This window comes from Pinus tabuliformis, chromosome 4_1 (assembly GCF_031772625.1).
Source record: "Pinus tabuliformis cultivar Carrire ecotype Pingquan chromosome 4_1, CPIR1, whole genome shotgun sequence".
Taxonomy (NCBI): Eukaryota; Viridiplantae; Streptophyta; class Pinopsida; order Pinales; family Pinaceae; genus Pinus; species Pinus tabuliformis.
The window spans coordinates 945,136,670-945,280,848 of NC_142303.1; positions in this window are offsets into that span (position 1 = coordinate 945,136,670).

Here is a 144,179-nt window from a genome sequence, read left to right on the forward strand (position 1 = left end):
ATCCCAATAAGTTCCTAGAACCATATTGAAGATTATATGTTACCAGGCATCTCCGAGATACAACCTAGGAGAGTTTCCTGGAGCCCTAACATAATTGGCGCCACTGCTTGGGAGAGGAGATTGAAGCTCAGCTTCCCTGGGAGAATGACACAGATCTAGATTTGATGATAGACAAAGTCTGCACACATTTTTGGTTGTAATCATCTATCTGGTGACTCTACTAGAGGTCGAAATTCTTGGCGACTCCACATCACAGTTCTGGCTCAGTTTGTGAGGCACACTCGGAGAAATCCTCAGAAATCACCAGCTGAACTAGTACCTGACCCTGAGAAGATTATCAAGGAAAGAAAGACATCACAAAAAGGAGCATCAGGATCATGTAAACCTAAACAATCTTACGCATCTCTGCAAGAAATGCTAGTAACAGAGTACATACATGTTGGGAATATAGGCTCCAACACTAGCAGTGAAGAGAAATTTTTAGAGATTCATAAAGTTCCTTATTCTTTAGGTCCTCCTTTGGATTTTAGCCCAAAGGAAACCTCCCCTCCTGTCCATCATATTCCTTTAACACTGTCAGTAATTTCTCAACTCCCTACCTTTCAGACTGCTAGCACTCTTTCATCTACCCCAGTCATGGCTGGCCCACAAGCACCCACCAAAATGGAAAGAATCATAGCTACTAGGTATGGGCCCTTGGTATTTCCTACTCCTTTGAATTCCATGCTTATAGGAGAATATCAGAAATACATGCCTAAGTTCACTGGGACTGAAGGGGTTACAGCTGAAGAACATGTTGAGTCCTTTTATAACTATGCACATAATCTAGACATTAGTGAAGATGATGTGTGGATGAGAGTTTTTGTGCAAAGCCTAGATGGAGAGGCTAGAAAATGGTTCAAAGAATTAACCCCTAGGTCTATAACAGACATTGAGGCCTTAGACGATGTCTTCCTAAAGCATTGGGAGGATAAGAAAGATCTGCTCTATTATCATATTGAGTTTGGCAACCTAAAAAGGGGCAATGGGGATTCATTATCCAATTTCAATAAAAGGTTCAACCGCATGTACAGCTAGATACCAGCTGAAGTGAAACCTACTCCCACCTCTGCCAAGCTCACCAATGCCAATGCCTTTGATTCTGACTTCTACCTGCTATTGAGAGAAAGGAGATGTGCTTCTATGGCTGAAATGCAGGATGCAACCTTGGAGGTAGAATCTAATATTATGGTTGTAGAGAAACTCAAAGGACATGTTGATCGAAGGAGACAGAGGGGTGAATCTTCTTCATCTTCAGACCCCAAGATAGACAAAATGACCAAGATGATAGAGTCATTGGCCTCTGAAATCTCCAAGTTGAAGGTTGTGTAGCATTTAGGGAAAGGAAGGGGTCCTAATACATTTTCTCCTAGAAACCCAAATCCGTATAGGAGAGCAAATGAAAAATTGCAGATCATACAAAGGGGCAAAGAGGCCAGTGAAGAACAGAAGGTGAAGACTCCTTTCCAGAATGTAGTCATGGAAGAAGAGCAGTTTAAAGAAGATAATGAGATCCATTCCATGGAAGACAAAGGCGGTGCTTCCTTTTTTACATTAGCTGCCTATGAGGAGTCATTACTTAAGGACTAGCCCAACCAAGAGTGGGACAGAGAAGTTGTCATGCAAACTGAAGATCAACAGAGATATAACCTGAGGTCAAGGATGAGTAATGGCAAAGAAAGCCCTATCCAAAGAGCTGTTGTCCCCACAGAGCAGCAGATTAGCAAGTAGAAGTGACCAGCAGCTGATCCCAACATCCTCAAAGCACCATCTCAAGAGGTAAGAGGTTCTAACAAGTCCCCTTCCCCTTTCAGTTTTGAAATAGAAATCCAGAAGTTGAAAATATTTGTACCTCTAATAGAACTAGTAAAGAGCGAAGCCTGTAAGAGACCCATCCTTGAGGCCCTTGATCTTAAGGCCACACAAGCATCAAACGACTGTGTGAATTTACAAGATGACAAACATGTAGTTGTGCTTAGCCCAATGACTGAACCTTCTGATGACAATTCCCCATCATTCTATGTCTCCTTGACTATTCATGACAAAATCCTTCACAACTATCTGTTGGACACAGTTGCCAGCCATAATCTAATGCCAAAGGCTGTGATGGATGAGTTAGGCCTTGATATCACTAAACCTTATCATGACCTGTTCTCTTTCGATTCCAAAAAATTGAAATGTCTAGGGTTGATCAAAGACATGGCCATCACCTTATCTCAGCTGCCCATGAAGAGCATGATGATGGATATTGTAGTAGCAGATGTCCCCCCTAAGTTTGGCATGTTACTTTCCAGAGGATGGATTAAGAGGTTGGGTGGGACATTGCAAAATGACCTATCCTATCCCACTGTCCCGATTTTTGGGGGAGAAAGTAGAAGGTTATACAGGGAAGCCCAACTGGCCTATATCATCAGTGATGAAAAGAATCCCACTAATCATCCCATTTATGCTGTGGACACTGATTTTGGAGCATGTATTCTCCAAATTGAAGAATCCCAGTTGGCCTCAGTGCATCTCAAGAAACCAATATCCCAGGTCATGGAGAAGGAAGGGCCACAGATTTGGGATATGTTCTTTGATGGAGCTTTCTCTAGGGAAGCTGCAGGAGTAGGTGTAGTGATGGTATCCCCAACATAGGAATGCATACATCTGTCTTTCAAGCTGACTTTTCAGGTCACCAACAATATAGCAGAATATGAGGTTTTGATATTGAGCTTAAATGCTACTAAAGAAATGGGAATCAGAGACATAAAGGTGTTTGGAGATGCCGATCTCATCATTCAACAAGTGAATAAAACGTTCCAAGCAAGGCATCCAAGGCTAAAAGCATATAGAGATAAGGTATGGAGGCTCAAATATTCTTTTAGTAGCTTTTGTATCTTATATATTCCCAAAGTCAAAAATCAGCTTGCTAATTCCCTTGCTATGTCTACTAGCATGTTCATCCCTCCCATGCCCCCTAACTTGACTTATGAAGTTTAGGTAAAATATAGACCATCTCTACCTGATAATGTTAAATACTAGAAAGTTTTTGAGGATGATGATGAAGTCAATAGGTTTTTGCAAGTTATTGATGGATTCTCTGAAATGCAAATTGATCGAGAGAATGAAGCCATGGAGGACTATCACCAGTCTCAACTAAGAAACAAAATTGGCCAAGACAACATTGTACAATTTCCTAGTAACCATATACCTAAAGGTTGGTGCCTCTAGAGAAGCTATTTGACCATAATGATGTACCCTATAAGACTGCCCAAAAAGAAAATAAGTCTGCAGTCCATAGGCATAACATAGGGAGCCCAGATCATCCAAAGTATATAAATCTGTCCACCCACTTGTCTACTACCCAAAGTTCTGAATACTACACCCTAATGAAGCAATTTGCCAATGTCTTTGCCTGGGAATATAGTAACCTTAAGACTTATGACAAAAAAATCATTCAACATAAGATCCCATTGGAGAAAGACACCATCCATTTCAAATAGAAGCTGAGACCCATAAACCCTCTGCTACTACTTTTCATTGAAAAGGAACTTAAGAAATTGTTGGCTGCCAAGATCATAGTTCCCCTGAGGTATTCAAAGTGGGTAGCCAACCTGGTAGTTGTGAGGAAGAAAAGTGGGGAAATCAGGCTATGTGTTGACTTCAAAAACCTAAAAAAATTCTCTAAGAAAGACAAGTATTCCCTGCCCAAGATGGAACACTTGCTACAAAAATTTTGAGGGGCTAAAGTCATGTCTTTCTTAGACGGTTTCTCAGGTTACAATCAGGTTGTTGTACACCCAAAAGATCAAGAAAAGACTGCCTTCACCACTCGTTTGGGCACTCTTATGTACTCCAAGATGCCCTTTGGACTGATGAATGTTAGGGCCACCTTTCAGAGGGCCATGGATATAGATTTTGTGGGAGAGAAGGACAAGTATGTCCTAGTTTACCTGGATGATATAACAATTTACTCCAACAGTCATCAGAATCATTCGCAACATTTTAAGAAATTGTTTCTGAAGTGTAGAAGGCTTGGGATTTCAGTAAATCCTAAGAAGTCACAATTTTCTTTAGAAGAAGGCAAGATATTAGGACATGTTGTTTATGATGCAGGTGTCAGGATCAACCCAGAAATAGTTAAAGCAATACAGGCATTGTTTGTCCCAAGATCAAAAAAGGATATTCAATCCTTTTTGGGCAAGATCAACTTTGTGAGGAGGTTTATTCCCAATTTTACAGAACTAGTGAAACATATCACCTCCATGCTAAAAAAGGGATCAGAGATTAAATGGACCGATGCAGCAAGAAAGACTTTTGAAACCATCAAAAGAGTTATTATGGAAGCTCCCACTCTAATCAACCCGGACTATAACAAGGAGTTCCATATCTTCTCTTTTGCTTCCTATGACACCCTTGCAGCAGTCTTGTTGCAGAGAGATGATGAAGGTAGAGAGCATCCAGTGGCCTTCTTCAGCAAGACTTTAAGGGATGCTGAATTAAGTTATGACATTATTGAAAAATAGACTTATGCTCTCATTAAGTCTTTAAAGGCATCCTGAATCTACATTCTGCACTCCAAGGTGATTTCCTATGTACCTTCTACCTCAGTAAAGGATGTCCTAACACAACCAGATGTTGATGGAAGAAGAGCTAAATGGATTGCAAAGCTCATTGAGTTCAACATAGAATTGAAGCCCACCAAGCTTGTCAAAGGCCATGGCCTTGCTCAAGTGATGGCTAAAGAAAATTGCAGAATGCTGGACATAAATTGCATGGGTACAAATTCAGATGTTGGATAGACAGGGGAAGCAATAGTGGAACAAGGGCAGAACCAATCTTTGGCTGAAAATCTGGCTTCATGTGAATGGTATTCTAGAATAGCTCACTTCCTGTTGAAGCTAGAAGTTCCTCCAGGCCTTAGTTCAAGCCAAGCCAAGACCATTAAGCTCAGAGCAGCCAAGTTTTGTATTAATAAAAACTTGCTTTATTGGAGAGGCCCATCTGGAATCCTCTTAAGATTTCTAGACAAGGAGCAATCTGTGGAAGTCATGCACCAGTTCCATTCTAGCATCTCTGGAGGACATCATTACTAGAAAGCCACAGCCCACAAGATCCTGAGACCTGGGTATTATTGGCCCACTCTATTTTCTGACGTGTTTTCATTTGTGAAATCTTGTGACAAGTGCCAAAGGTTTACAGGAAGGCAACAACTCAAATCTTTGCCCCTGAAACCAATACATACCAATGACCCTTTTCAGCAATGGGGGTTTGGATTTCATAGGGGAGATTAATCCACATTCCAGTGGCCAGCACAGATGGATTTTAGTAGCCACTGATTATTTTACCAAATGGATCGAGGCCATCCCCACTAAGAAAGCTGATCACCAGGTTGTCATGAAATTCCTAACAGAAAACATTTTCACCAGGTTTCGCTGCCTAAACAAATTGGTTACGGACAATAAAGCAGCTTTTAGGGCAAAAGAATTGGTGGACATGTGTGACTCAATGGGCATTAAACTAGTGCATTCCACGTCATATTATCCTCAAGGTAATGGCCTAGCAGAATCATGCAATAAAAGCCTAGTAAGGATAATCAAAAAGCTGCTGGAAGACAACAAGCGGAGCTGGGATTCCAAACTAAAGTTTACATTATGGCCTGATAGGGTCACCACCAAGAAGTCCATAGGAAATTCTCCATTCAAGTTGGTATATGGCACTGAAGCTGTTTCTCAAATCCAATTGATCCTCCCTGTGGCCAAATTTTTGCAGGAAGAGCAGAACGAGGAAAATGATATGGCAAGGAGGATGAGTGACTTGGCTGAAGTTCATCAGATTAGAGATCAACTGATCGAGAGGTCTGAAATACATCGAAGGAAAATCAAGGAAGCTTTTGACAGGAAGGCAAAGATGGACAATTTTTAGGTTGGTGACTGGGTTCTCAAATGGGATGCATTGAAGGAAAAGAAAGGAAAACATGCTAAATTTGATGCCCTCTGGATGGGACCATTTGTCATCTCTCAAGTCCAGGGGAACAATACTTTCATGCTGCAAAGTATGGAGGGAGAAATTGTTTTTGATGGCCAAGTCAATGGGTGGTTTTTGAAAGTTCATTTTGTTTAAGGCTTTCAGGCCTCAATATTGTAAATATGTTACTTTTCAAAGTTTTAGTGTAGGGTTAGATAGACTCCATGCCCAATGGAATACCAGGTAATATTTCTTATCTTGTTTCTTATGTAAAAGGCAATGGTCTATGGTTCTTGAAACCTCACAGGGAGGATTTCATCCCCAGAAGGAGCCAGTGTTAGCCCTGAGGTGCAGTGCTGACTTTTTGAAGGTCAATAGGAAAATTCGGTTTGCTTTGCTATTCGTAAAAGGGGTCCCACACGTTCCATTTCCTACTCCTTACCTTAATCCACTCCCACTTTACCCTTTCTCTTTCCTAACTTAACCTTCGCGCCCCGAGAAATTCCTCTTTGGCCTTAGCCCCAAGCACAATAGCCAAAATCCCCATAAAAACTCACCCATATGCCTTACGCACCTATAGCACATTTCCCAAAGACATCTCGTACATCCCACCTCCCTCTACCGTTGATCTTTTCCCACCAATCCAATGGCCCATGTCCCATCCAATACACCAACTTGTCCAACATTCCTCCACCGTTAGATCACCCCCGCCATATCTAACAATCAGAGCCCATATCGTGCGGATAACAAGCGCGAAAAGTACATGCCCGATGAAGGCAGTTTTTCTTTTTCCTGCCGCTACGCGTCATACCATGAATGGCATCGGGCGAGTTTTGACACCTACCGCTTACCACCCGAAGACTGTGCGATAAAAACCATTACCACTCAAATCAAACCACCCCGAACGTTACCATCCGCGCATCTCCACCTCCTAATAACCATCTGATCCACCTGCCTGAAGATCCAACAACCAAGAGATATTCTGCTCACATTATGACCGGTAGCCTCCACAAATGGTCTCCACCGCACACCTCCCTTGATCCAACGACCACCATTCGTGATCACTCACCACCGTTCATCTACCCATGCACTCCATACCCACATCCTGTCTGCTACGCGAAGAAGATGGCCGACTCTGTCAGTTTGGCGACAGTATGACCATGAAACGAAATTAAAAGAAGAGCATGGCCAGGGAGAAAAGGACACAACACAGCTTAGCAACCGAATTAAACAGTCATGGAACTCCACTGCTAGGATCAATCTGACCGCCTGAAGGATAGCACGATTCCAGAACTGATCAGGTTCTCGTAGTGGAGAAAGAAACTACATTCAAGACGCTATTAGACAGTTAATGGTAGTTGGTGGTCAATTAAGACCCCTCCATCCCTAAATGGCTAAGGGCCATTGTAATGATAGATTATAAATAGCTAACATCAAGATGTAATTAGGGTTGGCAATTGTGTTTTGGTTCAACTTCTGGAGACTGTAGATATTCTGTAACTTGCAGTGTCTCATCTTCATTTTCAGCAATGCAAGCTTCTTTTGTTGTTAATTGCTCAATGCCCATTTCTCCTTTGTTCTAAGCTTGTGCCTGAAGTGTTGTATTCATGATTTCTTCTACATCTAATGCTAGATAACTGCCATCTTATCTCTGGATTAGACAATCGAATGTATGAGTGAGTAGGTCACTCAGGTTTCTTTTGTATCTAATGCAAGATAATTTTCATCTTATCTTTGCATTGATAGATTAGATTTGCAAGTTTATTTACTAGTTGTAGCTGGCCATCATACATTCTATATGCATCTGCTAGTGTGGTTAGTATTCTTCGTCTATTCACCTAATACCCAAATTGTTGAGCATTGGTGGTCTAAAGCCATATAGTCTGAGGGTGTTCATGCATGTCTGGAGTGAAAATAGAGTAGAAGTTGTTATATGGCTTGAACCAAACCATCACCCATCCCAGTAACTTCCTAGAAACAAATTGAAGATTATATGTTACCAGGCATCTCTGAGCTACAACCTAGGAGAGTTTCCTAGAGCCCTAACAAATCCAATGGTAGCAGAAGTTTTTGCTACCTCTCCCTAGTATGCAGACATTACTTATGTGCTACATAATTTACAAGCTCCTGGTTTAACTAAAACAAAGGCTAGATTTATCAACCTTAAAGTTGTTAGGTTATGTATTTTGAATGAAAATCTGTACTGGAAAGATGTTGGTCATGTTTTACTAAACTATTTATTGGGAAATGAAGCAGATAAAGTCATGCAAGATTTCATTGAAGGCAACTGCGGCGGACACCTGTATTGGAAAACTACTACAAATAAGATTCTAAGGGCAGGTTTTTACTGGCCCACCCTATTTTCTAATATCCAAAAGAAAGTTACTTCATGCTACAAATTTCAAATATTCGAAGGTAAGAATAAGTTGTTGCTTGTACCCTTGAGGCCTATATCTATTGAAACCCCTTTCCAACAATGGGGCCTTGACTTCATAGGAGAAATCCACCTTGCCTCATCTTCCCACCATATGTGGATTATGACAGCCACTGATTACTTTATAAAATGAATGGAAGCCATACCAAACAAACAAGCTTTTGATGTAGTCATCATCAAGTTCCTAGAAAACAATATCATTGCTAGATTGGGTTGTCCTAGGAGGATTATTATTCAAAATGCTACAACATTCAAATAAAAAAGGATGATAGTTTCTGCAACAAATATCAGATAAAATTGGGACATTCCACAACCAATTACCCTCAAGGAAATGGACTGACAGAATCCTCCAATAAAATATTGGTCAACATTATGAAAAAATTGTTACAGGTCAATAAGAAATCATGGGACATCAAGTTGGTTAATGCGTTATGGGCAGACATGCTTACTACCAAGAAGTCAATAGTCATGTATCCATGTCAGCGAGTTTATGGAATAGATGTTTTTTTTCCAACCTCCTTGGGAATTCCTGTTTTAAAAATGATGCAAGATTTGGAGGTGGAACCAAATGATTTACTGAGGAGAATAAACCAGACCATCCATTTGCATCATACCAGAGAAGCAATTCATAATAGAACTTAGTTGATCCAAGACAGCATCAAGAAAACATTTGACCGAAGGACAAAAGCTGATAAATTTCAGATTGATAATCTTGTTCTGAAATAGGATTCGAGAAGAAAAGAAAAGGGAAAGCATGGTAAGTTCGACAACTTGTGGATGGGACCTTACATTATTGATTCTTACCAGGGTAATAATTTCTTTTTTCTTAAGAACATAGATGGAACAGAAATACCTAGAGGACCTATCAATGGTAGGATGCTCAAACATTATGTTTTTTATGACTAACAAAATGTTTGATCACAATCATTGTTGATACCATTTACTTTTGTACTGTCATGAGAGGGTAGATTATATCTCAAAGTTGAATCTCGTGGAGAAGGCCCTGAGCTTTGAAAAAATTTGCCGCCATAACTACAAAAAACAGAAAAATTAGATGCAGTAAATACTGAAGATAAGGACTCAAGGGTACTCATCTACGGTGTTCTTGACACTTCACTAGGAAGTGTCATCCCCAGTTAGAGCCACTGTTAGGGTCCTATAATTTATAGGATCAATGATCATTGAGTATTTGCTTTTAGTATTTCAAATTGTAAAAAATATAGCTTTTTACAAATGATTTCCAAAAAAAGAGATAGAAAAATGAAAATAAAAAATGAAAAGAGGATATAAATACAAAAATAGAAGAAAAATAAAAGAAATGATAAATGAAGCCCACAAAAAAAGGAATAAACCTGAAAGTGATGCTAGCTTAAGTGCTGCTACTAGCCTTCTGGCTTTGTAAAAGAATAAATTTGTGAAATTGTGTGGAGCTTGTTTAAAATGCCACATCCCTTTCTGCTTGAGACATACAGTTTAATCATGCTCAAGTTGTTTTCAATTTATGTCAATCAGATTAGAGTGAATAACTTAACCAAACAGTTTATCTTGGTTAAGATAAGATAAGTAGAAATAGGTGAATAATGTTAGTCCAACTGTTTAATCTAGGTTAATTTAGCTTATTAGATTAGTCTAGTGTTTGAAATAAATAACCTTTATCTCTTAGAATAAAATTGAAGGGGTTTTCATACTTAAGTGCACCTACATTTGCTTTTAAATAGTATTAGAAAAGGAAAACGAAGATTTTATGGAATAAGGTTGAAGTATTTCCTTAGCCAAAGTTTCAGACTTTGGGTTATGTTTCATGTGCTCAAAAAGATATGTCAGGCCCTCTGATGTTATCTCTTCATGTCATAAATCCTTGATCATTCACTACATACATCCGACAACCCATAACAGAGTTTCGACCCCCCCCCCCCGAAGTGACAACCTTTAACGATGGGGGGCGACGAGGGGGTCTAAAACGTTATTTACTGCCCCCCCCCCCCCGACATGGCGCCATTGGGTGAGTTCGAACACCCCCTCCATAAACTGGATAGCACCACTCCCCCCTCCGAAAGTGGTATTACCTTCCTGCCTAACTCACCTTCCCACCAACAGTTGCTTCCACATCCCATCACAACTGCCACTCCCATTGCGCCACCTCACCCTACCTCCCATCACTCATGCCAACGGTCCCACTCCACTCATCCCCCAACTCCCAGCTGCCACGTCTAAAACCGTTCCAACCTCCATTAATCTTCTATCCATTTTCCCACGCCATTACAGGAGTTAATTCCCCAAACAGACCATTAATCCAACGGTTAATTCAAGTTCGCTGCAGATACATATGAAATTTACCACTCTGATTACACTTTCCTTTCATTGCTCATGCCCCTATTTTCTGTAATTTTGCTGCAACATTTTTATTTTCTTATCATTCCAAATTTACAGAGGTCTACCACTCTGAATTCGCACAATTTTTGGACGCACAGCAACTTCCTACTGTCACATTCTTCGATCTCTATCCTGCAAATCACCATGGCACCTAAACTACCCCTGTAATTAATCCAATGCTCAATCCCCCTATTGATCTAGACCATACCCCACTTGCAGATCGAGATTAAAAAATCACTGAAACACAGTGTGAATTCGACTTGTTCGAATTGCACTTGTTGGTTCCGAGATAATCTCCTTGGCCAATCTGAGTCTATGCTTTTGATATGATTATTAAGCTTAACTTATTACCACTTTATCCATGATATTATGTTAAACTTTATGTACCCTACATCACTTCGTTGCCAGCAGGCCTATTAAATACCCCAACATAGTTACCTTCGTATCATGCATGCATTTACCCACTTCCAACAAGCCTATTCAGTACTTGGTAGGTTGACATACAATTCCCATGACGTCGTATCATGATTTTAATAATTTCATTTTAATTATAATATTTGAGCTTGCATATTTTGCAACGGCATATAAGTAGTTGGGTGATAAGACAGTTATGGAAAAGCAATTCATATCAAGGCATTTAGTCAGTCATTCATCTAATAAGTTTCCATTCTTATTACTTTTTATGTGTATGAAGGCAATAATACTTATGGAAAGGATAAACTACAAAGTGCATTCCGAAGAACACTTTCTTATATGGAATGAATTAATCATAAAACTTACTCGTGATGATGGATAAAATATAAGTCTCAAACTATTATGAAAGATGTATAAATAGGATATAAAAAATGCACAATGCTACAAATTGTTATCAATAAATAAACAACAAGAAAACTAGATTTACAGATTATTATTTACGTAATTAAAGACTAAATTTCATGATTTTTTTATTTCAAAATATGTTCATTCATTGGAAGTTTTTCCTCAACCCCTTCAAGGATTTGTAAAACAAATGTGGATGGACCAATTTTCTTGGAAATTTGAAATGGGCCAAGCCAACATTTTTGGAATTTGGTATGCTTACCTTTATCCTCATGCACTTTATCCCATTCTAATACCAAGTCACCAACATTAAAGTTTTTTTCACCTACTAAAGTGTTGTCTAACCATTGTTTGATAGCTTTTTGATGGTTGTTATAGGTTTTTGTAGTATTTTCTCATGTTTCTTCTATCTTAAAAATCTGTGCTAAGCGTTGTTGTATGTTAGAGAACTATTGTTCTTGTATCGACTTAACTAACGCTAGTGAGAGTAAACCAATATTTGGGGGTAGGATGGCTTCCTTCCCGTATACTAAGAAGTAAGGATAAGTTCCTATTGATGCTTTGTATGTAATCATGTCATCCCACAGTGCACAGACAAGAGCTTTGTGCCAACTTTTCTATTTTTCATCTATGGTTCTCTTGATGATTTTTAAAAGTTTCTTATTACTCGATTCTGCCAAACTCTTACCCCGAGGATAATAATTAGATGGATATTTTAGCTTAAACCCCTTTTTTATAGTAAACTCAATAAGTGCATTGGAATAAAAACAACTGGCATATCAAAATCAATGTGCTTCAAAGACCAAACATAGTAATTATAAACTTTTCAATAAAATAAATTACTTGTTCAATGGTAACAATTTTGAGAGGTATGAACTCCACCCATTTTGTGAAATAATCAATGGTGTTGAGAACGAACTTATGTTGTTTAGAAGAATTAGGAATGATCCCACTGATAATGTTGAGGCTCCACTTCTTGAAAGGTTGTTTGATGATAACAGACGACAGAGGAAATGTTTCTTTGGTATCTCTTCCAGCATAAGTCTAGTAGATTTTTCATTTATGTACATATGCATGAGTATCCTTAAAAAGTGCAGGCTAGTTATATCCTGCATGGAGGATTTTATGAGTTGTTCTATCACCTCTGAAGTGGCCACCAACTATATCATCATCTAATTCCTACAAAACCTTGTCATCTTCAACTTTTTCAATGCACCTTAATAACATCACATGATATTTTTTCTAAAAAATACCCCATTGATAAATTTATATTGACTTTATTTAAGCCTCAAAGAACCCTTCTTCTTATTTTCCAAATGTAGGGGAGTTGTGCCATGAGTCAAAAAAATATATTAAATCAACATATTGTGAATTAGAAGAATCGGGAGTAACACATACCTAGCATAAGACTTCTAATTCATGATTTTCTAAACTATTTTCTCATTTAGCATCAATATTCTAGGTAGCCGACTAACAAAGTCCTTGACCTCGAACTATCTTAGCATGCTTGATTTCCAAATAATATTCTTGTAATGCAGCAAATCAATGTGCTTTCTTTTCACCAAGGTCCTTTTGAATTAATAAATTTTTGACAGTTGAATATGGCACAATTACTTTAGTGTGTGACTTAATAAAAAAGGGTAAAAAATGTTTAATTGATTTGAAAACAACATAGGTCTATTTTTCAACATCTATATGATTTATTTCAACTCCTTATAATCCTGAATTGAAGAATGTTATTGGTACCTATGCATCTTGATCATTCTTCCTTGTTAGAACAACTCCATAAGATTGATCATAAGAAAAATTATGTAAAATAAATGCTTTATCATAGCTTGGAGAGAACAAGGATAGAGCTTATCAAATGACTTTTTTTATAGAACCGAATGCTTTTTTTCTAATATCACATTCCATTTAAAAGTTGCATTCTTTTTAATCATATTTTTAGATGAAATACTATTTATGCAAAATCAAGAATGAAATGCCTAAAAAAATTGATTTGTCCTAAGAAAGACTGTGTGGAATTATTATTATGTGGAAGTGTAATTTCAGATATGGCCTTAACTCTATCTAGATCTATTATTATTCCAATTTTTTAAGACAATGAATCCTAAAAGTTTTCCTTCTGATAAACCAAAAAAAGACTTCTTAGGATTCAAAGAGATATCATATTTCCTACAATGTTCAAAAAAATGTTTCAAGTCATGTATATGATCTTTTGTTCATTTAGAAATTATAGAAATATCGTGAAGATAAAAAAACATCAATTTTATTAATCAATCCTCGGAAAGAAATATCCATCACTCTCTAAAATGTTTCCCTAGCATTGATGAGACCAAATGGCATCTTCTGGTAAGTGTATGTTCCCCATTTAGTCTTAAAAGTGGTTTTCATTATATCATTGGGGTGAATGAGTATTTGATTATATCCTAAAAATCCTTCAATAAAAGACATCAATTCAGATCTAGCCACAGATTGCAAGACCTGTTCCATGGGAGGTAACGAGAACTTATCCTTTTTAGAAGCTTTATTGAGGTTCCTGAAATCAATAAAAAATCTTATATCCCCAGTTTTATTCCTAACATGAACTAGGTTTGATACCCATTTGGAATGACTAATTGGAAATATAATCTTGGCCTTTAACAATTTGTTTAATTCAAATTTGATCTGAGGCTCAAGATTGAGGTGAATCTTCCTTAGTTCCCATTGAACACGCTTTTCATCGGGTAGAATTGGTATGGTGTGTTGAATGATCGAATTATCATAGGTCTTGAGATCAGTGTAGTTCTAGGAAAATGCATCTGTATGCCTTTAAACTAAATGAATAAAAACAAGTCTTTCATCTAGTCAAAGCCCGATAACTAGATTTACATTTTGGGTATTTTCTTCTAATCCAAGGTTGATGACTTCAAATATTAAAGATGAATTGGAATTTTTATAATTGGTAGGTCTCTTAAACTTACCCTTTAGTTCATAGAAGTCCTCTAATTTGACTACAAAGTTAGGGATTGAGTTTTCAAAATATTATGGGAGTCCTCATTAATCATTTGATCATCGTACGTGCCCTCAGAAGTGAGGAAAGTTATGATATCTTCGTCATTGTTAAATACTCTCCAATTAGGTATGCTATTATGTATGTATGGTCAAAATATTAAATCAATTCAAAAGAAATCAAGACTAAAGTCCTCAGGGGGTATTTTCCTAAAACAAATGTTTGCTAGAAGATCTACACTTGCATTTTGTAGGCTTGAAATGGCATTAATATTGATTGTATGGAAATGAGAAGTCAATTCTTAAACAAGTGATTGATAATGTTTCAAGTGACTAGAAACCTAGTGGATAGTGTTTCTTACCTATCTAATCACAATTTCTATGTCATCGAAGACTTTCAAGTATTTGGCATCTAATCTTATTTCTTTTCTTAGCCCCTCTACAACGACGTCATATTCTGCACAGTTATTTGTGCATTCAAATTCTAATATGTATCTGAGGATAGTCTTATCCTTGTTGGGGTTAATGAGGATGCACCCCGCACTTGCACTTCCATTGGAATTCGATCCATCAAAATAAAATGTCCAAAAAATATTATTTTCAAGCTTATTTACACAGGAATATACAATATTTATACAAGGGGATGTATTAGTCTGCGAAAGATTCACAATTTCTGAACAAATAGAAGCGAAAGGGGAGGGAGAAATTTGAGCAAGAAAATTTCCAAAAAATGATTCTGTAAAATAATTTCCCAGGATATTCTTAGTAAAGTTGGTGGGTTCATTTTCCTCTTCTAGATTGGTAATAGTATGTTTGATGTGCTTTTCCTAATCAACTTTGAGTTTATTAGGCTTACCATTATATGATAGCAAGAGATGTCACTAGTCAGTCACAAAATATCCTTTTAATTTTTTAGACCAGCCTCTACTTAAGATAAGACCATATGATTCATAATATAAATCATTATAATTTCAATGATTTGAAATACTTTAGGTTGAGAAGATAACCTAGTTAGGACTTCTTTCATTTCACCTAAAACATTCACTTTTGATTTATCAAGTTGTACAATTTGGGTGACAGATTCTTGGGGCCTGACATTTAATTTTAAAAATACAAAATATGGCATAATGTTGGAGGAGTCACCATAATCAACAAGATAATTATGCACATTTTTATTAAATATTTCAAAAGTTAGAAAACAAGGTGGATTGTGAGAATTTGACTTATCACCTATGAGAATAGCATTTGCTTGTTTCATTTTATTAAGAAGAAGAAGAAGCGGGATTTGAATTAGTTTTTCTCTTGGTAGTCTTCGTAGTTACAACAGTAGTTGGAAAATGGGGTTTAGAGGTAGCATTTAAAGCATTTAATAAAAAAATTGTTTCTATTTAAGTTTACTGACCTTATAAAGTGAAATATTAGCCTTTGTTTTCTTCATATCTTCTACGATATTATATTTTATGTTATCAAAAATTACAAGAGTATTCAAAGTAGACTTATCTGGAGTGGTACGTTTAGTGGCTAGAGGAGGAGAACTAGGAGTTAGCATAGGATTTTTCTTGTTTGGAGGGGACGAAGAACTTGCATGGGAACCCTTACTTGATGAAGGAGTAGTCACAAAAAAGCTTTGATTAGAAGTAGATGTTCCTGAAGAGCTTTTGCTTCTTGTAGTTACAGGTAGGTCTTCTTATTCACCTTTAGAAAGAGTACCAATGAATTCCCAAAGACCATTTGTGTCATATACTTCTTATTTTGTTTCTTCTTCTTCTATTTATTCAACTTCTTCCTCTTCTTCTTTAGCTACAAAAATCTAAGTTGCAGGGGGAGTTTGTTGTGTCCTTTTGAAAAATCTGAAAGGTCTTTTAAACGATGATTCTTATGAAACTTGTTTTTTTAGATATACTGATTCGTTTGACAAATTTTTGATCACCTTATGAATTCCTTCCATTTAAAAAGCATATTTGATGCTCTTTTTCTTCTTCTCATCATCCTTGACTGTGACCTTTTTAGAAGAGGCAGGTTTCATTAAAGAAATTTTGAGGTAAAAAATGGGCCTCAAAACGAAAGTGTACAAAAAAAAATCAACTTGAAAAGAACCAATAGGAATCAATATGATGATATCAAACATGGGGGATGATTCATCAGTTTTGGAATAAAAAGGTAAAAGGATAAAAAAAACAAAAAAAAAAAAAAACTACTTATTCAACTCATATTTTCAACTTATCTCCTTATGATTTTACTCAAATTTTGGGCGAGAGCGCTCGTTGGATGTGGAATTTAATTTTTCATCCAAGGAGTACCGATATTGCATACTTTCGATTGACCCTGCTACACGAAAAATGTGAAATACATGAAAAAATGTGATTGCAATTACACTTTTTTATGTATTTCACATTTTTCATGTAGTAGGGTCCCATGAAATGAGAATTAAAATATTTAACTATCTCATAAGGACCCATCTTAATATTAGATATTTCAATTATTAATGAGGTCAAAGTCTTATTATCACCAAATTTATTTAGAAACGTTTCTTCAAAAGTATCCCAATTGGAAATAGAATTATTAGTAAGAGACAAGTACCAAGATGCAACCTTACCCTCAAAATTATATGGGAATAATATACAAACAATATCCTCTTCAAAAACACCATCAGATTAATAACCAACATAAAGTTACGAATATGTTATTTAGGAGGAAGATCATTGTCAAGATTAAATTTAGATAATCATATTTTAGGATTCTTAAGAAGATTATGTAGTGGAGCTAGGAGATTAAGAACACCTATTTCTTCCCATGGTCTTTGTGCCATTCTTATAGAGGTAGAGTTTGTACTAGTCGTAGAAGCAGATGCAGTGGTAGTGGATGAGGAAGGAATTTTTATATTTGTTACAACTGGGAGGACTATAGGTTAAGTAAAAGAAGGAAATGTGGAATTAGTTGAGATAAGAATAGTCTGTGATGGTTGAGTATTGGTGGTAGGTGTAGGTGGAGGTGTGCTAGGAGTTACAGTTTCACTAGTTTGATTCCTAGCTTCTCACTCTGAGCTCTAGTCAGAATGTGATAACTCTTTGGTGTTAGGTCCCTATACTACTAGTGTAACCCCTTATTGTTATTAGTGCAACCCCCTTATTGTATTATTCTGCCCATATAGTCCCCATGTTGTTATTATTATGCCAGATAGAAGCCCACTATTGTTATTTTTGTGCCCCTACAATATTTTTGTTATGTAGGCTCTCATTGTATTGGGACCCCTTAGACTCCTATATATAGGAAGGAGGTCTTATCATTTGTATCATCCAAGAATTGTTCAATTGTGTAATGTAAAGGAGGTTTCCCCCTCGAAGAGGTTGATTTTGAAGTCATTTATCTATCTTTTCTATCTTTTTGGGAGCTGTTTTCATAACATTTGGTATTAGAGCTTTAGATTTTAGGGTTTTGCTACTCCAAACAAGTCATCGTAGCATTTTCGCTATAACTTTTTTGCTACGAAGTTTCAGAAGCTAAAAAAAAGATCATTTGAGTTGAAATCATTATAAACCTTGGGTTTGAATTTTGGATCTTGTCTCGTTATGTTTTCGGAGATATGATTTGAGGAAGCTAGGGTTTTTGCAAGCTCCAGAATTCCATCTCAAACAGTTCATCATAGAATTTAAGATATTTTTTTACTATATTTTAAGAGATATGGTCCAAGACATTTAGGTTTTTTGCAGGTTCCCAAATTACATCCCAAACAGATGACCTTGGGAAAATTGTCATAACTTTCTCTCTGAGCATCAAATTGAAATTTTGTAAGAAGTTACAGAAAGAGGATGGACTTTATGTTTCTTTGTATCGTTTTCAGTTCCAAAGGTCCAAACAATGACACATGGAACTTCATACAAATTCACTCTACTGAAAAAGTATATAATCAAGTCATCTTGGGAGACTAGGCATAACTCTTTCTTGGAGAATCCAATTTCGATAAGACTGGTGGCATTGAAAAGAGGATGTAGAGGGATACTACAGGTAGAAATTTCAAACCTTGTAGATCCGAAATTTTAGAGATACAACAGATTCAAGATTGAACTCCTAAAAGAAAGAAAAATAATGACTTGAATCAAGAAAATAGAAACACCTAGTAAGAAAATTGGAGGGATGATTTGAAGAATGTGATTGAAGATATGATCAATAAGATAAATGGTATAGAATAAAAATTGAATGGCAACATGGAAGATTTTAAGAAAGACATGGAAGCTTTGAATGAAGGTGGGACAAAGTCACTACAAGAAAGGCATCCTAATGTCGAAAAGGTAGTAGAGGAAACTCATAATGAGAACAAAAGAAATGTTAATCATGATTTCATAGACTCTAATGTTGGATTTAAGACCCACCATATTCCAAATATAGATATGAGGAAATTTAACGGAAAGGATCCGGTAACTTGGAAACTACAGATGGAGCGACATTTTGATCTACATGATGTGCAAGCAATGTAAACTTTGAAACGGGAACTATAAACTCAAAACGGGAACTCTGGCCAAAAAACCCAAAAAAAACATCAAAAACAGTGCTAAAAACGAAAAGTGTGTATACTGGAATGATGTTTTTTTTTTTTTAGGTGTCAATTTTGAACGTGTTTTAAAAATGGCAGTGACTACGAAATTTACTACGAAATTTTCGTGCAAAATATAGCTTCAAAACGAAAGTGATGATACTGGAATAATGATTTTTCTTTTTAGGGTCAATTTTCAAACTTTTTAAAAAATGCTAATAAAACCAATTTTTTATGTCTCAAACAAAGTTAATTTTAAAGGAAAAAACACATTAATGTTTCTGGTAGAATATCATTTTTCTTTCCTAAGTATAAATTTAACATGTTTTCAACCACAACATGCTAGATACAAAAGAAATTGAAATTTTTTCAACTATAAAATTAAAAAACCATGACATTATGAACAAGTTATATCACTGAATGAATTCAAAAGTCTTTATTTGTATACTGAATAAAACAGACATTATATCTCTAATTTGATATTGCATTGTAGATATTTAAACAATAAAATTTATCATGCTTAAGACATAATCCAACAACATAAAAATGCTTCATAACTTCTCATTTAACAACATATGGAAAACATTAATTTTATTTGAAGATACGATGCATACATCAGTTATATAAACTGTCTTATTAAACAATTATTCAAAATCACACATATTTTCTTGCACACCATCAGAATTCACATCTTCAAATGAGTGACTGGATGCTGACGAAGATGTTCCATATTCTTCTCTTTCATCAACTAGTGCCCCATCTGAGTCCACATGCATGCCCAACATTCCAGGTTTCAAAAGTCTTCTAGATCTACGACTGGTTTCAGCAGACTCCCATGTCAACACTGTTTCTTCTTGTAACAACCTTTTCAGAATCTATGTCGTCTTGAAGAGAAGAGTTCCTCTCTTTGTTAAATTGAAGTCATAAACAAGTATGTCAACATCCTCCAATTGTAATATGTCTGTGCGGCGGCGATTTATATTTGTACCCTTTCTTTTTCTTTTTCCGCCATTTTTTTGTCAACTACCATCTCTGGCTTATACACACCATTGAATGGGTGTGTATTTGTGGCATACCAATGTACTTCAACACCTGTAACATCCTCATTTTCTGTAAAGACCTTTATAACTTTAGCAACCCAAAATGGATAGCCATTGGGATCTCCATCTGCTAGCACTGCAATCATGCAACCCTCCTTAATATCATGTACTGAACCCCTATAAAGGTCTTCCATGGCTTCACGTTGTGCACAAGGTCTTCTGGAACCAGTATACATCTCTCTTTCCATTGCCTGTGAAGAATTAATAATACCTTGAGTTTGTTGCTGTTCAGCAATGTTTACTTCCTCTTGTTCATTCGACACATTTTGTGGCCAAATAAATGGATTTTTCAAAGGTATATCTTCAAAGTACTCATATGTATATCTAATACATTTTTTAATTTCTTCTAGGAAATCAGAATAATTTATATGTCTATTCTGTTTGCGTGCATTCTGAACTTCACCAACTGATTGTAATAACAATATTTTTGATGAAAATATTGGACGATCTAGAATGAACTTCAAAAATTGCAAACTTGATGACGGTGCCCATTTTGTAGTAGTTGAAAACTTCTTGCCCCATATTAGTGTTTTCCCATCAATTTTTTTTATACGAAATTGATGTTGGAAGCTAATATCATTAAGTTGTTCAATGCATTTCCCCTCACCATATGATCCTAGAATAAAACTTCGCATGTCAATAGTTTCTTCCAACACTTCAAAAGCAGGCTCTGGCATGTATGATTTCTTAATACATTCAATTAGTGATGGCAAGCTCCCAACTTCCTTCCTCCTCAATGTGACTGAAAAACGACTGAACATCTGATCAATATGGTCATGAGTGTGCCCAACAAGAAGGAAACCAACCTTTACCTTTTGAAAAATTCTCAATTCAACAAGCATGTTCAGATACCCAAAAACAACCTGATTTTTGTTTTCACAGCAAGTGTTGTCCAATTGTAGATACAAAACTTCAGGAAGATTACCAGACCAATGAGAAATCACATCATGAATTATGGTTATGGTCATATTTGCATCATTATGAATATTTGGAGCTATGAAGTACACCCTTGGCAACATTTTCCCATTGAAGACCATACAACCGACCAAGTGAAACTGAATAAAATTTTCCTCTTGTAAATTTTTGGGTGTGCGAACAAAATGTGGTAAAAGTGTTTTCTTCTGGTCCATACCATCAATTATCAAACCCAAATATTTTTTTGGAGTATAATAACACTTCTTTCGATGCTTGTACAACTTCTTCCTTTCATTTGTTTGTTGTTCGCGATGCTCCTGAAGTTCTTTGACAATTAAATCTACACAACATAAAAGAAATTCATTAAGAAATATGTTTTCATAGTTGATGACTATACAATTTTAAAAGTAAAAGTTATGAACGCTTACCTCTTTTTGAGCCTTCACATTTGTCCCTTTTTGATTTAAGAGAAGCACATGTACTGCAAATCCCCATCCTTGTCTTCTTAGGAATACGCACATTATTGAACTATTTCTTCCATATCTTCACAAAATATTGATATGTAATAAATTGGCCCTGTCCCTCAGCACTTTCTGCATATTCTTTGTATAAGTTGTAGATTTCTCGTCTTGAAAAGTTATCTGGAATATGTATTGTCTCTCTATTTGGCATACACTCTCCGTGCTTTGAAAAGAAATCTTTCATCCATGACATTGCAGTATTTGATAATGGCCCAAACTGTCTTTTATAACGTACTTCTGAATAAAATGTGGGATCCTTTTCCAAATTTTCTTGAATTCTCGAGAGACGAAAATTCCCAATTGAATGAAACATTTTGAAAGCTTTTCTACACAATAATAAATTCCTAATATGATAATCATAACCTGACAATGTAGATTGCATGCAGCCAACTAAATATGAGTTTTGCATGCTTTTATTCATTGACAAATATCTCTTCCTGCTTTCTAATGCAAATGTGAAATCCATATGTTTCAAGCAATTTTTTTGGCAACATTCACTTGAAATGAGAGCGCTAATAGAACTTCTTCTCGTCAGATATTCTGCTCTACCCCTTGTATAACTAGAATAGCATGCATTGATACGAAAAGGTCTGCTCCTACTCCTTGATACAATATTTCTTGGCAACATCTCCATCATTGGATCATCATTTTTATAAGGATTTTCATCATCATTAAGAGGAATGTTATCCACACTATGATCAGCTCTGATTTTCAAATTTTGACTGAGAGGATACCCTTCATCTTCCCCTTCTTCAGTGCTACTGTCATAGTCCTTAGAATTCAGACTAAATGGAAAATCTGACTCGATGTTTAATGGATATTCTTCCTCATGTACATTGTCAGTGCTACTCTCATAGTCCATAGAATTAGGACTACGTTGAAAATGGGGTTGTTTACTTATTGAAGATGCTACATCCTGTCCTTTGTCACTGCTACCTTTATACTGATTAGAATTAGGACTAATTGCATCATCCTGTTCTCCATCACTGCTGCTCTCATAGTCCTTAGAATCAGGACTAAGAGGACATTGTGATACTCCAATCTTTTGAAAATCATCATCCCGCGCTTCATCATTGCTGCTCTCATAGTCCTTAGAATCAGGACTAAGAGGACATTGTGATACTCCAATCTTTTGAAAATCATCATCCCGCGCTTCATCACCGCTGCTCTCATAGTCCTTAGAATTAGGACTAAGTGGACACTTTGACACTCCATTCTTTTGAAATTCATTATCACACTCATCATCACTGCTGCTTTCATAGTCCTTAGAATTAGGACTAAGTGGACACTTTGACACTCCATTCTTTTGAAATTCATTATCACACTCATCATCACTGCTGCTCTTATAGTCCTTAGAATTAGGACTAAGTGGACACTTTGACACTCCATTCTTTTGAAATTCATTATCACACTCTTCATCACTGTTGCTCTCATAGTCCTTAGAATTAGGACTAAGTGGACACTTTGACACTCCATTTTTTTGAAATTCATTATCACACTTTTCATCACTACTGCTCTCATAGTCCTTAGAATTAAGACTAAGTGGACACCGTGACATTCCATTATTTTGAAATTCGCCATCATGCACGTCAAAACTGCTGCTCTCATAGTCCTCAGAATTAGGACTAAGTGGACACCATGACACTCCATTCTTTTGAACTTCACCATCACACTCTTCAAAACTGCTACTCTCATTGTCCTCAGAATTAGGACTAAGTGGACATCGTGACACTCCATTCTTTTGAACTTCACCATCATGCTCTTCATCACCGCTGCTTTCATAGTCCTTAGAATTAGGTCTAAGTGGAATCTATGACTCTTTATAAATTTGAAATTCTCCATCCCCTCTTTCATCAGTGCTGCTCTCGTAGTCTTTAGAATCGGGACTAAGTGGAAGAATTGACTTTCTATTCATAGTGGAAGAATTCCCGCTATATTCATCAATATGAATAGAGTTGTTATGCGATGAAGATGTTGATGGTGTATAAATCGAAACCTCACCATCAGAACAATCCATCCATTTCAAATAGAAGATGTTGAATGATACAAATGGAGTCTCCTAAGAATATTATATAGCTTAAAGAATGAAATATTCCCTCCAAAATTATTCCCTCCAAAAATTTTCGCGAAAATATTTCCCTCCAAAAGTTTGTTAGATTTATTTACCTTTATTATTTTATTCTACAATTGATTGAAAAACATAAACTAATTTTTTTTATGAAATCAATCACTGAAATTCAAATTGTAAACTACAACTTGTATATTAATTATTCTAATAGTTAAAGTATATAATATTTACTAAACAACTAATTTTTTTTTTTAATTTTTATAATATATTCTAAAACAAATTAATCCCACATTCAATCCATTGTAAAATAACTCTACAATATTCGCTCTATAATAATTTAAAACAAATTATCCCACATTAATCGTACAGAAAAACATCTTCGTAATTTCACTTATATATTAAATTTCGTTATCACTATTACTCACCTCACATCCAGGTTTTCTGAAGTTCGTTGAAAGACTTGTGAATTTGTGGAGCAGCTATATTGCTATCAACAACATATTCAACGAAGAATTATTGCAATTGAAAGGTAAGTTCAATTTTTTTTCAAAATTTCCATATTAAATTAATTTAACGAAGAAGATTTTTTTTTTTTTAAATTAATAATTTTTCCAAGTCAAAATAACAATTATGTCAATCGTGAGCATGGTGGGCCCATGCGCCAGCCCTTGCCACCCCCAACTCACCCACCCATGCACCCCCTTCCCTGACTCTTCCTTCCCTACCCCACAACTCTCCTCCCCATAAGCCCACCCCCTAACTCCCATTCCCCTCCAATCTCAACTCCTCCCCCCCTTCCTTAACGCCGGCCCCATGGGCCCCACCCCCTAACTCCTTCCCCCTCTGTTTCCTTCCCCGTGCCCCCTCTCCCTCCACGCCCTTCCCTCGCCACCCGCACCCCCACACCCTAACTCCGACCCCCCCTGGCCGCCGCACCCCACGCTATCCCCCATCCCCCCCCCCTTTCCGGCTGCCCCCTATACCCCCCTCTCGCTCCCCGCACACCATCCCCCATACCCCTCTCCCACGGCCGCCCCCCCGACCCCACCCCCCCATCCCCCCCTACCTCGCCTCCCCACCCCCGCCCCCATCCCCCCACCTACTCCCCCCTACCCCCCCCTACCCCCCTACCCCATACCCCCACACCCCCCGCGCCCCATACCCCCTACCCCCCTACCCCCACACCCCCCTTACCCCTTGCGCCCCATTCCCCCTACACCCCCAACCCCCTCCCCGCGGCTGCCCCTCCCCACCCCGCACCCCCTCCGCCCACCCCACCCTTCCCCCGCCCCCTCCCCCGGCCCCCTCTGCCCACCCCTCCCCTCCCCCTTCCCCTCCCTCGGCCCCCTCCGCCCACCCCTCCCCTCCCCCGGCCCCTTCCGCCCACCCTCCCTTCCCCTGCCCCCTCCCCCGGCCCCCTCCGCCCACCCCTCCCTCCCCCGACCCCCTCCCCCTCCGCCCACCCCTCCCTTCCCCCGCCCCCTCCGCCCACCCCTCCCTCCCCCCGGCCTCGTCCGCCCGCACCAGGCCACCCCCGCGGCGCCCCGCCCCGCCTGACCGGCGGTGGGTCGATTTCGGGAATCGACCCGCCGCCGATCGGGCGGGGCGGGGCACCGCAGGGGTGGCTCTGCGCGTGGAATCGACCCGCCGCCAGTCGGGCGGGGCGAGGCACCACAGGGGTGGCCCGGTGCGAGCGGAGGAGGCCGGGGGAGGGAGGGGTGGGCGGAGGGGGCTGGGGGAGGGCGCGGGGGAAGGGAGGGGTGGGCGGAGGGGGAGGGGGCCGGCGGAGGGATGGGTGGGCGGAGGGGGTCGGGGGAGGGGGAGGGGGTGGGCAAGGTGTTGTGGGGGGTTAGGGGGGATGGGGCACGGGGGTGTGGGGGGACGGTAGGGGGTAGGATGAGGGAAGGGGAGGGGGGGCCATGGGGGGTGGGGAAGGGAGGGAAGTGGTGGGTGGTCGGGGCGGTGGTGGGGTAGGGGGAGGGACCGGAGGGGGGCGCTGCGGGGGGTGGGAAAGGGAGGGTGGGGGAGGGAAGGGGGGCAGCCGGGGAGGTGGGTAAGGGGGGTGAAAGGGCGCGGGCGGAGGCCGAGGTAGGGGGGGAGGAGGCCGGTAGAGGTGGGGGGAGAGGAGGGGAGGGGGAGGGGAAGCCGCGGGAGGGGTGGGGGCAGGGGAGGGAAGGGCGCGAGCAGTGGAGGCCGATGGAGGGGCGAGGGGAGGGAGAAGGGGTCAGGGCGACCGAGGGGGTGGAGGGGGAAGGGAGGAGGAGGCCAGCAAAGGGGGCAGGGGAGGAGGGGAGAGGGGCGGCCGGGGGGGGGGGAGGTATAGAGGGTGGGGTGAGTGGAGCGGCTGAGGGGGTGCGGGGAGTGTGGGCAGGGAAAAGGGAGGAGAGGGGGGCGAGTTGGATTGGAAGGCCGAGAGGTGAGGGGGTTGGGGGTGAGGGTGATGGTAGAGGTGTGGGCGTGGGTAGGGGGTTTTGGTGAGGTGGTGAGTTGGGGCACATGGGTAGGGGGTGCATGGGTAAGGGGGTTGAGGGGAGGGGGGATGTGTAAGGGGCTTGGGGGGTCAGTTGGGTAGAGGGGGGCATATGTATGGGAGTTATGGGGGGTAGAGGGGAGGGCATGGGTAGGGGATAGGTTGGTTGGGTAGGGGGTTGTGGGGGGCGCGTGGGTAGGGGCTCGCCTATACTTACCTAAATGTCCACTTAGCCTCATCATCCCTCACCTGACCTCCCGCTCGCCCATCGACCCGCCTGCCCGTTAGAGGTGGTTGGGTAATTCTGATTATACAAATAAAAAATTTATGGTATATTTTTGTTGTTAATTTAAGTTAATATGTTTTTTTATTTACTAATTTATGTGTTTTTATTTTTTAGGAATATGGCGTCAAGGAAAATTTATGTGAATCTTTCTGGACCAAAGACTCTTAAAGGTGCATCTTCAAAAAACATTGGTGAACAAACTCCACCTGAGCTCATGGCTACAAATATTTCAAGTGCCTTAAGTGATAAGAAGATAATCTCAGATTGGAAAAGTTCAAAAGAGGTGAAATTTCCATCAAGAGTCTGGTATGTGAAAGAAAGGGAGAGCACAAATGTGAATATATATCTATACATTGATATACCCCATAATAATGAAAATTTGGAGGTGATAGGAAGAGTCATAGATATGTGTTCGGTACCAAACACTGAAGTTGTTTACGTACTTACAAAAGCTCCCATGTCACATGAAAGGATTAAATACCGACTATCATATTCATTATATGACACGAGAGAGGTATCTACAAAGTTGTGTAAACAAATCGTAAATGAGATGACACAAAACATCGTAAGTATTGTTATTTGTATTTTTATTTTGCGTTTTGAAAGTGTCTCGCTATATTTTTTTAACTTTGTTTATATTAACATATGATATTTTGTTTGGCAGAATTTTGTTGAAAGTTGTTCAATTAGGTTGAGAGGCATTCATTTCATAGAGCATGATATCATGAAAGTTGTCAGGCATTTTTACTCAATGTTAGAAGAAGATATGGAAAACATGGAAAATGTAGTAATTGATGATGCTACAAAACTACATCCAAAGAATCAGAAAAAAAGGCCTCTGGTGGATAAATCTAGCAAGGGTAAACAAGTTACTTTTGAGGACGATGAAGTTGAAATTGACAATGAAGCATATGTTGCCATTACTGAAGATGACATTGGAACTGAGGAAGGTCGTAAAAGACCAAAAGTAACAATGCCCAAGAATAGATCTCTTGAGAATGTTATGACGAAGAAAAGTAGAGGTGAAGATCTTGAAGTAGTCATTACCAGCAGTCAAGAACCTAGTGAAACTTCAAAAGAAAGTAGAGAAATCATTACACCAGGAATTGATTTAGATGATGGCATTATCAAAACAAAACAAAATGCCATTTGACAGAATTTGACAAAGAGAAACTTAATTGATGGTGGTCGTACATTTCAGTTAAATGTCAGACAAACCTATAAGGCAAGTGAAGGACAATGCCAATATCAAGTCAGAAAGCCACATCATCTGCATGTTCACAACTTGAAGACATTGATGAGGTACAATCCATATGCTCATGTGGTTAGTTATGTGCTTCTTGTTGATCCACTTCAAGTTCCCAACAAAGAAGCATTTGATAAGTCAAAATGTTTTGAATACAATTATTATGTGCTTGGGGGGAACCATTTTGTTGAAGCTCAAAGACAATTGATGGAGGAATATCCTAATAACCCACGTTTTGAAACAATGAAATGTATCATTTATGTTGGTTTAAATGAAACAGAAGCAAAGTTAGTGGCATGGGATCATAATTCAGATAATGAATATAGGATGTCTATGACTTTCATCCAAAGGGTTAGATTTATTCATAGTGAATTCCTAGAAAAATGTGGTGGGGATAGGATAAATATTACTGCAGATTTCCGAAAGGAATGCTGTATGGAAATAGGCTATCAAATTGAAGAGAAAACCAATTCAAAAGGTGGAAAAGACAGCAGATATAGCAATTTATTCAGAGGTGTTGATAACGTTTTCCAATTGGCATTTAGAACTGGAGATATTTGGAAGTTGATTGATGACATTTTTAGCATGTGGGAAGACATTGGCATTAAAAACTAGAGGGTAAAAAAGTCTAAGCCATTGATATGTAGCAACAATAAATCAGCTCCTGAACTGAAGCAACTTCCAGACGATGTGACCATCACGCCTTGGAGGGCGATGCAAGGAGTGAAAGATGAAAAAATTGTCAAAACAATATTATCTCGTGTGAGGTAAGGGGAATTATCATTGGAAGAAATGTCTGAAGAATTTCAAAAGTAAGTTTGCTGAATTATTTTTACTTATTTCCAGGATTATAGTTATCTTTTAAATAAAACATGTTGTTATTGGTAGTATTTGTTATACATATCATTATATTAACTTTTCTTACTTTATCTATGCAGTCACAAAGTTTACATGAAAATTCAGGAACAAATGGTTAGATTGTTGAATGGAGATAGTTGGGATGATGTTGTACGCAACTATCCAGATTCAAGTTCTACATCAACATTAAAAGCTTTTTATCTTGCATTTAAAAAGGCAACTTGATTTATACATTCAGTTTTAATCATTTGTGTACTATTTTTAATTTAAAACTTACACATACATTTGTTTGTTTGGTAAAAGATGAGGAAAGAAGATAATGGAGCACCAGACAGTTTCAAGACTTTTATTGAAAAAATAAAGATTGAAAGACTGAGAAAGCAACGTATTAAGAATGTTGAACTTGATCCAACTCTTAATCATTTCATTTGGAATGGGCTAGACACTATTCAATATCAAGTAATACAAGGCGACTATGAAGACATTGCTAAACTTGTACCAAAAAGGGATTATGCCCTGGTTATTGTAGATATTCCCCATGGTTTCAATATTCCAAACATTTACTATGATAGTGACCCTTATACTTATCAAGCTTTTAATAAAGTGGTGGCGGGATTTATGGAAGTGACGTCATCACCATTATGGAGATTTGTGACATTTCATTCAGACACACAATTGGCAATGGTATTGTCAAGCTTCAAGGGGAAAACAAATTCAAGGATGCAGCTTACATGGTAAGATGTTTAAAGGTATATTTGATTAATGTTGAAAAATTCATTTATGTACAAGTTAATTGAACTTTTACTATTTTATGTTACAGACAAAAGTCAAATCTTCTTAACAATGAAGATCAACAATTTATAAATGACCGTGAGTTCATTCATATTGATAGTTGGGCAAAAGATGATAGCCATATGTCTATGATTTTTAATCGGGTGGACAGAAAGAGTCATAGCCAAATACTGACTTATGATGCTGTTGTGAGAAAACTAACATATGAAGACAAAGAAACAAAAGGAGAGATAGTTAACATTTATCAGAAACCACAATTATTGATTAACTATCTTATAGACATATGTTCAAATGAAGGAGATTGGGTTCTTGATTTATTTTCTGGCTCAGGTAGGTTTTGCCACATGGAATTGAATTTCAATATGTTCTTTTTTTTAATTAATATGTCATTGTACTAATTTACTTCATTATTTTTTTGTGCTTGATAATTAGGTACAACACTAGCATGTTGCCTTCAAAAAGGAAGAAATTGCATTGCAATTGAGAAAGATCCATTACAATGAAATTTCATTCAGCAAAGAATTAATGCTCTTCAATTTCTTCCAGATGTAATGCAAGAAATTGGGTTGAAGAAAGGGGACTTTAGTGAATCACGTGTGGCAAAAAAGGCAAAGGAACCCCAACCACCATTACATGGAATGTTTGGAAAGACATATATTGGGAGATTTGCAGACATCAAAGACCCATTAGAAGAGGAAATTGCGCAAAAGGAAGCAGAAAATATTGTGGAAGATGACAATGATGAAACTCTAGAGGACGAAGAGTTTGGATTACGTGACATTGTTGATTAAATTTAAGTTATACCTGGAAATCAAGCTTTGCAATGTTTTGACTCTGACATTTCATGAAAAGAATAATCAATGAATTAAAGTTGTTATGTGTTCAATATTTGTAATTTGTGATTTTCGCATTGATTTTTAAGTTAATTATTATTTTTTGAAAAAAACGTTGTTATTATTATTTTTTTGACATGAAATTCATAAAAAGAACTATTATTTGACCATTTTTAGTTAATATTTTTGTATAAAAATTGTGATTTTGACATGTTAATTCGAGCAAAAAATTATCAAAACGTTTAGTTTTTTTGTTATATTTATGTTAAAAATGGTTATTTTTATGTCCATTGTTAAAAAATGTTGTTTTTTATAAACAATTATTTCATGTGGATTGAAAATTTAATTAAGGATGTATAAATATGTAGATTATCTAAAATTCAAACTATCGGCTTTCTAATTTAAAAACGCAAAACAATAAAAACCCCACTAAAAAAAAAAAGAAAAATTAAGATAGAGAACAAGAAAATATGAATAAAATGACCACTTCAAAAACTATCAAATTTAGAAAATAATTATTTACATTTCATACACTAGAAAATTTAAAGTCAAAAAATAGGTCTTTTAAAAAAAGGGTGTGATGCAGAATACTCACTTTTTAAAATCAGCATGAAAATCACTACCATTCTAAAACTTAATGCACATGAAAAAAATTAAAGTTCCAAAAACTATATTCTAAAAAAAACATGTGTGTTCTGCATCACCATTTTTGAAAATCGGGTCATTTTTTTTCTATCTCTACGAAACGGGTAACAGTATCAGTTCCCCTTTCAAAGTTTACATTGTTTGCAACCGCCACAAAAGGTATGTATTGCATCTTTATATTTAGAACCGAATCAGTTTGTATGGTATAGATGGATTTGTTCTCGTAAATAACTTGTCACCTGGTCAATTTTCACGGAGGAAATGATAGCACATTATAAGGATACAAATAGCAACACCTTCTTTAGCCAATTGATAAATCTGAAACAAAAGGGTTCAATGGAAAAGCACATTGAGGACTTCCAAAAATTGAATATAAGGGTAAATGATATTCCAGAGAAGCATAGGATTGAAATATTCATAGGGAAATTAAATGATAACATCCAACATGAGTTTCGCCTTTGGGAACCTGATTCATTGGAGAAGGCATACAAGTTGGCAAGAAAATTGAAATAAAAATTATGGCAACAAGGAAGCCTACCACTCATAACTATAAAGATGTAAGTGTTGTTGCTCCTAGCTTTTCACCACCTACAAGGCTAACACCAAAACAATTGGAAGAAAAAAAAGCATAAGGGATTTTTTACAATTGTGATAAAAAATACACTAAAGGTCTTAAGTGTGCAGAGAAGAAATTAATTTACACATATGGGGGAGAGGAGCAATAAAAGGAACAAGAAATGTCAAAAGAAGAGGATATACACCAGGAACCAATCCCAAACAAAGAAGAAATGAATCTGACCATACATTATAATGCATTGACTGGAATTACCACTCCTCAAACTCTCAAGATCGAAGGGCATATCAAGAAGAAAAAGGTAATAGTGTTGATTGATTCGGGTAATACCCATAATTTTATTCATTGTAAGATAGCCAAGGAATTGAATTACTTCCTATATCCATCACCAGAGTGTCAAGTAATGGTTGCAAATGCAGGAACCTGTTGATGCCCCGAAATTCGTTGCAACAACATCGGGGAAACCACCCAGTCCGGAACTTAGTGCAGCTCCTTTTCCGTTTGGAATAGTGGCTCCGACTGGGGATAATGGGACCAGTTTCCCAAAGATTATAAGTAAACGGGATGGATGAATGATTTACGATGTAAGGTGATAATAAATAAATAACTAAACTACAAAAGAAATATAATAACTATAAGCTAATCCCGGGACTTATCGATTCATTTGAATACAGCATTTGATAATTTAGGCTTACTGGCAGGCATATAGATGACACTAACAATAAGCATAAATGTTTAAATCATTTAAGATTGCTCTGCATAAGTAGTTATGCAGAGCGATAATAGCGAATTACTGTACTCAGTCATTTATATCATTGTTACGCGCATGATTAAAAGAGATAACAAATCACAAAACATTCAATAGTGATATGAAATGCAGACTTGCTGTTATATTGCATACATGTAATCAACAATAGCAAAAGTAATAACACAACAATTCATATAATAGAAAAGAGAACAGATACAGATAATAGTACCATGCAAGCTGTTTGATCAATCCAATATATTAATCGCTATGTCGCGGTTCTTCCTTCAGACCAGAAAGCATTCCAAGCAAACGACAATAGTGCACAATTTACTTAAAACAACCTTCCAAGTAAAATTAAGAACCAGTGGTCAAGTTTCAAAAAGAATATAGACTGAAGCACAATAGTGCAAACTTCAGCCTTTAAGTCTTTTACAAAATTTTACGACCCTCTCCAAAACAATGAAAGGGTCTATAAATACTATGCTAATCTAAAATATCTAAATATCTAAAACTGAAAAACAACTAAATCGGCATTAACAAATATCATTTTGTATTTTGGTGATTCGGCAGTCGGCGGCGATGTTTCAGTCAGAGGTCTCTTTGCCTTTACTCCTTTGCTGACATATCGCCAGCATTGGCTCTACTTCTGGTGGAGTATTGAGGCGTGAAGTCAGCTGTGCATCATATGTGGCATCTCGAATATCGGCAATCAGGTATCGGAGAGCATCTGTTAGACAATTAAGAGCCGACCTTTGAGAATGTGGTTTAATCAGGAAAAGCCAGTATGCATCGGCGGTCAAGGTATTTACTCCAGTAATTAACCGCCCTTGTTTCTCCAGATCAGGGTAATTCCTCAGCTCCAGCATATTTGCCGTTGTTATGTTTCCAGGTGTGCATTGTGAAATCATGTTTGCCAGATACAATGTATCATTGACTAGATTGATCATGTTACTGGCAATCATTTTGCATCTGGAGGCTGCTCTTTCTGCTTTCATCATCTGTGTGTTCCATTCCATGAAGAGTATGTCCTTGTATGTTACACAGATTCGGGAGAAATTTGCGGCTTGCCCTTCTGGAGTGTCTTGCCATTCAATATACTCTGTTATATCGTCTTCAGCCTGATCCAACTTACTTCTGGCTTTCTCGATTTGTTCACACACTGCTGTAGATGTTTCACACAGTGATTCAGCTTCAGTAAGTTGTTGGCATAAGATCCTGATTTGAGATATCAGTGTGCTGTTTATTCGAGTTGCCTCTGCTCTGAAATCATTGATACTCTTGGCGCCCTTAATACCTTCAAGCTGAGCTGATAGCTGAATTATTTGCTCGTCTTTAGCTTGTATCATCAGCTCATTCGATGCCTTCAACTGGGATAATGCCTCTGACAATTCTTTTGCTTTCTGAATGTCACTTTGGTCTATCCTCAGTTGTTCAATTTGCTGGGTTAACAAATGATTCTCTTGTTGTTGGGCCAGCAATTGTTCCTCTGCCTGTGCTCCCTTATTCCTTGCCTCTATCACTTCTGCTTGTAATGCGTATATCTCATGCTCTTTAGTCTTCAAAAGAAGACTTACTTCGGATGCTTTGTCAATAGTTGCCGCTGAATAAGCTCCCGCAAATTGCGATAGCTTTGTCAGATCTTCAGAGGGATCCAATTCTCCCTTCCAGACCACATTGCCCGTGATTGTTTGCTCAGGCAAAATAGAAGGTTGATCAAGCCTTCGCCTTTTCCTCGAGCGCCTTACAACGGCTCTATGCTTTGGGCTGTAGAAAATGTCTAGAGGAGGAATTTCCTCCACCTGAAGATCAATTTGATCGGATGGGTCTTGAGTGATTACCTCTACATTCTGTACCATGGGTGAGCCGCTGGTTCCCTCTAGAACCGGAGAAGAAGTAATATTGGGAGTCTTAGAGACGTCTGAGTCTTTGGAGGCTTCCTTACCACTTATGATGGAATCGAATTGGTTCCATTCTTTAATTAATTCAGGATCAGTAGAGACTTGCTCACTTTGTTCTGTTTGAGCTTTACTTTGTTCTTTCTCCCGTTCAATCCTCTGCTGTTCCTCCAATGCCTTCCGCTGTTGCTCCTCCTATGCTCTTTGCTGCTGTTCCTCCAATTCCCTTTTCTGCCTATCTTCCAGTTCTTTCTTTGCTTTCTCTTCTTCTTCTCTTTTCCTCTGTTCTTCTAACTCCTTTTACTTTCTTTGCTCTTGTTCAATTTGTGCTTTTTGCTGCCTTTCCTCTTGTTGTCTATCATATTCTTTAGTTGTAACAGGAGATAGGTGTATTTGCTGCTGACCAGACTCGCTTGAGGAAGATGTTGGGGTTGTAGATAATAAATCTAGAGGCAAAGTTTGCAACCTTTGCTTTCTAAGTTTATTAAATTCAGTTAACTCTACATCTTCATATCTTAGTGAAGCGAGTTGTCTGACTTGGCTTATTGAATCGGCACTCATGAACAGGTCGTCAAACTGGTCTTCTTGATGAACAACCTTTGACAGCTTGGCCTGTTCCAAGGCAATGAAAGCAGTCTTTCTTAGATCATAAAGTCTGTTTGGAATAGAAGCCAGGGATATCAATTGGAGTTTTGCTGCTTCCTTTTCTGCATGTTTATAATTCAGCAGCGTATAAACTCCAATTCTTAAAGGAAAAGAGGGCCATCCTCTCTTCTTCTCCTCCTTGAGAGTTTGTGTGACACTCTCAGACATAATCTGGTAGGAGATTTCCCGGGCTAACAGTTTATCTGGGACGTACAGGGGGAGGACATGTGGCCTAGCCTTGCTTCCAAAAACTCTAATATAGGTAAAATTCTCTTCGCCGAACCAATGGGCTACAGCTGGGAGATCAAAAGAAGCTTCATAGGAAATTCTAGGGATAGGTCTGTCAAAAATAGAATAGTGAACGGGAACCATAAAACCATTGCAAATTTGATACAGATGGTCTTTGTGGGAGGGTTTCCACAATTTCCGATGGTACAAGTGAATGGGTGTTGGGTCATGGGTTGTCCATCTCCAACCAAGGACAGGAAACTCAGAATTATAACAAAGGGTATCCATAATGTAAGCAGAGTAATAGAAGGGTGGGATTTTTCTCTCAGTGACTCTGGTTTTGGCCCTAAACTCACGAATAGCTATGACCAATTTATCAGACAAAATAGTGGCCCAATCCATGATTATACTATTGACGGCCGCTTCCATTAAAGGAACCATATCAATATGAATATTTGCAGAGTCATGAAATCCCCACAATCTACACATCATAATCTCGGCGTAGCAATAAGGTGAAGCCAAAGAAGCATTGGAGTACTTACCCGACATATCATGCTTGTGTTTAGTTGGATTCTGCCTCCACTCTCGGAGAGGTTCGGATGGCGATTCATTCTCCTTCGCGAATTTCTCCAAAAAGGCTCTATTATAGACTAGCTCGGGTTGAGGCAAATGATACATCCGTCTCAAGTCATCAGGCTTGAAGGAACCGAAAATCCTTCCATCCTTAGTATGGAAGGTTCTATCAGTGAGAGTAATTTCTTCAATTGCCCAACGTACCACATCAGTATAAGGCAAGACTTGTTCTCTGGCTGCTATTCTGTGCAGAAAGGAGTCAGCCAAATCTTTAAGAGTTGCCTCAGACTTTCTTAGTTCATCCACACTAGCCTCTGTTACTGTCTTTTCTGGTTGTTCTGCTTCTAGCAAATTGTATGTACCTTGCCATGTAGTACCAGGAAGACCAGTGCATGTAGTATCTGAGATTAAGCCTTTCTTTGAAACCATAGCAGCTTGGCCTGAGACAGGTGTCGGAGTAGAACCTGCCACCTTTTTGAACTTCTTTCCCATCATATTCAGACTTCTCTCGGTTGAATTCTACACAAATGCAAGAGAAATCGTAACAAAGAAATAACAATGACGATCCATAACGGGATAGATATATAACTTGAAGCGTGGTGAGATTAATTCTAAAAGTGGCTACGGATCTAATGATTTGAGAGGGCACCGCAGATGCAATGATGGTGATTTTACGGCCTGCAGCTCCATAAATGACCATTACTTAAGTTATTAAACCGAATGACCCCTTAAAGCGTGCAATAAATTTCTTCAAAGGTCTAATCGTAATTGCTCGTTAATTCGAAGGGGCAAAGCTTTAAATACGCATGCATTACCTTATCCCTTTACTTAACGGCATTTTGAAATTTGTGCTTTTGTCAAATCGGATTTAAATATAACTTTAATGCTTTGTAATAATCACCCTTTTTTTAGGAGTTCTGGTCATCATTAAGCGTCATCGCATCACATCGGGAGTGCGAGTGACATTATCATTTGGGAGAGATCTTGGCGAATGCCGATTGCGACATTGTATCATATTAGCGCGCGGACATAATCCCTAAATGCATATCAATTGATTTACCGACTACCGATAGCGATATCACATCGCATCGGGAAAAAGATCTGAACGTCTTATGAAGATGTATGGGATTCTGCCGACTACCGATAGCGATATCGCATCGGGGAAAAGATGTGTGCCTTTTTCTGTGTGTGCATTGGCTATCGCCGATGGCCGATAGCGATATCGCATCGGAAAGAACCAAGGTAGCAAATGGTCTTGCGATTGCTTTTTCGGACTTAACCAAAAATTGCTTATTATTTGTTCAAAAAGGCTTTTGTTAACAAATTCATTTGATTATCATACCTTTTTCGAACAAATTCATTAATGCCAATTAAAATTTTTAAAAGGAACCCATTTCATATGTTAATTGTTTGTGATAAAAATGTTATGAAATGGGGGGTTGTTGTAGGGCACAACAATTGGCGATTCGCTGGTAGAACCAGTTATCTCTGGACTAATAAATATACTTACACCTTTTCAAATAGAATCTTTATAAAGAAAGGAAACTTCTAATATAACTAGATGTCTATTGATTCTGAATAAAACAGGTTTCTTCATTTGACTTCCTCTTTTTATAAACACACTTTGAGTTTTGAAACAAGTCCTTATTGGTTCATAAAAGTAAAATAGAAAACTTCTCCATATCAACTTTTTAAAATAAACTCCTCTGTCACAGGTAGAGCCTCTGCTGCCAGCAAACGTTCATAGTCTCGGCAGGGTTACCTTTTAACCATGTCATTGTCCATTGTTCCATTCACTTAAGAGTGTGACTAAACAGAATGAATTCAAAAGATATTTTTGTATTTTTTGAATTTCACTTTCTTCTTTGCTTAAGATAAAAGCCATTGTCCTGGTTTGGTGGCCAGATAACGACAATTCCATTCACGGGTAGTAATCAAACTGAACAAGCTGGCTCGTGATGAGACCCCTTGTCTTGAAATTTCAAGCCATTACCCTGTTTGGTATGCAGTTTTGGTAATGTCAGTTAAATTATTTTCCTATGAACATGGTAAGCAGGCTTGTAATAAGACCTCTTATCTTTGATCTTTTATATTTTAGAATTACACTCTGAGAAATCATAAACTTTTAGTGAATGGGATGAACAACTATCTTCTTAAGAGTAAACGGATGACAGGTTTAAGAGTTAAAGATGCTGAAGATGGATTAGCCCCTCTTTTAATATAGATAACCTTTGGAGACTTATTTTGAAAACTCAAGATGACTCATAGAACTTCGTTCAGAGTGAAGTTTACAAAAGTTAGACTGTGATGTTCAGAATAAAAAGATGTCTAATTTCCTAGAAATGATCTTCCTTGGTTTAAGACGCTATTATCTAAAAGTAAATATTAATAGTGTAGTGGCGAGACAACTTTTAATTACAGCGAAAGGTCAATGGAAGATGTCCCACGTCCTTATTTCTACAAATCCTACAAACTATATAAAAACTATCAAACTACATAGAGAAGGGGTTACCTCCTCAATTAAAGAATTTCTTCAAGATCAGACCATTGACAGGGAGAGAATCCCTCACCCCTGATAGATTTTGCAGTATAAAAGTGGAATGGCCTACTTTTTCACAGATCTGAAATGGTCCGAGCCACATTTTTTGAAATTTGGAATGTTTACCTTTGTCTTCATGGGCTTTGTCCCATTTCAGGACTAGATCTCCGACTTGGAATTGTTTAGGACTAGATGAGGCCAGATCAAAAGCTGCTTTAATGACTTGCTGATGTTTAGCGTGTGTAACCTTGGCTTTTTCCCTTTCTTCTTCAAGTTTAAGAATTTGATCATATCTAAACTGGATAGAGGAAGAAGGAGTTTCGTCAATAAATTGCACTAGGGCTAGAGATGGAAAAAGAAGATTGGTTGGTACTATTGCTTCTTTTCCATAGACAAGATTAAACGGAGAGGTCCCTATGGAAGCTTTCTGTGTTATCCTATCAGCCCATAATGCAAATACCAAGGATTTATGCCAATTCTTATGATTCTCTTCGATTGTTCGCTTAATGATTTTGATTAGGTTTTTATTAGTTGATTCTGCTAGGCCATTACCCTGAGGATAGTAATTAGCAGAATACTTTAATTTAAATCCCCTTTTGATAGCGAAATCAATCATTGCATTACCTGAGAAGTAAGAAGCATTATCAAAGATGAGAGCGTTTGGAACACCAAACCTGGTAATGATGAACTGATCTATAAATTCAATGATCGCCTCAGAGTTTGTTGTTTTCAACGGAACTACTTCTACCCACTTTGTAAAGTAATCAGTTGTTGTAAGAATATATTTGTGCTGCTTGGAAGAAGAAGGATGAATTTCTCCAATGATGTCCAATCCCCATTGTTCAAAAGGCTGTTCAATGTTGATTGGTTGCAAAGGGAAAGTTGGTTTTTGTTGTCTTCCACTGGCAGTTTGGCATTTGATGCATTTCCTTACATATTCGTGAGCGTCTTTAAACAAAGTAGGCCAATAGTATCCAGCATGAATGATTTTATGAGCTGTTGTATCAGCTCCGAAATGTCCTCCTGCTGGTCCGTCGTGTAGCTCCTGCAAAACCTTTTGAGCTTCAGGTTTCTCAAGGCATCTTAATAGGACAGAATCATAGTTTCTTCTGAAGAGCACATCGCCAATAATTGAAAAACTCTTAGCTTTCAATCTAATGGCTCTTTTGTTTTTGTAGGACAAATTGGTAGGTGCATAACCATTCTTTAAATAGAAGATCAGATCTGCATATTGAGATTCGGAATCAGGAATACTTAGCTGATTAACTTCTTGGGTTTGCTCTGTATCACTTGATTCCGGAATGTTTGATGCTCCTGCTAATATCCTGCAAAAACCTTGACCTTTAACAAACTTTGCTGGCTTTATTTCTAGATCATATTCTTGGAGAGCTGCGACCCAATTTGCCCTCTTTTCTCCCAATTCCTTTTGGATTAATAGTTGCCTAACTGCTGAGAAAGGAACTATCACTTTAGTATGGGTTTTTAAAAGAAAGGGTCGATAATGTTTGACTGCTTTAAAGACAGCAAAAGCTTGTTTCTCAATATCGGAATAGTTTAATTCGGCGCCTTGAAAGTTTGAACTGAAGAACGAGATGGGCGCTTCCAAATTGTCATCATTCAACTGGGTGAGCACTGCTGCGTAAGATAAGTCGGATGCAATGGTGTATAATATAAAATGATTAGAAAGATTTGGAGTATTCAGAGCTGGGACATTAATTATTGATTGCTTAATACCATTAAAAGCTTGCTTTTCCTCTATTCCCCATCTGAAGGTTGAATTCTTTTTAATCATCGTTTGTAGTGGTAGTACAATCTGTGAAAAATCTGGAACGAATCGTTTAACGAAATTAATCTGCCCTAGAAACGACTGCATCGATTTTTTGTTGTGCGGAAAAGGAATTTCAGAAATTTCCTTAATTCGATCAGGATCTACATAAATGCCATCTTTAGATACAATAAACCCTAGAAGCTTACCCTGGTTGAGAGCAAAGAAAGACTTTTTCGGGTTGAGAGAGATACCATATGTTTTGCATCGTTGAAAAATCTGTTTTAAATCATGCAAGTGGTTATATCTCTTTTTAGAATACACAGTAATATCATCGAGGTAGACGACTACTATCCGATTAATTAACCCTCTAAAGGCTGTATCCATGGCTCTTTGGAATGTCGCTCCTGCATTTATGAGTCCAAAAGGCATCTTTTGATATGCATAAGTTCCCCATTTTGTCCTGAATGTAGTCTTTAGTTGGTCATCAGGATGGACCAACACTTGATTATATCCTGAGAAACCGTCGAGAAAGGACATTAATTCAGATCCTGCTACCGATTGGAGGATTTGTTCCATGGTAGGCAGTGGGAAATTATCTTTCAAGCTTGCCTTATTCAAGTTTCTGAAATCAATACAGATTCGAATGTCGCCGTTTTTCTTCCTGACTGGGACCATATTGGAGACCCAGTTTGAGTGTCGGATAGGGAAGATAATCTTAGCTTTTAGGAGCTTATTAAGTTCCGACTTTATTTGGCCCTCCAAATTCGGGTGTATTTTTCTTAACTTCTGCTGGATAGGTTTTTGATCGGGAAGCATAGGAATAGTATGTTGTATGATAGATGTATCATATGTCTTGAGGTCGTCATACTGCCAAGCAAAAACTTGCTTGTTTTTCCTTAAGAGTTTGATGAATGCTTCCTTTTCTTCTATAGAAAGTCCTAGTCCTAAGTTGATATTTTGAGGAGCTTGATCTGTTCCCAAATTGATTGATTCAAACCTAAGAGTAGAGCTTTGGAGTTTTGCATTAATTACAGGTTTGAACCTATCTTTAATGTCATAAAGGTCTTTGAGCTGTACTACAGGCTTAGGAATCGCGTTATCTTGAGATGTTTCTTTCATTTGAGAATCATGGTCATGCTCTTCAATGATTTGATTGTCATAAGACTTTTCAGAGGTTAAGAATTGCAAGATGTCCTCGTCATGGTTGAAAACCCTCCAGTTAGTGATGTTATCGGGAACTGAAGGTCTAAAAATTAATTCTATAGAAAATCTATCAAGGCTATAGTCTTCGGAAGGGAGGAGTTTGGAAGCTACGTTGGCTAGTAAATCAGCTGCCGAGTTTTGTGATCTTGGAATTGAAGAAATGTTGAATGCTGAGAAATGCAAAGTAAGATCTTGCACTAGCTATTGATAATGCTTAAGGTGGCTTGAAAGGCAATGAATTGTATTTCTTACCTGTTTAACAATGATCTCACTATCACCGAATACTTTTATATATTGGACTTTAAGGTCAATCGCCTTATATAGTCCCTGCACTAGAGCTTCGTATTCGGCCGTGTTATTGGTGCATTCAAATTCTAACCGATAGGATAGCATTGTTTTTTCGCCTTGCGGACTAACTAAGATGCAACCTGCTCCTGATCCCTCACTGGACTTAGAGCCATCAAAATACAAAGACCAAAATAAAGGAGAATCAACAAAAATATTTACATCTTTTTGATTTTCGTTGAAGCATTTGGATAAATTGGTTTGTGAAAAATTTTCTACTTGAGATGTACAATGGTTAACTAAAAAAGGGGAAGGTTGGGCAACAAAGTTGCCAAAGAATGATTCTGAGGAATAATTTCCCAAAATGTTGTTGTTGAAGGCCACAGGCTGGTTTTCTTGTTCGAAATCGGTTACTGTGTGAGTCATGTGTTTCTCACGGTCGATCCTTATTTGATTTGGCTTACCCTTATAGGGGAGCCACATATGTGACCAATCCGTGGAAATGTATCCATGCAGTTTCTCAGACTAATCTCTGCTCAAAATTAAACCATAGAATTCAGGTATGTCAGCAATCAAAATATCTATTCTCTGTACTATTCTGGGATCAGCAGACAACCTGATAGTCACGGAATTAATTTCTCCTATAACCTGCACTTTGGTTCTGTCTAACTGTACAATATGAATTGCGGACTTCTGGGGTTCTATGTTCAGTTTAGAACAAACTGAAGCTGGCATAATATTAGATGAAGCCCCTGAATCAATTAAACAGTTATGCAGATTTCGATTATAGATTTCATAGGTGAGCAAGAAAGGTGGGGTATGAGAATTGGATCTATCTCCGATCAGAACCGAATCGGTAGCTTCGACCATATCTGGAGGGGGTTGTCCTGAATCATTAGCAGCTTTTGAACTGGGAAGAGGAGAAGAGGGGACAGCGTTAAATTCTTTTAGGAGCAATTTCTGCTGATGTTTTAACTTACTTAGTTCAAACATGGTAATGTTTGCCTTAGTCTTTTTCATATCATCAACAATATTATACTCCATGGAGTCAGATACCACTAGTGTCTTGGATGTTGAAGGAGAGTTAGAAATTGGAGGCTGGTTTTGAGGGGCTGCTACTGGAGACTTCTTTGGAAGAACTTTTTCTTTTGGTGTGGCAGCACCTGCACTCCTCTTTTTTGTAGTTGTTTGAGTAGGTTCAGAAGCGATTTTACTTCTTGTAGTAACAGGAAAAGCTTCTTCTTGATTCTCGGTGTCAGAATTTGGGAGTATGAAATCCCACATGCCGTGACACTCAACTACTTCTTCTTCATCATCCGTTTGAGAGGTTGATTCCTCTTCTTCTTCTTCCTGTTCAGAGTCTGCATTAGATATAACATTGGGTGGCTTTGTTTCAATTTTCTTGAAAGTTCTAAATGGTCTTTTGTTCGAAGTTTCGGCCACCTGTTTTTTAATTTCAACCATTTCATTAGACAATGTTTTAAGGACTTTTTGTAAACCTTCCATGTCGTATGGGTCCTTTGGGGTCTTTTTCTTAGAATCTTCTTTAAATGAAACTTTTTTGGATTTTCTATCCTCCAAGGCAGCTTTCTTCTCTAGAGTATTAATACGCTTTTCAACTGCAAGTGCTTCCTTCATGTTTTCAGCTAAGGTAGGTTTGCCAGCCCTGTCAACAAAAATAGCTATATTGGAAGGGAGGGCAGTAATGTACCATTCGCTCCTAATTTGTTCACTTGGTTTCGAAGCGGTGGGGATTTTATTTAGGAGTTTGTTGAATCGAGCATTAAACTCCTTTATTGGTTCCCTATGCTCTATTCTCAAATTGGAGAGGTCGTTTATTAAAGTCGCCAGAGACCTGTCATCTCCATATTTGGTAAGGAACTGCTCTTGGCATGTGGTCCAGCTGGTAATAGAACCAGAAGGTAAAGAGAAGTACCAGGATCCTGCCGATCCTTGCAGGGTATAAGGGAAAAGTCTGACAACAACATCTTGTTCTGTCACTCCTTTTAAGTTAACTGCTAACATGAAATTGTTAATATGCTCTTCAGCTTGTGTTCCGTTATCTAGATTAAATTTAGGCAACCATTTTTCGGGAGCATCAGGTAGATCATGTAATGGTCCGGGCATATTGACTGCACCTGGCGTAGTCCATGGATCTGCCATTATGCTGGCGATAATAGTTGTTACTACTATTGGTATTCCAGATGACTGAGGAGAAGAAGTTGTTGGAGAGAGAGTAGCTTGAGATGCTGTAGTACTTATTCCCTGATGAACAACAATGTGTAACGGAGGAGTGGATGGTTGACTTCGCAGAGGAGGAATTGAGATGGAAGATATGGAAGAAAGATCTTCACTATCAGATACTTCAATAATCTTCTTAGCCTTTTTCCTTTTCGGTAAAGGGAACTCAGTAGGTTCGATACCGAGTTTTTCGCTCTGAAGTCTGGTAAGTGGATGGGATAAGTTTAACTGCGAGGTCACACTGCTTTGTGATACTTCAGATTTCTGAGGTGAAATCGAGAAGCTCTGAAGTTTATGGATAAGAGACTGAACTTCAGGGGATTCAAGACTTAAATGTTCTGAAATATGATGGGTATGAGCAGTGGTGGTTGATTCCTCTTTTTCTCGATTGTGTGCCGGAGAACCAGCATGTGATTGAGAAGGGGAAGAGGATTTGGAGGGAGAATTACTCTTAGAATGGTTTGCAGATTTGGACCTACTTGCCATTCACAGTCGATGGCCCTCCTTCTAGCGCCAAAAATGTTGATGCCCCGAAATTCGTTGCAACAACATCGGGGAAACCACCCGGTCCGGAACTTAGTGCAGCTCCTTTTCCGTTTGGAATAGTGGCTCCGACTGGGGATAATGGGACCAGTTTCCCAAAGATTATAAGTAAACGGGATGGATGAATGATTTACGATGTAAGGTGATAATAAATAAATAACTAAACTACAAAAGAAATATAATAACTATAAGCTAATCCCGGGACTTATCGATTCATTTGAATACAGCGTTTGATAATTTAGGCTTACTGGCAGGCATATAGATGACACTAACAATAAGCATAAATGTTTAAATCATTTAAGATTGCTCTGCATAAGTAGTTATGCAGAGCGATAATAGCGAATTACTGTACTCAGTCATTTATATCATTGTTACGCGCATGATTAAAAGAGATAACAAATCACAAAACATTCAATAGTGATATGAAATGCAGACTTGCTGTTATATTGCATACATGTAATCAACAATAGCAAAAGTAATAACACAGCAATTCATATAATAGAAAAGAGAACAGATACAGATAATAGTACCATGCAAGCTGTTTGATCAATCCAATATATTAATCGCTATGTCGCGGTTCTTCCTTCAGACCAGAAAGCATTCCAAGCAAACGACAATAGTGCACAATTTACTTAAAACAGCCTTCCAAGTAAAATTAAGAACCAGTGGTCGAGTTTCAAAAAGAATATAGACTGAAGCACAATAGTGCAAACTTCAGCCTTTAAGTCTTTTACAAAATTTTACGACCCTCTCCAAAACAATGAAAGGGTCTATAAATACTATGCTAATCTAAAATATCTAAATATCTAAAATTGAAAAACAACTAAATCGGCATTAACAAATATCATTTTGTATTTTGGTGATTCGGCAGTCGGCGGCGATGTTTCAGTCAGAGGTCTCTTTGCCTTTACTCCTTTGCTGACATATCGCCAGCATTGGCTCTACTTCTGGTGGAGTATTGAGGCGTGAAGTCAGCTGTGCATCATATGTGGCATCTCGAATATCGGCAATCAGGTATCGGAGAGCATCTGTTAGACAATTAAGAGCGGACCTTTGAGAATGTGGTTTAATCAGGAAAAGCCAGTATGCATCGGCGGTCAAGGTATTTACTCCAGTAATTAACCGCCCTTGTTTCTCCAGATCAGGGTAATTCCTGAGCTCCAGCATATTTGTCGTTGTTATGTTTCCAGGTGTGCATTGTGAAATCATGTTTGCCAGATACAATGTATCATTGACTAGATTGATCATGTTACTGGCAATCATTTTGCATCTGGAGGCTGCTCTTTCTGCTTTCATCATCTGTGTGTTCCATTCCATGAAGAGTATGTCCTTGTATGTTACACAGATTCGGGAGAAATTTGCGGCTTGCCCTTCTGGAGTGTCTTGCCATTCAATATACTCTGTTATATCGTCTTCAGCCTGATCCAACTTACTTCTGGCTTTCTCGATTTGTTCACACACTGCTGTAGATGTTTCACACAGTGATTCAGCTTCAGTAAGTTGTTGGCATAAGATCCTGATTTGAGATATCAGTGCGTTGTTTATTCGAGTTGCCTCTGCTCTGAAATCATTGATACTCTTGGCGCCCTTAATACCTTCAAGCTGAGCTGATAGCTGAATTATTTGCTCGTCTTTAGCTTGTATCATCAGCTCATTCGATGCCTTCAACTGGGATAATGCCTCTGACAATTCTTTTGCTTTCTGAATGTCACTTTGGTCTATCCTCAGTTGTTCAATTTGCTGGGTTAACAAATGATTCTCTTGTTGTTGGGCCAGCAATTGTTCCTCTGCCTGTGCTCCCTTATTCCTTGCCTCTATCACTTCTGCTTGTAATGCGTATATCTCATGCTCTTTAGTCTTCAAAAGAAGACTTACTTCGGATTCTTTGTCAATAGTTGCCGCTGAATAAGCTCCCGCAAATTGCGATAGCTTTGTCAGATCTTCAGAGGGATCCAATTCTCCCTTCCAGACCACATTGCCCGTGATTGTTTGCTCAGGCAAAATAGAAGGTTGATCAAGCCTTCGCCTTTTCCTCGAGCGCCTTACAACGGCTTTATGCTTTGGGCTGTAGAAAATGTCTAGAGGAGGAATTTCCTCCACCTGAAGATCAATTTGATCGGATGGGTCTTGAGTGATTACCTCTACATTCTGTACCATGGGTGAGCCGCTGGTTCCCTCTAGAACCAGAGAAGAAGTAATATTGGGAGTCTTAGAGACGTCTGAGTCTTTGGAGGCTTCCTTACCACTTATGATGGAATCGAATTGGTTCCATTCTTTAATTAATTCAGGATCAGTAGAGACTTGCTCACTTTGTTCTGTTTGAGCTTTACTTTGTTCTTTCTCCCGTTCAATCCTCTGCTGTTCCTCCAATGCCTTCCGCTGTTGCTCCTCCTGTGCTCTTTGCTGCTGTTCCTCCAATTCCCTTTTCTGCCTATCTTCCAGTTCTTTCTTTGCTTTCTCTTCTTCTTCTCTTTTCCTCTGTTCTTCTAACTCCTTTTGCTTTCTTTGCTCTTGTTCAATTTGTGCTTTTTGCTGCCTTTCCTCTTGTTGTCTATCATATTCTTTAGTTGTAACAGGAGATAGGTGTATTTGCTGCTGACCAGACTCGCTTGAGGAAGATGTTGGGGTTGTAGATAATAAATCTAGAGGCAAAGTTTGCAACCTTTGCTTTCTAAGTTTATTAAATTCAGTTAACTCTACATCTTCATATCTTAGTGAAGCGAGTTGTCTGACTTGGCTTATTGAATCGGCACTCATGAACAGGTCGTCAAACTGGTCTTCTTGATGAACAACCTTTGACAGCTTGGCCTGTTCCAAGGCAATGAAAGCAGTCTTTTTTGGATCATAAAGTCTGTTTGGAATAGAAGCCAGGGATATCAATTGGAGTTTTGCTGCTTCCTTTTCTGCATGTTTATAATTCAGCAGCGTATAAACTCCAATTCTTAAAGGAAAAGAGGGCCATCCTCTCTTCTTCTCCTCCTTGAGAGTTTGTGTGACACTCTCAGACATAATCTGGTAGGAGATTTCCCGGGCTAACAGTTTATCTGGGACGTACAGGGGGAGGACATGTGGCCTAGCCTTGCTTCCAAAAACTCTAATATAGGTAAAATGCTCTTCGCCGAACCAATGGGCTATAGCTGGGAGATCAAAAGAAGCTTCATAGGAAATTCTAGGGATAGGTCTGTCAAAAATAGAATAGTGAACGGGAACCATAAAACCATTGCAAATTTGATACAGATGGTCTTTGTGGGAGGGTTTCCACAATTTCCGATGGTACAAGTGAATGGGTGTTGGGTCATGGGTTGTCCATCTCCAACCAAGGACAGGAAACTCAGAATTATAACAAAGGGTATCCATAATGTAAGCAGAGTAATAGAAGGGTGGGATTTTTCTCTCAGTGACTCTGGTTTTGGCCCTAAACTCACGAATAGCTATGACCAATTTATCAGACAAAATAGTGGCCCAATCCATGATTATACTATTGACGGCCGCTTCCATTAAAGGAACCATATCAATATGAATATTTGCAGAGTCATGAAATCCCCACAATCTACACATCATAATCCCGGCGTAGCAATAAGGTGAAGCCAAAGAAGCATTGGAGTACTTACCCGACATATCATGCTTGTGTTTAGTTGGATTCTGCCTCCACTCTCGGAGAGGTTCGGATGGCGATTCATTCTCCTTCGCAAATTTCTCCAAAAAGGCTCTATTATAGACTAGCTCGGGTTGAGGCAAATGATACATCCGTCTCAAGTCATCAGGCTTGAAGGAACCGAAAATCCTTCCATCCTTAGTATGGAAGGTTCTATCAGTGAGAGTAATTTCTTCAATTGCCCAACGTGCCATATCAGTATAAGGCAAGACTTGTTCTCTGGCTGCTATTCTGTGCAGAAAGGAGTCAGCCAAATCTTTAAGAGTTGCCTCAGACTTTCTTAGTTCATCCACACTAGCCTCCGTTACTGTCTTTTCTGGTTGTTCTGCTACTAGCAAATTGTATGTACCTTGCCATGTAGTACCAGGAAGACTAGTGCATGTAGTATCTGAGATTAAGCCTTTCTTTGAAACCATAGCAGCTTGGCCTGAGACAGGTGTCGGAGTAGAACCTGCCACCTTTTTGAACTTCTTTCCCATCATATTCAGACTTCTCTCGGTTGAATTCTACACAAATGCAAGAGAAATCGTAACAAAGAAATAACAATGACGATCCATAACGGGATAGATATATAACTTGAAGCGTGGTGAGATTAATTCTAAAAGTGGCTACGGATCTAATGATTTGAGAGGGCACCGCAGATGCAATGATGGTGATTTTATGGCCTGCAGCTCCATAAATGACCATTACTTAAGTTATTAAACCGAATGACCCCTTAAAGCGTGCAATAAATTTCTTCAAAGGTCTAATCGTAATTGCTCGTTAATTCGAAGGGGCAAAGCTTTAAATACGCATGCATTACCTTATCCCTTTACTTAACGGCATTTTGAAATTTGTGCTTTTGTCAAATCGGATTTAAATATAACTTTAATGCTTTGTAATAATCACCCTTTTTTTAGGAGTTCTGGTCATCATTAAGCGTCATCGCATCGCATCGGGAGTGTGAGTGACATTATCATTTGGGAGAGATCTTGGCGAATGCCGATTGCGACATTGTATCATATTAGCGCGTGGACATAATCCCTAAATGCATATCAATTGATTTACCGACTACCGATAGCGATATCACATCGCATCGGGAAAAAGATCTGAACGTCTTATGAAGATGTATGGGATTCTGCCGACTACCGATAGCGATATCGCATCGAGGAAAAGATGTGTGCCTTTTTCTGTGTGTGCATTGGCTATCGCCGATGGCCGATAGCGATATCGCATCGGAAAGAACCAAGGTAGCAAATGGTCTTGCGATTGCTTTTTCGGACTTAACCAAAAATTGCTTATTATTTGTTCAAAAAGGCTTTTGTTAACAAATTCATTTGATTATCATACCTTTTTCGAACAAATTCATTAATGCCAATTAAAATTTTTAAAAGGGACCCATTTCATATGTTAATTGTTTGTGATAAAAATGTTATGAAATGGGGGGTTGTTGTAGGGCACAACAGAACCATAAATTTCTCTGGAAAGTTCCATAATATAAAGTTATCCATGGGAAAATATGTCTTGAATAGTCCAATGCTTTCCATTCCAATGGGTGGTGTAGATGTTGTACTAGGAGTCCAATGGCTACAATCTTTGGGTACCATAAATTTTAATTTTCAAGAACTTTTCTTGAAATTTTTTTGGGATGGAAAGGAATTTGAATTAAGGGGTATCGGAGGGAAATTGAGAAAGATAATTAGCTCTGTTAGGGACCTATAATTTATAGGATCAATGATCATTGAGTATTTTCTTTCATTATTTCAGATTGTGAATAATATAGCTTTCTACAAATGATTTCCAAAAAAAGAGATAGAAAAATGAAAAGAGGGTATAAATAAATAAAAAAATAGAAGAAAAAGAAAAGAAATGATAAATGAACCCCACAAAAAAATGAATAAACTGGAAAGTGATGCTAGCTTCAGTACCACTACTAGCTTTCTGGCTTTGTAAAAGAATAAATTTGTGATATTGTGCGCAGCTTGTTTAAAATGCCACAATCCCTTTCTGCATGAGACATACAATTTAATCATGCTCAAGCTATTTTAAATTTATGTCAATAAGATTAGAGTGAATAACTTAATCAAATAGTTTAGTCTTGGTTAAGATAATATAGTTAGAAATAGGTGAACAATGTTAATCCAACTATTTAATCTTTGTCAATTTAGCTGATTAGATTAGTCTAGTGTTTGAAGTAAACAGCCTTTATCTCTTAGAATAAAATTGAAGGGGTCTGCATACTTAAATGTACCCACATTCACTTTTAGATAGCATTAGATAAGGAAAATGAAGATTTCATGCAATAAGGCTGAATTATTTCCTTAGCCAAAGTTTTGGACTTTGGGTTATATTTCATGCGCTCAAAAAGATATGGTGGGGCCCTCTGATGTTAACCTCCCTTCATGTCATCAATCCTTGATCATTCACTACATACGTTCGACTGCCCATAACAGAGTTTGGACCCCCTCGAAGCGACAACTTTTAACGACAAGGGGGGTCAAAAAATCGGTTTACCGCCCCTCAACGTGGTGCCACCGGGTGAGTTCGGACCCCCTCCATAAACCGGATACCACCGCACCCCCCCTTCGAAAGTGGTATTGCCTTCCCGCCAACATTTTTCTCCACGTCATGTCGCAGCTTCCACTCTCGTTGTGCCACCTCACCCTACGTCTTGTCACTCCCACCAACGGTCTTGCTCCACTCATCCCCCAACCCTCCACTGCCACATCTAAAACTGTTCCAACCTCCACTAATCTCCTATATATTTTCCTGTGCCATTACAGGAGTTAATTCCGCAAATAGACCATTAATCCAACGGTTAAGGAAAATTCACTGCAGATAAATATGAAATTTACTACTTTTATTACACTTTCTTTTCATCACTTGTTCAATAGTGCTACCACCCCTCTATGTTGTAATCTTGTTGCATCATTTCTATTTGCTTATCATTCCAACTTTACAAAGGTCTTCCACTCTGAATTCCACCATTATTGGATGCACAAAAATTTCCTACTATCACAGTCTTCGATTCTCTATCCTGCAAATCACCATGTCACCTAAAACTTCTGTTGTAACCAATCCAATGCTCAATCCCCCTATTGATCTAGACCATACCCCACTTGCGGATCGAGATTACAAAATCACTGAAACACAGTTTGAATTCAACTTATTTGAATTGCACTATTGGTTCCAAGATAATTACCTTGAACAATCCGATGAGATACATATTTGGCAATCCAGACTCCCTCTGTTGGTTGTTCCCCAATCCTATCATTTACCTGAATTTTTCCTGAGATGTCAAGCCTCTTACCTTGTAATAAAGAGGGAAATTATCTCCCCCAATGGTGAAATTCTCTTCACCATCACAACTAAAAACATTAATCAAATGTTGTAGGCTCCCCACTGTGATTCCCTCTCCCCTTTATCCATTGAAGCTCTCAGAGAAATATACCAAAAGTTAACCTTCCCCCAGATAGCTTCTGTCTTTGAAATCTTCCTCCCTCAAAACTCTCAACTCCCTAAGAAAAATCCCCCATATCCCTCTTCTATGTTCCCTCAAAAGACAAGACATATTAATTCTGTTTTGTCTTCCGTTCTTGGTTACTACTCAGATGAGTGGGTAGATGAGCCTATTCTAGGCTTTCTTTCCACCCTTTCTTCAGAATAAGGACCATCAGTCACCTTTGATGATTGGCAATTCTTATTAAATGTAATTCATGAACAATTCCTTCATTTTTTAACTGAAGGAATGTTTAGATATTCATCCATTATTATGTATCTGTTTATATTTTTCCAAGCATATAAGTTTCCATTCTCAGTCTAGAAACTGGATCAACAAGGAGAGGCATGGCTAGTTGTTTTATGGACTTCCTTAGTCAGAAAAAAATCAAAGGAATACAACTTTTTAGAGTGTATAGACCAATTTGTATATCCAGTCACTTGTGTGTTAACTGGCTAGCAGGTTCCAAGGATTAGTGAAGAAATTCATAAGGTTCTGCAGCTCAGTGAATAGGTCAAAACAGGGGATTTGTATCTTTACCAATCATTCATAGAGATTAGAGTGTATGGTTCAAAGCTTCCACCATACAAACTGCCCAAATATGTGCCAATGAGGATATTTTCCTTGGAATATATCAGGCAGATAATTCATTTTGACAATATTCATTTTGTTGCAGCCAAGAAGAAATCCCAATTCAGGATCAAGGCACAAGTCAGACCCTTCATCTACAATAGTAGAGCAGTAGGAGAGGAAGCAGACCTCCTACTGAAGTAAATGAACTTTCCTCTCAGTTTCACTTGGTCTTATGACCCCTTTGGGGTAATTTCCAAGTTGAGAGTAGAACAAAAAACTACACCATATGTGCATACAAAGAGGCATGAAATAGAAAAATATATGAACCAGTATACTTGGGTTGAAAATACTTTGTAGGAGGTCGAAGAGTGGGTACTTTCAAGGACAGCTTTAGATACTCCCATGCCCAAATAGAAAAAAGATAAGAGAGCAAGAAAGGATGATTCTCCAGTCACCGAAGTCTCAGCTAAGGAATTTAAAATATATACTAAGAAGCTTAAATCAGGCTCTGGTTCTAAAATATAATTTCCATCACTAGTGGACACACAAGGAACTATTGCGCTCTCAGGTTTGAAGACTTTCAAGTTGGAGAGTGGTACCACAAAATCTCCATCACCTTCCTCAGTTACAAATGATATTCCAGCGATTGTCCCTCAGACGCCTGAAACATCTACAGAGCAGATACAGTTAGAAATATTTCAAAGATACAAGAAAATCAGGCAGAGGAATGAGGCCATTCATGATAACATATCAACTCAATTCAGAAAACAATCCTTCTCCATTTAGCACAGAATCATCTCAGCATATGATACAGAAAAAGGAAGAATGCATATGGCATTCTTGCAGGCCCGGGTCTCCAACCAAAGTCAGTAACAGATTTCAAAATAGATCACTTTTGAATTTCAGGCAAAGGATGTCCATCCTTTGGATCAAATAGATATACAAAGGAAGGCAAGAGAGATGGTGAGCTTGAATTTCACTCAGACTTCTATCACTGTCTCAAAACTACAACTTACTCTAAATAATGTGCAGTCTCAACTCAAAATGGAGAAAGTCTCCTCACTTGCAAAAGATACCAGAATCAAATACTTCGAGGAAATGGTGGTCAAAGTGAGCCTTGATCGAGAAAATTCAAAATCTATAGAAGAAGTAATCAGGAAGAATAATGCTGATATTGCAACATTAAAGAAGAAATTGAAGCTGCCAGCAATAGAAGACCCCCAGGTCAAGGAACTTGGAGAGACAGACCTACAAAAGGAAGAGATGCTCAAACTTCTAGTAGAACAAGGTACCCAGATTAAAGCAATGGAAACAAAAATGGATAAGCTAATAAAGGAAAAGGAACAGAATTCATAGCTTGCATTTGTTCCTCTTGATGCAGTTCCTATTGCATCTTTGCTACACAAACGTGTACCTACAACAACCACGACAGCAGGAACATCATCCTCAACAGTCCTTCCCACATCAATTGTGGATGACTCAGTGAAATTAGCCCAATCTATGGAAAATATGTCAATACAGGAAGAAGAGCTAAAGAAACTGAAACTGGAGATAAATGTTTTACAAAAGAAGAGACTAAAGTTTTAAAATGTGTATTTAACAGAAACATAGATGACCCATACATTGTCCCAAAGAGTGCAGGAAATGGAAGAAGACTATGCCATGGGAAAAAAATTGGCACACGTGAAGGAAAATGTATGGAAAACTATTAATGCAAACATGGGAGAAATTTGGCCTTCAATCCAAATCAGTTTTGAACAGAAGGAAATTTTTGAAAGGTCGACTGAAGCCATTGAGTAGGTTAGAAAGTAGTTATGAGATAAACCAAATGAAGCCACTCAGCTTATTAAATTCATAAATTCCATGAACAATCAAGAACTACAAGAATTAGAAACTGAAGACAGGACTGAAACAATTTTGGAAGTCAAGAAAGTGCTGACTAAAAGGAACCTAATGAGACAATTTCAAGAGAAGGGTCAAAACATGAACGCAGGTATACAAAGATTCTTTTCCAAGTTGGAGCCTATCTATAAGAAACGAATTCCAAACCTGTTATTGATTAATGACAAGCTTAGCACGTGTCCAAATTATAATGCACAAATTCTGAACAAGGCGAGAGATAGCTCGAAATTATAGTCGAAAGACTCAACATGACAGGATAGGCATTCATGGATGCACTATCATATGATCTTGACATCCAATATGAAATTCCAAACTTGTTCATCACCCAACCAACATTTGTCATGTATACTAAAGTTGACGAAGTGTACAGGAAATTAATGAAGATGAATATCCCAAGCGAGCAGCGCTGGGATAAACTATGTGAATTACTAGAGTAAAAGGTGATTCAGTGGCACAACTCAATGTTACATCAAAACCAGTTTTTCAACTCCAGAGAGCCAGTTGTTCCTTCATTTCAGTTCCACCACTTCAGACAGTTGGATTTTCCACATTTCGTTGTAATAGGTAAGCTTAATTCAGTCCTATTATTTTGTAGATACATCCTCGTCACCCTGGCAAGATATTTTTTGTAAATTAGTTATAATCACTTCAATTGTTGAAGCAGTACATGTTGGTTTTTGTATGAAGAAACACTATTGTATATATTTTTCTGAACCATCAGCAGATTTTCCAAAGTAATACAAAATCTCTTTCACAGGATTCATGTGTTAAGTTGTTGGTGAAGTACATCTATCTGTTTTATGGGTTTATATCTATCTGTTTATAGCACATGATTGTTTTCTAAATCTAATTATTTCAACAAATTTAATTATTTCCCTAGTTTCTATATCCTTATTTCCCTAGTTTCTATATCCTTATTTCAACAAATTTAATTATTAAGATATTGGAAATAAAGGATTAGAGGTTGTTTTGATTTAATTTATTAATAAAAAAAATATGGCTCCAAAAAGAGTTTATACTCGAGCCAATCCTAATCCAGACGCACCTGAAATTCTAGACAATCCTGAAAGAATACTCAGAAGGAGAAGTTTAGTTGAAATCCAGGGAAGCCATAGCCCCCTTTGAAGGGCTAATTCACTTCCTGAGAACCTCGATACTATTCATGATATTCAGTTTGACCTACCTTTCAAGCACAGTCTTTTCATGACTAAGTCTGTGATTAGATAGTGGTTGATGAAGCCATTTTTCAACCATATAAACCAATAAGACCATCTGTTGAACCTGATTCATATCAGCGAGCCCTTCAGGATTTTGACAAGCTGCAAGATCTTATTTCAGCCCTTGATCAAGTTGCACATCAAACTTACATACAACAGTCTGTTGATCTCTCTACTGTTACTATTGTTGCATCTGCTTCATCCTCCCAATCTATTCATCCAACATCAGTTCGCCCTTCCTCTTCTGTAATTTCAGTTACTCATCTAGTAGTATCTCAAGTAGTCACTCAATTAATCCATACAAATCCTATATCTGCTCCTCCATTAAGAAAAAATATCATGGTTGCTCGCTATGCTCCTCTAGTTTTACCTGCATAGTTGCATAATATGCCCCAAGGGTATTAGACTAGGATACCCCAGTTTGATGGTACTATTCTTTTAGATATCATTTTTGGGATTCAACTGCGTTAAGTAAGTCATTAACGTATGACCATTTCCATGAGAGGTAGTTGTAACTGACTAATTTCTCATGATTTTTGAATTGTTCACTTAGCACTCGTTGCATCGGGTGATCGTCACTTAGCACTCATTGCATTGTGAGCATCACCCGATGCAATGAGTGCTAAGTGAACAATTCAAAAATCATGAGAAATTAGTCAGTTATGACTACCTCTCATGGAAATGGTCATACGTTAATGACTTACTTAACGCAGTTGAATCCCAAAAATGATATCTAATATAATGCACTGCGTAAACCCCTAATACTTAAATTCAAAAAGAGTGAAGGAATCTCTACTTGAATGGTTCATGAGGCACAATACTTGCTAAGGTTTTGCAAATGGGGTAGCAAGCTAAGTGGGCTTGATTGTGGGGAAAAACTCCACAGTTAAGCGCGCTTGAGCTAGAGGAGATCTGGGATGGGTGACCTCCCGGGAAGTCCTGGTTACCGGGTGCAAGCCCCAGAAGTGACGATTGATGCTATGTGATTCATTTCACTAGTTTCAATCCCACTTCTTCACCCCTGTGAGCATCACCCGATGCAATGAGTGCTAAGTGAACAATTCAAAAATCATGAGAAATTAGTCAGTTACGACTACCTCTCATGGAAATGGTCATACGTTAATGACTTACTTAACGCAGTTGAATCCCAAAAATGATATCTAATATAATGCACTGCGTAAACCCCTAATACTTAGGTACTATTCTTGTTACCACAAAACAACACATTGATAGGATGAATGACTTCCTTGATCTTCACGAAGTAGATGAGAATGATGTAAAACTGAGGCTTTTTTCCCAGAGCTTAGGTGGAGAAGTCAGGAAGTGGTTCTAAGACCTAGTAGCAGGTAGTATACTGACCTTGTTGTTTTTCACCAATATTTCCTAACTATGTGGGAAATTAAAAAGAGTCCTCTGCAGATCCTTAATGATTATAAAAATCTTAAGAGAGGTCCAAATGAAACTGTAGAAGAGTACTGTGACAGATTCAATAGGGTTTACAATGCAATTCCCATTGCCGTTAAACCATCCCTAGGCTTGGCCCTGATACATTTTCCAGAAGGATTCAATGTTGATATGGCCTATCAACTGAGAGAAAGAGATCTCTCAACCTTAGAGGAGATGCAAGAAAACACACTTAAAGTAGAGGCTAATTTATTAGCCAAGAAATCTGAGTTAAAGGCTGAAAAAGAGTAACAATAGAAGAGGAACCTTAATCTTCTGTTTCTATTGATTATAAATTAGACAAAGTACTGAGAACAGTAGAGAAAATGATGGATAGAATCAACATAGCTGATAGGACTCCTCAGAGAGAAAATCAAACTAGGAAAATAAGGTATCCAAACGATCAAAGAAATCAAACCTTCAATAAACAAAGAAACCAAAAGGGTCAAGACGAGCAGGTAATTCCAGGAAAATTATACATATGAGGAGGCTAAAGTAGCTGATGATACAAATAATACTCAAAAAAATCTATTAGGAGTCAATGATAATGACTATATTTTTCTTAATGAGGAAGATCAAGACATGTTTCTGTTATCCCAAAATGAGACAGAACCTGAAGAAACAAAGGATTACAAGAAAGGCTTTGAGAATGGCATCATGGAAGTGTTAGCTCTGCTATCCAGTGCTGACTTTCTATGATTAGAAAGAAGCATGGTTTGATTGATTGTGTCCAAAGGGGGCTCACATTGGTCACTTTTCCCTTTCTTCCTTCACCCCGCTCACCTCTAAACCTTTCCCATTCCCTAAAGAAACCTTCTAAAGTTCGACAAAATCCCCTTTGGCCCTAGCTCTAAGTGCAAAGTCGAACCAACCATAAAACCTTACCCATACGCCCTCACGTGCTCATAAACCCCTTATCGCTTTCCTTTCGTTGATCATTCCCTGACAATCTAACGGTCCACATCGCACCCGATAAAGGCGACTCACTTGACCAATTTTCACCGTCAAATTCGTCTACGCAAGATTTTACGGTCTTCGCATACATCGCGCACGCTACTTGATCGAGCGATAGTGTGTGATGAGAGCGGTTTTTCTCTCTCATCCGCTGCTACGTGTTGATCATTGAGTGGAATCGCTTAGCCCCGGGCATTTACCACTTAGCGCCTAAAAGCGGTGAGATGAAAACCGTTACCGCTCGACCAAACCGCCCTCGCCCATTAATCACTCGTGCAACTCCATCGCCCAATGACCGTCCGATCTGTCCACCGAAGATCTAATGACATTGACGCACCCCGTCCCCACCTCGGTCTATAGCTTTCACCGAACCATCTTTGCGATTCTTCTCCCCTATCCGACAGTCATTCTTCTCGCTCACCAAAATCGTCCACCTACCCATGCATTCCACGCCATATGACCATTCTATTACCCAAAGAAGGAGATGACCAGCTCTACAGGCATCAATTACAGTAATATCCCCGACAACCATTATTAACATAAAGCATGGCCAAAGGAGAAAAGGACACAGCACAACTCTGTAACCTAATTTATCAATCATGGAATCCACTGGTACGAGCACTCCAACAGCCTAAAGGACAGCATAGCACCTGAACAGATCAGATTTTCACAGTGAAGCAAGCAACCTCATTTAGAGACTCCATCAGGCAGTTAAATGCAGTTGGTGGTCAATTATGACCCCCCCCATACCTAAACAGCCAAGTGCTATTGTAACGAAAACTTATAAATATACAGGAGCAAGATGTAATCAAGGTTGGCATTTGATGTAAGGTTCAACTTCTGGAGACTGTAGAGATTTTGTCACTTGCAGCATCTCATCTTCATTTTCAGAAAATACAAGCTTCTTTTGTTGTTAATTTCTCACTACTTATTTTCCTCTGTTCTAGGCTTGTACCTAATATGATTTGTTCTTGATCTCTTGATGTTTAGCACTAGATAACTATCATCTTATCTCTGTGTTAGAATCTTGAATGCATCACTGAATAGGTTGCTCAGGTTTCTTTCTATCTAATGCAGGAGAGCTGTCATCCTGCCTTTGCATTAATAGATTAGATTTGCAGGTTTTTGTACTAGTTGCATCCGGCCATCACATGGTCTTGTGTATCTGCTGGTGTGGTTAGTATTCTCCATATTCACCTAATATCTAAAACTGTGAGCATTAGTGGTCTAAAGCCTTGTCATCTAAGGGTGTTCATGCATGTTTCGAGTGAAACAGAGTAGAAGTGGTTATCTGGCTTGAACCAAACCATCATTCCTTCCATTAAACCTTGCAACAATAGTTGAATTTATATGTTACCAGGCATCTCCAAGCTACAACCTAGGAGAGTTTCTTGGAATCCTAACATAATTGGCGCCGTTGTCGGGGAGTGGAGATTGAAGCTCAGCTTCCTTGGGAGAACGACACAGATCCAACTTTGATGATAGACAAATTCTGGACACATTTTTGGTTGTAATCATCTATTTCGTGACTCCACTGGAGGACTAACCTTTTGCCAACTCCACATCACAGTTCTGGCTCAGTTTGTGAGACATACTCGAAGAAATCCTCAGAAATCACTAGCTGACCCAGTGCCCAACCATGAAAAGATTGTCAAGCAAATAAAGACATCACAAAAAGGGAGCATTAGGATCAGGTAAGCCTAAACAATCTTATGTATCTCTGCCAGAAAGGCTTGTAACCGAGCATGCACATGTTGAAAACATAGAGCCTAGCACTATCAGTGAAGAAATACTCTCAGAGATTCATAAAGCTCCTTGTTCAATAAGTTCCCCTTTGGATCTCAGTCCAAAGGAAGCCTCCATTCGAATCCATCATATTCCTTTAGCCTTGTCAGTCATTTCTCAACTCCCTACCTTTTAGACTGCTAGCACCCTTCCATCCACCCCAGTGATGGCAAGTTCACAAGCACCCACCAAAATGGAAAGAATCATAGCTGCTAGGTATGGACCCATGGTGCTGCTTGTTCCCTTGAATGCTATGCTTGTAGGAGAATATCAGAAATACATGCATAAGTTCACTGGTACGGAGGGAGTAACAGCTGAAGAACACCTTGAGTCTTTTTATAGCTATGCTTATAACCTAGATATCAATGAAGATGATGTTTGGATGAGAGTATTTATCTAAAGCCTTGATGGAGAGGCTAGAAAGTGGTTCAGAGAGTTGACCCCTAGGTCTATAGCAAACATTGAAGTATTATATGATGTGTTTTTAAAGCATTGGGGAGATAAGAAAGACCTGCTATACTACCATACTGAGTTTGGCAACCTGAAAAGGGAAAATGGGGAGTCATTGTCTGACTTTAATAAAAGATTCAATCGTATGTATAGCAAGATACCAACCGAAGTGAAGCCTACCCCCACCTCTGCCAAACTCACCTACGCCAATGCCTTTGACTCTGATTTCTGCCTACTGCTAAGAGAGAGAAGATGTGCCTCTCTAGTTGAAATGCAAGATGCAACCTTGGAGGTGGAATCCAATATCATGGCTGCAGAGAAACTCAAAGGACATGCTGATAGAAGGAGGCAGAGAGGTGAGTCTTCCTCTTCTTCTTCATCTTCAAAACCCAAAATAGACAAAATGACTAAAATGATAGAGTCATTGGCTGCTGAAATATCCAAACTGAAGGTTGAGAAGAGTTCTGGGAAAGCAAGGCTTCCTAATACATTTGCTCCTAGAAATCCAAATCCATTCAAAAGAGCAAATGAACAATTGCAGATCATTCAGAGGGGCAAAGAGGCTAGTGAAGAACAAAGGGTTAAGACTCCTTTCCAGAATGTAGTCATGGAGGAGGAGCAGTTTGATGAAGAGGATGAGATTCACTACATGGAAGACAAGGGCAGTGTTGCCTTTTTGACATTAGTTGCCTACGAGGAGTCATTACTCAGGGACCAAACCAATCAAGAGTGGGACAGAGAAGTTGTACTACAGATTGAAGACCAGCAAAGATATAACTTGAGGTCAAGAACGAGTAATGTCAAAGAGAATCCTGCCCAAAGAGCTGTTGTCCCCACATAGCAGCAGATCAGCAAGCAAAAGCAACCAACAACTGATCCCATCATCCTCAAAGCACCAACTCAAGAGGTAAGAGGCCCTAACAAGTCCCCTTCCCCTTTTAGTTTTGAATCAAAAGTCCTGAAGTTAAAAATATCTGTGCCTCTGATAGAACTTGTAAAGAGTGAGGTCTTTAAGAAGCCCATCCTTGATTCCCTTGAGCTGAAAGTCACACAAGCATCCAATGACTATGTGAATTTAAAAAATGATAAACCTGTAGTTTTTCTTAGCCCCATGACTGAACCTGTTGATGACAATTCCCCATCATTTTATGTCTCCTTGACCATTCATGACAAAATCCTCCACAACTGTCTGTTGGACACAGGCGCTAGCCATAATCTGATGCCCAAAGCTGTCATGGAAGAGTTAAGCCTTGATATTATCAGACCTTATCATGACTTGTTCTCTTTTGATTCGAGGAAGGTGAAATGTCAGGGGTTAATCAAAGACTTAGCCATCACCCTAACTCAGCTGCCCATGAAAAGCATGATGATGGATATTGTGGTAGCAGATGTTCCCCCTAAGTTTGGTATGCTACTTTCCAGAGGGTGGATTAAGAGGTTGGGTGGGACATTGCAAAATGACTTGTCTTATGCCACCATCCCAATTTCTGGAGGAGAAAGAAGAAGACTATACAGGGAAGCTCAACTAGCCTATATCATCAGTGATGAGAAGAATCCCACTAATCATCCCATTTACGCTGTGGACACTGGTTTTGGAGCATGTATTCTCCAAATTGAAGAATCCCATAGGGCCTCAGTGCAGCTCAAGAAACCAGTATGCTAGGCCATGGAAGAGGAAGGGACATAGGCTTGGGATATGTTCTTTGATGGAGCTTGTTCAAAGGAAACTGCAGGAGCAGGAGTGGTGCTGGTGTCTCCAAAACAAGAAAGCACACATCTGTCTTTTAAACTGACTTTTCAGGTCACCAACAATATAGCAAAGTCTGAGGCTCCGGTATTGGGCTTAAACATTGCTAAAGAGAATCAGAGAAATAAAGGTGTTTGGAGATGCTGATCTCATCATTCAACAAGTGAACAATAAGTTCCAAGCAAGGCACCCAAGGGTGAAAGCATACAGAGATGAGGTATGGAGACTCAAAGATGCTTTTGACAGCTTTTGTATCGCATATATTCCTAAAGTAAAAAACCATCTTACTGATTCCCTTGTTATGTCTGCTAGCATGTTCATCCCTCCCATGCCCCCTAGATTGACTTATCAAGTCCAGGTGAAATATAGACCATCCTTTCTTGATAACATTCAGCACTGAAAAGTTTTTGAGGACGATGATGAAGTAAAAAGGTTTCTGCAAGTCATTGATGAATTCTCTGAAATGAAAATTGATCAAGAGAATGAAACCTTGGAGGAATGTCCCCAACCCTAGCTAAGGAACAGAATTGGCCAAGACAATATTGTTCAGTTTCTTAGCAATCATATACCTAAATGGCTAGTGCCTATAGAGAAGCTATTTGACCATAACGATGTGCCTCATAAGATTGCCCAAAAAGAAAACAAGTCTGCAGTCCATAGGCATAGCATAGGGAGTCTAGATCATCCAAAGTAAACCTGTCCACCCAATTGTCTGCTGCCCAAATTTTTGAGTATTGCACCTTGCTGAAGCAATTTGCTGATGTCTTTACCTGGGAATACAGTGACCTTAAAAATTATGACAAAAATATCATCTAGAATAAGATCCCATTGGAGAAAGACAACATTCCTTTCAAGCAGAAGCTAAGACCCATAAATCCTTTGCTCCTCCCTCTGATTGAAAAAGAAATCAGAAGTTGTTGGCTGCCAAAATCATAGTTCCTCCGAGATATTCAAAGTGGGTAGCCAACTTGGTAGTGGTGAGGAAGAAAAGTGAAGAAATTAGGCTGTGTGTTGATTTCAGGAACCTAAACAAATGCTCTAAGAAAGACAACTATCCCCTGCCAAGGATGGAACATTTGCTACAGAAAGTCTTAGGGACCAAAGTTATGTCTTTCCTGGATGGAATTTCAAGGTATAACCAAGTTGCTGTACATCTAGATGACCAAGAAAACACTGCTTTCACCACTCCTTGGGGCACTTTTATGTACTCTAAGATGCCCTTTGGGCTGATGAATGATGGGGCTACCTTTCAGAGAGCCATGGATATAGAATTTATAGGAGAGAAGGATAAATTTGTCCTTCTCTACCCGAATGATATAACAATATACTCTAGCAACGATCAAGATCATTTGCAGCATTTGAAGAAAGTGTTTCTGAAGTGTAGAAGGTTTGGGATATCAGTGAATCCTAAGAAGTCACAATTTTCTTTAGAAGAGGGAAAGCTTCTAGGACACATTGTTTCTGCTGCAGGTATCAAGAAGTACCTAGAGAGAGTGAAAGTGATACAAACCTTGTCTATCCCAAGATCAAAAAGGACATCCAATCCTTTTTGGGCAAAATAAATTTTGTAAGGAGGTTTATTCCTAATTTTGCAGAATTGGTAAAACACGTCACTTCTATGCTGAAAATAGGATCAGAGATCAAATGGACTGATGCAGCAAGAAGATATTTTGAAGCCATCAAAAGAGCTATTATGGAAGCCCCCACTTTGATCAGCCTAGACTATAGAAAGAAGTTCCATATCTTCTCCTTTACTTCCAGTGACACCCTTGCAGTAGTCTTATTGCAGAAAGATGATGGAGACTTAGAGCATCTAATGGCATTTTTTAGCAAAAGCTTAAGGGATGCTGAACTAAGGTATGATATTATCGAGAAACAGGCTTATGCTCTTATCAAATCTTTAAAAGCTTTCCGAATCTACATTCTGCACTCCTAGGTAATTGCATATGTACCCTCTGCTTTAGTAAAGGATGTCCTAACGTAGCCAGATGTTGATAGAAGAAGGGCTAAGTGGATTGCAAAGCTTATTGAATTTAACATAGAATTGAAGCCCACCAAGCTTGTCAAGGACCAGGGCCTTGCTCAGCTGATGGCTGAGGAAAATTGAAAAATGCTTGACATAAATTGCATGGGTACAAATTCAGAGGATGGATAGATAGAAGAAGCAATAGTAGGACAAGGACATGACTGGTTGTTGGCTAAAAATCTAGCTTCTTGTGAATGGTATTCTACAATAGCTAAATTTTTGCTGAAGCTAGAAGTTCCTCTAGGCCTTATTTCAAGTTAAGCTAGGACTATTAAGCTCAGAACAACAAGGTTCTGTATTCATGAAAACTTGCTTTATTGGAGGGATCCATATTGAATCCTTTTAAGATGCCTTGAAAAGGAACAATCTATGGAGGTCATGCATCAGTTTCATTCCAGCACCTGTGGAGGACATCACTATTGGAAAAACACAACCCATAACATCCTCAGAGCTGGGTATTATTGGCCCACTCTGTTTTCTGATGTTTTTTCATTTGTAAGATCCTGTGACAAATGCCACAGGTTTGAAGGAAAATAGCAGTTGAAGTCCCTACCCTTGAAGCCAATACATGCCAGTGGCCCTTTCCAGCAGTGGGGCTTGGATTTCATAGGGGAAATTAATCCACATTCTAGTGACCAGCACAGATGGATATTAGTAGCCACTGACTACTTCACTAAATGGATTGAGGCCATCCCTACTAGGAAAGTTGATCACCATGTTGTCATGAAGTTCTTGACAGAAAACATTTTCACCAGGTTTGGCTGTCCACACAAATTAGTTACAGACAATGCAACAACCTTCAGGGCGAAAGAGTTGGTGGACATGTGTGACTCGATGGGCATTAAGCTAGTGCATTCCACCTCATATTACCCTCAAGGTAATGGTCTAGCAGAATCATCCAATAAGAGCCTGATAAGGATAATCAAAAAGTTGTTTGAAGACAAAAAAGGAACTGGGATTCCAAACTGAAATTTGCATTGTGGGTTGATACAGCACTGAGGCTGTATTCCCAATCCAGTTGACCCTCCCTGTGGCCAAGTTCTTGCAAGAAGAGCAGAATGAGGAAAATGACATGGCAAAGAGGATTAGTGACTTAGCTGAAGTGCATCAAATCAGAGATCAATTGATTGAAAAATCTGCAGCACATCAAAAGAGAATCAAGGAAGCCTTTGACAGAAAGGCGAAGATGGACAATTTTCAAATTGGAGATTTGGTTCTTAAATGGGATGCTCTGAAGGAAAATAAAGGAAATCATGGGAAGTTCGATGCTCTGTGGACTGGACCATTTGTCATTACTCAGGTCCTGGGGAACAACACTTTCATGCTGCAAAGTATGGAAGCAGAAACAATTTTTGGTGGCCCAGCCAATGGGAGGTTTTTGAAAGTTTATGTTAATTAAGGCCTTTAGGCCACAACATTGTAAATATGTTCTTCTTATAAGTTTTAGTGTAGGCTTAATTAGACTCCATGCCCAATGGAACAGTAGGAAATATTGTTGATCTTGTTTTTGTATGAAAGGCAGTGGTCTACGGTTCTTGAAACCTCACAGGGAGGCTTTCATCCCCAGAAGGAGCCAGTGTTAGCTCTGCTATGCAGTGCTAACTTTCTATGATCAAAAAGAAGTATGGTCTATTTGATTGTGTCCAAAGGGGGCTCACATTGGTCACTTTTCCCTTTCTTCCTTCACCCCGCTCACCTCTAAACCTTTCCCATTCCCTAAAGAAACCTTCTAAAGTCCGACAAAATCCCCTTTGGCCCTAGCTCTAAGTGCAAAGTCAAACCAACCATAAAACCTTACCCATACGCCCTCACGTGCTCATAAACCCCTCATCGCTTTCCCGTTGTTGATCATTCCCTGACAATCTAACGACCCACATCACACCTGATAAAGGTGACCCACTCGACAAATTTTTACCATTAGATTTGTCTCTGCAAAATCTGATTGTCTTTGCATACATTGCGCAGGCAACTTGATCGAGCGATAGCACACGATGAGAGTAGTTTTTCTCTCTCATCCGCTGCTATGTGTTGATCATTAAGTGGAATCGCTCGGCCCCAGGAATTTACCACTTAGCACCCGAAAGCGGTGCGATGAAAACCGTTACTGCCCGACCAAATCGCCCTCGCCCATTAATCGCCCGTGCAACTCCATCGCCCAACGTCCGTCCGATCTGTCCACCAAAGATCCAACGACATTGACGCACCTTGTCCCCACCCCGGTCTATATCTTTCACTGAACCATCTCCACCATTCATCTCCCCGATCTAACGGTCATTCTTCTCGCTCACCCAAGTCATCCACCTACCCATGCATTCCACACCCTATGACCATTTTGTTGCCCGAAAAAGGAGATGACCAGCTCTGCCAGCATCAATTACAGTAATATCCCCAACAACCATATTTAACATAAAGCACGGCCAAAGGAGAAAAGGACACATCATGACTCTGTAACCGAATTTATCATTCATGGACTCCACTGGTACGAGCACCTCAACTACCTAAATGACAACACAACACCTGAACATATCAAATTTGCGCAGCGAAGGAAACAACCTCATTCAGAGACTCCATCAGGAAATTAAATGTAGTTGGTGGTCAATTATGACCCCCCCCATACTTAAACAGCCAAGTGCCATTGTAACGAAAACTTATAAATATCTAGGAGCAAGATGTAATGAAGGTTGGCATTTGATGTAAGGTTCAACTTTTGGAGACTGTAGACATTTTGTCACTTGCAGCGTCTCATCTTCATTTTCAGTAAATACAACCTTATTTTTCTGTTAACTGCTCACTGCCTATTTTCCTATGTTCTAAGCTTGTACCTAATATGTTGTGTTCTTGATCTCTTGATGTTTAGCACTAGATAACTATCATATTATCTCTGTGTTAGAATCTTGAATGCATCACTAAATAGGTTGTTCAGGTTTCTTTCTATCTAATGTAGGAGAGTTGTCATCCTGTCTTTGCATTAATATATTAGATTTGCAGGTTTCTGTACTAGTTACAGCTAGCCATCACATGGTCTTGTGTGTCTGCTAGTGTGGTTAGTATTCTCCATATTCAACTAATATCTAAAACTGTGAGCATTGGTGGTCTAAAGCCTTGTAGTCTGAGGTTGTTCATGCATGTCTAGAGTGAAACAGAGTAGAAGTGGTTATCTGGCTTGAACCAAACCATCATTCCTTCCATTAAACCTTGCAACAACAGTTGAATTTATATGTTACCAGGAATCTCCGAGCTACAACCTAGGAGAGTTTCTTGGAATCCTAATAGGAAGTTCACAAATAATACAACCTCAAGAGTATAAAAGTACATGATACTCCTCCAAAGAAACTAGTCGAAACACCTGCCAACTAGTATGTTGAGATTCTTACTAGAAAGAATCATGATGTGATAATCCAAAAAAAACCTGACATTGCGTCCAAAAAAATTCAAACAAATGATCCCTCTACCAACCAATCGAGAGATATACCCCAAAGAGATGTGCCTGATAAACTAGAAGCTATCAATTCAAATAAAACAAAAATATCATTTAATATAGAAAATGAATTATAAAAACTCAAAATGCCTATTCATTTGACAGAATTATTGAATATAACTCCTTATAGATCCCAGGTAATGAAAGGATTGAGCATAAGAGAAGGCACTGATATGGTTAATGTATTAGATGATCAACCTTAATTACTATTTGGCCTAGAAATTGATGGAAAACTTCAAGAGGGAGATGTTCCTCCCTTTTATACTAGAATAACTATTCGTGAAAAAATCTTACACAACACTATACTTAACTCAGGGGCCTCCCACAACCTTATGCTGCAAGTAATTATGTAGAAGTTGGGATTAGATATTATCATAAGGTATAAAGACCTATATTCATTTGATTCTAGTCAAGTTAAGTGCCTTGGACTTATAAAATATTTATGTGTAAATTTAGTCCAAATCCCTGCCAAAAGTGTACTTATGGATATAGTTGTTGCCGATATCCCGCCCAAATATGAAATGTTTCTTTCCCGTTCATGGGGAGCCAAACTCCAAGGAACTTTATAGATGGATATGTCTTATGCAAAAATCCCTGTCTTTTGTCAGAACAGAAGACTCTATAGAGAGAAACTCATGAAATTCATGGTCACCACTCAGGATAGACCCAACAATTATCCTATATATTTTGTTAATTCTGATTTGGACTCATTCATTCTTTACAATGATATAAGCACACAAGAGAAAATTCAAAACCATAGTACTTATTTTTGTCTCAATGCTGATGGTCAAACACTAATCACTGAGCAGGATGGTTCATATGAAGTTTTGTGGAATTTGGGTTTTGATGGATCAATGAGTAAAGAAGGAGCTGGTGTTGGTGTATGGGTTTCTAATTCATATAACCATCACTCAGAAGGTCACTCCTACAAATTAAATTTTCATTGTTCCAATAATGTTGTAGAGTACGAAGCCTTAATCTTAGGTTTACAACTCTTGAAGAAACTTGGTGCTAAACAAATTTCCATTCATGGATATTCTGAGTTAGTGATAAAGAAAATATAAGGAGAATATTTTGCAAAAAATCCTAGGATGAGAGCCTATAGAAACATCGTGTTAGAATTTATAGATTCTCTCACTGAATATAGTTTATCTGCAACATCAAGAGATCAAAATATACTGCCTAATGCTCTTGCAACTTTGGCAAGTACTTGTAAATTACCATTTCATCCTACTCGTCCATATACAGTCGAAGTGAAGAATATACCTACTGTACTCGATAACATTAGATACTGGCAGGTTTTTGGAGATGATACTCAGATTGAAAACTTTTTGCAGTCTAAAGACGAATTTGAAGATACTAATATAGATGTAGAATTTGATATAGAAGATATTGTACATACTAGTGTAAATAAATTAGAATTGCATGAAATAAATGAATAAAAACAAGAAACAAATATTTTACAACTAAAAGACAACATCCTGCCTAGAGGGCTTGTTCCTTTAGAAGATTTATTTAATTTCAATGATGTAGCAAAGAAGCCCAAAATTGAACCCATTGGAGCTGGTGTTGAGGAACATAACATTGGGACTGAACTTCAACCCAAAATGATCAAACTATCAAAATCCTTACCTCCAGCTGAAAAGTTGAAGCACATTAAATTTTTCATTGAATGCATTGATGTTTTTTCTTGGAGTTATAAGGACCTAAAATCCTATGACACTAGTGTCATACAACACAAAATTCCATGAATGAAGATCATAAACCCTTTAAACAAAAATGAAGGAGGATTAATCCAATGCTTATGTCTCTGATTGAAAAAGAGGTAAAGAGAATGTATGATGCAAAAATCATAGTACCTCTAAGATATTCCAAATGGGTATTCAATTTGGTTCCCACTCAGAAAAAACTGGCGAAATCAGACTCTGCATTGATTTCTGAAATTTAAATAAAGCCTCTCTAAAAGAAAATTACCCTCTGCCTAAGATGAACCACATCCTATAGAATGTAGTTGGATCTAGAAATATTTCCTTGTTGGATTACTTTTTTGGTTATAACCAGGTCTTAGTACACCTAGATGATCAAGAGAAAACAACATTTACTACACCTTGGGGCACTTTCATGTATGTGAAAATGCCTATTGGTCTAATGAATGTTGGAGCAAGGTTTTAGTCAGCCATGGATTTCACTTTTGCTCATGAAATGGGCCATTTCATAGTTATATACCTGGATGACATCACTATTTTTTCGAAAACAAATGAGGAGCACATAAATCACCTGAGAAGAGTTCTGAAAAATGTTGAAAATTTGCCATTTCCCTTAACCCTATGAAAACATTATTCGGTTTGCAAGAAGGAAAAGTTGGGACACATAATTTCGAAAGAATGAATCAAGATATATCCTAGAAGAATGGAAGCTATACTCAAAATTAATCCCCCAAGAACATAAAAGAAGTTCAATCTTTTATCGGACATATAAATTTTCTAAGGATATTTATTTTGAATTTGGCTGAACTTTTAAAGAATATTACCAATACGCTAAAGAAGGATACTAAGGTAAAATGGAACATGGAAGATAGACAATCATTTAACAGTGTAAATCAAGATTTAACTCAGGCACCTGTGTTGATTGGTCCATATTTTACTAAAGAATTTCTATTTTTTTCATTTGCTTCAGAACACACCATTGTTGTAGTTCTCCTACAAAAGAACAATGAGGGCCATGAGCAACCCATTTCTTTCTTTAGGAAATATTTGAGAGATACAGCCTTGAAGTATGACATTATGGAAAAACAAGCTTTTTCCCTGGTAAAGGAAATAAAATACTTTAGAGTGTATATTCTCCATTCACACATCATGGCATTTGTTCCAAGTGCAGTAGTTAAAGATATACTGACTCAAAACGATCTAGATGGGAAAATGGGTAACTGGATTATTGTTATACTAGAATATGATATTGAAATCTGACCCACTAAACTCATCAAAGGTCAAGGGCTAGCAAAATTGATGGCAGCATCTAACTTTCATGCTTTAGATATAAATTTTATGGCAATATTTAATGAATTAGATGAGCTAGTGAATCCTGTTAGCCCAGAGGTGCAGTGCTGACATTTTGAAGGTCAACAGGAAAATTTGGTTTTCTTTGATGTTCGTAAAAGGGGCCCCACATGGGCCATTTCCTACTCCTTACCTTAATCCGCTCCCACTCTACCCTTTCTATTTCCTAACTTAACCTTCGCGCCCCGATAAATTCCTCTTTGACCTTAGCCCCAAGCGCAATAGCCAAAATCCCCATAAAACCTCACTTATATGCCTTACGCGCCTATAGCACATTTCCCGAAGACATCTCGTACATCCCACCTCCCTCCGTCATTGAACATTTCCCGTTGATCCAAAGACCCACATCCCATCCGATACACCAACTTGTCCGACACTCCTCCGCCGTTAGATCACCCCCACCAGATCTAACTGCTAGCGCCCATATCATGCGGACAATAAGCACAAAAAGTACCCACCCAATGAAGGTGTTTTTTCTTTTTCCCGTCGCTACGTGTCATCCCATGAATGGCATCAGGCGAGTTTTGACACTTACCGCTTACCGCCTGACGACCGCGCGATAAAAACCATAACCACTCAAATCAAACCACCTCGCACGTTACTGTTCGCGCATCTTCGCCGCCCGATAACCGTCCGATCTGCCTACTTGAAGGTCCAATGGCCTAGACATATTCCGCTCACATTATGACCACTACACTCCACAAACGATCTCCACCGCACACTTCTCTTGATCCGATGGCCACCGTTCGCGATCACTCACCACCGTTCATCTACCCATGCACTCCATACCCAATGTCCTATCTGCTACACGAAGAAGAAGATGGCCGATTCTGTCAGTCTGGTGACAATCTGACCATGAAACTGAATTAAAAGAAGAGAATGTCTAGGGGAGAAAAGGACCCAGCATGGCTCAGAAACCGAATTAAACAATCATGGAACTCCACTGCCAGGATCAATCCGACTACCTAAAGGACAGCATGGTACTAGAACTAATCAGGTTCTCATAGTGGAGAAAGTAACTACATTCAAAGAGGTTATCAGATAGTTAATGGTAGTTGGTGGTCAATTAAGACCCCTCCATCCCTAAATGGCTAAGGGCCCTTGTAATGATAGATTATAAATAGCCGACGGCAAGATGTAATCAAGGTTGGGAATTGTGTTTCGATTCAACTTCTGGAGATTGTAGATATTTTGTAATGCAGCGTCTCATCTTCATTTTCAAAAATGCAAGCTTCTTTCGTTGTTAATTGCTCAATGCCCGTTTCTCCTCTGTTCTAAGCTTGTGCCTGAAGTTTTGTATTCATGATTTCTTCTACATCTAATGCTAGATAACTGTCATCTTATCTCTGGATTAGACAATTGAATGTATCAGTGAGTAGGTCACTCAGGTTTCTTCTGTATCTAATGCAAGATAACTGTCATCTTATCTCTGCATTGATAGATTATATTTGCAAATTTATTTACTAGTTGCAGCTGGCCATAATACATTCTGTATGCATCTGCTGGTGTGGTTATTATTCTTCATCTATTCACCTAATATCCAAACTATTGAGCATTGGTGGTCTAAAGCCTTGTAGTATGAGGGTGTTCATGCATGTCTGGAGTGAAAATAGAGTAGAAGTGGTTATCTGTCTTGAACCAAACCATCACCCATCCTAATAAGTTCCTAGAACCATATTGAAGATTATATGTTACCAGGCATCTCCGAGCTACAACCTAGGAGAGTTTCCTGGAGCCCTAACATAATTGGCGCCGCTGCCGAGGAGAGGAGATTGAAGCTCAGCTTCCCTGGGAGAATGACACAGATCCAGCTTTGATGATAGACAAATTCTGGACACATTTTTGGTTGTAATCATCTATCTGGTGACTCTACTGGAGGCCGAAACTCTTGGCGACTCCACATCACAGTTCTAGCTCAGTTTGTGAGGCACACTCAGAGAAATCCTCAGAAATCACCAGCTGACCCAGTACCTGACCCTGAGAATATTATCAAGGAAAGAAAGACATCACAAAAAGGAGCATCAGGATCAGGTAAACCTAAAAAATCTTACGCATCTCTGCAAGAAATGCTAGTAACAGAGTACATACATGTTGGGAATATAGGCTCCAACACTAGCAGTGAAGAGAATTTTTTAGAGATTCATAAAGCTCCTTATTCTTTAGGTCCTCCTTTGGATTTCAGCCCAAATGAAACCTCCCCTCCTGTCCATCATATTCCTTTAACCTGTCAGTAATTTCTCAACTCCCTACCTTTCAGACTCCCAGCACTCTTTCATCTACCCCAGTCATGGCTGGCCCACAAGCACCCACCAAAATGGAAAGAATCATAGCTACTAGGTATGGGCCCTTGGTATTTCCTACTCCTTTAAATGCCATGCCTGTAGGAGAATATCAGAAATACATGCTTAGGTTCACTGGGACTGAAGGGGTTACAGCTGAAGAAGATCTTGAGTCCTTTTATAGCTATGCAGATAATCTAGACATTACTGAAGATGATGTGTGGATGAGAGTTTTTGTCCAAAGCCTAGATGGAGAGGCTAAAAAATGGTTCAGAGAATTAACCCCTAGGTCTATTATAGACATTGAGGCCTTAGATGATGTGTTCCTAAAGCATTGGGGGGATAAGAAAGATCTGCTCTATTACCCTACTTAGTTTGGCAACCTAAAAAGGGACAATGGGGAGTCATTATCCGATTTCAATAAAAGGTTCAACCGCATGTACAACAAAATACTAGTTGAAGTGAAACCTACTCCCACCTCTACCAAGCTCACCGATGCCAATGCCTTTGATTCTGACTTCTACCTGCTATTGAGAGAAAGAAGATGTGCTTCTCTGGCTAAAATGCAGGATGCAGCCTTGGAGGTAGAATCTAATATTATGGCTGCAGAGAAACTCAAAGGACATGTTGATTGAAGGAGACAAAGGGGTGAATATTCTTCATCTTCAGACCCCAAGATAGACAAAATGACCAAGATGATAGAGTCATTGGCCTCTGAAATCTCCAAGCTGAAGGCTGTGTAGCATTTGGGGAAAGGAAGGGGTCCTAATACATTTTCTCCTAGAAACACAAATCTGTATAGGAGAGAAAATGAACAATTGCAGATCATACAAAGGGGAAAAGAGGCCAGTGAAGAACAGAAGGTGAAGACTCCTTTCCAGAATGTAGTCATGGAAGAAGAGCAGTTTGAAGAAGATAATGAGATCCATTCCATGGAAGACAAAGGCGGTGCTTCATTTTTTACATTAGCTACCTATGAGGAGTCATTACTCAATGACTAGCCTAGCCAAGAGTGGGACAGAGAAGTTGTTTTGCAAACTGAAGATCAACAGAGATATAACCTGAGGTCAAGGATGAGTAATGGCAAAGAAAGCCCTGTCCAAAGAGCTATTGTCCCCACATAGCAGTAGATTAGTAAGCAGAAGTGACCAGCAGCTGATCCCAATATCCTCAAAGCGCCATCTCAAGAGGTAAGAGGTTCTAACAAGTCCCCTTCCCCTTTCAGTTTTGAATCAGAAGTCCAGAATTTGAAAATATTTGTACCTCTGATAGAACTAATAAAGAACAAAGCCTTTATGAGACCCATCCTTGAGGCGCTTGAGCTTAAGGCCACACAAGCATCAAACAACTGTGTGAATTTACAAGATGACAAACCTGCAGTTGTGCTTAGTCCAATGACTGAACCTTCTGATGAAAATTCCCCATAATTCTATGTTTCCTTGACTATTCATGACAAAACCCTTCACAACTGTCTGTTGGACACAGGTGCCAGCCATAATCTAATACCAAAGGCTGTCATGCATGAGTTAGGCCTTGATATCACTAGACCTTATCATGACCTGTTCTCTTTCGATTCCAGAAAAGTGAAATGTCTAGGGTTGATCAAAGACTTGGCCATCACCTTATCTCAGCTGCCCATGAAGAGCATGATGATGGATATTGTAGTAGCAAATGTCCCCCCTAAGTTTGGCATGCTACTTTCCAGAGGATAGATTAAGAGGTTGGGTGGGACATTGCAAAATGACTGATCCTATGCCACTGTCCCGGATTTTGAGGGAGAAAGCAGAAGGTTATACAGGGAAGCCCAGCTGGCCTATATCATCAGTGATGAAAAGAATCCCACTAATCATCCAATTTATGCTGTGGACACTGATTTTGGAGCATGTATTCTCCAAATTGAAGAATCCCAGTTGGCCTCGGTGCAGCTCAAGAAACCAGTATCCCAGGTCATGGAGAAGGAAGGGCCACAGATTTGGGATATGTTCTTTGATGGAGCTTGCTCTAGGGAAGTTGCAAGAGCAGGTGTAGTGATGGTATCCCCAACACAGGAATGCATACATCTGTCTTTCAAGTTGAATTTTCAGGTCACCAACAATATAGAAGAATATGAGGCTTTAATATTGGGCTTAAATGCTACTAAAGAAATGGGAATCAAAGACATAAAGGTGTTTGGAGATGCCGATCTCATCATTCAACAAGTGAATAAAATGTTCCAAGCAAGGCACTGTTGGGTCCCTATAATACTAGTGATTACCCCATTACTATTATAGTTGTATCCCTTATTAATATTGTTGTGCCCCTATTGCCCCCATATTGTTATTATTGTGCCCCATAGAATCCCTCTATTGTTATTTTTGTGGCTTTATATTATTATTGTTAGGTCAACAGGGTTATATTGTGACTCCTTAGACTCCTATATATAGAAAGGAGGTTTTGTCATTTGAGTCATCCAAGAATTGCTCATTTATGTAATGTAAAGGAGGTTGCCCCCTCGAAGAGGCTGAATTCTAAGGCGTGGATCTCTCTTTTCTATCTTTTTGTGAGCTGGTTTCATAATAGGCACCCAAGGCTGAAAGCATACAGAGATGAGGTATGGAGGCTCAAAGATTCTTTTAGTAGCTTTTGTATATCATATATTCCCAGAGTAAAAAATCAGCTTGTTGATTCCCTTGCTGTGTCTGCTAGCATGTTCATCCCTCCCATGCCCCATAAATTGACTTATGAAGTTCAGGTAAAATATAGACCATCTCTCCCTGATAATGTCAAATACTGGAAAGTTTTTGAGGATGATGATGAAGTCAATAGGTTTTTGCAAGTTATTGATGAATTCTTTGAAATGAAAATTGATCGAGAGAATGAAGCCATGGAGGAGTGTCACTAGTCTCAGCTAAGAAATAAAATTGGCCAAGACAACATTGTGCAATTGCCTAGTAACCATATACCTAAAGGGTTGGTGCCTCTAGAGAAGTTGTTTGACCATAATGACATACCCTATAAGACTGCCCAACAAGAAAATAAGTATGTAGTCCATAGGCATAACATAGGGAGCCGAAATCATCCAAAGTATATAAATATGTCCACCCACTTGTCTACTGCCCAAAGTTCTGAATACTGCACCCTAATGAAGCAATTTGCCGATGTCTTTGCCTGGGAATACAGTGACCTTAAGACTTATGAAAAAAACATCATTCAGCATAAGATCCCACTAGAGAATGACACCATCCCTTTCAAACAGAAGCTGAGACCCATAAACCCTCTGCTACTCCCTTTGATTGAAAAGAAAATTAAGAAATTGTTGGCTGCCAAGGTCATAGTTCCCCTGAGGTATTCGAAGTGGGTAGCCAACCTGCTAGTTGTGAGGAAGAAAAATGGGGAAATCAGGCTGTGTTGACTTCAGGAACCTGAACAAATGCTCTAAGAAAGAAAACTATCCCCTGCCCAAGATGGAACACTTGCTACAAAAAGTTTCAGGGCTAAAGTCATGTCTTTCTTAGACGGTTTCTCAGGTTACAATCAAGTTGTTGTACACCCAAAAGATCAAGAAAAGACTACCTTCACCACTCCTTGGGGCACTTTTATGTACTCCAAGATTCCCTTTGTACTGATGAATGTTAGGGCCACCTTTCATATGGCCATGGATATAGCTTTTGTGGGAGAGAAGGACAAGTTTGTCCTAGTTTACCTGGATGATATAACAGTTTAGTCCAGCAGTCATCAAGATCATTTGCAGCATTTGAAGAAAGTTTTTCTGAAGTGTAGAAGGTTTGGGATTTCAGTAAATCCTAAGAAGTCACAATTCGCTTTAGAAGAAGGCAATATATTAGGACACATTTTTTCTGATGCAGGTATCAGGATCGACCCAGAAATAGTTAAAGCAATACAGGCATTGTCTGTCCCAAGGTCAAAAAAGGACATTCAATCCTTTTTGGGCAAGATCAACTTTGTGAGGAGGTTTATTCCCAATTTTGCAGAACTAGTGAAACATATCACCTCCATGTTGAAAAAGGGATCAGAGATTAAATGGACCGATGCAGCAAGAAAGTCTTTTGAAACCATCAAAAGAGCTATTGTGGAAACTCCCACTCTAACCAGCCCGGACTATAACAAGGAGTTCCATATCTTCTCTTTTGCTTCCTGTGACACCCTTGCAGCAGTCTTGTTGCAGAGAGATGATGAAGGTACAGAGCATCCAATGGCCTTCTTCAGCAAGACTTTAAGAGATGTTGAATAAAGATATGACATTATTGAAAAACAAGCTTATACTCTGATTAAGTCTTTAAAGGCATTCTGAATCTACATTTTGCACTCCAAGGTGATTTCCTATGTACCTTCTACCTCAGTAAAGGATGTCCTAACACAGCCAAATGTTGATGGAAGAAGGGCTAAATGGATTTCAAAGCTCATTGAGTTCCACATAGAATTGAAGCCCACCAAGCTTGTCAAAGGCCAGGGCCTTGCTCAACTGATGGCTGAAGAAAATTGCAGAATGTTGGACATAAATTGCATGGGTACAAATTTAGATGTTGGATAGACAGGGGAAGCAACAGTGGAACAAGGGCAGAACCAGTCTTTGGCTGAAAATCTGGCTTCATGTGAATGGTATTCTAGAATAGCTCACTTCTTGTTGAAGCTAAAAGTTCCTCTAGGCCTTAGTTCAAGCCAAGCCAAGACCATTAAGCTCAGAGCAGCCAAGTTTTGTATTAATAAAAACTTGCTTTATTGGAAGGACCCATCCGGAATCCTCTTAAGATGTCTAGACAAGGAAAAATATGTGGAAGTCATGCACCAGTTCCATTCTGGCATCTCTGGAGGACATCATTACTAGAAAACCACAGCCCACAAGATCCGAGAGCTGGGTATTATTGGCCCACTCTATTTTCTAATGTGTTTTCATTTGTGAAATCTTGTGACAAGTGCCAGAGGTTTACAGGAAGGCAACAACTGAAATCTTTGCCCTGAAACCAATACATACCAATGGCCCTTTCCAGCAGTGGGGTTTTGATTTCATAGCGGAGATTAATCCACATTCCAGTGGCCAGCACAGATGGATTTTAGTAGCCACTGATTATTTTACCAAATGGATCAAGGCCATCCCCACTAAGAAAGCTGATCACCAGGTTGTCATGAAATTCTTGACAGAAAACATTTTCACCAGGTTTGGTTGCCCAAACAAATTGGTTACAGACAATGCAGCAGCTTTCAGGGTGAAAGAATTGGTGGACATGTGTGACTCAATGGGCATTAAAATAGTGCATTCCACCTCATATTATCCTCAAGGTAATGGCCTAGCAGAATCATCCAATAAAAGCCTAGTAAGGATAATCAAAAAGTTGTTGGAAGACAACAAGCGGAGCTGGGATTCCAAACTAAAGTTTGCATTATGGGCTGATAGGGTCACCACCAAGAAGTCCACAGGGAATTCTCCATTCAAGTTGGTATATGGCACTGAAGTTGTTTTTCCAATCCAATTGATCCTCCCTGTGGCCAAATTTTTGCAGGAAGAGCAGAACGAGGAAAATGATATGGAAAGGAGGATGAGTGACTTGGCTGAAGTTCATCAGATTAGAGATCAACTGATCGAGAGGTCTGAAATACATCAAAGGAAAATCAAGGAAGCTTTTGACAGGAAGGCAAAGATGGACAATTTTCAGGTTGGTGACTGGGTTCTCAAATGGGATGCACTAAAGGAAAAGAAAGGAAAACATGGTAAATTTGATGCCCTCTGGACGAGACCATTTGTCATCTCTCAAGTCCAGGGGAACAATAATTTCATGCTGCAAAGTTTGGAGGGAGAAACTGTTTTTGATGGCCCACTCAATGGGCGATTTTTGAAAGTTTATTTTGTTTAAGGCTTTCAGGCGTCAGTATTGTAAATATGTTATTTTTCAAAGTTTTAGTGTAGGCATAGATAGACTCCATGCCCAATGGAATACTAGGTAATATTTCTAATCTTGTTTCTTATGTAAAAGGCAATGGTATATGGTTCTTGAAACCTCACAGGGAGGATTTCATCCCCAGAAGGAGCCAATGTTAGCCCTAAGGTGCAGTGCTGACTTTTTGAAGGTCAACAGGAAAATTTAGTTTTCTTTGTTTTTTGTAAAAGGGGTCCCACACAGGCCATTTCCTACTCCTTACCTTAATCCGCTTCCACTTTACCCTTTCTCTTTCCTAACTTAACCTTCGCGCCCCGACAAATTCCTCTTTGGCCTTATCCCCAAGCACAATTGCCAAAATCCCCATAAAACCTCACCCATATGCCTTACGCGCCTATAGCACATTTCCCAAAGACATCTCGTACATCCCACCTCCCTCTGTCGTTGATCTTTTCCCGCCGATCCAATGGCCCATGTCCCATCCGATACACCAACTTGTCCGACACTCCTCTGCCATTAGATCACCCCCGCCAGATCTAACGATCAGCGCCCATATCGTGCGAACAACAAGCGCAAAAAGTACCTGCTCGATGAAGGGGGTTTTCTTTTTCCCGCCACTACATGTCATCTCGTGAATGGCATCGGGCGAGTTCTGACACTTGCTATTTACCGCCTGATGCCTGTGCAATAAAAACCATTACCAATCAAATCAAACCACCCCGCACGTTACGGTTTGCGCATCTCCGCCGCCCGATAACCGTCCAATCCGCCTGCCTGAAGATCTAATGGCCCGAACATATTCTGCTCACATTATGATCGCTAGCCTCCACAAACGATCTCCACCACACATCTCCCTTGATCCGACGGCCACCATTCGTGATCACTCACCACCGTTCATCTGCCCATGCACTCCATACCCCATGTCCTATCTGCTACGCGAAGAAGATGGCTGACTCTGTCAGTCTAGCGACAGTGTGACCATGAAACTAAATTAAAAGAAGAGCATGGCCAGTGGAGAAAAGGACACAGCACAACTCAGCAACCGAATTAAACAGTCATGGAAATCCACTTCCAAGATCAATCTGACTGCCTGAAGGACAGCACGGTACCAAAACTGATCAGGTTCTCGTAGTGGAAAAAGCAACTACATTCAAAGACGCTATTAGACAGTTAATGGTAGTTGGTAGTCAATTAAGACCCCTCCATCCCTAAACAGATAAGGGCCATTGCAATGATAGATTATAAATAGCGACAACAAGATGTAATTAGGGTTGGCAATTGTGTTTCGATTTAGCTTTTGGAGACTGTAGATATTCTGTAACTTGCAGCGTCTCATCTTCATTTTCAGCAATGCAAGCTTCTTTTGCTGTTAATTGCTCAATGCCCGTTTCTCCTCTGTTCTAAGCTTGTGCCTGAAGTGTTGTATTCATGATTTCTTCTACATCTAATGCTAGATAACTATCATCTTATCTCTGGATTAGACAATTGAATGTATCAGTGAGTAGGTTACTCAGGTTTCTTTTGTATCTAATGCAAGATAATTGTCATCTTATCTCTGCATTGATAGATTAGATTTGCACGTTTATTTACTAGTTACAGCTGGCCATCATACATTCTGTATGCATCTGCTAGTGTGGTTAGTATTCTTTGTCTATTCACCTAATACCCAAATTGTTGAGCATTGGTGGTCTAAAGCCTTATAGTCTGAGGGTGTTCATGCATGTCTAGAGTGAAAACAGAGTATAAGTGGTTATCTGGCTTGAACCAAACCATCACCCATCCCAATAAGTTCCTAGAACCATATTGAAGATTATATGTTACCAGGCATCTCCGAGCTACAACCTAGGAGAGTTTCCTGGAGCCCTAACAACTCCAATGGTAGCAGAAGTTTTTGCTACCTCTCCCTAATATGCAGACATTACTTATGTGCTACACAATTTACAAGCTCCTCCTGGTTTAACTAAAACAAAGGCTAGATTTATCAAACTTAAAGCTCTTAAGTTTTGTATTTTGAATGAAAATCTATACTGGAAAGATGCTGGTCGTGTTTTACCAAACTATTTATTGGAAAATGAAGCAGATAAAGTCATGCAAGATTTCATTGAAGGCGACTGCGGTGGACACCTGTATTGGAAAACTACTGCAAATAAGATTCTAAGGGCAGGTTTTTACTGGCCCACCCTATTTTCTGATATCCAAAAGAAAGTTACTTCATGTTACAAATGTCAAATATTCGAAGGTAAGAATAAGTTGTTGCCTATACCCTTGAGGCCTATATCTATTGAAACCCCTTTCCAACAATGGGGCCTTGACTTCATAGGAGAAATCAACCTTGCCTCATCTACCCAACATAAATGGATTCTGACAGCCACTGATTACTTTACAAAATGGATGGAATCCATACCTACCAAACAAGCTTCTGATGTAGTCATCATTAAGTTCCTAGAAAACAATATCATTGCTAGATTGGGTTGTCCTAGGAAGATTATCACTGACAATGCTAAAACTTTCAGATAAAAAAGGATGATATATTTCTGTAACAAATATCAAATAAAATTGGTCCATTATACAGCCAATTACCCTCAAGGAAATGGACTGACAGAATCCTCCAATAAAATATTGGTCAACATTATCAAAAAATTGTTGCAGGTCAATAAGAAATCATGGCACATCAAGCTGGTTAATGCGTTATGGGCAAACATTCTTACTACCAAGAAGTCAATAGGCATGTCTCCATATCAGCTAGTTTATGGAATAGATGTTCTTTATCCAACCTCCTTGGGAATTCCTGTTTTAAAAATGATGCAAGAGTTGGAGGTGGAACCAAATGATTTACTAAGGAGAATAAACCAGACCATCCATTTGCATCATACCAGAGAAGCAATTCATAATAGAACTTAGTTGATCTAAGACAACATCAAGAAAACATTTGACCGAAGAATAAAAGCTGACAACTTTCAGATTGGTAATCATGTTCTGAAATAGGATTTGATAAGGAAAGAAAAGGGAAAGCATGGTAAGTTCGACAACTTGTGGATGGAACCTTACATTATTGATTCTTACCAGGATAATAATGCCTTTTTCTGAAGAACACAGATGGAACAGAAATACTTAGAGGACCTGTCAATGGTAGGATGCTCAAACATTATGTTTTTCAGGACTAACAAAATGTTTGATCACAATCATTGTTGATACATTTACTTTTGTACTGTCATTAGTGGGTAGCTTATATCTCAAAGTTGAATCCCGTGGAGAAGGCACAGCTTTGAAAATTTTTTCCACCATAACTACAAAAAACATAAAAATCAGATGCAGTAAATACTGAAGATAAGGAATCAAGGCTACTCATCTACGATGTTATTGACACTTCACCAGGAAGTGTCATCCCCAGTTGGAGCCACTATTAGGGTCCTATAATTTATAGGATCAATGATCATCGAGTATTTGCTTTCAGTATTTCAAATTGTAAAAAATATAGCTTTCTACAAATGATTTCCAAAAAAAGAGATAGAAAAATGAAAAGAGGGTATAGATACAAAAATAGAAGAAAAATAAAAGAAATGATAAATGAACCCCACAAAAAAGGAATAAACCTGAAAGTGATGCTAGCTTAAGTGCCACTACTAGCCTTCCGGATTTGTAAAAGAATAAATTTGTGAAATTGTGTGGAGCTTGTTTAAAATGCCACAATCCCTTTCTGCTTGAGACATACAGTTTAATCATGCTCAAGTTGTTTTCAATTTATGTCAATCGGATTAGAGTGAATAACTTAACCAAACAGTTTATCTTGGTTAAGATAAGATAGGTAGAAATAGGTGAATAATGTTAATCCAACTGTCTAATCTAGGTTAATTTAGCTTATTAGATTAGTCTAGTGTTTGAAATAAATAGCCTTTATCTCTTAGAATAAAATTGAAGGGGTTTGCATACTTAAGTGCACCCACATTTGCTTTTAAACAGTATTAGAAAAGGAAAATGAAGATTTTATGCAATAAGGTTGAAGTATTTCCTTAGCCAAAGTTTCAGACTTTGGGTTATGTTTCATGTGCTCAAAAAGATATGTCGGGCCTTTGATGTTAACCTCCCTTCTTGTCATCAATCCTTGATCATTCACTACATACATCCGACAACCCATAACAGAGTTTGGACCGCCCCCCCCTGAAGTGACAACCTTTAACGATGGGGGGCGGCGGGGGGGTCTGAAAAGTTATTTACCGTCCCCCGACGTGGTGCCACTGGGTGAGTTCGGACACCCCCTCCATAAACTGGATACCACCACACCCCCCTCCGAAAGTCGTATTGCCTTCCCGCCTAACTCACCTTCCCACCAACAGTTGCCTCCATGTCCCATCACAACTGCCACTCCCGTTGCACCAACTCACCCTATGTCCCATCACTCATGCCAACGGTCCCACTCCACTCATCACCCAACTCCCAGCTACCACGTCTAAAACCGTTCCCACCTCCATTAATCTTCTATCCATTGTCCCACGCAATTACAGGAGTTAATGCCCCAAACACACCATTAATCCAACGGTTAATTCAAGTTTGTTGTAGATAAATATGAAATTTACCACTCTGATTACACTTTCCTTTCATCGCTCGTTCAACATTACTCATGCCCCTGTTTGCTGTAATTTTGCTACAACATTTTTATTTTCTTATCATTCCAAATTTACAGAGGTCTACCACTCTGAATTCACACAATTTTTGGACACACAACCACTTCCTACTGTCACAGTCTTCGATCTCTATCCTGCAAATCACCATGGCACCTAAAACTGCCCCTATAATTAATCCAATGCTCAATCCCCCTATTGATCTAGACCATACCCCACTTGCAGATCAAGATTACAAAATCGCTGAAACACAGTGTGAATTCGACTTGTTCGAATTGCACTTGTTGGTTCCGAGATAATTTCCTTCGCTAATCCGACGAGATACATCTCTGGAAATATAGACTCCCTCTATTTGTTGTTCCCCAATCCTATCATTTACCTGAATTTTTCCTAAGATCCCAAACCTCTTACCTTGCAAGAAAGAGGGAAATTATCTCCCCAAATGGTGAAATTCTCTTCACCATCATAGCCAACAGCATTAATCAAATGTTGCAGGTTCCCCAATGTGATTCCCTCTCCACTTTCTCCATTGAAGCTTTGAGAGAAATCTACCAGAAGTTAAATTTCCCCCAAAGAGCTTCCATCTTTGAAATATTCCACCCTAAAGATTCTCAACTCCTTAAGAAAAATCGTGCATATCCCTTTTTTATGTTCCCTCAAAGGACAAGACAGATTTTTTATGTTTTGTCTTCCATTCTTGGTTACTACTCAGATGAGTGGGTAGATGAGCCTATTCTAGGCTTTCTCTCCACCCTTTCTTCAGAAGAAGGACCATTAGTCACATTTGACTATGGTCACTTCTTATCAAATGTAATTCATGAACAATTCCTTCAGTTTTTATCTGAAGGAATGTTCAGATATTTATCTATTCTTATGTATATGTTTATATTTTTCCAAGCATATAAGTTTCCATTCTCAATCCAGAAACTAGATCAGCAAGGAGAGCCACAGTCATTTGTTTTCTGGACTTCCTTAGTTAGAAAACAATCACAGGAATACATCTTTTCAGAGTTTATAGACCAATTTGTATATCCAGCCACTTGTGTGTTAAGTGGCTAGCAGGTTCCAAGGATCAGTGAAGAAATTCAGAAGGTTCTGTAGCTTAGTGAATAGGTCAAAAAAAACGATTGGTATCTTTACCAATCATTCACAGAGATTAGAGTGTATGGTTCAGAGCTGCCACCACAAAAACTACCCAAATATGTGCCAATGAGGATATTTGCCTTGGAATATATTAGGCGGATAATTCATTCTGACAATATTCATTTTGTGGCAGGGAAGAAGAAATACCAGTTCAGGGTCAAGACACAATTCAGACCATTCATCTGCAATAGTAGAGAAGCAGGAGAGGAAGCAGACCTCCTGCTAAAGAAAATGACCTTTCCTCTTAGTTTCACTTGGTCTTATGACCCCTTCGGGGTAATTTCCAAGTTGAGAGTAGAACAAAAAACTACACCATATATGCATACTTAGAGGCTTGAAATACAAAAATATATGAACCAGCACACTTGGGTGGAAAATACTTTGCAGGAAGGCAAGGAGCAAGTGCTTTTAAGTACAGCTTCAGAGACTCTCATACCCAAAGAGAAAAAGATAAGAGATCAAGAGAGGATGATTCTCCAATCATCAAAGTCTAAACTAAGGAATTTAAGATATATACTAAGAAGCATAAATCAGGCTCCGATTCTAAAATAGAATTTGCATCATTGGAGGACACACAAATCACTATTGTGCTCTTAGGTTTGAATACTTTCAAGCTGGACAATGGTACTACAGAATCTCCATCATCTTTCTTAGTTACAAATATATTCCAGCGACTGTCCCTCAGACACCTAAAACATCTACAGGGTGAGACAGTTAGACATTTTTCAAAGATATAAGGAAATCAAGTAGAGGAATGAGGCCATTCATGATAACATATAAGCTCAGTTCAAAAAACAATCCTCCTCCATTCAGCACAGACTCATCTCAGCATATGATACAAAAGAAGGAAGAATGCATATGGCATTCTTGCAAACCCAGGTCTCTCAACCAAAGTCAACAATAGATTTCAAACATACCACTTTTGAATTCGAGGCAAAGGATGTCCATCCTTTGGATCAAATAGATATGAACAGGAAGGAAGGAGAGATGGTGTACTTGACTTTCACTCATACTGCCATCACTTCCCCAAAACTACAACTTACTCTAAATAATGTGCAGGGCCAACTCAAAATGGAGAAAGTCTCCTCACTTGCCAAAGATACAAGAATCAAATACTTGGAGGAAATGGTGGTCAAAGTGGTCCTAGGTCTAGAAAATTCAAAATCTAGAGAAGAAATAATCAGAAAGAATAATGTTGATATTGCAGCATTAAAGAAGCAATTGAAGCTACCAGCAACAGAAGACCCCTACACCAAGGAACTTGGAGAGACAGAGCTACAAAATGAAGAGATGCTCAAGCTTCTAATAGAACAAGGTGCCCAGATTAAAGCAATGGAAGCAGAAATGTATAAACTAATAAAGGAAAAGGAACAAAATTCACACCTTGCAGTTGTTCCTCTTGACGCATTTCCTATTGTATCTCTGCTACAGACAAGTATACCTACAAAAACCATTACAGTAGGAATATCATCCTCAACAGTGCTTCCAAATCAGTTGTGGATGACTCAGTGAAATTAGCTCAATCTATGGAAAATGTGTCAATACAGGAAGAAGATCTAAAGAAACTAAAACTGGAGATAAAGGTTTTATAGGAGCAGAGTCTAAGGTTTTAAAATGCTTATTTAATAGAAACACAAAAGACCTAGACATTGTCCCAAAGAGTGCAGAAAATGGAAGAAGACTGTTCCATGGGAAAACATTGGCACGAGTGAAGGAAAATGTCTGGAAAATGATTAATGCAGACATGGGAGAAATTTGGCCTTCAATCCAAATCATTTTTTAATAGAAGGAAATTTTTGAAAGGTCGACTAAAGTCGACGAGCAAGTTAGAAAGAAACTAGGAGATAAACCAAATAAAGCCATTGAGCTTATTAAATTCCTAAATTCCAAGAATAGTCAAGAATTGGAAGAATTAGAAATTAGAGATAGGACTGAAACAATTTTGGAAGTCGGGAAAGTGCTGACTAAAAGGAACTTGATGAGATGGATTGAAGAGAAGGGTCAAAACATGAACACAGGTATACAGAGATTATTTTCCAAGATAGAGCCTCTCTATAAGAAAGTACTATTAGTGATTAATGACAAGCTGAGCACGTGGCTAGATTACAGTGCACAGATTATGAACGAGGCGAGAGATAGCTCAAAATTTACAAATGGAAGACTCAACATGACAGGAAAGGCATTCATGGAAGCACTATCATATGATCTTGACATCCAATACGAAATTCCAATTTCGTTCATCACCTGGTTAACATTTGCTAGGTATACTAAAGTTGATGAAGTGTACAGGAAATTAATGAAGATGAATATCCCAAGCAAGAAACGTTGGGATAAACTCTGTCAATTACTAGAGTAAAAGTTAATTCAGTGGCACAGCTCAGCATTACAAAAAACCAGTTTTTGCGCGCCAGACAACCAACTGCTCCTTCATTTTAGTGCCACCACTTCAGACAGTTCCATTTTCCTCATTTCATTGTAATAATTTAGCTTAATTCAATCCTATTATTTTGTAGATACATCCTCGTCACCCTGAAGAGATATTTTTTGTAAATTAGTTATAAATACTTAAATTGTTGAAGTAGTACAGGTTGGTTTTTGTACAAAGAAACACTATTGTATATATTTTTCTAAAGCATCAGTAGATTTTCCAAAGTAATAGAGAAGCTCTTTCACAGGATTCATGTGTCAAGTTGTTGGTGATGTACATCTATCTATTTTATATGTTTATATCTCTTTGTTTATAGCATATGATTGTTTTCTAAATCTGAATTATTCAAATATAAATAAAGGGTAGAATTTGTTTAAATCTACACTCTACACGCAGATACGAAAAATTTAAATGTTTTCTTCTCATCTTTATATATAGAATTTAGGTAACAATGCTCTATATTTTAAAGTGAATCTTATTCTATTCTTCTTCTCCATTTCACAAACTTTAAACAATCCAGACAGCTTGGCTACCTTGCCTTGTGAGATATATCTGTAGATACTTCAATTAATCTTTATTTTATGTAACAGACTCCATAGCCCAATGGAAATCTAAGTTATCAACCAACCACCCAAATACAAATCAAACCCCCAAACTTAGTAACTAGACTAATATCTGATCAAAAAAAGTTAAATCTTATAGAGAGAACCCTCTTTGAAGCTGGCAGAGCTAGATCCCAGCTTCCAAAGTTGGTTTGTGCTTACCTTGGTGATTTTCTTCTGCAACATGAGAAAATTACTGAGTGCTAACAATATTTAACAGCATGACAAAGCTTCTAAAGAAAGAAAAATGGGTCGTAATTGCACAATTATGTTCACTAGAGGTTCCCACGTCAAAAGCATTGATTTCTCTAGATCTCCAAAATGTTTTGCACAAACGTTTAAAGGTATTTGAGACTCCCAAAGGCCTCCCACCTATTCGTGATCATGATCATGCTATTCATTTGATTCCAGGAAGTGTTCCCCCAAACATCGGGCCTTACAAATATCCATATGCCCAAAAGAGTGAAATTGAACGTATGGTTGCAGTAATGCTAGAGGTTGGTATAATTTGACCTAGTCAAAGTTCCTTCTCTGTTCCAGTGGTATTGGTACACAAGAAGGATGGATCAGGGCACATGTGTCCGGATTATAGGGAGCTCAACAAGCTTACTATTAAAGATAAATTTCCCATTCTTGTCATTGATGAAATACTGGATGAATTACATCGAGAAATTTACTTCACCAAGTTGGATCTTCGTTCAGGATATCATCAAATCGGAATGAAGACCGAATACATTCCAAAAACAACATTTAGAACTCATGAGGGTCATTATGAATTTTTGGTCATGCCTTTTGGCCTTACTAATGCACCTTCTACATTTCAAGGTTTGACAAATTCCATTTTCAAACCCTTCCTTAGAAAATTTGTGTTAGTATTTCTTTGATGATATATTAATCTACAGCAAGTCTTGGAAGGATCATCTTCAACATGTTGACAAGGTGCTCAACCTATTGGAGGAGAAATAATTATATGCAAAAATCTCCAAATGTTTCTTTGGTTTATAAGAGGTGGAATATTTGGGTACTCATTTAGCTCATAGCTCATCTTATAATTGTCAATTTGATGGGCAAACTGAGATAGTGAACAAATGCTTGGAAGGATATGTTCATTTCTTTCTATCTGATAAACAGACACAACGGGTCAAGTGGTTGCCTCTGGATGAATGGTGGTATCACACTTCCTTCAATACTGCAGCAAAAATGACCCCATTTATGGCACTTTATGGATATCAGCCATCATCCATCACATCATATTTAAAATAAAATTCTAAGGTTCAAGCAGTGGAAGATCACATCGAGCATCAATAACAAGTTCTCAAACTCTTAAAGGATAACCTCACTTTGGCACAGAATAGAATGAAACAACAGGCAGATCAACATCACAGTGAAAGAAGTTTTGATGTAGGTGACTGGGTATTTCTACGACTACAACCATACAAAGAAATGTCCCTCAAGCAAGCTAAGAAGGATAATAAATTATCACCAAAGTATTATGGTTCGTACAAGGTGTTACAAAATATTGGTACTATGGCATACAAATTGGAGCATCCTGCATCTTCCCGCGTGCACCCAGTTTTCCATGTTTCATGCTAAAAGAAGGTTATAGGTGAGAATATCCCAATTCAAACAATATTTCCAGAACTTGATGAGGAAGGAAAAATCATATTTGAACCGGAAGCAGTCACAAAAACAAGGAATCGACAGCTACAAAATCAATCAATTTTAGAGTATCTCATCAGGTGCAAGAACTTACCCGCTGAAGATTCCACATGGGAGGATGAGAATTTTATACAGAAGCATCCAGAACTACTCAAGCATTGAGGACAACCCTTTTTGAAGGAGAGGGAAATGTTAGGTCCCTATACTACTAGTGTAACCCCTTATTGTTATTAGTGCAACCCCCTTATCCTATTATTGTTCCAATATAGTCCCCATGTTGTTATTATTATGCCCCATAGAAGCCCACTATTGTTATTGTTGGGCCCCTACAATATTATTGTTATGTAGGTTCTGATTGTATTAGAACCTGTTGACAATGTTTGATCCACCGACATTCAGGGGATCACCCTAGTATGAAGTCCCAACTATGCCTCACACTGTTTGGTATGGGATTCCCATCCGGTATGATGGCCCGGTTGCCATTATCTTAAGGATTTGCCTCAACTCTTGCTTGTCATCACATGAGAGTGGTATGCTTTGCCTTTGAGAAGTAAGTTTTGCATTCTTGGTGAATGTTAGTGTACTTGTGTCAATGGTTATTTCACTGTAAGGGGAGAGGGTGAGAGTGAGTCCCAAGTTGGTTGGGATGAAGCCCCAACTCGGCTAGGAACACACAACAAAATAGGATGTTCACAGCTTCCGGAGGATCAATCTACACAGATGCAGTAGTCACAACACACAAGGTAAGATAACATGTACAACACCCAACGGATGAGTCCGAACGAGTGCAACAGTTGTTACAACAAGCTTCATGTGAAAGGTCTATCTGATGTCTTGGGAGATAGTCACCACGAGAAAGACAACATTAACAACATATACAACACATTTCCATTAACAGATTATGCATTACAACAAGTGAAATAGTTCAAGTGTTCAACACAGGTTAGAGAACATGCATTACAAGTGTTTAATATTAGCCGTACAACAGTTACAATACATGTGTGAAAAGGTGTTGGCCTATTAGCAGGCTTTTGAATTAAGAGAAAGTTCCAAGACACATTGTTACACCATACATCACTAACTCGATGAGCGGAGCATTGGAGCCACTACTTACTCCTCAAAGAAAAGATTACAAACTCTCTTGACTATGTGGGAGGCGTTGAGCTGAAAAGTCCCTTCATGTACAAATGAGGGGGTTATTTATAGCCAAGGGTGAAATTGACCCTTGTGGTTGTTCGACTACCCTCATGATCGTTTGACTCCCATGACTTTTCGACTTTACATGACTCTTTGTACAAAAAGTGGGTCTCTTGGACTTCTACATTACATTACATTGATTGACAACATAGCCCATAGTAGAGATGTGGGCGACATGACTCGACATGACAGTGCTAGTACATTTGTGTTGTTGTTGGAGTGTATGTCGAGCTATAGTGTTGTTGGGTGATGGATGTCTTCATGGTGTATCATAGCTTCACCTCCATATGGCAAAGTGCGCGAAGTCTTCAATGGTCTTTGGTTCGCTTGATGAAGCTTTGGTATGTTGTTCCTTGCTTGCATGTTGGAAGGCTTGATAGGCTCATTTGTTCACAAAAGGTGCATGTTTGTCTGTGAGCACATCTTGCATGATCATCCATTTGCGAGCACACCTCTTAGCATGCATCATTCATTTGTTCGTTGGTGATCATGTCCTTCTGCATGTGCTCCCTTCGTTCATCCCATTCAGTTTCACGCCATGTTTGTTTGTGTACCTATACCTGCAGTCACTCATGATGAGACGACATGAAATCCAAAACCTCCTTGTCTACCATGACACATGATCATTTCAGATGCAGGTGACCGGGAGAGGTAGCAAGGTTGTGAAGCAGGCTGATGGATCGGGCACTGTTAATGAAAACTACACAAGAGTCATTGAGTGATGGAGATGGGCAATCCAAGTCGACAGTGACTATCTGCAAGGTCTGGCTTGGCTGGAAGGCAAAATTTTACAAATTTTGGCAAGGACAGTTTGAGCTACAGGAAGGTAAGGTAGGCAGGATCTACACAATTTCTGGAATGAGTAGGCAGTAGGGCCTGGAAGGAAAAATTTGCGCAATTTTCTGGAGGAATAGGTCAGCCTTCAAGGAGGGTTAGCACACAAAGATTGCGTAGTTTTTTGGAGCAACTGCCCGGGAACCAAGCAGCCAAAACTGGGCAATTCCCAGAGGGAATTGGTAGTTGGCTGCTGGGTCACTCATAGCCAAAACTGCACAATTCCCAGAGGGAACTGGTGTTGAGCCTCCATTTTGTCCAAATTTTCATGATTTAATTTTATGCCTGTACTAAGTGTCTAAAATCATTATTATTCGTTTTGTGCATTATTAAGTTATTATCTAGAGGCATTTAGAGCTGACAGTTGTTGATCTATGAACCTTCTTGCTTTTTTAATTTAATGTGAAAATGTCATTAATGTCGGGCTCTTTTATGGCAGGTGTTAACATTCCTATAGTAGCAGTTCTGATACCAGTTGTGCTTGCACCAACTCTGCCTGCAACAACATGCCTCCACCAACATCCCTGCACTAATTTGGGGCTTTCATACATTGACACAAATCTAGGGAAATATGAAAGAGGTTTTTGTTAAAAATGGTGTTTGAACACTTCCACATAAGCTAAGATACACCCAAGTCGTACGAATTTATGTTTAGGCAATAATTAATGCCTCAGCCCCAAATTCATAGGAGTTTCCAAACCACCAAACTTTGCCTTGTGTTTTGTGCAGGTGAAGGTGAATGGAGGAATTCTAGAACATGGCTTTTGGTCCTAGTATATCAAACTAACAAGCCTCAAACTGATTTCTAAAATTCATAATTTTCTAAGGGTTACATAATGGTATTTAAGGCAGTTTTCTAAAAATAGACTGCTTTTCTAGAATCTTAACATCTCGGATTTCAAATAGTCATTTGCGGGCACGATTTCTGAGGCAATGGATCTGAACCAAAGAATTATGAGAGAGGTGATTGTTGAAAATATAACAAGATATATTTCCTCCAAACAGGTCTCCAAAATTCGTAATGGTTAAGGAGATACGCAGAGTGCTTTGGAGGCATTTTGTGAAAAAAAACTGATTTTTCCATAATTGTAGAAAAAGGCCAAATTTGGGAAATTCGTGCCAGATTTTCATTCCTTCAATGGGTAAATGGTTGTACTGATATTCTATTGATGAATATTAGTTGGGATTCAATCCGCATGTTGTTTTTTAAGGAATAGAGCCAAAATTATCACGAAAGAACATTATAAAAGGGAGTCACGTAGGTGTGAAGGCTGGTTTTTGTATATGGCAGATTGTATTATGTAAATCATATTTGTTTGTAGGAGGAGAGAATATATATTGCTTTGCAGGAAGGGAAGATTTGTGCACTAGTGGGATGAACCCTCGAGGGGACCACTAGAACCAGCACAACATTGTTTTATGAATTTGTAACAAGACTTCTGAAATGAATTTCTTTGGCATTTAACTTCGAATTCTGGTTTCTACTCTAAAATGAGTTTATTTGGAAATCACTTCTGAGTTTTGTTTCTCCTAAATGTTTTAAAGCCTGTGATTTAAATTTCTGCAAGGGAAACGAGCTGGGTGGTTGGGCCCACAAGCTAGTCCATTGCCCCAAACCTCTTAACTTTCTTTTGTTGCATTTTCGTTTGCTTGGTGTGAGTATGATCTTAGATAATTTCGCAATTTCATTTCATAGCTCTTCTTTTAGTCATTTATTTTTTCAATTTCATTCCACAAGCTTTATTTTATTGCTCTGATTATTTAAGTTTAATAACAATGCTTTTGGATTTATTTTCATAAAGGTTGAACTAAAGTAAACGGTGAATGTTTTAACTATATCTCTTATTTATTATTACAAAGATTTGCCCTGATCTCATTGTTGCATAACAAAGTTTATTTCCAAAATGCAATGGTGAAATAATTGTGGAGCAAGAATTTTGGTTAACTTAACTTAACATGTGTTCATGATTGCCTTTGAATATTATACGAGACAGATTCCTTCCCTTTTGCAGAAAAACATTTATTCCTGCACTTTTGCAAGCAGATGCTCATATCAGCATAAGGAAAGATTGTGAATCTTGTTGACAAAACGCTCACATAATTCTTCATTATAATTAAATGTTGCATATATTATAAGGAAGTATTTAATAAGATCAGGGTAAACAACACAAATTATATATTTATTTCATTGGTTCTTATTGCATATTTTCCTTACAGCTAAAGTGCATAATTGTCTTTAAGAGAAGCAATGCATTATTATCTTGATTCTTTTTAAAGCATTTGCTCATTTCCTTATATTAGTTGGAATGAAGTTGCTGTGTGATTTCTAGTTTAATTTCATGCTTGCAACATAGCAATAATGTTTTAAGAGGTTTCACTCTCTTTATTCCTTGAATCACATTCTTTTGAATGGGGCCTACATTCCCTTGTCCCCTAGACCACTGAGGAAAACTTACTGCAGGAGTTAACTCAACCCAGAAGAGGAGCTAGAAGTAGATTCCCAGAGTGTGTTTACTTTGCTGTGAAGAGTGTTGTTTATTTTTCCTAAATGATGCTCCTTTTGAATTTCTTGCAAGAGCTTGGTTTTTATTTAACAAATCCCTGAGGTCATATTCTCGCATATATTGTGATGCGCCTTTAAGTTTACTTACCCGGATTGAAAATTAAATGTTGGTGTAAATCTTGCATTTATACCACCTGACTTTTTGGCGCTGTTTCCGGGGAGGCATTGTAGGATAAGGCTTCATGATTTGTCATGATTTTTCCTTTCCTTCGCAATTGAATTTCTATATTAACGAGATTCCCCTTTTTTGCTGAAGCATACTGGATGAAATTCCTAGAGAGCTCATAAGCTAGGTTTTCCTTTCTACAAATGAGTGATTTCCTTTACTGCAAAGCGTCATGCCTGATTTGTTTCTTTTACTGCAATTTAGTTTTTATGAGTAATTTTTCTTTCTGCAATGTGTGATTCTTAATTTACTGTAATTAAGTTTTTGAGCAATTTCTTTTACTACAAAGTGTATTACATTTTTCTGCAATAGAGGTTATTTAATTTCTGCAAGTTTGATTTCCTTAGTTTACAATCTTGGTTTGTTCTTTTTACTGAAATTGATCTTTTGAGTTTTTTAGGTGCTAAAAGAACCCCCCACTCTCAATCCAGGTGCTGACAGGACTTTCCAGCTAGAAGGAAAATGCCAAGAAGTGTGATGTTACGCAAAGATCTATCTCAAATTCTGGCAGAAGCTGGGGTCTCTGCTTCACAGAAAGAACACATCTTGGCATCAATTAGAAATCGGTCTGTTCCTCTGAAAGAAGAGAATCATGAAGAACCAGAAGATATTCCTAGAGGGACCAAGAAGCTATGGATCATGCATAATGAGGAGAAGCCATAAGAAGCAGATATTGAAGAACACCAACCTGATCCAGCCTGCACTTTAGAGGATGAACAAAGAAAATTGGAGGATTTGCATGATGCACCAAATGTTGCCCATGAATCAAATGACCAAGAGTATATGGATCCCATAGAATCTTGGTTTCATATGACTGTCAGTATTCATCCCTCCCTTATCATTCAATAATTTGTAGCATCACATCAGTTAATGCAATTGGTACCTCATGTTCTGGTATTTTCTCGCATATACTTTCTAAATTTGAACATGAATATGATTATCCTCTTGTTGCACACTTGGTTGCATTGGAAGTCCTCCTATACTTAAAAGAGAGTCTTCCACTTCTTAGGGTAGAGTAGGGTAGAAGAATAAAGAAATGCCATGAATAAAGTTGTTACAACAATGTAATTGGGGTTTTGACTTTCAAAGCATAGCCACTGAAACTGCTTTTGATCCACATTGGTTGTTAACACACACATTTGTGACAAATCTTGTTGAGTATGATTCACTCTAATACCTCATGATTTTGCAAAAGTAACCATGATTAACCACTCTAGTGAAATTGTCATCTGAGAAATATATTTTCAGTTTCTTTTAGAAGGTACTATTAGAGAGCCCCCTATGGTGGACCACTCTTGTACAGATCATAATAAGCTATTCATGAGAACACTAGAATTATTAACTTAAAGAATCTTTCAGTCATTATCTAGGATATTTTTAATAAGTCTTTAGGGTAGAGGAACTAGCTAGTAATGATTAGTCATTAAAAACTTTTCACACCATCCTGTACTCTTAAGGAGTAGATCTGTCTCCCCACTTATTAAGTAAACTTTGATGTTAACTACAATTAGAATTTATAAGAGATTTAGTGGAGGATAGGAGGTCTCGTGATGAGCCTACCTACCACGACCATGGCACCTAACATGCATGACATTACTGTTATGGTCACCAAGCCAGAGTAATGGCTTTCAACTGAAAAGCTAGAAGACAGGAGGTCTCATCACAAGCCGACATGTTCATCCATGTTATTTCTTGTGAGTGGAATTGCCATCAGCTGGTTACCAAGCCAGGATAGTGACCTTCATCTAATTTTTAAAATTAAATAAAATAACTCTGAATCTATATCTAGTAAGTGGGACACAGGCATTTTGTTGGGTTAAAAGACATCCATGTCGAGGTTATAGACACCTGCAGGCAGTGGGGCCATGTCTGTGGTATTAAAGTTAATTACATACTAAGATTTACTCGATTATCTTTCTCTTTCCTTAAAACTCATCATTCTATTTCTTGGACAACGGTTTTAAGATGATTTGAGCATGATGCTTTGAGTTCTATCTTTCAAAAATTAGGAATATTTAATGATGTGGTACCCTTAGTGAAGGTAATTCTTTGTACTAGATTAAGAAGAAACTTACTTTTGCATCTATATGAAAACAAAATTTAGAGTGTTCAATTTGCTAATTGGTACAGGAAGGTGTCATTTTGTTCTATTTTTATCTCCCTTTTCTAGTATCATAACTCACTCAATTTTTATGGTATTTAGAGTGATGAATTACTCAGTGATGATTACTCACCAGGTGATTGATTGAAAATAATGGGTATTGATTGTGGTTTCCTCTAAATAAGCACTATGTGACCTAGGTACAGGATTGTTGTATTAAGTGCAGGAATCTTATGGTAATTTTCTTGAAATTGCACATTTTCAACAAAGATTTGATTTTTATCATGATTTTTAATAAGACTCTGGATAGAAATAAGAGCTTTGAAATCTATGATAAGCAGGGAGTTCATTTGAAACAAGACAACAAGTATGTGATGTCTATCATAAAGGTGCAATATTCTTTTTCCATAATGTATGGTACAAAGCATTGCTTTCCTATACTTGATCTTGTTGTAATTTTATCATTCCTGCACTCGATACTCTCATAAGGGATGTAACATGGTTTTAGTTGGCACTGTAATAGTGAAGTTACAGACTTAACTAATGCCTTAAAAATGATGACATACCATGATATCTTAATATTTCCTTGTGGATATTTTTGCTGACAATTTTATCAGGAAGCATAGTATGATCTTTAAACATTCCCCCTACCTTCTTCCATGATTTTATAATCCTATGGTTTGGCTTGCATGAGGACATGCAAAAAGGTCAATGTGGGGGAGTGTTGAGCCTCCATTTTGTCAAAAGTTTCATGATTTAATTTTATGCATGTACTAAGTGTCTATAATCAATATTATTCGTTTTGCGCATTATTAAGTTATTATCTAAAGGCATTTAGAGCTGATAGTTGTTGATCTATGAACCTTCTTGTTTTGTTAATTTAATGTGAAAATGTCATTAATGTCAGGCTCTTTTATGGCAGGTGCTAACATTCCCATAGTAGTAGTTCCTTTACCAATTGTGCCTGCACCAACTCTGCCTACACCAACATGCCTCCACTAATTTAGGGCTTTCATACATTGACACGTCTCTAGGGAAATATGAAAGAGGTTTTTGTTCAAAATGGTGTTTTAACACTTCCACATAAGCTAAGATACACCTATGTCGTACGGATTTATGTTTAGGCAATAATTAATGCCTCATCCCCAAATTCGTAATAGTTTCCAAACTGCCAACCTCTGCCTCATTTTCTCTGCAGGTGAAGGCGAATGGAGAAATTCTAAAACATGGGTTTTGGTCCCAGTATAGAAAATTGACAAAGCCTCAAATTGATTTCTAAAATTCATAATGTTATAAAAGTTACATAACGGTCTTTGAGGCAGTTTTCTAAAAATAGATTGTTTTTCCAGAATCTTAGCATCTCAGATTTCAAATAGTCTTTTTGGGGCATGATTTCCAAGGAAATGGATCTAAACCAGAAAATTTTGAGAGAGGTTATTGTTGAAAATATAACAAGCTATATTGTCTCCAAACATGTTTCCAAAATAAGTAATGGTTAAGGAGATATACAGAGTTCTTTGGAGACATTTTGTTAAAAACACTGATTTTTCCAGAATTGTAGAAAATGGCCAAATTTGGGAAATTCGTGCTAGATCTTCATTCCTTGAATGGGTAAATGGTTGTACTGATATTCTATTTCTAAGGAATATAGCCAAAATTATCATGAAAGAACATTATACAAGGAGTCACGTAGGTGTGAAGGCTGGTTTTTGTATATGGTATATTGTATTATGTAAATCATATTTTTTGCAGGAGGAGGGAATAGATCTTGCTATGCAGGAAGGAAGGAGTTGCACACTAGTGGGATGATCCCTCAGGGGGACCACTAGAACCAACGCAACATTGTTTTATGAATTTGTAACAAGACTTCTGAAATGAATTTCTTTGGCATTTAACTTTGAATTCTAGTTTCTACTCTAAAATAACTTTATTTGGCAATCACTTCTAAGGTTTTTTTCTCCTAAATGTTTTAAATTATGTGATTTAAATTGTTTCAAGGATAATGAGCTGGGTGGTTGGGCCCACCAGCGAGTTCGTTGCCCCAAGCCTCTTAACTTTCTTTTGTCGCATTTTAGTTTGCTTGGTGTGAGTGTGATCTTAGATAATTTCGCAATTTCATTTCATAGCTCTTCTTTCGGGCATTTCTTTTTTCAATTTCATTCCACAAGATTTATTTTACTCCTCTGGTTATTTAAGTTTAATAACAATTCTTTTGGATGTATTTTCATAGAGGTTGAACTAAATTAAACGGTGAATGATTTAACTGCGTCTCTTATTTATTATTACAAAGATTTGCCTTGATCTAATTGTTGCATAAAAAAGTTTATTTCTAAAACGCAGTGGTGAAATAATTGCTGAGCAAGAATTCTAGTTAACTTAACTTAACATGTGTTCATGATTGCCTTTGAATATTATATGAGATAGATTCCTGCACTTTTGCAGAAAAACATTTATTCCTACACTTTTGCAAGTAGATGCTTAGATTAGCATAAGGAAAGATTGTGAATCTTGTTGACAAAACGCTCATAGAATTCTTCATTATAATTAAATGTTGCATATATTATAAGGAAGTATTTAATAAGATCAGGTTTAACAGCACGAATTATATATTTATTTCAATGGTTCTTATTGCATATTTTCCTTACAGCTAAAGTACAGAATTGTCTTTAAGAGAAGCAGTGCATTATTATCTTAATTCTTTTTAAAGCATTCGATCATTTCCTTAGATTAGTTGGAATGAAGTTGTCGTTTGATTTCTAGTTTAATTTCATGCTTGCAACATAGCAATAATGTTTTAAGAGGTTTCACATTCTTTATTTCTTGAATCACATTCTTTTGAACGGGGCCTACATTCCATTATCCCCTGGACAAATGAGGAAGACTTATTGCAGGAGTTAACTCAACCCATAAGAGGAACCAGAAGTAGATTCCCGGAATGTGTTTACTTTGCTTCGAAGAGTCTTGTTTATTTTTCCTAAATGATGATCCTTTTGAATTTATTACAAGAGCTTGGTTTTTATTTAACAAATCCCTGAGGTCGTATTCTCACATATATTGTGCTACGCCTCTAATTTTACTTACCCAGATTGACAAATTAAATGTTGGTGTAAATCTTGCATTTATACCGCTCGACAACTGACAGTTGGCTACTGGGTCACTAGAAGCAGAAACTACGCAATTCCCGGGAGGAACTAGTAGTCTGCTACTAGGAGCTGCTGGCGAGGGAAACTGCACTCAGGCTGGGAGGTTGGCCTGCTGATCATCTTTCACAATTTCTGAGCTGAGCGAACTGTTGGGTAGTAGAAGGCCTGCTCATGAAAACTATGCAATTTCTTGGATGAGTAGTCGGTCTACTGTCGGGATGACTTATTAGGAAAACTGCACAATTTTTTGAGGGAGACAGGGACGAGCACTTGGTATCTGTCTGACCTATCTACACAATTTCCTCAGTCAATAGAGTGAGCAAGGTCAGTAGCCTCTACGTAATGTTGGAGGGGAGTCAATCCCGGGGTGGCTACTGGGTCCGACTGTCCGGGTGGCCAGCATGGTAGCTGATTGAATTGCTTGCGATCAATGCATCTTGGAAAGACTTGCTTGGTGCTTCTATGCTGTTCTAGGTGAAAATCGATCGAATCATTGTTGGGGTGATGGTTCAGCTGTCAGAGGGGAGTCTAGTCGTTAGAACTTCAACAAAACGACTAAGTGTGTGAATGATTGAAATATGCATAGGTGATCATGCAAAAACACACTCACATGACTCAACGACGAAACAACTCAAAACATCTAGACACACATGTTCAACATGACTGATTGACGGTGCAAGCGACAAGCGCAACACTCATGATTGATTGTTGATTGATCGTGGTGACACTTGTGCGACAGTGAATGTGACTCTGTGTGTGAGTGCGACAGATGCTTTCATAGTGAACACAAAACGTACACATGAAGCAAAGACCTTGAGCATATCCAGAACATGGTCACAAGCATGACTTAGACACCTATATACAGAAAATTGGGTGGAATGAACAAGCAAGGTGGATGCAAAGAATCCCATGGGCTCATGGAGTGAACCTAAGGGTGCATAGTCATCAAGTGAAACTCCCAAGGGAGGCTCCAAAATTAGGTGTAGGCCAAAATTTTAGAGGGTGGTTGTAGCCGCTACAACACTTGGCGACACACTGGTAGATGTTGGGTCCCTATAATACTAGTGATTACCCCATTACTATTGTAGTTATACCCCTTATTTATATTTTTGTTCCCCTATTACCCCCATGTTGTTATTTATGTGCCCATGGAATCCATCTATTGTTATTTTTGTGGCTTTATATTATTATTGTTAGGTCGGCTGGATTATATTGTGACTCCTTAGACTCCTATATATAGAAAGGAAGTTTTGTCAAAAGAGGCTGAATTCTAAGGCGTTGATCTATCTTTGCTATCTTTTCTTGAGCTGGTTTCATAACATTTGGTATCAGAGCTTTGGATTCTAGGGTTTCGCTGCTCCAAACAGGTCATCGTGGCATTTTCGCTATAACTTTTTTCTGTGACGTTTCAGAAGTCACAACAAAAACCCGTTTGAGAAGAAATCGCTCTGAAGCTTGGGTGCGACTTTCAAATCTTTTCGCGCGATATTTGCGGAGATATGATCTGAGGAAGTTGTTCTTTTGCAGACTCCTGAATTACATTCAAAACAGGTGACCTGGGGAAAATCGTCATAACTTTCTCTCTGGGGATCGGATTGAAATTTCGTAAGAAGGTACAAAAAGAGGACAGACTGTAGTTTCTTGTATGCATGTTTCAGATCCAAAGGTTGAAACAGTGACTCGTGGCACGTCGTACAAGTTCGCTCTACTGAACTAGTCTATAAGCAAGTCACTGTGGGAGATTTCACATAACTCTTCCTTGGAGAATCCAATTTGGGTCAGACTTGTGGCATTGGAAAGAGGACACAGAGGGCTACTATAGCTCACAAATTCAGAAGTAGATGATTGGCAAGTACAGAGATACATCAGAGGCAATATCGAGATCCTACAAAGTGAAAAAAGGTGTGTAGATTTTCTTAAATTTTTGCTTAAGCTTGGTTTGAAAATTTATTTTGAAGGAATTCAAAGGGCATAGTAGAGCATTATTATCGGTAACTGATGCCCCGAGGAAAGAAAATGCAAACACCTAGTAAGGAACCTGAAAGCTCTAGCATGACTCATGAAGAAGAGGAAGAAATGCAACATGATATATCAAAATTACAAGACCAAGTGCAACAACTGTCCCTTGCACAAAAAGGAACAGAATCTAAGATGGATGGTTTAAAGAAAGATGTAGAAGCTAAGATGGATGGTTTAAAGAAAGGTGTAGAGGCTAAGATGGATTGTTTAAAGAAATGCGTAGAAGCTAAGATGATTGACGTGGAAGTTAAGATGGATGATTTGAAGATAGATTTGAAGACAGACATGGACGAATTGAAGACAAATATGAATAAGTTGCTACAAGAAATGGTCCCTAATGGTGAAAGGGTACTAAAGGAAACTCATGATGAGAACAAAAGAAATGTTAATCATGATTCCATAGATGCTAATGTTGGATTGAAGACTCACCATATTCCAAAAATCGATATGAGGAAGTTTGATGGCAAGGATCCCGCCACATGGATATTACAGATGGAGCAATTCTTCGATCTCAATAATGTGCAAAACACACAAAAGGTACGTATGGCAACTGTATATTTGGAACCAAATCAGTTTGTATGGTATCAATGGCTTTTCTCTCGTAAACAATTTATCACTTGGGCAATTTTTACGGAAGAATTGATAGCACATTATGAAGATACAAAAAGCAACACTTTTTTTAGCCAATTGATAAGTCTCAAACAAAAGGGTTCAATAATGGAGCACATTGAGGAGTTCCAAAAATTGAACATAAGGGTAAAAGATATTCCAGAGGAGCATAGGATTGATGTGTTCATAGGGTCTTTAAAGGATAATATCCAACATGATGTTCGCCTTTGGGAACCTGATTCATTAGAGAAGGCATTCAGGTTAGCAAGAAAAATGGAAAGCAAAATTATGGCAACCAGGAAGCATACCACTCACAACTATAAAGACGGAAGTGTTGTTGCCCTAGTCTTCCACAACCTATAAGGTTGACACCACAACAATTGGAAGAAAAAAGAGCAAAAGGGCTTTGTTACAGTTGTGATAGCAAATACACTAAAGGTCATAAGTGTGCTGAGAAGAAATTATTCTACATAGATTGTGAAGAGGAAGAAGAAAAGGAGCAAGAAAGGTCAAAAGAAGAAGATATACTCCAGGAACAAAGCCTAGATGAAGAAAAAATAAATCCGACCATATCTTGTAATGCATTGGCGGGAATTACCACTCCTCAAACCATCAAGATAGAAGGACAAATCAAGAAAAAAAGGTAATAGTGTTGATTGATTCAGGAAGCACCCACAATTTTATTCATTGTAGGGTAGCAAAAGAATTGAATTGCTTCCTATATCCAGCACCAGAGTGTCAAGTGATGATTGCAAATGGAGGAACAATAAATTGCTCTGGAAAGTGCCATAATATCAAGCTATCCATGGGAGAATATGTATTGACTAGCCCAATGCTTTCCATTCCAATGGGAGGTGCTGATGTTGTACTAGGAGTCCAATGGCTACAATCCTTGGGTACAATAGCTTTTAATTTTCAAGAACTTTTCATCAAATTTTCTACGGAAGGAAAGGAAGTTGAATTAAGGGGTATTGCAGGGAAACCAGGAAAGATAATCAGCTCTAATGGTATGACAAAGCTTCTAAAAAAGGAGCAAAGAGGTGTAATTGCACAATTATGTTCGCTAGATGTTTCCACATTGGAATCATCTATTTCTCCAGATCTCCAAAAAGTCCTGGACAATCATTCCAAGGTATTTGAGACTCCCAAAGGTCTCCCACCTATGCGTGATCATGATCATGCTATTCATCTGATTCCAGGAAGTGTTCCTCCAAACATCAGGCCGTACAGATATCCCTATGTCCAAAAAAGTGAAATTGAACGTATGGTTGCAGAAATGCTAGAGGCTGGTATAATTCAACCGAGTCAAAGTTCTTTCTCTGCTCCAGTAGTATTGGTGCACAAGAAGGATGGATCATGGCGCATGTGTCCGGATTATAGGGAGCTCAACAAGCTCACTATTAAAGATAAGTTCCCCATTCCTGTCATTGATGAATTACTGGATGAATTGCATGGATCAATTTACTTCACCAAGTTGGATCTTCGTTCGAGATATCATCAAATCAGAATGAAGATTGAAGACATTCCGAAAACGACATTTAGAACTCATGAGGGTCATTATGAATTTTTGGTCATGCCTTTTGGCCTTACCAATGCACCTTCAACATTTCAAGGTTTGATGAATTCAATTTTCAAACCATTCCTTAGAAAATTTGTGTTAGTATTTTTTGATGATATACTAATCTACAGCAAGTCTTGGAAGGATCATGTTGAACATGTTGACAAGGTGCTACAACTATTGGAGGAGAAACAATTATATGCAAAAAGATCCAAATGTTTCTTTGGAGTCCAGGAGGTGGAATATTTGGGTCATATTGTATCTCATGAAGGAGTTAAGGTAGACCCTAGCAAAATTAAAGCCATTAAGGAATGGAAAATCCCCACATCCATAAAGCATCTGCGAGGATTTCTTGGGTTGACAGGGTATTATCGCAAGTTTGTTAAGAATTATGGGAGAATAGCAGCACCTCTAACAACATTATTGAAGAAAGATTCATTTTCATGGACTCCGGAAGCAACAAAGGCCTTTGAACATCTTAAAGAGGCAATGTGCCAAGCACCGGTCTTAGCTACACCGGACTTCACAAAAACCTTTATTGTGGAATGTGATGCTTCAGGAAATGGAATTGGTGTTGTTCTAATGCAAGATGAAAGACCCATTGCTTTTGAAAGTCGTCCAATCAAGGGAAAGTTTTTAAGCAAAGCTATTTATGAGAAGGAAATGTTGGCAATACTCCATGCACTTAAGAAATGGCGACCCTACCTAATGGGAAGACACTTCAAGGTAAAAACGGATCATGATAGCCTTAAATACTTTTTAGAACAAAGATTATCCTCTGAAGAGCAACAAAAGTGGGTCACAAAGATGTTGGGTTATGACTTTGAAATCATCTACAAAAAAGGGAAGCAAAATGTGGTGGCAGATGCACTCTCAAGAAAGGATGAGGATGTGGAAGCATTGTTGTGTGCCATTTCTATTATCCAACCAGATTGGATAAACGAAGCAAGGGAGGAATGGAAGAATGACGAAGTGTGGGCACTTATTCGAAAGCTACAACAAGATTCCAGTACGTCTGATACATTTAGCTGGAAAAATGATTCGTTATGGTACAAAGATCGCTTATACCTCTGTAAGAATTCCCAGCTAAAACAAAAGATTCTTATGGAATTGCACACTTCTCCCTTAGGAGGGCACTCAGGATTTTTAAAAACTTACCACAGGGTTAAGAAGGAATTTTTTGGGATGGCCTTAAATCAGATATTCAAAAGTTTGTGGCGGAATGTTTGGTTTGCCAACAAAATAAAGTTGAAACAATTAAGACACCGGGTCTATTACAACCTTTATCCATTCCAAGCCAACGTTGGGAGGAGGTTTCAATGGATTTTATCACAGGTTTACCCAAGTCTGAGGGAAAGAGTGTCATCATGGTGGTAGTTGACAGACTTACCAAGTATGCACACTTTTGTGCATTATCACATCCATTTAAAGCCAGTACAGTTTCTACTGCATTTATGGAAACAATTCAAAAGCTACATGGAAACCCAAAGATTATTGTAAGTGACAGAGATCCCATTTTCACTGGAAATTTTTGGACAGAATTATTTTCTTGTCTTGGTACTCAGTTAGCTCATAGCTCATCTTATCATCCTCAATCTGATGGGAAAACTGAGATAGTAAACAAATGTTTGGAAGGATATCTTCGTTGCTTTGTATCTGATAAACAGACACAATGGGTCAAATGGTTGCCTCTGGCTGAATGGTGGTATAACACTTCCTTCCATACAGCAACAAAAATGACCCCATTTATGGCACTTTATGGGTATCAACCACCATCCATCACATCATATTTAAGAGAAAATTCTAAGGTTCAGGCAGTGGAACATCACATCGAACATCAACAACAAGTCCTCCAACTCTTAAAGGATAACCTCGTGTTGGCACAAAATAGAATGAAACAACAGGCAGATCAACATCGCAGTGAAAGAAGTTTTGATGTAGGTGATTGGGTATTCCTACGGCTACAACCATATAAGCAAATGTCCCTAAAGCAAGCTAAGAAGGATAATAAATTATCACCAAAGTATTATGGTCCGTACAAGGTGTTGCAAAAGATTGGTACTATGGCATACAAATTGGAGCTTCCTGCAGCTTCTCGATTGCACCCAGTTTTCCATGTTTCATGTTTAAAGAAGGTTATAGGCGACAAGCTCCCAGTTCAAACAATATTGCCAGAACTTGACGAGGAAGGAAAAATTATATTGGAACCGGAAGCAGTCACAGAAACAAGAACTCGACAGCTACGAAATCGATCAATTTCAGAGTATCTTATCAAGTGGAAGAACTTATCCGCTGAAGATTCCACATGGGAGGATGAGAATTTTATGCAGAAGTATCCAGAACTACTCAAGCGTTGAGGACAACACTTTTTTGAAGGAGAGGGGCATGTTGGGTCCCTATAATACTAGTGATTACCCCATTACTATTGTAGTTATACCCCTTATTTATATTGTTGTGCCCCTATTACCCCCATGTTGTTATTTCTGTGCCCATGGAATCCCTCTATTGTTATTTTTGTGGCTTTATATTATTATTGTTAGGTCGGCTGGATTATATTGTGACTCCTTAGACTCCTATATATAGAAAAGAGGTTTTGTCATTTGAATCATCGAAAAATTGTTCATTTATGTAATGTAAAGGAGGTTTCCCCCTCGAAGAGGCTGAATTCTAAGGCGTTGATCTATCTTTTCTATCTTTTCTTGAGCTGGTTTCATAACAGTAGAATTCCAACTTCTCTATTTTGGTTCATTGCTAACACAGGGCCTTGGTATTTCGGGGAGTATTGAATCGTTGTGTGGGTTACTTTGACTTCCCCACTTAACCCATGGACATACATGGTTCACCCTTTGCCAACTCAGTCTAACACAATCAAAAGTTTAGCTTAGATCTTAGTGTTTTGAATCCGGGAAGGATAGTTTAGCTCGCGAGTTGAAGATTTTTATATTATAATTTTTCATCTCTGGTGTTGCTCCACTGCCAGTAGGCCTAGATAGTACCCCATCGAAGTGATGTACGAACACACACATTGATGCAGTGCTAGCGATCTTGGTCAGTACCCTGGTGGAGTTGCATGCTTCACCTCTCTATGCAGGAATCCTTTCTCTTCTTTCACCTTTGTATTTTTTAAGAGGACTACGCATAGGCACTTACTTATTTTTGGGGTGGAAGAGGGATCCCAATTTATTGAGAGCAGAAGAGGTTGTTCCTTTAGAGAAGCATGTAATACCTTTGACACAGGTTTTCTAGTTTGGATTTTCCCCTTCCCGTTTCTACTAGTTGGATGAGCTTGAACACGTAGGGCAGAAGGCTAAATACAAGCATGGGGCTTCCTAGTGTGGACATAGGGTCATGGTTGGGCCAAAACTTCCCTTGCAAACAGCTCATATTTTCCTTCAAGACTTCATCAGCCGAAGGTTATAAGCAAGCACAGAGAAGATGGACACAAGACTGGCCAAGTGTTGTAGTGTGACAAGTCTCTTCAAAATTTAGTCACATACTCTATTCAAAAGCTAGAATGTAGTAGTTGGAAACACTTATTTCCGGAAACAAAAATAGTAATATACCAAGCAAAAAAAGCAAACGTGAAAAAAAATAGTAAGAAAATTCAAACAAAATAAAAATAAAGATAAAAATCAAAGAAAACAAGATGAAAACAATAAGCAGAAAGCAGACTATGTACAAGGCACGGGCACGGCCCGACATAATGAAAGTAATGCTTGAGATCTTGGCCGCTGATAGGAAGGTTATCAAACCTCTCGTCAAATGATTGTAGATGATATGTGTGTGGGCAAAGGCTCTCATGGACCAGTGTAAGTCCATTAGGCTCTGTTACTCGAACCTGGTGGCATTCGAAAAAATCTTTAAGTGAAGACAACGCCACTGCTTTAGGAATCGCGTGCAACATAGGCTCAGATGATGGCACATGGTAGTTATATTTATTTTGGGAATGGTTCAGGTTCCTGAAGTTGATGCATAAGAGGATTTTCCCAGATTTCTTATTATTGAGTCTTGAAAATGTCATTCATTTCCATTACACTTTCACTATTATGTCCATTATATCACCTCCATTTCACCTCCATTTCACTACTATGTCACCACATTTATCCCACTTTCATTATCATTGGGCCATCTTTATGTTTTTCCAATCTTTATTATTTCTAAGCCTTTTAAGTGAATTTGTGGTTAAACATTAGAAAATAATGTGCATATGATTATACCTAACAAATGGGTTGAGATTGTTGACATGTGTAGGTTGAAAGGAGGCTTCTAGAAGACCCTTATGTGGCACTCTAAGGCCAAATTCGAATTTGGTTGGAAAGAATCATGGGATCATGAGGATATGTGTCACATCTCCTAATTGTATTGTAACTCTAAAAAGACATGTGTCTTATCAGTTCCTATTTTGATTAGGACTCTAGAGGTAGAGGGAGAGATTCATGGACTATCATTAATGAGATGGCTCTCATCTTTTTGTATAAATAGGAGATCTCTCTCCTTCATTTGTTAGTCTTTTAGTCCCTAGTTCTTAAGTTTGTAGTTCTTCCTTGATGGCTTTTGAAAGCTTTGGAGAACTTTGTTGTACTTTGTACTTTTGAAGAATTTGAATAAAGCTTTGATGTTCTCAACATGGAAGGAGATGTGAAGTAGATGTCATGGAGCATATTAGGATGTAAGGTAGAGTAGATTTCATTTTGTAAATATTGCTTTGTAGAATGTAAGGTAGAGTAGATTTCATTTTGTAAATATTGCTTTGATTTGATTTGATTGCTTTCAAGTTTGATAGATTAGATTTTTCATTCATGCAATTTTAATTCATGCAAGTGTGTTCAATTTTGCTTTGATTTCATAGGTGGCAGAGGGCCCCTGCCTTGTATAGTTGTCATTTAATTTTGCATTTAATTTTGTTGTGCTTCTGTATATTAGCTGTACATAACAAGTTGTTTTGATTACTGTTGTTTTACATTAATTTTGTTATGCTTATGTATATTAGTTGTACATAAATTGCTTTCAAGTTGATTGTAGATTAGTGATGCACATAGCCTTTTAATGGCTAATGACATGATAGAATCATCTTGTCATTTTGCTGAAGCAGCAAGGATACTGGATCTCATAGTCACTAGCTCATTGTTTGGTTATTGCATTTTATTTTGACTGAACTAATGACATGATAGAATCATCTTGTCCTTTTGCTGAAGCAGCAAGGATATTGGGTCTCATAGTCATTAGCTCATTGTTTGGTTATTGCATTTTATTTTGATTGAACTAGTTGTATATTTACACTTTTGTTTAAATACTAACTCCATCAATAACATGTTTTAAGTTCTTTTGAAGTGCTAAGTTTTGGAAGTTACCATTAGGGACATAGGCCTTGTCTTGAAATCTTTATCCATACTTGTCCTTTAAAAGTATTCTTAAGACCTTAGAATAGGATTTCCATTTGCATTAAACACTTTAGAAAACCAACAAGAACAAAACCCCAAAAACAACATAAACTATAAAACAACGAAGTAAGAGAAAGGTTAACTAAGCACATATAGTGCACCACACTTCATCAGTTTACGATACCCGGATTGATAATTTATGTAGAGCAATTTAAGACATTAAATTGACTAGACATTTTGGCGCCGTTGCCGGGAAGTGTAATTAGGAGACCTTATTTCTTACATCTAAAAAAAAAAAAAAATTAATAATTCTTGAGTATGCTCTCCTCCTGCACTTTGTGTGATCTAGAGGATCAGAAAAAGGATTGTTAAGTAAAAAATAAAAAATAATAATTCTTGAGTATGCTCTCCTCCTGCACTTTGTGTGATCTGGAGGATCAGAAAAAGAATTGTTAAGAAAAAAATAGGAGACAAAATAAACTTCATCACTTCAATTGATTCAAGAAAAAAAAAAAAAAAAAAAGAGAAAAAATAAACTTCATTTCATTTCCATTTTCACTCCATGCCATCCATTTCATCAATAAAAGATTTTTTCCCCCCATGATCATTTCCATTAAGATTGCCTAACTATCTCTATTTAGCTAAGTGGTTGTTGTGCCAAGTTTCCGCAGCTGAAATCAGTTTCCGCAGCTGTAATCAGTTTCCGCAGCCACCACTCTGTTTTTCAAATTTACAGTCAAGATGTTAGTGCAATAAAATGAAAAAGAAGGTATGACTAAGCATATGCTATGAAGACATGTACATGGAGCATCTACAGACATCAATAGGGAGAAATTGAGTAAGGGCTAATAGACAAACAAAGACAAGGGGCCTCGGCATTTCTCTTTAGAGGCTGAAATTTATTATTGTTAAGGTGGATTGAGCTCCTTGTTTGAGGACGGAATCATGCATTTTTGGAGATAACGCTCCAAGTGTGTCACTTCCTCTAAAGCTAAGTTCCATGCCCTGTCTCTCTTCAGCGTGCACCTCAAAGTGCCCTTTCTAATCCATAATCAAATCTGTAGGCGAGGTACATCAACATCCAAAGTAATCCATCTGAAAAAAAAAAAAAAAAAAAAAAAAAAAAAAAAAAAAAAAAAAAAACTCTTCGAGGGAGGGGTAGCTTGTTAGATGGGAGACTATTGTTTCTGTTTCCACTAGCCCTGTAATCCTATCAATTAAGCCAATCAATCCTGTTTGTCCTTCCTGCCCATGCCATGCCATTTATCAATACGCAACAAGATGTGTGTACTGTTCTGTGCATTCATTTTTTTTGGATTGTCAGCATGATTAATTTGTGGACTGTTCACTCCCGCTTCAATAATGGGGTAAAGCAAACTGAAAGGGTCATGGTCCGAATGCATATCTAGAAAAAGCTCACTTGCTATGGCGAACTGAATGGGGCCTGCTCACTGACTACGAACTGAATACGGACTTATTCGTGCTTAATGCGGATTGAAGTAAGTAAAGGGTAGTAAGGGTTTGTTCAGAGGCTGCTGCATGGCATGTAAGGTTCCAAGAGGTTCAGCAAATAAAACCACCAGAAGGCCGAATGCAACAAGTCGTAATAATTCAGAACAGTAAAAAAATGTTAACTCAGAAAAACGCAAAACCTGAAAAACGTCAAATTTAAAACGTTCGATTTGACCAAACAGAGACGAATTTAGAAAAACTAAAACATGGGTTTTTTTTCCAGGTGGGTCAATTAGATAACCCAGAAACCGTTTGAAGGAATTTGTGGCGGTCTGGGAGAAATCTTCGGTTCTTTGGAGCCTCTTTTTTGCCGCCGCGTGAAGAAAAACGGAATTTGAGTTAATTAACTGACAGTTTGATGTATTCCGCGTGCCTGAAGAAGGAGAATTCCAATTTGGTTATGTGCTGGCACCTACTCCACCTCTACCACGTCTTCCACCCTTTGCCACCACGTCCTCTGCCCATATGCCACCCGTTGCAATTCATTAAAACCCGTTAAACAGCAGTTTCAATCCAAGACGGCTCTCCATTACATGAACTGGTTGGATATGGCTCTTCACAGCCGATTGATAGACGTGGCGTGAACCTTTCTAGCATTCAATCTTGATGAATAACAGCCTCGTGATTAATCCTCGGGTTTAACTCATATTTGACTGCACTTTTACACTCCACCTGTAATCATGATAAGTGACCGGTTTCATTACGGCTCCTCTCCACCGCATAATTTCTGCAACCATTTTATAAACGTGTCTACACCTCCTCCGCAGCAGTTTAGTTTAAAGTTCTGTTGGGTTCATTCCATATCTCCACTGTTTTAGTCTCCTTCCCATTTCGTGAATCCACCACGGCTGCCTGTCTTCTGTTTTCCGCTGACAGTCTCTGAATCTTGTTCACCCCCGCTACCTATTGTCCAGTTTACATTTTCAGTCACTGTTGTCTTTTTCGTAAACCCCGTAACCCAGCTGTCTTACCTCTGTTAAACCCTCACAGGCAGACAAATTTTAAACAGAGTAAAGGATGGGTTGGTTGTTAAGGGCAGAACCGGAAGGGCTTAAGTCTATGAAAGGGCCAAATAGTTATGATCATGGTTATAGGCTGTTCATCAACTATAAATTCATCAATAAAACTGTTTTGCTCCATTCGCAGTGTTCCTACATACAGACAATGAAATTTTTTTTTCAAAATTGATGATCGACTGTTTTAGCCACTTTCCGCAGCTAGCCCAACTTTCCGCAGCTGTTTTGTTAAACTCTAGGTTGCAGGTGTCATCAAGCAAAACAAGTCACATGGGTAGCTGGGGGAATGTTGGTACATGGATGGTGTCCTATTCATTCGATCAAATTTGATGAAAAAGACCCCGGTCAAAGGGAAGTCAAATTGTGTGTTATCACTAAGTCGCCACACTGAGTCACTGCATGTCAAGAAAAAATAATAATTTTGAATCAATGAAATGAATAAGTTATTTGCTCACTTTTCTGAAGGTATTGATTAATTTTGGACTGATGATGAAAGATGAATGGCTAACTATTGTATCCAAGATTGTAGCTACAGAACCGTGCACATTCCGCAGCTAAAGTCTAATTCCGCAGCCAGAAAAACCTCATTGTTCAAATCAACCTATCTTTCTCATACAAAATCAGATTTTGATGATTTAACTATCATTGGAAAGATCTCAACAAGATTTATACAATGAGAAATCTATCATTAGAGTTTGAAATGGCAAATAATGAAATAAATTGCTGAAAAGAAGCAACATTCAACTTGGGCACCAATTCCAAAGCAGGTATAAATTCTTTTGATTTTTCCTTTGAAGACTTGTTTCATTAATACAAATTCTTAGTTTTGTGTGTAAATATCATAACTAGATAGATTGATCACCTCTCTCCTTTGATAATCATACATTCCATTGCAGAAGAAGTATTAGTTTTTTTTGCAGGTTCCAGGAGGAAGGACAAATGACTACAAGAGAATGATGTCTCTCTAAGAGACCAATTTGCTTCATAAGAGGATGATCAGCAACAAAGAGGAAATATGCTGATGCAAAATCATATCCAAACACTTGAAAAACTTTCAGATACTATTGTCTCCATCACATCCATCCATCACATCCATACTTCATAATAAACCAGTTATCTCATTTTCCTCCATATTTTCCATTTACATTCACATACACTTTCCATCTCTTTTTGTCCATTCATAACCCACAAATAAAAGCAAGAGGCTCATTCACATGCTTATTGCCCATTGCCATTTCTGCTCTCCATTGCCATTTTCCATTTTCATTTTCCATTCCTTGTCATTTTCATTCCACAAATAAGCCCTGCTTCAATGCAAATTATTGAGTCCATAGTCCTTTGAATCTAAGTTCTTTGTAAAAACACCTTGAGGCTTGCATGCCTTAATGGCAAGTTCTCATGCTGACAAACAATGGGAATACATTAATGTCCCTTGTTCGTCAGATCTTCTAGGTGACTCGACTTCAGCAAATTCATTCGTACCTAGCAAGATGTGTTTGGGCATCTTGACTCTCATTGTCATCAATGGTGAGAGTTCTCGTGTTGACTAGTGGCATCCATTAATGGCCACTAAGCCAACAATTTCCTACTATGTTCGACATCAAAACATCTTTTCACATAGTAGGAATTGTGCCAATGAGTTTTGAAGACATGAAGACTATTATTTTCAGCATTTTGGAGTAGATTCAGCAAGTTTTAGTAGAAGCAATAAAATTCATCTTATCTCTCTATCCATGACTCCTCTTGTTCAGCCACTTGAAGAAGAATATGATCAGAAATTTTCAGCCACCACACATACAACTCATCCATTCCAAAGGATAAGTGAAGGTACGTCATTTTCTAACTTTTGACCATAGATTTCCATAAAAAGCTAGAATGATAATTGTTGGAAAAACATTTCTCTTCCTCATTTCATAAAATTGCCAATACCATCAGTTGGGGGGGGGGGGGAATACATTCATATTTATATCTTGCCATGTCCATATCATATTCAAGAGCTCACATACTTCCAACATATATTAATTATTACATTGCTATTATGAGCATACAATGGCTTTTGAAAAAGTGCTTAAAGGATAAATTGGATACAAACAAAATCATAGTTGTCACACTCCTCCTTTACCTAGAATCCCGTGTTGGGTTATTCATGTGTCGTATGTACTCAGGTCGCCATATACCCTCGTGGTCACATCCTAGTGCTGTTTGATCAGGTAGTCAAAAGTTGACCACTGTTGTGGTGCGCAGCGTGTACCAAGACTGACCATCTTCGGATTGTGATTGGTCCCCACGTTGCTTTGTTCGTTCGTAGTGGTGGGCTTGTGGGTTTTGCTATTTCTTGGTCCTTGACCAAAGTTTTGTAAATCATAGAGTTTTTTTATAGAACCCAACCCCTCGGGGATGGGGTTGCCTTTCTTTCCCTTAATTGCAGTTTTTAAAGATTGCTCATGCTTACCTTCATTAATTGTTATGTTCTTGAAAGTATCAACAACGTTCGCAGAGTGTAGTATTATTTTGAGTGTTACCATGTTGAGGTTGAGGGTTCTTGGTGATCCCAACATGAGTGCTTCATGCTCAATGATGTTGTTTGTGCATTTTAACTTCAAGTAGCTTGAAATCATGCATTTTCTATTGCTTTGGGCGACTGAGCTATACCTTGTCCTTGAGCCATCATGTGTCTTTGATTCATAGAATTCCATCGCCCACAGCTTGTTTATACACAGACCGTTTGACATGCTTTTACTGCTGCTACTACTGCTACTATTGGTACAATGAACTGTACAAGTTTCATTACCATCAGTTGGGCAAGGAAGGAGTCCCAACTGTGTGTCTAATGAGATTGGAGCTGGCTATGCAGGATAACACTCCAATGTTGTTTCAATGAGGAATTTGCCAAACATGAGTTCTGCGAAGGCCAACAGTTCGTTCTCACCGTTAAGGGGAGTGACATTGTATTTCATATACCTCTTGGATAACACCCAGATTTGGTTGCATTTTCCCTTGTACGGAAGCCACATGTGAGACCAATTTGTAGCAAAATATCCATATAGCTTGTTGGACTAGTCTCTACTGAGTAATAGACCATATGCTTCTGGTATGTCCACAATGACTATGTTGTTGCATTGGTGTACTCAACTATCATGAGATAGTCGGATGATCACATCTCATAGTTCACCAATGGCCAGTACTGAGGTTGGATCAAGTTGGATGATTCACGCAGATGTCTCACTCCATTGCGCATTGATCTCCTTAGCAATGGAGAGTGGCATGACACTGGTTATCGCACCAGAATCAACCAAGTAGTTGTGAACATTGTAGTTAAAAACTTCGAAAGAAAGTAGGAATGGAGGGAAACTTGAGTTTGCTTCTTCCATCTAGAGTGTGTTGGCCATAGTGGAAAGTAATCCAGGAGGTGTGCTTTCCCCTTTGCTGCTGGAGGTTTCGCTGTCCATTACTATCTGTCCCATTGCGAGCAACACGATATCTTGCTGGCCCTAGACCCTAGCTAACTCGAACAAATTGATGTTCGTTCGAGTTTTCTTCATGTCTTCAACAATGTGGTAGTTGAGAGGTGGTAGACTTGCCGGCGTGTTCAGGGTGGAATGGATGTTCGTGTTGTCTGGTGGAGTGTTTTGCAACTTGTTTCTCATGGATGTACTCTTATCTGTTGCTGTCTTCCTAGACTTACTTTGTGTTTTCTACTTTGGGGCGACCGATGGATTAGCCTTCTTTATCGGCGATCTCACCTTCTCTTGCATTTCCCCAAGTGTAGGGGGAGCCCCTTTACTCCTAAGATTGTAACGATCATTTTATTTTTGGCGCTTCTTCTCGGTATTCGTCTTTGACATTACCTATGAGAATTGATATGCGTTCACCACATGCCCAGAACTTGATGTTTCATCAGGTGCAACCTCTTCGTCATCGTTAGTGTCTTTTGGTTGCTCCTGCATATTTCTTTCTGCATTGAGTGTATGACTGCAGACAGAGCTAACAACTCGCTTCCAATCCGAACAAGAGTTCTCGGGGTGATTTTCTTCATGGAAGAATAGAACTTAGGATCTACGCACTATTCGAGTTGGAACACAGGCTTCTGCACAATTTTTGAAGTGAACCAGTTGCTATTTGATGAGTCGCTCAATGAGTTGTTTTTCTGTCTCTGCCTGGGCAGATGATTGCTTGCAAATTTGTTTATTCTTTGTTGCTTGAGCTCGGACACTTTCGTGGTCAAGTTCTTGACAAGGCGAGTAAGGGTTTCAATATCGGTTGCTTCCTTGTCTCTACCCTTGCTTTCCATTTCTTGGGGCTTCCTGCTCGCATTCTTGGAGTCCTTCATTGATTCGCCATCCTTGATGACTTCGATCACATGCTGGTCCTTCTCAACTGCAATATCCTGTTCGCAACTTTCCAAGAGTGTTGGTTTTGCAGCTCGCTTGACGAACTATGCAATGCTACTTGGCAGTGCATACATGTAGTAATCAACAGTGATGGAGTCATGAGGTTTAGTGTCCACTGCAAACTTGTTTAGAATACGTACAAACCTCTGATTAAATTCTTTTACTTTTTCCTTTCCCTCCATCTTGAGGCTTCCCAAATCTTTGAGTAGCATGGCTGGGGTTTTGTAGTCAGCAAAATTCTCAAGGAAGATGCATTTGAATGCACCCCAGTTCTGTATAGATTTCGGTGGAAGGTTGTGATACCATGCAGTTGCACGACCATCTAAGGTACATGGGAACAGTCTACATGCTACGTCGTCAAACCATACCTCAAGGGTCTGCAGCTGTAGGTAGAAGTTGTATAGGTGGTCTTCTGCCTTCACCGTACTGTCAGGGTTGAACTTGATGTTCATTCTCTCCGCTCGCTTTGGCATCTTGTGCAGAACAACCGGGAGAGCCAATGGTCCCTGAGTCATCCATTCAAGATTTGGGTCAGCCATCTCTTCTTCTTCTTTTTCCTCTTCCTCTCTTTCAGAGTCTGATGGTTCCGGCTCTGAGTCTATTGGTTCATCTCTGCCTCTGTCTCCTCTGCTACCTTCCCCTCTGCCTCCTATACCAGAGTTCGATCCCAATATCACAAGAGTGTCTTGTTCGTCTTGCCGAAAGACCGAAGGCTCCTCTCCATCTTCAATAGCTTCTACCAAAACTTCAAGTGTGGAAAGGACTGATTCTTCCACCGATGATGATACAAAAACTCCTATGGGAGTGGATTTTGGCTTCCTTGATGTGTATGGAAGATGTTGTATGCCTGGGATCAATCCGACTGCTTTCACGAACTAGTGAGTGATGGGACGGACGGAGCGAAGTTGATGGTATGGAATATCGTGTTCAATACTGGGAGGTGAGGAGTAACCAACTACAGAGTCACGTGTAGGTTAGAGGGAGTGCGAGTTACTGCCTTGACCAAATGGTTGATGAATGAGTGTGATGGGATGTTTAGCCATAAACAACTCGCTGCCCTCCTTCTAGTGCTAGAAATATTGATGGTGCTGGATCCGCCAACATTCAAGGGATCACCCTAGTATGAAGTCCCAACTAGACCTCACACCGTTTGGTGTGGGAGTCCCATACGGTATGATGTCCTGGTTTCCATTGTCTTAAGGATTTTCCTCAACTATTACTTGTCAGCATAGGAGAGTGGTCTGCTTTTCCTTCGAGAAGTGAGGTTCGCATGCCTGGTGAATGCTAGTGTACTTGTGTCAATGGTTCTTTCATTGTAAGGGGGGAGGGTGAGAGTGAGTCCCAAGTTGGTTTGGATAAAGTCCCAACTCAGCTAGGAACACACAGCACAACAGGACGTGCACAGCTTCTGAAGGAGTAGTCCACACGGATGCGGCAATCACAACACACAAGGTAAGATAACACGTACATCACTCAATGGATGAGTCCAAACGAGTGCAACAGTTGTTATAGCAGGCTTGATGTGAAAGGTCTGTCTGATGTCTGGGGAGATATCCACCACGGGCAAGATAACGTTAAGAACATATACAACACATTTCTATTAATAGGATATGCATTGCAACAAGTGAAATAGTTCAAGTGTTCAACACAGGTTAAAGCAACATGCATTACAAGTGTTCAGGATTAGTCTTACAACATTTGAAATATGTGTGAAATCGTGCTAGCTTGTTAGGAGGCTTCCAAGACACATCATTACACCATACATCACTAACCCTGTGAGCAAGGCATTGGAGCCACTACTTACTCCTCAAACAAAAGATTATAGACTCTCTTGGATATGTGGGAGGAGCTGAGGTGAAAAGTCCCTTCATGTACAAATGAGGGGGGTATTTATAGCCAAGGGTGAAACTGACCCTTGTGGTTGTTCGATTACCCTCATGACTATTTGAATTCCATGAATTTTTGACTTTACATGACTCTTTGTACAACAAGTGGGTCTCTTGGACTTCCACGTTACATTACATTGATTGACAACATAGCCCATAGTAGAGATGTGGGCGACATGACTCATGACATGACTCGACATGAAAGTGTTGGTACATTCGTGCTGCTGCTGGAGTGTATGTCGAGCTACAGTGTTTTTGGTTGATGGATATCTTCATGGTGTATCATAGCTTCACCTCCACATGGCAAAGTGCGTAGATTCTTTGATGGTCCTTGGTTCGCTTGATGAAGCTTTGGCATGTTGTTCCTTGCTTGCATGTTGGAAGGCTTGATAGGCTCATATGTTCACGAAAGGTGCATGTTTGTCCGTTCGTCCATCCGTGAGCACATCTTGCATAATCATTTGTTCGCAAGCACATCTCTTCACATGCATCGTTCATTCGTTCGTTGGTGAACCTGCCCTTCTACATGTGCTCCCTTCGTTCATCCCATTCATTGTCGCGCCATGTTTGTTGGTGTACCTATACCTGAAGTCACTCATGACGAGATGACATTAACACCAAAACCTCCTAGTCTACCATGACACATGATCATTTTGGATGCAGGTGACTGAGAGAGGTAGCAAGGTTGTGAAGCAAGATGATAGCTCTGGGCACTGCTGATGAAAACTTCACAAGAGTCACTGAGTGATGGAGATGGGTAATCCAAGTCAATAGTGATTGTCTGTGAGGTCTTGCTCGGCTGGAAGGAAAATTTGTGCAAATTTTTGGAGGGACTGTTTGGGCTGGAGGAAGGCAAGGTAGGTAGGATCTATGCAGTTTCCAGAACGAGTGGGAAGCAGGGGCTAGAAGGCCAGATTTGCACAATTTTCTGGAGGAATAGGCCGAGCTGCAAGAAGGGTCAGCAGGCAGAAATTGTATAATTTTTGGGAGGAACTGCCTGGGAGCCTAGCAGCAAAAACTGCGTAATTCCCAAAGGGAACTGACAGTTGGCTGCTAGGTCATTGGTAGCCAAAATTGCACAATTCCCAGAGGGAAGTGGAAGTTGGATGTTGGGTCACTGGTAGCAGAAACTACGCAATTCCTAGGAGGAACTGGTAGTCTGCTACTAGGAGCTGCTGGCGAGGTGAACTACACTAACGCTAGGAGGTCGGCTTGCTGATCTTCTCTGTAGAATTTCTGAGCTAAGCGGACTGTTGGGAAGCAGAAGGCCTACCCATGAAAACTGCGAAAGTTCTTGGATGAGCAGCTGGTTGACTGTCAGGATGACTGACTGGGAAAACTGCGCAATTTTATGAGGGAGACAGGTACAAGCACTTGGTGTCTATTTGGCCTATCTGCACAATTTCCTCAATCAGCAGAGTGGGCAATGTTAGTAGCCTCTACGCAATTTTGGAGGGGAGTCAATCCCTGGGTGGCTGTCGGGTCCGACTATCCGGGTGGCCAGCATGATAACTGATTGAATTGCTTGTGATTAAGGCATCTTGGAAAGACTTGCTTGGTGCTTCTGTGCTATTTTAGGTGAAAATTGATCGAGTCGTTGTCAGGGTGATGGTCTAGTTGTCAGGGGGGAGTCTGGTCATTAGAACTTTAGCAAAATGACTAAGTGTGTGAACGATCGAAAGATTCATAGGTGATCATGCAAACACACACTCACATGACTCGACAACGAAACGACTCAAAACATCCAGACACACATGTTCAACATGACTGACTGACGGTGCAAGCGACAAGCACGACACTCGTGATTGATTATCGATCAATCGTGGCGACACTTGTGCGATAGTGAATGTGACTCCGTGTGTGAGTGCGACAAATGCTTTCATAGAAAACACAAAAAGTAAACATGAAGTGAAGACCTTGAGCATAACTAGAATATGGTTGCAAGCATGACTTAGACACCAACATGTAGAAACTTGGGTGGAATGAGGGTGCATAGTCATCAAGTGAAACTCCCAAGGGAGGCTCTGAAATTAGGTGTAGGCAAAAATTTTGGAGGGTGGTTGTAGCCACTACAACAGGACCCCTTAAACTCCTATATATAGAAAGTACATCTTGTCATTTGTATCATCCAAGAATTGTTCAATTGTGTGATGTAAAGGAGGTTGCCCCCTCAAAGAGGCTGATTTTGAAGTCATTGATCTATCTTTTCTATCTTTGTGTGAGTTGGTTTCATAAAATTAAGAGATGAACACTTCCCTCATAGGCTTTATATATTGGAGGATTTTCTCATGAGATTGCTAATCCTTTGATCTTCTGAATAAGACTTTGGATTTCAGGAGAAACATATGGATCTTGCGGTAAAGGTATATTGACTAAAGGTTCATTGGGGGATCTTTGAACAGTGCTAGGAAGTGTGTGTGAAGGCTCAATGACTTCATGTAAAGGAGGGGGTGATTGTGAAGGAGACATAGAACTTGGAGGAGAGATCAAGGGAAAATATGAACTCTTTAAATGGCTTGTTATTTTCATATGAGATCTTCTTTCCATTCACAATCTAATGGCCCTCCTTCTAGCACTAGAAATGTTGATGGCCAAAATTTTCTTCATCAACATTTAGAAGACCACTTGATCAGAGCCCCAAGTTAGACTCTTTTCCGTTTGGGCTAGTGGTTCCAACTAGTTTTAAATTGTGTCAAGTTACCTATGCAAAAATTGCTCCAACAAATGGAGACTTGAGAGATGAAAAAGATATAAGCAAAGGACAAGAGTTGATTGATTGAATGTAATGTAAACAACAAATTGAAATATAATCTAAACTATAATACATGCTAATTAACCTAGGTGTTGATATACTAATGTGAAAAATAAAGATAACAAATAATTGAAAATATAGATCCTCATATTATATTGTTAATTGAAACAATTTAAAGATAGATAATTCAATTAAATAGTTAATTGAATTAATTAATAAGCACATTCACATAAAAGTTCATTAAAATTATACTTGTAATTAATAGAAAGAAATACATCAAAAATGATAATATCTCAATTAATTAACCATGCGCATAAGTGACAATGCATAAGTTAAGATTCCAATTATAAATTGAAAGAAAATAAAGTTGATAAAAGTACCAATTCTACTTTACTCCTCATATATATGTAATCAACAAGTGGTTTAGAGCCTATATTAAAGATAAATCAGTGTACAAAAGTGTAACAAGGCTTTAATTGAAAATTTTCAGAACCCCTAAGCTTGAGCTTAAGAAGCCTTTAAATAGTTGTTCAAAAAAATGCACAGAATAATTAATAGTCCATTATTCTATCAACTAAAGCGAAACAACTTAGAATAAAATAGAGATTAGTTACAATTCGAAACAAAATAATCAATTTAGATGAACCATTATAGATGTGGAGCCAGTGGGAAATTTCCATTGTCGATAAGCTTCTAGAAGCAATGCTAACTTAGGAGGAGAATGAAGTGTAATATTTATTTGACAGCTAAAGACATGAGCTTGCAAAGATGGTAGTAGGTGAGTTTCCTATTCAATAATAACCTTGGTTGCTTGAAAATAACCGTGTGGTGTCATTAAAAACTCTCAAGTTAATTCAAAATCTACCTTTTTAAATTGCTCAATCCTTTTACTTCATTTTTTCCTATTATTTTTCCACCTTTGTTTTAATACATCATCCTCTGGGAAAACCTCTTCTTCATCACTTGATAACATATTGACTTCCTTGAATGACTGGGTGATATATTGAACAATTGAATTGGAAAGCCTCTTAGAAGCATTCACTGGTCCCTTAACCAAGCGTATTTTATCTTTCCAAGTGTGGAGTGTTGTAAACTTTTTCATTTCACTATTTTTTTGGCAAGTTTGGATATAATCTTTTAGTATCTTCTTGCCATTGAAAACTTTCACTGAGCATACACTTTGTCTCATCACATTGGATTTTAATATAAATAACTTCATCCACCAATTAATCGACCAACTTGTTTTGAGCCTATATTAAACTTAACTTGTTACAAAGGAGTTGTTCATGGTCATGAACTTGTTTCTTTAACTCATTATCTTCATGATTGAATTTGACAACATCTAAAGCACTTGCCTCTATTTTCTTTATCTTTTTATGTAGCTCATTTATCCTACCATCTCTCTGCTTAATCTCAAACTCATATTGATCTTTAACCAATGTGACGTGTTCTTGGAACTATGAATATAACTGCTCTAACTATTATATTATTTCATCTTTTTCCTTAATAGACTCTTTGACTCAGGTTGTTTTGTCTACGCTAGCAGTAGCATAAGCTCCAGCATATTGGGTTATTTCCTCAAGCTCTTCACGAGGAGTTGTTGATGCTTCTTTCTAGACTATTTCTAATGAGGATGACTGTAAAGCAATGTTTATCATTGAAGCTTGTGTATCATCAACCTTTATTTTCTTCCTTATTTTCTTTAGAATGGATTTATGCTGAGGACTATAAAATACTTCTATTGGTGGAATATCCTCGATATTCAATTGAACTAAAATGGCTGGAGATAATGGAATTATGTCAACACCAAGCCAAGTGTTGATAGGTGTTTTATTAATGACCCCTAGTTGTGTAAGAGAAAATTTTGAGGAATTAGGAGAAACATTGATTGATTGATGTGTAATGTTGACAAAATTATTTGTTTCTTCTTTTCTTGATTGAACTAGTGTTGAAGTGATGTCCATAACTTTTTTCCAATCTTTTATGATATCGTTGACAAATGGATTCACAAAAGAAGTTTTTTCTCAAGAATCCGTAGAAGATAGTTGAATCAGAGTGGTAGCTTGAGGAGTGACCTGTGTTGAAGAACTAGTAGCCTTTTGTATTATAGCATCACCATTTGGTAACTTGAGAAAATTTAAAGGTACAGTGGAATTTCATGTGTCTCTAAAAAATAAAAAATGTTGATAGTTGTCTAGGGAAAATTGCATTGCTTTATTGCAGATAGATGCATAAGAAGGAGCTCCACAAAATATATCTTCATAATGGTTGACTTCATGACCATAAATTTTGATATATGCTTCGATATCTATATTCTCAACCACTTTGGAAGGATCATGTGGTTTTGTAGGGACAATGGCTAGTTTCTATTCATATAAGGTAAGAATTTCTTTCCAGCATGCATATAGTTCTAAAGGGTAAATAAACCAATCTATAAAGGGAATTGTGGCCAGAGCTTCTTGGAAACTTTATTTAGCTTAAGGGTTATACCAGTTTCGATAGTTGATAGGAAACTTCTCTACATAAAAGATTGTCTATAACGTAGAGGAGAAAAACATGAAGATTACCATTTCTTCACCAAACCCTAATGTAAGTAAATATCTCTGCGATGAACCAGTCCCCAATTCTTGACAAACATTCTATTGTAGTTGTAGACATTCTAGGAACCTTGGAACTGAAAATGATTTGGTAAATAGGAATCAAGACAAGGTGAAAAATGTGGTAAAAATGATTGAAATAGTTCTCTTCCCATAATATTCTATGGTAAATATGGATGGGAAGGAATTCAACGAGTTTCCATTTCCAACCCATAGATGGAAAGTCTAAAGAGAAACAAATGACATCCATTACATAAGCAGACATGTAAAAAGACGGGTTGTGAGTGGTTGTTTATTTACAGTGGAAATGAATAACATGTATGAATAAATTATCAAACAAAATATAGGCCCAGTTAAAAATAAACCCTTTGGCATCCCTATGAATAAGAGAGACCCATTCCTTAGCGAACTCTGAAATTTTTTGATAGGCGAACAACCTACAAAGAATGGAAGCAACGTAACAAAGAGGAGGAGCAAAGGATTTAATGGAATACAGACCAGAGGAATCTTCCTTATGCTTATTCGGGTCACTTCTCCATTCTTTAATCAAGCTAGGAAGTTATTTTTATTTACCCTCACATTCTTATTTCATGAAGCTTTCAATAAACTTGGAATTATACACCAAATGTGGCTCGGGTAAATGGTACATACCCTGCATATTTTGAGGCTTGAATGAGTCGATAATCGTTCCCCGCAAGGCAATGAACTCTCTCTCAATGACATCGACATTATCCAATAGCTAACGAATCATATCCGTGTAGGGTAGAATTCTGGGGCACGTAGCAATTTATGGATGTGGGATTTGCCAGAATCTCTATTCGTTGCTTCGGACGTTTTATTACCACTTTATTTTGTAGCATAGTTACCAAATTCGGCCGAATCGGGCTGAAGAATTCGAAAATTCGGCAATTCGGTCCGATTCGGCCATTAATACGCTGAAATTCGGTTCGGACACAGTCTCCCAAATTTATTTTTAAAATTTTCTTTGATTTGTGTTCTTCAAGAAGTCGTTCCTACTCCATTTTCCGTGCCTTAGTTTCGTCATGCAGTTGTAGATATTGAACTGTTTGAACGTAATTCTCCGTTTATATAGATGTTTAAAACTATTGAGCCGTTAAAAACTTAATTTTCGTTGTTTATTCCGCAATACTCTTGTGATGAATGATTAAAAAAATTCGGAGTTCTATCAAAGTTGCGTTAGAAAAATTGACTTGTTATTAATTTTTACATTGTTTGTTTAATTTTTATATTAAAAATAATAAAGTTCTCTAAAAGTATGTATAAAAATTAAATAAATAGTTTTTATATTAAATTTTTATTTTCACAATAATATATATATTTATATATTTTTTATTTTCACAATAAAATATTTTTTTCTTTTCTTTTTTAATTTTAATTTCTTCCTTATAATTCTTTGATGAGTGAATAATGTAATTGGAATTATTTATTCATAATAAAATTGGTTGTAACTTAGTTTTTTAAATTGGTTGTAATTTAGTTTTTTCTTTTAATAAATTTGTAAAGAAAATATAGTATGGTTTCTAAATCTTTTAAACAATTAGGAAAACAGTAAGATAGTCTAGTTTAATGATATTTTGTTTTTATTTTATTCAGTGAGTAATTAGGAAATTGTGTAAATATTCGTGATTAAAAATTAAAGCATTAGTTACTATCTTTTGGTACAATTAGGAAAATAGCAAAATATTTCTAATTTGATGATTCTTAGATAGTTCTAATTTAGTGATTTTTTATCTATATTTTATTCAGTTAGTAATTAGGAAGTTGTCTAAATATTGATCATTAGTTACTATCTTTTGATTGACAAAGAGGAATTGTTTCTAGTACTTCCTATATCTCATTCACTTCTATTTTAACATTAGGAAAAGAACAAGAATTCTAATTGATGAATCTTGATAGTCCTAACTTGATGATTTTTAATTTATATTTTACTTTAGTAATTAAGAAATTGCCTAAATATTTATCATTAAAAACTACAACATTAATTACTATCTTTTGATTGACCAACTTGGTTCTTTTTTCTCAATGTTAAAGAGTTGGTTCCCCCATTGTGTCTTATTCACTTCCATTGAAGAGGAGTTGTTTCTACTAATTTCCATGTCATTCAATTCCATTCAAGAATAATTGTTTCTACTAATTTCAATGTCTAATTTTATTTGCAACTTCTATAATATAATTAAATTGTTAATTTAGATTATTCAAAATTTAAGAAGAAATGTTATTAATAATGGTCTAAGATGTATATTAACGAATAGTGTAAGATGTATATTGGCGGATTTTTTCCGTATTGAATTTTAGGGAGTCGAACTTTTTTCGTATCGAATCGAATTCGTATTCGAATTCGAATTCGAACTTGATAACTATGTTTTGTAGTCGTAACTATTGTTATTTCAAAATCCTCTACCGACAAATTTTCTTATGTAGCCCATACATGGCATTCCAAGATTAAAAACCGCCCATACATGGCATTCCAAGATTAAAAACCAGAGTCTTTCGTGCAAACACCTTCTGATTAATATTCTCTTGAAATGGTCTGATTGGTTATTGTAGGGGTGTTTTCTTCTTAGGTTTCGCCAATTTTTCAGTTGGTACAAAACTTTTGGCAACAATAGACTATAGCAGGAGAAAAAAAAGGAGTTACAATGCTCAAGGATGAGTTAATATCAATAAAACCATAAATCAATATAACTGCACACTTTCCGTAAAAATTAACTTGTTCACATGCAGGAGTAAATCACTGAAACTATGGTTAGTACAGAAACTTATGGTGACGATTGTTAAAGGATGATAGGTGGCACAGTTTAATTGAGTGGAAAAGTGAGTTGCTAGGGGACGTGGCTTCTTACATCATCCCGAAAGCTAGACCTCGGCAGGAACAAAGGAGGCACACTTAAAGGAACACTTAGATCACTGGACTCTAAGATAGCATGTAGAGGGGAAAAAAGTGTTCCAATAAGAAATCATGTAAACATTGTGGAGGTGAGTTGAGTCATCCCGGGAGGAATAAGTTGTTAGCATATGCAAAGGGTCGGGATGACTGGGATCAAGAATACGTGGAAAGGAAAGGTTCAACACCCAATAATAAAGCCAAGGGAGAAGCACGAGTGGGGCTGAAAGCTGGAGTCAAAGGATGATCTATCCTGGAAATAAGCACTTTCAAACAGATGAATCGTATGTAACTTTTGGGGAAGGAGCGCTAGGAAGATGTGTAAAGAGGGAGGCACATGGAAAGATGAATAAAATAGTTGCAAGCCATCGGATATGAATAGAAGGGGAAGCCCACATAAAGTGTTGAGTTGTTCCGGAAGGCGAATCCTCGATGGATTTAAAAGGCACAACTTGTGAATGGCCCAGGGAAAATACCTCCGAGCAACGTGTCAAGCAAGGAAATAAGGGCATAGTTTAATTGAAATATAGGTTTATTAACGTGCAAAAGCATGAAACTTGGGTTTATTTGAATTATTCTCAACTGCAGTGGTTTTGGCAAATTCAAGTTTAAAAACTTAAAGGGTCCCCATTTTTTATTATAATGTTAAATATAAAATGGGGGCTTGTTGTTTGCCACAACGATGCCTCACTGGTCTAGGAACAATTTAAGAAAGGCTAACGGGGCCGAATAAAAGTGCATCGATGTTTCTTAGAAATATGTTTCATGCTGAATAATCAAAGTAAAAAGGGATGAGTGGATAAACTACTAGAGGATTTCTTGAGTCATATAGGACTAGATAATAAATGTGGCATCACATAGACTAGAATATTTCAATAAATGGAATTTTTTAGTAAATGACGGTAGTCATCTATTATATGTAATGTGTTTATGGCTTACATGAGACAACCTCCCCAGTGAAGAAGAGGATGGTCTACCTTACCTAGAACTTTGGGGCCTAGGCCAAGAGTGCATAATGAGGAATTTGGAAATTGGCTGAGGGGTTTTCATGCCCCAAAGCATGAGATGTTCCCGCTAGCAAATGATGATGCAGGGGAAATGATTAGCTATCAATATAAGTGGGAATGGTGCCTCGTACTGGGTGTGTATGTAGCATGTGATGAACATGCCACATGCATTTGAAGTTGTAGACTCCAAATGTTATATTGTTGACAATATTTAATTATTTTATACATAATATGATTATGCATGTTTTACTTTTATGTAGTCGTCATTTTACGAGTATGAGATCTTCTTGGTATGAATGCAATAATGCAGTGGGAGACAGACAATGGTGAAGTGCCAATCTATGTTGGTATTGCATATATGAGTCAAAAGGATTGAATCTATGGGTTTTCAAGGAAGATTCACCATAGAAAGGAGTTTCTTGGGATATAATGAACAAATTCTTATCTAGAAAAGATTGTGATTCAACAACACAATTGTTAGAGAGACTAGGTTGTTGACGTAATAAGTAGGAATGATTAGGTGGATCATCTCTAGGATGATCTAGAGTGGTATGGGACTGTAATAGTTCTTCATGTTGGGGAAGAATTATGGTACCATGTTTTATTGAATTATTTCTAGTTGAGTAGGTGAAATGTTTAGAAATTAAATTAACAAATAAATGATTTATTAAAATATTTCTACTAGAATAAATAAAATGAGTGAAAATAATTATATAATATTCTCATAAATGGATAAAATTATGAGAATAACATAAAGTTAATGATTTATTTTCATGTAAATGGGTAAATTAATGGAAACAACTTACGAAAAGTGGCTTCTTAGGCTATTTCCTTAGGTGAATGTGGGTTTTAAAACGTAAAACCCATACCAACATGGTGTATTTCAATCAACCAAGTAATTTTGGCTAGGTGATTACTTTTTGTGTGATAATGGGTATGATAAAATAAAGTTGGTTTGTAATGAACCAATGCGTTGAAAATGATAAAGGTTAGTGAATAATATTCCACCTTGTGGAGGGAACCTCTGTTTACAATGAATCAAATGCCAAGACAAGGTATGATGTCTATAAAAATGAATCTCCTTTATTATAAATAGTATATAAAATAACATGGTGTAACCTATGAATGGGATGACCTAACCATAAATAATAAAATAATAACAAATTCTTATGATATCCTTAACATAAGCCCCCCTTTTAAAAAATCCTTGCCATTAAAGCTTATAATTAAGAGTGTTTATTCATGACATACATTCATTTTCTCATTTAGCTTCTTCTAGAAGCATATTCTTCCACTTCATTAGTTAATCCATAATGGTTTTATTCCAAAGAGAGAGAACATTGATCTATAACTTGTTCTAGTTCAAGAATAAACTTTCCTTATTCATCTAAATATAAAATTTCTATTTCACTAGAATAGTTTATCCCGAAATCCTATTTAGGTAAGATAGATGAAAAACCTTATGAACATGAGAAGAAGACAAATCTAAATCATACACCACTTGTCCAATCCCATGAATAATGTTATAGGTTTCATAAAATTTGGATCCAAATTATTTTTTTCTTTTGCTTGAGTGTATATTTCTGATAAATTGTAGTTTCAAAATTTCCCAATCTCCCTACTCAAATTGTATTTCACTTTGATATTGATCTACTTGCTACTTCATCATGCTTTGCACCATTTGGATGTTTTCCTTAATAATTGCTAAAGTTTATTTAGTATTATCTATATGTAACTCTATTGCTTGTATTTTGGATGTATCTTGCAGAAAGGATGAGATACTAGGAGATAGATATCCATAATAGGCCTCACATGTTGACATTTTAGTAGATGTGTGATAAGTGGTATTATAGCACAATTCTACTAGAGGAAGCCACTTCATCTATTGATATTGATTTTCTAAAGAATAACACCATAGATAACCCTCTAAATGTTTGTTAATTAAATCTAGTTACCATTTATTTTTGGATGATACTTTAACCTCATTTAGTGTAGTTTGAGTCATCTTCCATAACTTTTTCCAAAAAAATCCTATGGATTTTAGATCTTTGTCACTCACTATTACTTTAAGAAAATTGTGAATTCAATGAGTTTCATTCGTGAACACTTCTACCACTTGGTTTCTTGTATATGTACTTTAAAATACCTAAAAATGTGTGTATTTTGTAAGTCTATCAATGACCACAAAAATGGCATCCTTACCTTCTGATTTTGGTAACCTAGAAATGAAGCCACTAATATCTCTTCCACATTTTATTAGCTATGTGTAATGGCTAAATTAATCTTGGAGATTTTACTACCTCTCCTTTATTTCTTTGGAAAACATGAAATTCTCTTACAAAATTTGGAATATCTTTCTTCATTCCTTCCAATGAAAAAAAGAAAAAAAATGATCATTTAATGTGTTCTAAGGAACCCTAAATATCCTTCCATTAGAGAGTCATGGGACTTGGGACTCTCTTAATATTTGTTTCTTCAACTGTGATTGTGGGAATTAAAATAATATACTATTGTACCGAATTGCATCTCCCTTCCATTCCCACTATTCCATGTAACCCATCCCTTCCTTTATAAAATTCATTTTCTATCTAGTAATATTGGCATTTTTCCATTCGCGGTGAGATTATTCCATCCACACAATATTAGAAGATGTAATAGAATATAAGATTGAGGATTCTTCTATTCTATAAAAAACATCCACTAATACATTGTCCTTTTCCTTTTTGTAGATTATTTCAAAATCAAACCCTTGCATTTTTTCTAGCAATTTTTGTTGTCCTTCTAATGACTTTCTTTGCTCTAAAAGGTAATTTTGGCTATCATGTTATATGAATTTTGTCACCATTTTTTAAATGCATGTAAAATTGCTTCCATTTATCTTTCATATGTAAGTTTAGCCAAATATTTTTCGTTGAATTGTTTACTTTCAAAAACCAATGATCTTCTTTTGTGTCAATACTGGTCAGATTTCTTTCTTGATGCATCACATTCCACTATGAATGTTTATCAAAATTAGGCGTTTTGCATTTTGGTGTAGAATACAATGCAACCTTAAAAAGAGTGAGTGCCAAAGCATTCTCATTATAAGTGACATGATGTAACTTACCACTAGGATAACCTAACCATAACTAGTAAATTAATTAAGAATACTTGTTAAAATTATAACATAAGAACCCTAATATCTTAACATAGTTTTAGTAAATGACAATTATCATAACCATTTTCTAAATGTTACAAATATTTATAAATAATGATATGTAAAACTAGAATTTAATTAACACAAAAAAACACTTTAAAATGAAAAAATCTATAAAATTTAATGAATATTATTTCCTTTTATCTTGACTCACAACATAGTTTTACATTACTCCCCATACGGGGTGCTTGGGATGTGACATGTGGTGGGCACATTGTCGTCACCCCACCATGCATCATATGTTGTGGACGAGGCCATATGCCACCCCCAAGGCCTTGATTATTCCATAATTACATTGCATGAATGAGTAGTTAGTTAATTGATTCCAAAGTGTAGGTTCACACTAGCTCATGCATGGATTTAATGCTCAGAGCTCAGGGAGGTCTATTAGGTTAATTATGGGAATAAATGTTGAATGGTAGCTACAAGACTATCTAGTCCTTTCCATTCTCCCATGCAAAATCACTATTGCCAGAAAAAGTGACCATTCATTTCACAAGTGGAGGATTGAAGCATGATAGAAAGGTTTCTTCACAGTACCAAGATGGTTTGGGTGGCATATCATTAATTTTTATGGCATCTCTTAGCCTCATCCTTCTCGCTTTTCTTAGGTGGACCCCTTGGTTTCTTATTTAGTCCCACATGTTGTGGGATTTTTCCTTTATTGTTGGCCTCTTTCGATAACTATCCCTCTAGGACATGTAATTTTAGTTTAGAATTATTCTTATTCACTACTCTTTTAGAGCTATGATTTGGTATTTGCATTCTTTAGTTTGGATAGTTTCCCCCTCTCTTAGCTAGTTCACTCTTTCGCTTATTGTCTAAATATTTTTTCTTCTGAATAAAACCCCCTCTTGGTCCCCTACTCTAGATACTTTGTGTGTGGATAAATTGGGGAGGTTAGTCATTCTTTTACTACCACTTAGTATTGTCTCTTATGCTCAAGGTGTTTCATTTGTTGATCAATGAATTCTCATTATGTCGCACCAAAGGGTTGTTAATTTTCTTAGGGATAGATTATTATTTGCTTTAGATAATTGACATTTTCATAATTTACATATTACATTCACTCGATAACATCTTATCATCATTAACCAATTATGTATAAATAACAATCATCAACAATGTAGAGAAACATTAAGGAATAACAGAAGAAAAACATACACAATAAAGACACCAGGAGTTGGGTCAGAGACTAGGGAAAGACCCCAAAAGGGGAAAAACTCATCCAAATTCTTATTCTATTAGATATTCATCAATTGTTCAAGTAACATACAAAGTACAGTATTATGAGACATCATCAATCATATCCGGCCATGTAGGGCCAACCAGGGATTATATATAATCTGCATATGTCAAACTACATCACTCCATGTATACATGAGTTGTCATACTATAGGTTTTAGCCCTATATAGAAATAACCTATGAACTAATTCTTAAAACAAAAAAGACAAACAATGGAAATAACATAAAATATACATAGATATTTTCTCCTATAACCCAAACCAGGAAAACCAGATTGATTTTTCTTTATATTCCTTTGAATGTTACAATACACACACACACACACACACACATATAGAACATAATCATAGTTCCCTTGACTGGATCTACAAAATTCAGGGTGTTAGGGCCTAAATCTACCTCAGGCTGAGAAAGGTAGGATCTAGGGTAATATCAAACCAAGCTTAACCTGGTAGCTAGCCCTACCAGGTCGGGAGAGGGCTCTCTCCTGTCAATCTCAGCAAAATATGATCAATGAGGGCTTGAGATGACTGATATGAATACTGATCTTAGGCTAGGTATGTGTGCAAAAGAGTTTAACTGAATTTAAAGATGTTTTGTTGGCTCAAATGGAAAGACAAATTTTGGGTCTTGGGAATGAGGCTCAGCTTTGCAGAGATCCCAATGGGGCAAGGTAGGCAAGTGATTTGATACTTCAAATTGAATGAAATGGAGAGATTTAGACAGGTGAGGAGTTGAAGAGGGCAAGAAAACCTCAAGGATCCTCTTCAAACAGCGGAAAACATCAATAACTAAGAAAACCCTAGGTAGAGCACTGCAATTTCAATGGATTCTACCTTTTCCCTTGTTTGTTTTAGTTAAGAAGAAACAAGATAGATAATGGCATACATAACACATAAGTAAATTCACAATTACAGAAGAAAGCACTATACCAGAACAAAATGCCACATGACTCCAAAAGAGTGCTGCAAACCCTGGTGTTATCGGGAAATATAGTGTCTATGCAGAGCTGCTAGTCCCACTAAGACGGGTAGCTATCTTAGAAACAAACAGATTAAGGTCACTTATTTTTCCTTTACGAGAGGGAGAGATGGGAAAGAAGCAGAGAGTACCAACCTCAGTCTTCTGCTTGGCTCCTTGCTTGTTTCCTTTCCCCTTTGATGGAATCTCGCCACTGCTTCCTTACTTGTCCAGCTTCAAAGAACACCTATAGATTCACAACAACATAATACCATCAAAGCATATATATCTTTCACTGTAAATAATATAGGATCAGATATATATTGACCATACAAATGCATATAACAAACATAGTATTCAGAGATACACAAGAATATGGAGGAAAACTCAAATGGCTTTATTAGTAAAAGTCATAGAAGAGAGGATTACAACCACTTGGTCTGACCCAGCGCCATCCTCCCAGCTTGAAAGCCCTCTTCACCTCACACAAAGCAAGATCACCCAACAATGTCTTCAAAGAGAAACTAGTAGCACCTCTTTGCAAATTACCAAATTCCAACCTTTGGATCTCTTGGATGAGGGATCCATTTATATATATTTGCAGGGGGGTGAGTCAGATTCTGGGATTTTTATTAGTGTCATCTCTCTAATAGTTCTTAGTTCCACATGGAGATTTTAGATCTCTTACTCATCCCTGGGTGAACTCAGAGAGGCAAGTGTCAGATGAGCAGTTTCTAGAAGATTCTCTGGGTTTCCACCTAGAAAACTGCTTGTGCCATTTGTCTGCTCTCGCTCATCGCACCCTATAGAAGGGATTTCTAGTATGCATCGCACTTTTTTCATGTGGCAACTGAGATGCATTGCACCTTTAGCACTGGGCAGTCTGTATGGTCCTGCTTTGACCAGTTCTGAGTAGCTTTTCATGGAGAACTTATGGGAGATGAAGTAATCATCTGACCTTGCTCCTTTAGGGTATGAAACAACACTTTTAGGGACTTAGAAACCCTTGGTTTATGGACATATGTGATTGGGGTTGCAGTGTCCAAATATTTCTATAACACCTGGTCTCGATTCCTTAGCCAAAATGTTGATATGAGTATACAATGAAGCTCCTTGCTTTCTCAAAAGTCCAACCATGCTAGTGACTGAAAAAACATAAGATATAGGCAAAAAAAAACTCATCCTAGCCTCCAGGGTTCGAGCTCACAAGTTTAGGAGCTTTTCCAACTAATTCTAATCTAAGAACTAGAAATTAGGCAGTGGAACAGCATGCCTCTAGAAACAAGGGAACTGATTCATTCAGTTTCAAACAACTTTTTAACAGATGAATCTACCTCCATAAGTGAAAATTTGACATATTTACATCATGATCCATCAATGTACATTAAATTACATCACAAAATTTGACATTAAGAAGGTGAAAAATTAAAACTAGCAAAAGCTAGGCGAAAAACAGAGTATACTTGGTCAAATTGGCAAAATTTTCCCTATGCGCCGTGTTGATTTCTCTATGTATAGCACCTGTTTGGAGCCACTTTTGGAGGCCTTCTCGATGTCCAAATTTTCTCCAAGTGTGTTTTTTGGAAATTTCTTCCCGTCTACATTCCATCACAACTAGAATTTTTGAATTTGGCCTCCATTTGCCCCTCCAAAACTGAGTTTTCCCAAGACTGCTTCTTGTGTGTCAAAAAAGGGGCAGAAAGGTCATTTTTTGGGTGTTTTTGACTTTTTTCGAAGCCCAAAACTTGTAAAAATTTCTTGGCCATTTGTAAGAATGCATATTTTTCCAAGAATATTCAAAAATTTTGAGTTTTCATCATTTGGAGGTCCCCATCAAAAGCGAGCGCCAGGTGGCATGGCGCATTGGGCAGAAAAACCTGTGTTAAAAATTTCTATGTGTAGCAACATTTTTCAGACCCGTTTTGAGGGCCTTTCTGGTATCACAATTGGGTGCGAAATAGTTCGTTGGAAATCTTATTGAGTCTACGTTCCAACCCAAATTTAATTTTTCAATTTGGAGTTCATTTTCCCTGTCAAAATTCAAATCTCCCAAGACTGGTCAAAATGTGCAAAATGAGGCTGCCTCAAGGCAGAGTGTTGTTGCAGTCAACTTTTGAAGGTCTTACTCAACTCCAAATTGAGCTCATGATAGCTCATTGGAAATATCTTTATGTTGAGTTATCATTTGACTCATCAAGAAAGTCATTTGGCCAATCAATCTAGGAGAAATCTTGATTTTCCCGAAGTCGCTCTAGAGGTGCATCAATTCTCCTGAGGCAACTATATTTTTGACATTTGTCTAAAACCATGACACCTGTGTAAAAAGTGAATGAGGTTTTTCTTCCTTGTCCTATTGTGGATAAAAACCTCTCTCAGTTTTTCCAGATTCATCTTTCCTTGCTCAGAAACATCATTTGAAGTAAAATATATCCCGATGTGTGGAACAGGGGATTTGTCAAAATGAAGTGAAATGAAGGGGATAATGGGCTTCTAAATTCTTGAGAAAATTTTGGGAAGTAGGGAGGGATTCTAGGAAGCAAGGGAAAGTGGAATTTCAAAGATTGAGTGAGGGGAAGAGGTCCAAAAGGGCAAAACACAGGCCTAGCCTAGAAAATTGTCAAGTTGTAGCAAGAAACTAGGGTTTGTACAAAAATGAGGGATATCTGTGATGGGAAGTTACATTAAGGATAGAGAAAGGTGTATGAACATCAGGATACAAGTTTTTTTTGATGATTTGACCATCCAAGAGAAATTACTTTCAAAACCCTAGGAGAGGGAAATGAACCTTACCTAGGCACAACTAAAGCATGAACAAGGTATAAAATGACCCATTGGAACCTGACATGATGATGACAACCCTCTAAATGATGGTACACTCAGCTGAATGGTGACATGGACCAAAATTTGGATAACTTTGATAGGAGTAAAAGCAAACCCTAGACCTAATACCTAGTGACTAAATTTTGCTTGAAGACTCACTGAAATGACAAAATTTGACCTTAACACCCTAAAATCACTTTGTAAAAGCATGTTTGATCACTGGAGGAAGGCTGCAAAGACTAACACTAACATTGGCTCCAATGGGGATGGTAGCTCCTTGGAGGTGCCAAGAACTACAGATCTTTGAAAAGCTGATAATGCCTTCATCCATTGGGCAATGGAGTCAAAAACTCAAGCTGAAATGCATGACTGAAAACTGACGACTTGACGACACAAACTAACTCTCACTCAACTAAAAACTGACTCGATACTTAAACACAACCGAAGAACTGGAAATGATGCTCAAAGTAGAGCTTATTCATCAAAACCTACTCTAACAGTTTCATTCATCACCTAATCAAGTGAAATGAAACAACCAATGCAACCAAGTAAGTATTCCGACTACTATTTGAATTCTCCACAAGTGCTTGCTTATGAACAACAAGAGAGAACTACTGAAAGGAAACTCCCATGAAAACTTGTGAACAGATCTGCTGAATACTATGGATTCTCTATCCGCCTCCCAAAACACTGCATAAGGATCTCGAAATTCTCACACTGGAACTTAGCTCATCCAATGGATTACTTTTCTTCTCTTCATACCATGAATGCAAACTTTGATATGAGCTTTGTGACGAGACTCCTGTTGAAAATGACAAAGAAACCGGTTGCCGGATCAAGTTTGTATCAGCACACGTTTCAAGCTCACATGTATTCAATGGAAAAGGACTTGGACTGCAGACATCATCCAACACATCAGCTATTGGATCATGAAAAACATGAAAATACTGTTGCAACCCATTTTCTATTGGTTCCAATGAGATTATGTGATTTCCTACAAGCTGCTCATTTGAAGATATAATATGCAATTTACCCTTCAAAAACTAAAATGATTCAAAACAAAATGGTATGGAATCATCTTGTATCATTTGATCATATGTGCCAGATTCCATGTCTTCATCTGCAACTTGACAATCAATGGGATTCGGGGGCTGCAACTCTGGATATGAAAAGTCTTGAACAAGGTTTTCATTGCTCTCAAGATGGTCTGAATCAAGATTTATCGACGATTGAATTTTGATTGCATGAATTTTGTCTCTGATGAGCTGAAATGAAGCAAAACAAAAAGGCAAAGATCCTTCACTTACTTCAAAATTTGTTGCACTTTCCTCGTCATTTCCATAGCTGATATGTGATGGCTGAACATTGTATTTGAGCTGCTGAAAGTGAACTTCTTCCTCCCGCAAACTAGCTGTTGATTTGTCTATGAGATTAACTTCTGTTTGGAGAACATAATCATCATCATACTGATCAAACTGAGGCAAATCGTTACTATAAAAGACATCATCAAGCATACATGTCATATCAACAGATCTCTCTTCTCCAAGATGATCTATAAAACAATCATTATCATATCTATGACCACTGGGATAAGAAAGAAAATGTTTTGGAGTAGCCAATTGTTCTTCTTCCATCGGCGTGCAATGGGCTTGAACACTATACTCATTCCTTGTGGTGATTCTTTGCATCATCTCTTCCACTACACTTACCAAAATGTCGAGCTTTACATCTAAAGATGTCGATTGCTTTGGATCTATGTTTTTCATCTCTTCTTCCTTCAACTTTGCCCTTCGAATCAGCAAATGAGCCTCTACATCTATTGTACTGTTTTGCATCTCTTCAAGTGTTGCAATATTCCTTTCTCTCAGCTGAAACTCCATTTCCGGATCAAAGGCCCCTGGGTAGTGCAAGAGAGCAAATCCAAGAGGAGGTCTTATATTAACTGGCATTGAAAAATAAACTTGGTTAAATCTGGCAGAAAACTGTTTTACTGTCTCCTTTGGCAATATTTTCAGCTGGTTATATTCTTCTATAATCAAAAAATGGTTTTGTCTTACCACCCATCTATCGAGGAAAACTTTGACGAATTGCTGGTAATCTGAGATGCTCGCATCAGGCAAGGTTTTGAACCAACTCTTAACTTTGCCTTGCAAAGAAAGAGAAAAAAGCCTAATACTGACATATTCTTCATCAACTTCAAAAATGTCAAGAAATGAATCAAAATTCAATACATGTCTCTTAGCAGTGATATTGTCGCGTTCACCATCAAATCTTGGTAGATATAGGTAATGATTTTTAGGGAAAGCATGGGATATAGGCAGTAAAATTAGAGGCTTGTATCGATCTAGAATTTTACAAGGTGTAGGAGTAAATACAGAAGGTATAGAATCAGTGTTGGTCTCTTGGGGCTCATCATTTTGAAGACGGTCATCACAAGATTCAGAAAAAGGGTCTTGATCAAGCTCAAAGGCATGCAAATATTTGGTATTCACAATCTTCAAAGGGAAGGAATCAAATGCAGGCTGAGGATCTTTTCTCAAATACAATATACTTTGCAAAACCTTCTTGACATTCTCTGAAAAGGAGAAGAAATAATTTATGACAAAGAACAAAATGTCTTGGATGAAATTCCAACTTGAATACCTGATCTTTCCATATTGTCCTTCCATGTTTTTGCTGATCGGGTTCATCCTCCAGTGGAGTCCTTGGATCTGATCTCAAAACTGATTTAGAGTTTCCAGGTGAATGATTTTAGCCTTGTGGTGTCTGATCATTGTCCACCATCAACAATTAGATCTAAACCTGATTACATTTTATTGAGTAAACCAGATGTTCAGTTCATAAACTAGACCAGAGATTGACTGAAGCAGCATTTATATACTTTCGCTAATGCAAAGCAAGAGCATTTCGAAGGCTACTAGCTAACTTTAGGCTCCGTCTGTAGTTTATAAAGAAAACAACAAAATTTTCTTCCCCAGTATGGTTGCCACTATGTTACGGCCTAAATCTACCTCAGGCTGAGAAAGGTAGGATCTAGGGTAACATCAAACCAAGCTTAACCTAGTAGTTAGCCCTACCAGGTCAGGAGAGGGATCTCTCCTGTCAATATCAGCAAAATATGATCAATGAGGGCTTGAGATGACTAATATGAATACTGATCTTAGTCTAGGTATGTGTGCAAAAGAGTTTGACTCAATTTAAAGATGTTTTGTTGGCTCAAATGGAAAGGCAAATTTTGGGTCTTGGGAATGAGGCTCAGTTTTGCAGAGATCCCAATGAGGCAAGGTAGGAAAGTAATTTGATACTTCAAATTGAATGAAATGGAGAGATTTAGACAGGTGAGGAGTTGAAGAGGGCAAGAAAACCTCAAGGATCCTCTTTAAACAGCTGAAAACATCAATAACTAAACAAACCCTAGGTAGAGCACTGCAATTTCAATGGATTCTACCTTTTCCCTTGTTTGTTTTAGTTAAAAAGAAACAAGATAGATAATGGCATACATAACACATAAGTAAATTCAAAATTATAGAAGAAATCACTATACCAAAACAAAATGCCACATGAATCCCAAAGAGTGCTGCAAACCCTGGTCTCAATTCCTTAGCCAAAATGCTGATATGAGTATACAATGAAGCTCCTTGCTTTCTCAAAAGTCCAACCATGCTAATGACTGAAAAAACATAAGATATAGGCAAACAACAACTCATCCTAGCCTCTAGGGGTCGATCTCACAAGTTTAGGATCTGTTCCAACTAATTCTAAACTGAGAACTAGAAATTAGGCAGTGGAATAGCATGCGTCTAGAAACAAGAGAACTAATTCATTTAGTTTCAAACAACTTTTTAACAAATGAATCTACCTCCATAAGTGAAAATTTGACATATTTACATCATGATCCATCAATTTACATTAAATTACATCACAAATTTGACATTAAGAAGGTGAAAAAGTCAAACTGGCAAAAGCTAGGCGAAAAACAGTGTATACTTGGTCAAACTGGCAAAATTTTCCCTATGCGCCGCAGTGATTTCTCTATGCGTGCCTCCTGTTTGGAGCCACTTTTGGAGGCCTTCCCGATGTCTAAATTTTCTCCAAGTGTGCTTGTTGGAAAGGTATGCCTGTCTAATTTCCAGCACAAGTGGAATTTTTGAATTTTGCCTCAATTTCTCCTCTAAAACTGAGTTTTCCCAAGACTGCTTCTTGTGAGTCAAAAAAGGAGCAGAAAGATCATTTTTGGGGTGTTTTTGACCTTTTTGGAAGCCCAAAACTTGTAAAAATTTATTGGCCATTTGTGAGAATGCATATTTTTCCAAGAAATATTCAAAAATTCTGAGTTTTCATCATTTGGAGGTCCCCATCAAAAATGAGCGCCAGGTGGCACAGTGCATTGTGCAGAAAAACCTGTGTTAAAAATTTCCATGCGTAGTGCATTTTTTCAGACCCATTTTGAGTGCCTTTCTGGTGTCAAAATTGGGTGAAAAATAGCTCGCTGGAAATATTATTGAGTGTACGTTCCAACCCAACTTGAAATTTTCAATTTGGAGTTCATTTGCCTTGTCAAAAGTCAAATCTCCCAAGACTGGTCAAAATGTGTAAAATGAGGATGCCTCAAGGCCGAGTGTTGTTGCAGTCAACTTTTGAAGGTCTTCCTCAACTCCAAATTGATCTCATGATAGCTCATTGAAAATCTCCTTATGTCTAGTTATCATTTGACTCATCAATCAAGTCATTTGGCCAACCAAGCTAGGAGAAATCTTGATTTTCCCAAAATCACTTCAGAGGTGCATCAATTCTCCTAAGGCAACTATATTTTTGACATTTCTCTAAAACCATGACACCTGTGTAAAAAATGAAGGAGGTTTTTCTTCCTTGGCCTATTATGGATAAAAATATCTTTCAATTTTTCCAGATTCATTTTTCCTTGCTCAGAAGCATCATTTGAAGTAAAACCTATCCCGATGTGTGGAACAGTGGATTTGTCAAAATGAAGTGAAATGAAGGGGATAATGGGCTTCTAAATTCTTGAGAAAATTTTGGGAAGTAGGGAGGGATGCTAGGAAGCAGGGGAAGGTGGAATTTCAAAGATTGAGTGAGGGGAAGAGGTCCAAAAGGGAAAAACACAGGCCTAGCCTAGAAAATTGTCAAGTTGTAGCAAGAAACTAGGATTTGTGCAAAAATGAGGAGTTTGAGGGATATCAGTGATGAGAAGTTACATTAAGGATAGGGGAAGGTGTATGAACATCAGGATACAAGTTTTGATGATGATTTGACCATCCAAGAGAAATTACCTTCAAAACCCTAGGAGAGGGAAATGAACCTTACCTAGGTGCAACTGAAGCATGAACAAGGTATAAAATGACCCATTGGAACCTAACATGATGATGAAAACCCTCTGAATGATGGTACGCTCAGCTGAATGGTGACATGAACCGACATTTGGACAACTTTGACAGGAGTAAAAACAAACCCTACACCTAATACCTAGTGACCAAATTTTGCTTGAAGACTCACTGAAATGACAAAATTTGACCTTAACACCTTAAAATCACTTTGTAAGAGCATGTTTGATCACTGGAGGAATGCTGCAAAGACTGACACTAACACATGGGAAAAAAAATATCACGCCCAAAACCATGCATGAAAACCATGCACAAAACCATGGGTGGGTTCGCCCACCATCCTTGGTTCCACCCCCATCCTTGGTTTGCCCAACTATTATTGGGTTAGAAAAAAAAATTATGCTCCCTTGCAAACCCCTTAACAGGGGTTGTCGCACCCCCTACGAATTCCACCCTCAAACCCCCCACCCGCCCAACTGCACCTGATGTAACATAATAACACCTGGGGCTAATCGTTGAAAGAATATAACACATACCCAACACATACATCCCTATCCACGTATTGCCACTTTCATACTGGTTTGAGGTCACTGTCATCATTAGATTTCTACCATATTACTGCTGTCAATATTATGCATCAAGGTTACTACTAAAATCACTATCATATATGGTTCTAGGAATCAAGTGTCATTATCATAGTTATGCCATGATCCAATGCCATTTCAAAGTCATTCCATCATTGTCTCACTATCATATATATTATCGACTCATTGTTCACACTTCAAGGTTATTGTTATGATGAAATAACAAAGATCACTTCACTGCTATATCACTGCCATATAAAAGGTTACTTCCATTCAAAAGGTTATTTCCAAATACATAGTTAATGCCAAGTCTACCATATTAAGATCATTAATAGAAATATCAAGGCCATTTCCATTACAATTTTTACTATCAACATGACTACATCATTGTCAATAGAATACAGATTGAATATGCATAGTCATATAAACACAAGATACACCTTGTTGTTGTCATACGTTACTTAAGTAGGGTTATTGTCTCACCGTTGAACAAAGATTACGTCACACATTAAAAAGTCATATATTATAGGTCATAGTTGGGTTGATTTCATAGATAGATATAATGTGAGCTACCTTATAGAATGTGAGCTTCAAAGATGATATATGGACCATAGAAGTCAAGTGATGTCATTGTGACATAATTCAATGCACAAAAGCTCAAGCAATGTCACTGATGCCAAGAACGAGTCACTCTGAGCTAATTCGATACACAAAAGTCCAAGCAATGTCACAATAAGTATTGTGATGCCAAGCATTAGGGGAATTTTGAGGTCTAAAATGGGCCTCCTAAGAAAAATGTACAACCAAAATAAACTTATAAGAACCAATAGGATTCAAGATGATGATGTCAACTATGGGGGATGATTCACCATTTTTGGAGTAAAAATGAAAAATGATTAAAAAATAATAAAATAATAAAACTAATTTTTCAACTCGTATTTTCAACTTATCTCCCTATGATTTTAATTAAATTTCGAGTGGGAATGATGTAATATAATCTTATTTTGTTATTTCTACTATTATTTTATAATTTCCTTAGGAGACCCATTTTAGACCTCAAAATTCCCCTAATGAGCAAGTTATTGTGAGGTATTTCAATGCACAAAAGTCCAAGCAATGTCACAATATGTCTTGTGATACCAAGAATGAGTTACTGTGAGGTAAATCAATGCACAAAATTCCAATTGATGTCATTATAAATCTTGCGATACCAATAATGAGTTACTGTGAGGTAATTCAATACAAAAAATTCCAAGCGATGTCACAATATATCTTGCGATACCAAGAATGAGTTACTGTGAGATAATTCAAATGCACAAAAGTCTAATCAATGTCACAATATATATTGTGATACCAAGAATGAGTCACTGTTATGTGTATGCAATCTACATACTATTACAATGATACGTCAACAAGCCAGTGAAAATATTTAATGCAACCAAAATATTAATGTCAACCTCAGAGAAGAACGAAAAATGTGAGATGATGAGGACGTGGGTTGTATATATGAGAAAATGAAAGCCACAGAGTATATGAACCATAGATGATAGATATGAACTACAAAAATAATATGATCTACTGAATGCCCAATGAGAGTTGTTGAGATATAGAGCGAGAATATGCGAGCCTTTTATTTAATACAAACTTCCACTAGTGAATGCAAACCTCCAAAAAGGATTGCACACTTTTTATATGGATCGATCCTTTATGTATAGACCAAATGGATGTTATCATAGAGAAAGTTAACTTTAGAGACTTGGAGGGAAATGCGTTAAAATTCAAATTTCCTCTTTTTAATATTTAAATATGTTTTTTCCAGAAGGCTTGATAATTTCTTGCCCAAGAAATTTTGTCACATCAAATAATAGTATTTTCTTTTACCCAATCATATTTTCCTTTGGGGCAAGATGGGTTTTCCTCGTGGGGTCGTAGGGAAATTCTTCCCATAACTGCCCCAATTTCAACACTCCCTGTTAGCTAGGGAGGAATTTCCATATACATCATAAATTCCATCTCAGATGACATGTCTCAATATAGGAAGCCAAGAAACTACATCATCATTACATCTCATCTCATAGAAGAAGAATAATGCATAATCAAAGGTAGGGGAGATCAATCCCAAAACCATACTAAACCCAAAGTCAGATCTCATTACTTTCATCTCAGCTAAATCAACAAGACATCCATCCTGTCACATCTCATCTCAATCTCCTTTAATCATCAGTTGAATAATGATGTCTCGATCTAAAGAGGAAGAATCATCATAGGGGAGCTCCGATTACCACCTTATATCCATGGAAAATTGGGTATTAATCTGCCACCCTATATATTCGATTAACAATAAGCAATATACCAGTTACCATAAGAGATAAGGATCACACACTATCATATTATCTGCTAAACTTTTCATATTTATCCTCAAGAGTTAGTGGTATAACACCTGCATCCCTAACTTGAGTGGGATACCACTTACCATAAATGGTAATGATCACACCTAACTCAAGTACCCAACACCCATTGGCCAGATGAGTGGAAAACAATCCAAACAAGCCCAACTTCTCGACAAGATGCCAATAGTGATATGCTCTGTCAATACCAAGGAGAGACAATAGGAAGGATACGACTTATCATGGAAGGTAAGGGTCATAGAATATCCTATTGCTCGACAATAAGCAGGAGAAGACTCAACTAGAGGTAAGGATCATAAGCTATACTATTGTACGTAGTTCCCTCAACCCCATGAGCTCTCCAACTCAATTCCTCTCTGTGTGAGCTCAAACAAGGGGGAAGAGCATAGTTGAATGTTCTTGATTAGATCAGAACCCCTTCCTCTCATTAGTGCCTTCCCTAAGCTTATGGTTGTTAGTATTGGCCATATTGCATGACACTTAGAGAGTATCAGGTCAAACACAAGCGTACATGCTACAACTCAAGAATCCAATTGCCTGCTTGTTCATCAATAAAAAATGTGATGGATTCTCATAGCTCCTCTCTACACCATATCCCGGATATAGTGATATTTGATTTCAATGTGCTCAGACTTGTCATGGAACACATGCTTTTTTGCATGTCAGATCCCACAATATGTCATAGTATATCATAGTCGAGCCCAGGATATGCTCAAACAACTTGAAAGAGCTTTCTCAATCATGCTAGCACTAATGCATATTGCCACTCAAAGCAACAAATTTCAGTACATGTCTCATCCATGAAATCATGGCATACATAAGACAACACTCAGATATGCTCAATATCATCAACATAGTCTCAAATATCCTACAGTGGGCCTTAGATCATAAATTACCAGCTTATGCAACATATCAGATTACATACCCAATTTATATACGACTCAAAGAACATATTAAAAATAAGGAATTCATCTAACTGTCAAGTCATCGTGGGAATCCAGGGAAATTGTATTTGAAGAGGAGGTTCTCTCAACTGCTTCAGTGTAAACCTATTATGCCAAGTCTTTGCCAACAATCTTCCCTTGACAAGGAAGCCATCATCATCTTTTTGTTATAATCCTAATCTCAAGAAGTGGAATCATCTTGGGTGTAAGAGATAACTCCCTCTCACACTAAATGCTAAGATGTTCTTGATCTTGTCAGAAATCAATTGTCTTCTTATCAAATCAAATATCAAACACAGACCTTCAATCATGAAGAGATAAAAGTTTGCGTTGTTTCAAGCATGCTAAGCCCAAGGGGCTTGCTAGAGTCCATATGAAGCTTTCTTCATTATTTGATCATGGGTCTATTATTCATGCCACTTCAGGTCCTGAGATAACTAAAAATATTCTTTATTTCTTAAATACATCACAGAGGAAGCTCACTCCACATATATATGATAATAATGTGTTTGTCAACAAATGTTAGGATCTCATCATAGCCTTATTTCTCTGAGAGCATATTTCTT